The sequence below is a fragment of the Sorex araneus genome, chromosome 1, assembly GCF_027595985.1.
Source record: "Sorex araneus isolate mSorAra2 chromosome 1, mSorAra2.pri, whole genome shotgun sequence".
Lineage (NCBI taxonomy): Eukaryota > Metazoa > Chordata > Mammalia > Eulipotyphla > Soricidae > Sorex > Sorex araneus.
The window spans coordinates 157,297,413-157,441,591 of NC_073302.1; the positions used below are offsets into that span (position 1 = coordinate 157,297,413).

At 41.1% G+C, this 144,179-nt stretch overlaps 3 protein-coding genes across 8 annotated transcripts; 2 read left to right on the forward strand and 1 right to left on the reverse strand.

The window, feature by feature from the left end:
• The first annotated feature begins 18,571 nt into the window (after positions 1–18,571).
• ZFYVE16 (zinc finger FYVE-type containing 16) lies at positions 18,572–75,172 on the forward strand. The gene is made up of 18 exons (XM_055138381.1): positions 18,572–18,708; positions 28,611–28,719; positions 29,803–32,042; positions 33,757–33,853; positions 36,623–36,787; positions 40,015–40,157; positions 44,587–44,965; positions 46,810–46,932; positions 48,317–48,472; positions 49,640–49,864; positions 51,654–51,736; positions 54,103–54,207; positions 55,266–55,413; positions 57,641–57,721; positions 60,869–61,031; positions 61,808–61,913; positions 67,540–67,707; positions 70,264–75,172. Exons 2-18 carry the CDS (start codon positions 28,650–28,652, stop codon positions 70,423–70,425), a joined length of 4,614 nt encoding a protein of 1,537 aa, XP_054994356.1. The 5' UTR covers positions 18,572–18,708; positions 28,611–28,649; the 3' UTR covers positions 70,426–75,172.
• Positions 75,173–79,145: 3,973 nt separating this feature from the next.
• FAM151B (family with sequence similarity 151 member B) lies at positions 79,146–115,542 on the forward strand. 2 transcript variants are annotated; one of them, XM_055123966.1, is made up of 8 exons: positions 79,146–79,279; positions 85,564–85,689; positions 92,033–92,198; positions 98,414–98,631; positions 103,307–103,442; positions 110,752–113,957; positions 114,153–115,038; positions 115,085–115,542. In XM_055123966.1, exons 1-6 carry the CDS (start codon positions 79,255–79,257, stop codon positions 110,909–110,911), a joined length of 831 nt encoding a protein of 276 aa, XP_054979941.1. In that variant the 5' UTR covers positions 79,146–79,254; the 3' UTR covers positions 110,912–113,957; positions 114,153–115,038; positions 115,085–115,542. The 2 variants fall into 2 exon arrangements, with proteins under 2 accessions (XP_054979941.1, XP_054979940.1); XM_055123965.1 differs by having other exon boundaries at positions 114,153–115,542.
• A 5,686-nt stretch (positions 115,543–121,228) lies between these two features.
• Positions 121,229–137,370, reverse strand: ANKRD34B (ankyrin repeat domain 34B). 5 transcript variants are annotated; one of them, XM_055143401.1, is made up of 5 exons: positions 137,142–137,370; positions 136,200–136,342; positions 134,083–134,168; positions 130,595–130,675; positions 121,229–125,038 (listed from the first exon to the last, which is right to left on the reverse strand). In XM_055143401.1, exon 5 carries the CDS (start codon positions 125,013–125,015, stop codon positions 123,471–123,473), a length of 1,545 nt encoding a protein of 514 aa, XP_054999376.1. In that variant the 5' UTR covers positions 125,016–125,038; positions 130,595–130,675; positions 134,083–134,168; positions 136,200–136,342; positions 137,142–137,370; the 3' UTR covers positions 121,229–123,470. The 5 variants fall into 5 exon arrangements, with proteins under 5 accessions (XP_054999376.1, XP_054999371.1, XP_054999378.1 ...); XM_055143396.1 differs by lacking the exon at positions 137,142–137,370 and adding an exon at positions 136,877–137,097; XM_055143403.1 differs by lacking the exon at positions 137,142–137,370 and adding an exon at positions 136,771–137,097.
• Between the last annotated feature and the right edge of the window lie 6,809 nt (positions 137,371–144,179).

The window sequence follows — 144,179 nt, forward strand, 5'->3', positions numbered from 1 at the left end:
TACTATAACTCAACTTGATTAAATTTTCAATAACTCTTATTGGATTGCTTGGGTTCTCTCACATGGTTAACCCTTGTCCTTTCTTCCTAGTTTCATGATCTTTATCTCTCCTAATTCTTGATCTCTCCCTTTTGCATTTTCTGTTATCTGTGTTAGAATGTCTTGCTAAACAAGGAACTAAAAATGTAATCAAGTTAGAATTAAAAAAAAGTTACTCTTTGGGACCTTAGGACTAGAGTCCCTAAAACATCAATCCAAGAGACTCTTGATTTGCAATTAAAGAAGTGCTAGGATGAGGAGGGTGTTACACACACACACACACACACACACACACACACACACACGAATGTGGGGATAGTTCAATATCAGATTTGAATGTAAATTAGACTAAAAGTCAATCAAGTTCTTACTGGAGCAATGATTTGGAAATTATATTCAGGGCCTATTCAACAATGATTGATCTCATTTTATTTATTTATTTACTTATTTATTTATTTTGCTTTTTGGGTCACACCCGGCTATGCACAGGGGTTACTCCTGGCTCTGCACTCAGGAATTACTCCTGGCGATGCTCAGGGGACCATATGGGATGCTGGGATTCAAACAGGGTCGGCCGCATGCAAGGCAAACACCCTACCCGCTGTGCTATCACTCCAGCCCCAATTGATCTCATTTTAATCCTAAGTGGTTTGTGTGTGCTGGCCTGTTCCCTTTCCTTTTCTTTTTATTCATTCATTTTTTAAAAATACAATAAAAACCTTTATTACAAGAGCAGTGATTGGAGCAATAGCAAAGCGTGTAGGGTGTTCGCCTTGCGTGTGACTGGCTGGGTTCGATTCCTCGGCCCCTCTCAGAGAGCCCGACAGGCTACCGAGAGTATCTCTCCCAAATGGCAGAGTCTGGCAAGCTACCCGTGGCGTATTCGATATGCCAAAACAGCAACAAGTCTCACAATGGAGACATTACTGGTGCCTGCTCGAGCAAATGGATGAGCAATGGGATGACAGTGACAGTGACAGTGATTACAAGAGCAGAGAAGAATTTATTTGCCTTCCAGGGCTTCAGTTTCTCTCAGATAGAACTCCAGCTCCTTGCCCTCTAGGACATCACCATTTGCTCTGCTACACTGGCCTGTTCTCAAGGCAAGGAATACATGCAAAAAGCTTGTTCTCTATTCTTCCTCGTGACGTTTGACGAATCTGGACATGCCCGAGCTTGCTGGGATGTGCTTATGAGACAGACTAGCATGGACAGGTGACCCTGTCCCTCATGAGAAACTATTCCCTGTGAAGATACTGTGAAATTTAAACTGCATCTCATTCCCTCATATCCCATCTTGTTGTAAACTAATAAGATCACCTCCCTCTTTCCCCGTGAACCTCCCAGTGCCGGTAGGATAAGATCATCTCTTGATCAGGTGCAAATAAAGCCCAAGATCAGAAAATTCTATGATGTAATTGCAGGCCATGTTACAGCTGGTACCCTTCCTCAACCCTGGCAGGACGGCACAAGATAGATGACCATGAGAGAAAGAACTCTATTGAGTATGCTGTAGGAAAGCAATGTGGAAAACTACTGTAACAAGCAAAAGGACTATCTCATAATGAAGAAAATAGAGGTGACTAGAGACCCTAAGCCAGAGAGCCTTTAAATGAACAACCTCCTAATAAGGAGAAGAGTTGAAGAAAACATTCATTCCTACCAGTTACAAGAGCATAATTAGAGAATAGGATCTTGACCTGATCTCATTTTTCTCCTGATTATGTGTAAAATACATATTGATTCACATGCTATTTTGTAGCAGGCAGATAGATATGGGAGTCCTGGTAATGTAATTTTGGTAAATAATAAAATTTCAGAAGAGATCATCCAACCCCAAAGTATTCCAAAGGCAAGGAGAACACATCTCTATGAGATGCACATCCTGAGCTCTTGGGAGCTGGAGACATTGAGGCATCATCCAGGGGCAGAAATCCAAGGCCCCACCCAGAGAAGAATGGAGCCCTCAGAATAAGAGAAACAACAGAAGAATCTAAATTTCATGATAATAAAAACTGACTCCTTGCAACAGATGAGATTATGAAAAGACCATATACAGAGCAAGGCTTTCGTTGGGACAATGCTTGGATTAACTTTTGTTTCCCTTGAATCGTTTTATTTGGTAGAAAAGTTACACAAGTTTGATACACACTCTATGTCAGGAATTATGTTAAACATAATCTATAAAGATGCATATTCACATTTATATTTGTACTTTAATATTTATTTGCTAAACCACAAGCTTAGGTTGTTTCTAGGTGTCACGCATTTATTAATCTACATTAAACATCTTTTAAATTAAATTTAATTTAATTAAAACAAATTTTTTTTGCTTTTCTTGGGTGACACCTGGAAATGCACAGGGGTTGTTCCTGGCTTTTAATTACTCCTGGCGGTGCTCAAGGGACCATATGGGATGCTGGGGATCAAACCCAGCTCGGCCATGTGCAAGGAAAAAACCCAACTTGGTGTACTATCTCTCCAGTCACTATAGCTGAGTTTTAGCATACAATGTTCCAGCACCAGTGTTAACTTCCCTCCACCAGGGTTCCCTGGTTCCTTCCTGCCATCCTGCCACCTTGACAGGCATACCTTGACAAGCAAACAAGTTTGGTTGCTGAAGCTTGGATCTCATGTCTTCAGTGGTGTTGACTCTGTGGTTTGGATATTTTGAGAGCAAAATATCTACCACTTTTCTACACCACCAAAGTACCCAAGTCCCCTTGACCCTTTCCACCTCCACTCCCTGCCTGTAGCTTCTCATTTGTCTCTTATAATTTCTCTACCTTGATTTCTTTCCTTCTCTGTCTTACTCCTCTCTATACTCTAGGGCTGAGTGATCGAGAGACCTTCCCTTCCCCAATACATTGCATTCCCTCATCCAGTTATCATTTATATCACATGAAAGTGAGATCATCCTGTGTTTATCTTTCTTATTCTGGCTTACTTCACTTAACATAATATCTTCCAGTTCCATCAATGTTGCAGTGAATTGCATGATTTTATCATTCATTTTAGCTGCGTATTCCCTTGGGTATATACCATACATTCATGATCCACTTATCTCTTGTTGGTCACCTAGGTTGATTCCATATCTGAGCTTCTGCAATGCATAATCATGTGCATATGTTCTTTGAATGACTTTTTGAGTGTTCTGGGGGTAGATACCCAGAAATGAAATTGCTGGGTCACCATTAACTTTTATGTATGCAGAGAAATTCAGAGAAAAACCATAGAGGAATTTTATATAACCTCCTCCTGAAAGCCATTTGGGACTTGCTCTCTCTCAAGCCCATGTTTTCTCTTAAACAATATCTCTCGTGTGCTGCTTTCTTCTGCTATTAAAAAGGTCCTGCTCTCTCTTGAACATGTTCTCCCCTCTTCTTCTCACTTCACATATTTCTAAGTAAACTTTTTTTAGTATAAAACTATCTTGTGGGACCAGAGCAATGGTACAGTGGGTAGGGAGTTTGCCCTGCACATGGCTGATTCAGGTTGGATTCCCCACAGTTCATATGGTCCCCTGAGTACTGCCAGGAGTAATTGCTTGTGATTACTGACAGGTATAGAGCCAGGATTAAATTCTGAGAACCTCTGGGTATGACCCCAAAAGTAAAAACAAACAAACAAAAAAGCAAAAAAAAAAAAAAAACAAAACCAACATACAGACTAACTTGCTAGCCTTGCAATAATAGCATTGCGAACCAAGTTGGGGTGTGTGTTGTGTGTGTGTGTGTGTGTGTGTGTGTGTGTGTGTGAGAGAGAGAGAGAGAGAGAGAGAGAGAGAGAGAGAGAGAGAGAGGTGTCTGCTAAAAAGGCAGGGTGGTGGGTAGTGCAAGTGAAATTGGGGATATTGGTGGTGGGAAATGTATGTACTCTGGTGAAGGGACAGGTATTTGTAACAGTATCTCATGGCTATTCATGGCTATTCTATTCAAAAATTAAAGAAGAGGAAGAAATGAAACTATCTTTCAGGATTAGAGATATAGTGCAGTGGGGAGGGCACTTGCCCTGCACACAGCCAGCCTGTGTTTGATTCCTGAGCACTGCCAGGACTGATTCCTGATGCAGTCAGGAGTAACCACTGACTGATTCAATTCAAGGCACCATATTGTCCTATGAGCACCACCAGTGGTCATTCTTGAGCACAGAGCCAGGAATTGCCCTCATGCAGGGCATGGCCCAAACCTAGCCCTGCCCCCACCCCTCACCACCCCAACTATGCTTGCCTCTATATCTGGTGCCAGCTCTCTCTTAAGAACATCTGTGCCATGTCTCAGGTGTATACTATTATTTCAAGACATTTTCTGCTTTTAGCTAATCTGATTCATCCTTAATTTCTTTTCTTTGTCTAACAAAAACAAGAACCTGCTCTTTGGGCACGGGGTCCAGTGGTGTTGGATATCATTGGTTTGTCCTTTCCCCCTTGCCACTAGGAGCTTAGGTTTATCAGTCACACCCATCAAAGTGCTCCCGAGTCAGTCCCATTCCTTTGTTTATCTGTAACCAATTCTACCAGTTTATCTGCTCTTCCCTTAATCAAACTCTGTTAATTGGTAAGGTCAGAACTTCCTAGGACACTGAATATTATAACATTGCCTTTCTCTCCTCTTTATGCCTTTTGAATAATTTACTTTAAAGCTATGTCTTTTTTGTATAGACACAAGAAGACAATATTATGTTTTTATAACTTAAGACTTAATTGGCCTCGATATTCCCTCCTGGGCATCTGCTTTCTCCACTTAAGCCTCAGTTGCCCTCAGTTCCTAGCACCCCAAAGTAGGGTCCCCGACGTGGGACGGGAAGGATCCAGGGCAAGCGGTGAGTTATGTGCTACCCTGGCATCGAGATGGGCCTGGCCAAAGTGCCTAATTCTTAACTATAAGTTAAGAGCTTGATCATAGACAAATGCTGTCATGATCCAATAGTAATTATGAGACTGGGACCCTGCCAGGGATAGAAAAGACTGATCTGGCCTGAGCACTGTAGTCTGAGATTGAGATGGCCCCAGGAGAGCAATTCTATAAGCTTTAATGCATCTCTTATTGTGTCCATACAAAATAATTAATATTATGAATTCTTATATGTTTGCTGGCTGAGGAGAAGAGAAACACATTCATGGGACTCTGCCCTTGGGTGGATCCTCCTGCTGAAAGAGAATTAAGTCCTAGGAGAAGCATCCCCTGAGGGAAAAGAACCTTACCCTATTGCTGACCACACCTATGGGTATGTCCCAACCCCCACGTGCTGTGGAGATTTAACTAGGCTGTAAGAGTGGGTTGGGGGCCAGATCCACCGGGGCCAGATCCACCGGGGCCAGATCCACGGCGCCAGATCCACAGAGCCAGATCCACGGCGCCAGACCCACCGGGGCCAGATCCACGGGGCCAGATCCACAGATCGAGAGAGAGACCGAGAGCCGGGAGAGAGGCAGAGAGAGAGAGGATGAAGTAGGATGGGGGAGAAAGAAGCAGGAGGAGAATCAGAGGAGAATGGAGATGGACATGAAATAAACCGATCGAGCAACCAGTTTGGCCTTCTTCCTTCCTTCACCTGCCTCGCCGCCTGCGTGCCCTTTCTTTTTATTTTTGTGTTTTACACACAGTGGCTTTGTTTGTTTGTTTGTTTTTTCATGGACGTGAAAGAGTTAAGTATCAACCCAGAATAGGTTTTTTTAAATTTTATTTTATTTTATTCTTTTGGTTTTTGGGTCACACCCGGCGATGCACAGGGGTTACTCCTGGCTCTTCACTCAGGAATCACCCCTGGCGGTGCCCAGGGGACCATATGGGACGCTGGGATTAGAACTTGGGTCGGCCGCGTGCAAGGCAAACGCCCTACCCGCTGTGTTATCGCTCCAGCCCCAACCCAGAATAGGTTTTAAGGGTCCTCTGAGATTCAAAGGGGAAGGGGAAGGAGTTAATTCCCGAGGTGAGTGGGCTGTAGAATGATCTGATGACCACTTTGTAGGACTGAGTAGAAACATACCCCAGTCTTTCTTTGAGTTACTCAAGATTCAGAGATGAGCAGAAAATCATCATGATCCTTCTAAATCCATTCTTGGCAACAGTTTTATAGTTTACACTCCACATGCTCTTCCATCAACCTCTACGTCTTAAAACAGCATTATGAGTTCCCTGGAGGAGTTGGTTTGGCAGAACCCTCTCCTCACTTGGTTTACCTTGCTGGGACAGTGTCAGCAATAAGGCTGACATCAATGATGCAATGATGTGGTACAAATGAGTTCCTGTATTATTGCTCTGGGATATGGCATGGATTCTAGATTTACCTCCTGACCTGTTCCCGCACTCCCAAATCTCTACTGGTCATATATCAACAGGTGACTCAAGATTGAAGATATCCAAATTTGAGTTTACTTTCTTCTTCCCAAATAAAATCTGTATCACTTGGAAAATGCTCAGGACATGTTAATAATTAAATGCTGAAGCCAATGATGCATCTGTGAGTAGTGGAGAAAAGAGCAATTGAGCATGCAACCATTTTCTGTTTTGAGAAATGTCCACAAAATCTTCTGGAAAGTGTAATCTCAAGGAAAAGAGGATTTCAAGAAGAAGGAAGTGGTAGGGGTGCAGTGCCACCAGTAGGTCAACCCACAGGGCAAGTGCATCAGCAGCCTAATAGTGCTTTCAAGCTTCCTGATACCCCCAAATTGCTGCTGTGCTTCTGGTCAGACCCCAACAATTTGGGACCAAGTTTCCTGAGAAACTAAATGACCAAAAGTTAGGTGTGTGGGAGCCATGCCCACAAACCACCTCTGGCTCAGCTATACAAGCTCATTTAATGGCCTTGCTTCAGACCCATAAATAAATCGTAAAAGAGATCAAAAGCCACAGTTTATCTCATACCGGTGCAAGACTGAACAGACTGGGGTAAATTGGAGCAGGGTGGGTCTGCCTGGTGCCTGCCCAAGCAGAGCCCTGGCAGCTGCTTGTTCCCACAATCCAAAATTGCTGCCATGCCCCCAGCAGGACACCACTGTCTCAGGACTCGTCTCACCGATATATAATCTGCTGAAAATTTGGGTGTGTGAGTTTTGTGACTGAAGTCTTCAGGCTTACTTGGGATCGGGATGGGCTACCTCCTAGCCTCCCCACCTTCCTGTATTTCCAGAAGCCTTGGCAGTCATGTCCTCACCTTAAAGCTGCCACCCAGTCAAAAACAGCTACTCCCACTTTACCTTCCCAATAAAAATACTGAATGCCCTGAATGAATATGATGACCTCTTAGTACTTGTATTGCAAACCATAATGCACAAAAGAAGAGAGAGAAAAAAGAAAAGTGGAGGAGACGGCTGTTGGGGGATGGTGAGGGGGAACAGGGGACATTGGTTGTGGGAAATGTACACTGGTGGAGGGATGTATATTGGATCATTATATGACTGAAACTCAATCATGAACAGTTTTGTAATGGTCGATCTCAAGGATATTCAATAAAAAACATTTTTAAAAAAAGTGGAAACTTTGCCAGATACTGAGAAGTGAAAGATGACAGGAAAACATCTGACTTGTCAGTTTTATGAGTCACTGTTGGCTTTAGTGGCAGAGCCTCTTTCCTGCACGCCTGACTGTCTTCCCCAGGGCCCCTTGGAGGGGATGGACTCCAGATTCCCTCCCCACCCCAGCAGAGCTCCCGGCAACCGAAGACCACCGGAACCTAGCTACAGCTATGCTCAAGGCCCCTCTCCATGCATTTAGACAGGCCTCATGCATGAAGGTACAGGCAGAGGAACCCAGGTGTGTGTATTCCCATCAACAGCCAACATCCAGAGAGAGATTTAAAAGCAAGCTCTCAGAAGAGAGTGATGCAGAGAGCCTCTTGCCCACATGGCTGGCTGTCTTCCCTGGGGTCCCTCGAAGGGTATGGGCTCCAGCTTCCCTCCCCACCCTGAGCAGAGCTCCCTAGCTACAGCCATGTTCAAGGCCCCTCTCCACGCGTTCGGACAGGCCTCATGTGTAAAAAACTAAAGCACACCGAGGGGCAGGTGCACTCGCGGGCTCTCTGGGCAGCTCTGTCTCACCACCTATGTTCGGTGCCCTGGAACCGCTGTGTGTGGCTATCGGTCAAGGGCAGGCGACGGAAGGAAGAAGGTCAAACTGGTTGCTAGATCAGTTTATTTCATTCTCTCTGCTTCTCTCCCGGCTCTGGATCTCAGGATCCTTGGATCTGGCCCCCCAACCCACTCTTCCAGCCTAGTTAAATCCCCCCAGCATGAGGGGGTTGGGTCGTACACATAGGTGTGGTCACAATCAATAGGATAAGGTTCCTTTCCCTCAGGGGATGCTTCTCCTAGGACTGATTTTCTTTCAGCAGGAGGATCCACCCAAGGGCGGAGTCCCATGAGTGTGTTTCTCCTCTCCTCATCCAGCAAAACGTATAAGAATTCATAATATTAATCATTTTGTATGGACACAATAAGAAATGCATTAAAGCTTATAGAATTGCTCTCCTGGGGTCATCTCAATCTCAGACTACAGTGCTCAGGCCAGATCAGTCTTTCCTTTCCCTAGCAGGGTCCTAGTCTCATCATTACTTTTGGATCATGACAGCATTTGTCTATGATCAAGCTCTTAACTTATAGTTAAGAATTAGGCACTTTGGCCAGGCCCATCTCGATGCCAGATAGCACATAACTCACCACTTGCCCTGGATCCGTCCCGTCCCTCGTCGGGACCCTGCTTTTGGGGTGCTAGGAACTGAGAGCAACTGAGGCTTAAGTGGAGAAAGCAGATGCCCGGGAATGAATAATAATCGAAGCCAATTAAGTCCCAAGTTACAAAAGCATAATATTGTCTTCTTGTGTCTATACAAAAAGGACATTTCTTTCTTTCTTTCTTTCTTTCTTTCTTTCTTTCTTTCTTTCTTTCTTTCTTTCTTTCTTTCTTTCTTTCTTTCTTTCTTTCTTTCTTTCTTTCTTTCTTCCTTTCTTTCTTTCTTTCTCTCTCTCTTTCTTTCTCTCTTTCTTTCTTTCTTTCTTTCTTTCTTTCTTTCTTTCTTTCTTTCTTTCTTTCTTTCTTTCTTTCTTTCTTTCTTTCTTTCTTTCTTTCTTTCTTTCTTTCTTTCTTTCTTTTGCTTTTTGGGTCACACCCGGCAATGCACAGGGGTCATTCCTGGCTCATGCACTCAGGAATTACCCCTGGCGGTGCTCAGGGGACCATATGGGATGCTGGGATTCGAACCCGGGTCAGCCAAACGCCCTACCCGCTGTGCTATCACTCCAGCCCCAAGGACATTGCTTTAAAGTAAACTAATCAAAAGGCATAAAGAGAGGAGAAAGGCAATATAATATTCAGTGTCCTAGGAAGGTCTGACCTTACAAATTAGCAGAGTCAGATTAGGGAAAGCGGATTAACTGTTGTGGGAAAGAGAGTATAGAGAAGTGATTACAGCTAAACAAAGGGATGGAGTGACTCCGGAACACCTTGATGGGTGTGACTGGGGTAAGCCTAAACTCCGGGAAAAACCAGGATGAGCTCCTTGAGGCATGGAGGGGAAAAGGACAAAGTAATGTCATCCTACACTCATGCATGAAGGTACTGGCAGAGGAACCCAGGTGTGTGTAATCCCATCAACGGCCAACATCCAGAGAGAGACTTAAAAGCAAGCTCTCAGAATATATCTTGTAGCCTACTGCTCCCTCTGGGAGAAACTGGCAATCTTCTGAGAGTTTCCTGCCCACATGGGACAGCCTTGCAAGCTTCCCATGGTGTATTCATATGATAAATCCAGTAACAAGCTGGATCTCATTCCCCTGACCCCGAAAGAGCCCCCAGTGGACATCGTTGGGGGGGCCGAGTCGAGATAGACTTCTAAGATCTCAGGGAAAGGACGAAATGAGAGGTTACTGAGCCCGACCGAGAAATCGGTGATTAATGGGATTTCATGATTCGTTGGCTTTAGCAAACACAGTAAATTCATTCTGGAGATAGAGATTTTAAAAAAAAGGAGAAGGGGATGTGGAGTCAGAGTTGAGACTTCTAAAATTGTTATATGGGAGGAGGGCCTTTTTTCCTTCCTTCTTTCCTTTTTTCCTTCCTTCCTTCCTTCCTTCCTTCCTTCCTTCCTTCCTTCCTTCCTTCCTTCCTTCCTTCCTTCCTTCCTTCCTTCCTTCCTTCCTTCCTTCCTCCCTCCCTTCGTTCCTCCCTCCCTCCCTTCCTTCCTTCCTCCCTTCTTCTCTTTCCCACTCCCTCCTTCTCTTTCCCACTCCCTCCCTCACTCCCTCACTCCCTTGCACATTGTAGTAGTAGCACAGTAGCACTGTCATCCCATTGTTCATCTATTTGCTTGAGAGGGCAACAGTAACATCTCCATTGTGAGACTTGTTACTGTTTTTGGCATATCGAATATGCCACAGGGAGCTTGCCAGGCTCTGCCGTGCAGGCGGGATACTCTTGGTAGCTTGCTGGGCTCGTCTGAGAGGGACGGAGAAATTGAACTTGTACTTATGTACCAAGCATAAGGCAAACACCCTACCTGCTGTGCTATCACTTCATTATGGATCACTGAGGCTGTTTCTACCAGGAGTGGATAATAAGCAGTGTTAATCAACCCACACCACTGGAAATGTTAAGCACTGGAAACTGTAAGCACATGGGCAGTTAAAAGTTGGAACCTTATTTATATTCAACAGTGATCAAAAGTTTCAAAAAGACAGATTTGTTTTTTCTAATACACTACATGAATCTGAAGATTCACTGAGGCAGAGCAACAAAATTAACAAACAGTTCCTGTGTAAGTGGCACAGAGAACAGTGTGTTAGATAATGAAACCAATAAGGACACAGAATCTTAAGACTCTGAAGATTAAAATTTATAAGTCTGTGCTTCACGACACTATAGCAAATTTTCTCAAGTGTAATATTTCAAAAATAATTCATGAATCAATAAGTAATATGATAACAATTTTTAAGATAGAGAAAATGTTTGCTAACCTGTCACAAAGAAATCTGTGTTGATTTGGGTGTTAAGTTTTAACATATATTCATAAATACCCCATACACCCTAATTTTTCACCAACTACAACTTAGTTATAACTGCTTTTAAGTATTATTGTCATGATTTTTTGAAGAGTTTTACTTAATGGTAGTACCCAACTTATTGGCACAAGTTTTGGCATAAAACTGGTGGTTATGTAGTGAAATATTATATTGGGTGAAATATACTCTGTTCTTGCAACAAGAAAGCACCCAATCGCATTCTGGTTCAAAGAGTATAAAATTGGTAATTTTCTCCAAATGTTTATTCTCCCAATTGAATTTTCAATTGAGTAGAGGTTTTCTCCCAAATAAAGGTAACTTCTCATTCTTTGTGACTATGTGTGGCCAAAACATTAAGTTCTGACCATTGAATATAGTTGAATACTCACTAACAGTTTACAAAAACCTTTTGATCCATTATGCCACTTTCCTCCTTCCTGTGGGTTGAAATGCAAGCATGTTTCTGGAGCTGAAGTTGTCATTTGGATCATGAGGTGGCCTTGAGAAGACAGGCCACAGGTGGTAGAGCAAAAAACTAGAAGACTCCAAAGTCGGTTATGATGTCTTATAACAAAGTTGTCTGGAAATCATAGATCTCCTGAATTTGGATGTCAGTGTAAAGGAAAGGTAATTATCTATTTTAAACATCATATACTGTAATATGATGGGGAATATAAATTTCCTTGGCTACCTCCCAATCTACTGAATATACAGGAGGCAGCAAGAAAGTTCAAACTGTAATGAAATGACATATCGTTATTGAAATGAAAATAGAATTAAAAGGCATGGAAGAAAATTCTATTTAGTCAAAATAATAGAGTTAAGACTAGGAATCCTGTCCAGGAGACCTTCAGGTTAGGAAGGAAATGAACAGAAAAATGATCATTAATAAGGAGAAAATGTCATAAGAGGAAATGTGGCACATATTATCCAGTTTCTTCATATATCACCCATCAATCACAGCATATACTCTTATAAAATCTTATTTCAAAAGGAAAAAGGAAGCAGATGATAATTCCTTTTTCCTATGTAGTGCATACTTTTACTTTTTCTTTTAACCAATTAACTGTATGTATACAGATTTACATACTTACATGTATTAGTTATACATATATTTCTGTATATATATACACAGATATGTGTATTTGTGTATATATCTCTGTGTGTGTGTATATATATATATTTATATATATATATATACACAATAGTTGTAAAGGGAACAGGAAAAAAGTCTTTTGGTAATCATTTCTCTTGAGTTGAAGGAGTATCTGAAAGAAATTCTATATAAGAAAATTCTATATTTTTTGTTTGTCTTTTGAACCACATCCACGACATCAGAGGGTTATTTAATTACTTAATAGAATAGGGAAAAAACGTGGAGCCAGAGAGATAGTACAGCAGGTAGGGAGCTTACTTTACATATGGCAGCCCCAGGTTTGATCCCTGGCACCCCAATAAGGTCACCGATGTCTGTCAGGAGTGACCTCTGAGTGAAAAGCTCTGAGCAGTCAGAGCTAGGTGTGACCTCCCCCCTCCTCAGAAAAAAGGGTAGAGATCTAAAACCTAAAAGTATAACAAATCTTCATTTGAAATATAACTGTGATTTCTTGGGCCATTTAATACTTTTATTTTGATGGATATGGCAGGAGTGTGACATATGTTTATTATAGTGCTAAGTATTGAAATAAACAAAGGCAAAATGCTTACATTTATTTCCCAAATTCTAGAGATCTAGTTTATATCATAGATCTACATGTATTTAATATTTTTTCAAATTAACTCTACAATGGTCTATTTTAGGGATATAAAGGACCAACTCTTATGAGAGCTTTTAGTAAAATGAAAGGTCAAATACTTCTTTTGGCTATATAAACTATGTTTCTGAAAAATTAACTTGTTGAGGGACGTTAGAAAAATCTCTATAGAATTCCAATCAATAAGCACTATTGTCCATTGTTCATTGATTTGCTCGAGCGGGCACCAGTAACGTCTCCATTGTGAGACTTATTGTTACTATTTTTTGGCATATTGAATGCTCCACAGGGAGCTTGCCAGGCTCTGCCGTGCAGGCAGGATACTCTTGGTAGCTTGCTGGGCTCTCTGAGAGGGACGGAGGAATCAAACCCAGGTCAGCCGCATGCAAGGCAAACGCCCTACCTGCTGTGCTATCACTCCAATCCAAAAAATAAGAAAAAATAGTAGATTAGAATGTCACTACTTTACAAACTGCAAATCAAAGAACTAATCATATGGTAATTATCTGTGATTACTTACACCACTGAACAAGAACAATATGTGAAGCACCAACCTGCATCATTCTAAGTTTCTAGATCTATCCATTGTGGCCCAGTACTTGGAGGTCACTCCCAGTGGTGTGAGCACTGGGATTATGCAGTGCCAAGAGTCAAACCTGAGCCAACAGCATTCAAAGCATGCACTCCATCCTCTGAAATATCTCCTCAGCCCAGAAATCGAGGTTTTAAGTATCACTGAGGCAATTGTGCTCCAGAAAACTGATGCCTCAGCAAAATCCATATGGTATTGATTTACCACTATGGATCTCATTTATTAATTACAATAAGAAATACTGTGACAACAACAAATACTCATTTATATTGAGTAGAAATTTTTTTTCTAAGTATTTTATTTTATTTTTTTTGCTTTTTGGGTCACACCTGGGGTTGCACAGGGGTTACTCCTGGCTCTGAACTCAGGAAACACCCCTGGTGGTGCTCAGGGGACCATATGGGATGCTGGGAATCGAACCCAGGTTGGTCACGTGCAAGGCAAACACCCTACCCACTGTGCTATTGCTCCAGCCCCACATTGAGTAGAAATTTATTTAAGATCTTTACAAGGATTATCCCATGCAATTAGTTTTATTACCAATTGACTATTGGAATATCTTGTAAGTTTCAGAAATTTGGGTCATCTTGCTAATAAGTTTCAACTTAGGTAGTCTGATTCCACAAAGCATAATTTCAACAAAAAGGGAAATTAGACTCAGGGTCACTGAACATATGATCACTGTACCATTGTATCACTGTCATCCATTGCTCATCGATTTGCTCGAGTGGGCACCAGTAACGTTTCCATTGTGAGACTTGTTACTGTTTTTGACATATCGAATATGCCATGGGGAGCTTGCCATGTTCTATGGGATACTCTTGGTAGCTTGCCAGCTCTCCGAGAGGGACAGAGGAATTGAACCCAGGTTGGTCACAAGCAAGGCAAATGCCCTACCCGCTGTTCTATCGCTCCTATATCAGAAAAAATATTTCCAGAACAAAAGGATAATGTACATGTACTGTAGAAATTTATCGTGTCTAGAACAAAAGGAAGAATGAAAAATAACATAGAAAAATGACATCTAGGTTAGAGATATAGTACAGGATAAAGGCTTTTGCCTTGCTTGCAGTCAACCCTAGTTGCATTGGTCCTATAAGCACTCTCAGGAGTGAGCCCAGAGCAGGGTGGGGAGAAGCCCCAGAGTGTGGCTTGGGTGTGGCTCCAAAATCACAACAAACAAATAAAACAAAAATAACATCTAAAAATAACATCTCTATTCTAGTCAGCTGGATGTGATCACTCAACATTTTTATGTACATCATTCCTTTTTTTTTTGTTTGTGTTTGGGCCACACCCACCTGTGCTAAGGGCTTCTTCTTTTATTTATTTGTTTTTTTTTGAATCACAATGAGAAACACAGTTACAAAGCTGTTCATGATTGGGTTTCAGTTATATAATGTTCCAACACCTGTCTTTCACCATATATTTCCTACAGCCGATGCCAGTATCCGGCAGGCATCTTTCTTTCTTCCTTCCTTCCTTTCTTTCTTTCTTTCTTTCTTTCTTTCTTTCTTTCTTTCTTTCTTTCTTTCTTTCTTTCTTTCTTTCTTTCTTTCTTTCTTTCTTTCTTTCTTTCTTTCTTTTTCTTTCTTTCTCTCTCTCTCTCTCTCTCTCTCTCTGTTTCTCTCTCATATATATCCTTTAACCTACTTTCAAGGGCTTATTCTTTGTTCTGTTCTGAGGGATCACTCCTAGTAGGCTAAGGGGACCGTAATAGGGAACCAGGAATCAAACCCCAGGTCAGCTGCTTGCAAGGCAAGTGACCTACCCACTGTACTATCATTTGACCCCCATTTTGGTATACTTTCTTCAAAATTTTACTGCATATTGTAGCTGATCTCACACTATTAAGTAATGCTAAATATATTTAGCTAGGCTCAAAGATCATTCCTGTAGCACTTGAGAAGCCATATCATCATCATCATCGTCGTCATCATCATCATCATCATCATCATCATCATCATCCCATTGATCGTTGAATTTCTCGAGTGGTCTCAGTAACGTCTCAATTTGTCCAAGCCCTGAGATTTTAGAAGCCTCTCTCTACTCATCCTTCCAACAATGCCATACTGGAGTCTCTTACAGGGTCAGGGGAATGAGACCCAGCTTGTTACTGGTTTTTGCATATTAATACACCATGGGGACCTTGCGAGGCTCTCCCATGTGGGCAGGAAACACCCAGTAGTTTGCCAAGTTCTCCCAGTAGGAGAAGTAAGCTATAAGTTATTACATGGCCGCTTCATGGCCGCGTGCTTCCGGGAGCTTGCTTTTAAGTCTCTGGACGCTGGCCGTTGACAGGATTGCACGGCGCCGGGGGCAGTCCCTGGGTATGACTGCCTAGCTACTGGGAAATGGGAAATCTGGGCAGAGCAGGCCCAGTCCCAATCCAAGCAGCCTTGGAGGTCTCAGCCCCGGGTCCCACACACCTGGGTTCTTCTGCTGATTCCTTCATGCATGAGGCTCGTCCGAACGTGTGGAGAGGGGCCTTGAGCATGGCTGTGGCTAGGCTCTGGAGGTCTTCGGCCGCTGGGAGCTCTGCTCGGGGTGGGGAGGGAAGCTGGAGCCCATCCCCTCCGAGGAGGCCCCGGGGAAGACAGCCAGGTGCACGGGCAAGAGACTCTCTGCCATATGTGGTGCAGAAATTGAACTGGGGTCAGTCCTGTGCAAGGCAAGCACCTTTAAACTCACACTGTCTCTGTGACCCAAAGTAAATTTCTTGTTGTTGTTGTTGCTATTGTTTTTCAGCAATACCAGCAATGCTCAGGGCTTACTCTTGCCTCTGAGCCTGGGGAATCAATCTAGATGGAGCTCAGGGGACCATATAGTGTGTGGTGAATGATCCCAGGTTAGCAGCGTGGAGGGCAAGTGCTCTACCCTCTGTACTATCTTTCCAGACCCCCAATGTTGAATATTTTAAGACTAAATATTTTTAAAGTTTCTTTTCTTTGTAAGCCATTAAAAATTGTTTGTGGAAAGAAATCTTCCTCTTGAGGTGAGATCAAGATGCAGAAGAGTGCATGTATGTGTGGTACAGCTGGACCCTCTATACTTTACTCTGTATGTGGACAGTATCCAGACTGCACCCATGGGCCATCGTCCGGTCCAAGGTAAAATAGAAGAAGGTGACTATTGCTGACTGTTTCAAGCCCTTTGGGGTTCTGACAACTTAAGAAGACTTTGGATGGGAAAATCCTTGGATTATAATTTATGTCAGAGGTGACCCAAGAAATCAGGGGTCCAGAGGTCACTATAAACAATTAGACAGGGTTTAAGACTGGTAGTGAGTGTAAGCTTTAAGACGCCAGCATCTAGGGCTGGAGAGATTGTACAACAGGTAGACTGTTTGCCTTGCATGAGGCACAGGGTTCAATCACTGGCATCCCATATAGTCTCTCCAGCACCATCAGGGGTAATTTTGAGTACAAAGCCAGGAGTAACCCCAGAGCTGGGTAAACCCTGAGAATCGATGGGTGTGCCATGCCCCACCCCTCCTGCAAAACAACAACAACAACAACAAAAAAACACATGCCAGTATCCATGAAAATTACTGACAGTAATGGAGTCTTTTTTTTTTTTTAAATTCTGACTGAACCTAGGTCAGCCACGTGCAAGGCATGCACCTTATCCACTGTACAACATGTTTTTTAGTTTTTGAAAGGGGGGTGGGGTGGGAAGTGGCTCACATCCCATGACGTTTTAAAGCTTTCTCCTGGCTTTGCGCTCAGCCCTGGTGGTGCTCTGGGGACCATATGGGTACTAGGGATGGAACCCAGGTCAGCTTTGTCCAAGGCAAACTCCACTGCTAAATTTTTGCTGTGGTTATTTTTCTATTCTTTTATATTCTTTTCTTGATTTTAGGAAAATCAAGATTAGAGATACTGCCAATATAGATACTGCCAATATTGCAAACCACAATGCCCAAAAGGAGAGAGGGAGAGAGAGAGAGAGAGAGAGAGAGAGAGAGAGAGAGAGAGAGAGAGAGAGAGAGAGAGAGAGAGAGAGAGAGAGAGGAGAGAGAGAGGAGAGAGAGAGAGGAGAGAGAGAGGAGAGAGAGAGGGGGGGGGAGAGGAGAGAGAGAGGAGAGAGGAGAGAGAGAGAGAGAGAGAGAGAGAGAGAGAAGCGCTTGCCACAGAGGGAGGCAGGGGTGGGGGGGTGATGGGAGGGACCCTGGGGACACTGGTGATGCTGGGAAACTACACTGGTGGAGGCATGGGTGTTGGAATACTGTATGACTGAAATCCAATAAAAAACAGCTTTGTAAGGGTCTATCTCACAGTGATTCAATAAGAAAGTTAACGAAGGATTAGATACTTCTCTTTGGAAGACCACAATCTATATAGCTATACATGCACACTTAGGAGTTAAATCTAGGTTCTCAGATTTTTTTTCATCACAAATCACATCCGGTTGCAACAGCCCTGAATAGAACTGAAGTTTTTGAAAGACCAGGATTAATTTTTTTGAGCTGGGACATTTTCTGCCAGCCAGTGACACTCTTCATCCCACACACAGAAGTCACTTTCCCCTTGAAATTTGCAGAAAACATGGTAAAAATACTGAAGCTCAGTATGCGCCAATACGGGTGGCATTTTATTTCTCCGTCCTAGTTTTCGTTTTTTTTTTTTTTTTTGTAGACAAGGGGTGGCAGATGTTCTGGGGTCATCGCCAGAAAAGCAGAACCAAAGCATGGCCAGAGCAGGGCAGGGCCTTGAGGTGGAGGAACGTCCAGTCAGCGGCAGGCCTTGAAGATTCGGGTCGAGTTAGGACTTTTTTGGTGGCAGACAGTCAAGTGAGAGGCCTTGGAAAACCAGTTTCATGCCCAACGCGAGGTTTTGGAGGCCAGCAGGGCGGGGAGGTGGCCGGGTGGGCAGCGTGGCTGGCGGCGGGGGGCGGGGCAGCTGCGTCTAGGTCGGCGAAGCGCAGAGGAAGCCGGACACGGTCTGGCGCCGACTGGCCTCGCGATCCCGGCTCTGGCGGCTGTGCAAGTGACAAGCCCGAGCTGCGGCCGCCTCGCCGCGTCCGCCGGCCCCTCAGCGCCTCCTTTCCGGCACTTCCGGTAAACAGCCCCGCGCCCCGGGGCGCCGACCCCGCGAGGCAGCGCGCAGGCGCGTCGGCAGCGGCGGAGGCCGCGAGGGCCACTCGGAGCGGGCGTGAGCGCGCCTGCGCCGGCCGCTCAGCCCAGCGCCGAGCCGCGAGGGGCGGGGGGCCGGGCGCTAACCCCGCGCCGACGTCGCTCACTCCCGGGACGCTCGGCCTGGGTCGCGCTTCAGCCTTCACTGCGGCGTCGTTGTCGAGTGCCCCCGAGAACTCCGCAGGGGTGTGGGGAGGTAAGAGCCGCCCCCCGCCCTGCTGGGGCGCCTGGACCGCGACTCGTCCCGGGTGCCCTCGCCGAGGGGGCGGGGTGGCTGCTGGACCCGTGACCCGGGTGTGGGCGCCGGCCCCGGGGCTGAGCCGAGTTCCCCAAACCCCCCCGAGCCGAGCTGGCCCCGGAACCGACACGCTCACGCCTCACGTCCCTTCGGCCGAGCCGGGAGGGTCCGCTCGGCGGCTCGTCGCCGGCTCCCACCGCGCCAACCCCCTTCCCGGGCCGCCCGGAGCGCGGGGCTCGGCCGGTGGGTGCGGCGCGGGGAGGGCCCTGGTGGGGGCGGGCGTCGGAGCCGCGGCGCGACCGGACCCTTCCCCGCACGGACGGATGCTGCGGTGCCGCCGTGGGCTCGCTCCCTTCGCCGCAAGCTCGGAGATGGCCCAACTTTCTTTTTTTCTTTCTTCTTCAGATTGTCTTCTTCTTCTTTTTCTTCTTCTTCTTTTATTTTTTACAGTGAACTGATTTGAAACACCGTGATTGCAGATTGTTAACTTCTCTCTCCAGCACTTCGGGTGTTCTTAGTTGGACTCTTTAAGGATACTAACTCACATATTCGGTTAATCGATCGTTTTCTGCGGACAAAATAGGCAGTTTGTGGCTCGAGTCCGATTTCTTGATGTATTGAAGGTTCCCCCCCCTCCTTGGTTTGGCAGAAGTTTAATGGATTGATCACGTAGAACTCTTGATATTTTTCACCTCCCCCCCTTCCTTTCCCAGATACTAAGCCGCATGTTTTGTATTTTAAAAATTAAAATATATTCAAGACTGAAGGGAAAAAAATAGCTATATTCACCATTTAAATGTAGTTGACCACAGTAAATATTTTAATTTTCACACGTTGTGTTTTCTGTGGCATTTTCTTAAGATGAGATTTCATATAATACATTTAGATGGCTAGCTTTCTTGCAAAAAAGTTATGTTTTAAGTGCTTGTTTTTTTTTGGGGGGGGGGGTCACACCCGGCTATGCACAGGGGTTACTCCTGGCTCTGCACTCAGCAATCACCCCTGACGGTGCTCAGGGGACCATATGGGATGCTGGGAATCGAATCCGGGTCGGCCGCGTGCAAGGCAAACGCCCTACCCGCTGTGCTATTGCTCCAGCCCCAGTACTTGTTTTTTAAAACTTCATAAATATAGAGCCAGAGAGATTGGGATTAAGCCCTCACTTTACATACACCCAACCTCTTTTCCGATCCCTGAGTGCTGTGGTATGACCGAAAAGCCAAACAATATTTTACTAATAAACTTCATAAGCATAACTAAGTTTTGATATGAGAAATACATGAACAAGATACATATTTTAAACATTTACATACAGATGAAGCTTATTTATCAACCCCATACATAATTATAGATCACAGTTAATTTAACCCAGTTGTCTCTCAGAAGCCCTTTTCACACTTAAAAATTGTTGATGGGGCTGGAGAGATAGTACAATGGGTAGGGCACTTGCCTCACACACAGTGGACCCAGATTTAGTGCCCTGAACTCGAGACAGTCCCCCCAGGCACCGCCAGAAGTAAACCTTGAGCATCTTTAAGTGTGACCAAAAACATAAAATTTTTTTTTTAAATTATTGAGAACCTGAACTTGAACTGAAGTAGTAGGACAGTGGGTAGGGTGCTTGCCTTGCATGCTGCTGAGCTGGGTTCAATCCCTGGCCCCTAAAGTGTGGTCCTAGAGTGCAGAGCCATGAATTAGCCCTGAGTACTGCACTGTCTGGCCCCCAAACAAAACTAAATCCCCCCTCCCCCCCGGAGGTGAGGCATTCCTGGCGGTGCTCAGGGGTTATTTCTGGCTCTTTGCCCACAGGCTGGGGCTTTCATGCAAGGCAAGCACCCTATCCACTGCACTATCTCTCCAGCCCCAAAACAAATCTAAATTCTTGAAAACGAAAAGAATACTTTGTAATTCTGCATATTAGCTATTTTAGTAATTAAAATTCAGAAAACTTTTTGAAGTTTTAAATTAAAATATCAGTAAATCCATAGTATATTAAGCATTTAAAATATTTGAATAAAAATATATTTTTAAAAAAATTGAGCGAGAAAAGTGACATTGTTTTTCTGCTTTGGGAGCTTCGGAGTGGTGGGGATTTGAGCCTCATCAGGAGGTTTGGACAGCTACTCCTGGTTCTTTGTGGGGCGACCATGTGCATCAAATGGACATCACATGGGTCTGCTTCATGCAGGGCAAGTGCCTTAACCCCTGTGTTTTCTGCCCCCCCTTTTTTTTTTAAAGTTTAATGTCTAACTAATTTATGAGAGACTGTTGGATTCTTGTATTTGTTTCTCCGTTCATTCTGGTGAAACATATTTAGAAAATCTACATTTAGATATTTGGAAAAGGCAGAATATAGCCAACCCCAAAATCTTTGGGGGACTTTGCAGGTCCTCAGACCACAGTTTGAGAAAGGTGATTTAACCTTTCATGTATTTGTGTGATTGGATTCTTTGTAACATTGTGCTGTATACATGTTTTACATTGAGTGTTTTATGTATAAGTGCTAGGATCTTTTTTTTTTCTTATTTTTGTTTTGGGTTTTGGGCCACACTCTGTGGGACTCAAGCTGGCTCTGTTCTGGGAATCATCACTCCTGGCAGAGGTGGTGGGACCATATCTGTTTTGGTGATTGAACCCTATCCTGCTGCCTGAAAGACATGTGCGTTAACTGCTATACTCTCACTTTCGCCCTGTACATTTTATATATTCCTTGAGGGACATAAACACTACTTTTGATGCCACAGAATTTCGTATTTTGTCATAATGATAGTGTCTAGGTTGTTTAAATTAATGATTTGGTGAAATATCTTTTCATATTTTCAGTTGTTTTGGTTATTTTCTTAAATTAAAAATGCTGGATCAACCCCGAACCCCACCAGGAGTGATCTGGGAGAATCAGGAGTAAGCCCTGAGCACCAGATGTGGCCCACAAACAAGCAAAATACCAGGGCAGATGTTAGGAATCTTTTTGAGAATCTCATACTTTTGTTTTCCTGTTAGGATGTACCAGTTTGCTTTCCATCATCAGCATTTGAGGTGCTTTTTTTTTAAATCATACCCTTACCTATATAAATATTTTTATTATTAAACATAGCATGTTTGTGTGTAGTAGGCAGCCAGTAGTATATGTTCTTATTCAGTTACTTTGATAGTTCATTTGACCTGTTTTCATAATCTTTATTAGTTCTCTGTTCATACTGCATTGTATATAATACAATGTCTTGTATTTTTCCAGAGCATTAAAATTTTTTTATATTGTAAAAATACTTACACTGTGATATTTGAAGAATATGATCACTGCCAGTGATCTTTGGTGGAACATGTGCTGCCAAGGGTTGATCCTAGGGTTCTCATATGTAAAACGTGCTCCAGCCCTTTGAACCATATCCCTGACGCACAGGTTGCCATTTATTTTAGAAAGGTTGCAAAACTATTTTTGTCTTTTCTAATTTATAAAACCAATGCATTTTTTATTTGTTTGTTTGCTTGTTTTTTAAAGAAGATGGAGAGAATATAGCAGATAGAGTGCTTGCTTTGTATATAACCTACCTGGGTTTGTTCTCAGCGCCACATATGGTCCCTCAAGTCCTACCAGGAATTATCCCTGAGTTCAGAACCAGGAGTAAATCATGAGCATAGATGGGTGGGGTGCCAAAAACAAAAAAGAAAGTGATATGACACTTACTTCAAAATCTGTTTTATTATATCCACTACTAGGTATTTCAATTTTTTTTATGTTCTCTTTGTTGGTATAGTGCATGTATTAGTAACTTCTTAAGAGAGAGGGATGGAAGGCAAATTGGGTGGTTCTTGTATGCCTAAAGATATTTTTGTGGTTTGTACTTGATTGATAACTGAATTAGGAATTTAAGTAGTAAATAATGTACATTTAGAATTTTAGAGATTTGGTTTCATCATTTTCTAGCTTCTGGAATTGATACTCAGAAGACTAATACCAAATATAAAAGTCTTTTGTATGGACCGGTTATTTCTCCCTGGAAACTTGTTTATTCATAAATATGTATTAAGCATATGTTATAAGACAAATACTAGTGAGAAACTTTTGACTATTTGGGTGAACAGAAATTTAAGATCTCTGCCTTTAATATAGCTTAACTTTGTGAAAGATGAGTTGTTTTAGATGGTAAACAACAGAGAAACACACAGCGTCCAAACATTGTAAAGTTAGTGCTTTAGAAAAGAAAAGTGAGCCAGATGGTGTGAGTAGTGTTAGTAAGAAGAAAGTTGTGATTGGTTTTCTGAGGACAGAATGAAAAAGGGTTAAACCAGTCAGCTGTTCTGAAATTACACAGTGAATGGCTGGGAAGTTTCTTTATGTGTTTTTTAACTCAGTGAGCCCTTGCTTGCACCTTGAAATCTTATTCTTCAGTTCTGGAGTATTTTACTTGGTAATTTATTTCCTTTTTCTTTCTCACCACTTTTTTCTTTCTTTCTTTCTTTCTTGGTAATTTATTTCCTTTTTCTTTCTCACCACTTTTTTCTTTCTACCCTTCCTTTCTTTCTTTCTTTCTTTCTTTCTTTCTTTCTTTCTTTCTTTCTTTCTTTCTTTCTTTCTTTCTTTCTTTCTTTCTTTCTTTCTTTCTTCCTTTCTTGGTAATTTATTTCCTTTTTCTTTCTCACCACTTTTTTCTTTCTACTTTCTTTCTTTCTTTCTTTCTTCCTTTCTTGGTAATTTATTTCCTTTTTCTTTCTCACCACTTTTTTCTTTCTACTTTCTTTCTTTCTTTCTCTCTCTCTTTCTTTCTTTCTTTCCTTCTTTCCTTCTTTCTCTTTCTTTCTTTCTTTCTTTCTTTCTTTCTTTCTTTCTTTCTTTCTTTCTTTCTTTCTTTCTTTCTTTCTTTCTTTCTTTCTTTCTTTCTTTCTTTCTTTCTTTCTTTCCTTCTTTCCTTCTTTCTTTCTTGTGTCTGGTAACAAACCCAGCACCTCATACATACAAAGCAAGTATTCTGCTGCTGAACTGTATTCCTGGCCCTCTTTCTGGACTTATTTTTATTTTAATATATAATCTTATTCAGTTGACTCTCTAATTTTCTGATATTTTCACCTATAGATCCATTAGAGCATGGGTTTAGGTTACTCCTCTTACTTTTTTTAAAAAAACATTCATTTTAATTTATTTATTTATATTTTGGGGGCTACACTCAGCGATGCTCAGGGGTTACACCTGACTCTGCACTCTGGAATTACTTCTGGTGGTGCTAGGGGACCATATGAGATGCCAGGGATTGGGTCTGTTGCCTGCAAGGTAAGTGCCCTACCGGTTGTACTATTGCAGCAGCCTCACTCCCCTTTCTTTTTCCATGACAAGAGAGATTCTCGGTTTACTTTCTCTTACCACTCTCTTGTCTAGAAAAAAAAAATTTTTTTTTGACCCTCTGAAAATCTTTTTCCAGTGAACAAACAAAAAAGTGCCTGCCAATTTTATTTACCCGAGGCTGCTAGCTTTTCCCTCCATTATTCCAATGGAGGTGGAAGGCAGAGGTGGTATCAGACACTTGGGATAACACTGATCTTTAACCTTCCCCACAAAGTAAAAAGCTTTCATCCCATTATCAGGCATCAGTTTACTTAATTTCGGTTCCAATATGCATGAGGGTGGTTTCAAAATTTTTTGTGAGTATCCCTGGGAAACAAACTTATCAAGAAGTAAAATGCTTATGTTTCTTTTGCCTTGAGTCTTATACACATAGCTCATTTCCAAAGGTAACACTATTTCTGTATCCGTTTCAGCAAAGTGGTTCTGTAAATTTGTAAGTGCATTTATACTCTTTGCATTCTGTATTCTATTCTGAAATAACCTGATCTAAGTAATTAAAATAATTTGCAGATATTAAGGTTTATTTTTTATGTTATAAAATCTTATGGTGTAAGTATACTTAAATATGTTATTTACCATGATGGTAGCATACAGATTATCTTTGCCACACTAAAGAACTTTACCTCTTTAACTTCTGTCTCTCAAATCACAGGCAGTCACTTCTGTTTATTTGTCTGTAATTTTAACTTTTTCAGAATGTCATATGCACTCATAGTCTGTATTTTATTAGAAGTACTTTCTTGTTACTTAGTAATAACATATATTTAAGATGCATTAATGTTTTCGTGGCTTGATAGTTTTTTTTTTCTTTTTGGTAGTTCTGGGATCAAATGCAGACCTCAGTGCAAATCAAGTAATCAAGTGTTGCACTGCAAAGCTGCATCCATAGTTTTTATAGCTTTTTTTCTTTATATTGCTGAATATTACTCCATTAGCTGGAGCTACCCACTCATTGATTGACAGACATCTTTAATACATCCATATCTTGGCAGTTGTAAATGAAACTCTTATAAATATTCGTATCTCAGTTCTTATGTGAACACAAATCTTTAAATCAGCTGAGTAAACCTACTAGGAGGATTATTGGATCATAGGGAAAGATTATATTTTGTAAGAGATTGCTTTGACTGCTTTCCAAAGTTAACTGTACCATTTTGCACTCCAACCAGAGAGCTCCTACTTAGCATCCTTGCAACATGTGGTATTGTCAGTTTTTGTAAAATTTTAACTGTTGTGGTTAATATGCAGTGGTTTCTCATGGTCCTAGTCTGCTGTTCTCTAAAGACTAGTGATGTTAACCTTTTTTTTTTTTTCAAATGTATATCACTTGTATCTTTTTTGTTGAGATGTCTGTTCAGAAATCCACTTTTTAAACTAGATTGTTTTCTGATTATTGAATGTTAAAACTCTATTGTAGATTTTAAATACTCATCTCCTTATAGGGTATGTTTTGCAAATACTATGCCCCACAGTCAAGTTAATATTGTGATTGTGACATAAGGGGTACTGGGAACCAAACTCAGGTTAGCCGCTTTTAAGGCAAGAGCTCTGCCTGCTTTACTATCTGACCCCCATAGTATACTTATTCTTTAGTTATTTTTGTCCCTTTGTCAAAGATAAGTTGACGTATTTGTGTGGATTTGTTTCTGGGCTGTTTATTCAATTCTGCTGATCATATATTTATTCTGTTGCCAAGATTATGTTTCCTTGATTGCTATAGCCTTGATCAGTCACAAAATCAGGTAGGTTACGAGTCTTCCAAATTCATTCTTCTTATTCAGTCTTGTGATAATTAAGCTAGATTCTTTTAATATACACTTTAGAATTAGTTTCTGGTGCCTACCAACTAGCTTGCGGAGATTTTGATTGGGATTGTAGTGAGTCTAGAAATCAGGTTAGGAAGAATTGACATCTTAACAGTATTCTTATCAAGAATACAGTATTTATCTTCATTTGTTTATATCTTTGAATGTGTATCAACATTTTATAATTCTTCCATGTGGATTCTGTATTTATTTTGTTAGATTTTAACTCAGGTTAAAATCACTACTTTTTGAAGTGCTATTATAAGTGTTATTTTAAAAAATTCAAATTCCAATTATTCTTTGTAAAAGTATAGGAATGCCTCTGGAATATGTTAATGTTGTATTCTTGCTATCAGTCATGCTCCTTTTTGTATTTGGGGGGCACTTTTGGAGGACTTTATATATAGGAATATTGCTATTTATTCAGCTTTGATTAAGTTGATTGAATTGAGCATGAACTCCCCGTTACTTTTTTTTTAATTGAATCACTGTGAGATACAGTTAAAAAGCCTTCATGTTGAGATTCAGCCCTACAGTGATCAAACACCCACCTCCACCAGTGCACACTTTCCACCACCAGTGTCCCCAGTATATCCCCCGCCTCCCCACCTTTCCAGTCCTCAGCTTGCCTCCATGGCAGGCAATTTCCCCAATACTCTCTCTCTACTTTGGGGCATTATGTTTTGCTTGAATCTTTCTACCACTATTCAAGCCTGCCTGCCAGGGACAGATTTCTAGATCATTTATTATCAGTTGCTCATTTTGAATATCATGGGTGCCACGGCTGCACTCTTCTGGAATCTTAGGTTGCTAGGTGGTTGGGTTCTAGAGACATGTCAGTAGGGCACTAATCCTTTTTGGGCTTCAATTGAGGGTCTCTGAACCAGGGCTGTTGGTGTGCCAAGATGGCGCCTGGAGGCACATTGTGAGGGTAGACCTATGAGCCAGCAGGGAGCCCAGGAGTGACAGCCCAGTGCCTTTGCCGCCGTGCGGCATGGAGATTTAATCCTGGAACCTGCATACCTGGGCCTTGCTTGTGGAAGCTCTTGGTCTCCAGGATTCCATCTGGAGTAGGTCAGCAGAGTGCACCTGCTCCATCTGGGGTGCCCTGGTGAAATTGGCTTGGTATGGGGCCCAGAAAGATATCTGGCTCTGTGTTGTCTTCTGGAACTCGCTTTTGTGTCTCTGGCTTTTGATCTCTTTTGATATTTTTCTTTTTCTTCTCTCTCTTTTTTTTTTCTTTTGATATTTTTCTATGGGTCTCTGAAATAAGGCCAATAAATGAGCTTGTATAGCTGAGCCGGGTGGTTTGTGGGTATGGCTCCCACATACCTAACTTTTGGCCATTTAATTTATTGCTAAATTTGGTCCCAAGTTGTTGATGTCCGGCCATAGGCACAGCGGCAGTTTTGGGGCGTCAGGATGCCTGAAGGTACAGTCAGGCCCCTGAAGCACTCACCCCGCAGGTACAGGTTGACCTGTTGGTGGTACCATACCCCCAAGGGAATTTTAATTTTAAAAAAATTAAAGAAATGGGGGCAGGAGTAGTAGCACAGCAGGTATGGCATTTGCTGTGTACGTAGTCAACCCAGGTTTTATCTCTGGCACCCCATATGGTCTCCTGAGCCAACCAGGAGTGATTCCTGAGCATTGCTGTGTGTGGCTCAACTTCACAACCCCACCCCTAAAATGTTATGTTTGTTCTTTGGGCTTTGAGAGGCCACACCAGGCAGTGCTTAGGGATCCTGTCTCTGCACTCAGGGATCATTCATGAGGGCTCAGGAGACCATATGCGATGTCGGAGATCAAACCCGGGTCTGCTGCATGCAAAGCAAGCATCCTACCTTCTGTAGTATAGCTTCATCCGCCCCCAGAGGAATTTTTTCTTTTCTTTTTGGGTCACACCTGGCGATGCACAGGGGGTTACTCCTGGCTTTGCACTCAGGAATTATTCCTGGTGGTACTCAGAGGACCATATGGGGTGCTGGGATTTGAACCCGGGTTGGCTGCATGCAAGGTAAATGCCCTACCCACTGTGCTATCCCTCCAATCCCCCCCCCCAGGAATTTTTACATAGGAAATTTTGTCATTGTAATTGGAGGCAGTTTTATTTCTTCTTTCAAAATGGTGTGCCTTTTATTTCTTTCTCTGGTTGTACTTATGTGGTGCTCATCTATACGCCCTCTAGGAGTTGCATTTCTTGGTTGTGGTGTTCACACTATTATTAGTGGTGTTTACAAGGACTCACACCCCTTTTTGTTGTGCTCACAAATACCTGACTGTAGTATGGTCAGAAACTGTGGTGCTAGAGATCGTGGAGGCAAATTTGCTAGGCACAGACAGTAAAGCTGCTAGAATCATGTGTGGCACATGTGATGGCAGTGGGGGTCAGAATCACAACCTTAGGTTAGCAGGTCAGGCTAGCCACTGAGCGATCCCCTGAGCCCTGTCATTTTTAGTTTTCTTTTTTAAAGTCTTCTTTAACCATGAGTTATTTAGATGTTTTGAAATATGTAATTGTTTACGTATCATTTGTTATTAGAGTTGGCTTGTCATTTTGTTTATGTAGAGTCAATTTCCCCAACTAAATTATATGTTCCTCAAAGCAGTACTCTTACATGTTACTTGTGTTTATTTCCTATGTTCCACAGAATGTAGTTGATAATATAATATTTATGTTACGGACTTAAATGAACTTCATACTCTTTATTTTCTAGGTATATAAGAAGTAAATTCTGACAAAGTCTACAAGTAGGATGGATAGTTATTTTAAAGCAGCAGTCAGTGACTTGGACAAGCTCCTTGATGATTTTGAACAGAATCCAGGTTTGTTATTATTTAATTATTTTTAGTGGAGGGGCAGAGCTTAGTGACTGCTCCTGTGCTCCTGCTCCATGCTCAGGAATAACCTCTGGCAGTGATTGGGAAATTCTTTATGATATTGGGTATTAAACCAGGTTTGACTACATGCAAGGCCAGTGCTTTACCACTGCGCCCACCCCCATACTTTCTCTAGAGCCCCAAGTTTTTAATTTTTGTTGCCAATAAAATTTTAAAATGTTTGTAATTTAATTACCTCAAATATTAAGTGCTGTTAGCAAAATTTGATTTCAGTTTTGGTCATATGGTTATCTTCAAAGAAGAGTTCATTAATTTAATTATATTATTATTATTACAATGCCAGGGATCAAATCCAGGAACTCTCAAGACATGTACTCTACCTCTAAGCCATATCCCTAATGCATATTAGTTATTTTTATGTTGAATTGAACAAGTATAATTAGAAGTAAGGAGAGTAGAAGTTTCTCTTCAAGTTCAATTTTAGACTAAAGAAAGGTCTTTAAAGCTAACCAATGCCAACTAAAAACTATTTGAGAGCTCTACATAAATTGATATTTTATTACGATGAGAGATGGTATTTTCCTCATATTAGAATAAAGTCTAGATATTTGAGCGCAGAGGAAAGAAATTATATTGTTTTCAGCTCCTCCGTAGTCAGGTTTTTATAGTGCAACTGAATTATTTTGAATGGGATATTTATCACTTTATGGCAACTATATTCAAACATTAAAAGCTAATGTTTCACATGCAAATTAAAGTAATTTGAAAGTTGCTACCTTTGTGGGGGTGTGGGGGTGGGAGCGGTCACGCCTGGTGATGTACAGGGCTTATTCCTGGCTCTTACTCCAAGCCCACCCCAGTGATTTTTGAGGGCCTCCAGGACCACAGTGCATCCAGGGATGCTGGTGTTGGTAGGATGCAGTGCCAGGTATTGAACCAAGGTGGGGCACACAGTGACTGAGTATGCACCCTAACTACTATACTATGTCATGACCCCCTGAAGACTTAATATTTTGGAATATTTTGCTTTTGTGTGACGTTAATAACATGTATCTCTGTTCTTATTAGATGAACAAGATTATCTTCAACATGCACAAAATGCATATGGTTCTAACCACTGCTCAGTTTCTTCAGAGTTGATTTCCTTAAAACTGACTTCTGTGTTACCGAAAGATCAACAGTGCATTAGTTGTACCTCATCAGAAACATGCCGTGAAACAGATAAGACGAATGAAAAAAAATTTGAAGGACTAACTTCAATTCAGAATGAAAAAAATGTAACAGGACTTGATCTCCTTTCTTCTGTGGATAGTGGCACTTCAGATGAAATCCAGCCTTTATATATGGGGCGATGTAGTAAGCCTGTCTGTGATCTGATAAGTGACATGGGTAACTTAGTTCATATAACTAATAGTGAAGAAGATATTAAAAAATTACCAGATGATTTTAAGTCTAGCTCAGATTCTTTGATTGGAATGGATCTATCTACGGTCTCAGAAACTCTTAGTATTTCTTCAGTAGACCATGATAAAAATGCTGTCAAAGAGGAAAAAAATAATACAGATTCTGAATTACAGAATAGACAAATCAGTGCAATTAAAGACTTGGGTATAAAAGTTGCACTCTCAGATTCATGTAACGACACTGGAAAAGACAATGTAAGGGATAATTTATCTTTGATTTCTAATCAGTTAGAGTCAGTGGTTGATTTTAACCTGCCATCTGCTTTTACTCAACAAAGTTGTAAAAAATTTGATGCCAAAGACAATCTACAGCCCATGAACCAGACATGTGAAATAAAAGCTGATGACTGTTTGGTAAAAGAAGTAATAGATGGGACAGTCATGGAGCCCATTGAGTGTTTAAAAGAAGGAGGAAGCACAAGTGCATTACCTTGTAATCTTGTACAAGGTGAAGATTTATATTTATGTGATCCAAATTCAAGAGATGAAAATATCAAATTACCTGACTTCTCCTCTCAAGATAACAGGACTGCTATGTTTGAAAAACAGTCAGCAAAAGAAGACTCGAGGAATTTAGATCTTAAAGATGTAATTCAAGATTCCTCTTCAACTTCACATATTTCAAGTAAAGATAACTGTTCCTCATTGTCCTGTCTGCCAGTACCTGGGTCTTTGTGTAGTGAATCATTAGTTGAAAGTAAAGCACATGATGATTGTTTACCACAGAATGAACTCAGAGATAGTGTGCAAAATACAGCAACTGTGCATGAAGACACACAGAAGTCTGTGGTTCTGGGTGGTGGGCTGTTGAAAGAGACAGATCTTTTGAAACAGGAACAGTGTGATAACATTGTTCTTCAGCCATTAATTGAAAAGATGGACGAAGGAAAGGTTGGTGCTGATGAGAAGGTAATCAGGGTTGGGTCTTTAGATTACCCCAATACCACTTCTAGAGCTGCAGAGTCTGAAATGGAACTTTTAGGTGCTAGTGCCCCAGAACCTCCTGATTGTTGTGAAGGTCTCACTTTTTCAAGCAGTATTGATGGACAAGATTTAGATTACTTTAATATTGATGAAGGCATGAAAAGTGGCGCACTAATTAGTGATGCTGAACTTGATGCCTTTCTGACTGAACAGTATCTTCAGACCAGTAACATAAAGTCATTTGAAGAAAATATAAATGACTCAAAAACTCAAATGAATAAACTAGACATTAATGACCTAGATGAAGGAAACAATAATAATATATATTTTAATACAGAAGCAGGAGCTACTGGGGGAAGTCCTTGTATTAATATATGTGAGACAGTTGAGAAAGAAAATGTGACAGAAAATGGTGGTCTTTCTTTAGGGAAAAAAAGTACAGTTTTTGTTGAACAAAATTTATCTAGCAGTAAATCTGAAGTTACAAATGAAGTATCAGTCTTTGATGTCAACAATCAATCTGATCATGTTGGAGGGGCCAGACCTAAGCAGTTATTTAACATTCCATCAAGAACAAGGAGTATAAAGGAATCAAGTAAGCCAGATGTTCCAAATACGCCTGAAAGTGAACCTACCATGGCAAATACTGTTACACCAACCTCTAATACTATCGATTCTACAGCTGATCTTTCGGTTAACTTCAACTCTAATTACATTGATATAGAAGGTAACTTTGAAGGTGGATCCAGATTGGTAACAGGGAATGAAGAGTCTCTACCTGCAAGGACTTGCCAAGAAGGTCTGGTTTTGGGCCAGAAACAACCTTCTTGGGTTCCAGATTCAGAAGCTCCAAACTGTATGAACTGCCAAGTCAAATTTACTTTTACCAAACGACGACACCACTGTCGAGCATGTGGCAAAGTAAGTTTTAAAAAATTTTTTAAATTCTTTCATTCTTTTGAGACATTTCACATGAAATGTGAGCTAAAACTAGATGAATAAAAGATGTAATCAGTTTAAGCATCATCAGAATTCATAAAGCATAGAATGCTTGAGAGTTGGCCAAATGTCACATTGTGAACAGTATTTAATACTTGGAAATTAAGAATATTAATTACTATTTTTTTTTATGTGAAATCTAAGCCTACTGTTCTTAACTCTCTAACATTAACATGATTTGTTCCAAATTTAGCCAGTTTCCTCTTTTTACTTTAACATCAGAAACATTCTGCGTATGGTGTGGTCAATCCAGGGAAATAATTGGGTTGAATAATTATGTTCATGTTTAGAACATGATGGAAGTTAACCTCAGTTGTGTCCTGTTGTAATCACCTGTAGCGGTAACAATCCCCCACCCATGCCACCCCCATCCCCCAGTGCTCGGAATCACACTCAAGTCTCGTACACACAAGGCATGTACGCTTTACCATGGAGACATGCTCTCCTCTCCGCCCAACATTTACTTTTTTTTTTCAATTCAGCATTAAAAAAAAATTTATTGGGAGGCAGGAGCAATAGTATAGTGCATAGGGCACTTGCGTTGTGCATGGCTGACCTGGATTGGATCTCCAGCATCCCACATGGCCCCTCAAGTACTGCCAGGCATAATTTCTGAGTGCAGAGCTAGGAGTAACCCCTGAGCATTGATGGTTGTGACCTGAAAACAAAACAAAACTACAAAATTACTTCTTGGCACAGACCCTACTTTCTTTCTTTTTTTTTCTTTCTCTTTAGACCCTACTTTCTTTTAGAAAATAAAAGGTAATTTTTTTATAAGAGTTTTTTTTTTTGTTATTATTATTTTTATGTGATTGGTCCATACTTGGCACTGCTCAGAGGTTACTCCTGGCTCAGCATTTAGGGATTACAACTGGTGGTGCTCAGGGAACCTTGTGGGATGCAAGGGCCAGTGCCTTACCCACTGAACTATTGCTCTGGCCTTTCCCCCCCCCCCAGTTTTTGTTTATTTATTTATTTGTTTTTGCTTTTTGAGTCACACAGGGCAGTTCTGGCTCTGCACTTAGGAATCACTCCTGGCGGTGCTGGGCGACCATATCAAATGCTGGGAATCGAACCCGGGTCAGCTGTGTGCAAGGCAAATGCCCTACCCGCTGTACTATCACTCCAGTTCCTCTTTTTATTTTAGTTTCAAAAGCCATAAAAAGCTTTCCAAATTACAGGCTTATTCATTTAAAATTTTTGTTCTTGGGGCTGAATCGATAGCACAGCGGGTAGGGCATTTGCCTTGCACGAGGCCGACCTGGCTTCAATTCCCAGCATCCCATATGGTCCCCTGAGCACCGCCAGGAGTAATTTCTGAGTGCAGAGCCAGAGTAACTCCTGTGCATCGCCTGGTGTGACCCCAAAAAAAAGCAAAAAGAAATAATGTAAAATTTCTGTTCTTTTCCAATGAAATCATTGACAGAAATTCTTGTGAGAGATAAGATTTTACATTGCAGAAACTTAATACAATCATATTAATAATTATGATTGTGCTTATTAGATAAAATATATAATTAGAAAATTGTAGGGCATTTTGGTTATTTCTATTTTAGGTCTCCTTTCTCCTCCCCACTACCTTTAGTATATATAACTATGCTGATGACAAAACCAAATTTGATATTGTATTTTACAGGTATTCTGTGGTGTCTGTTGTAATAGGAAATGTAAACTGCAGTATCTAGAAAAGGAAGCAAGAGTATGTGTAGTCTGCTATGAAACTATTAGTAAAGGTGAGTCTTATGTTACATGGTCTTCCAGTAATTAAGAATATATCTTTTTTTTAAAATAAACTTGATTGTGACAAAGATAAACTTCTTTATTTTCTAAAGGCGAGGACCTAGTGTTGACTTATCTGACTTAGTTGGGACATTCCAAGGCTTGGTTTCTCTTCTTTTTGTTCCACTCACAATTAATGCTACCAAAGTGGAAAGGAAGCATTCAGTTTCTGGAGTGGCAGTTCATTAACTTTTAACAGGTACCAAGTCCCTTAAATGCTGCATTTCGTTTGTGTATTTGTTTTTTCATTATCATTATCATCTCATCATAACCTAAACATTTATAGAATACTGGCCAGTGAATAATATTCAGCCTTATATTCTAATAGCATAAGGCAAAATAATAGTTCCTGCCCTTTAAAAAATTACAACTTAAATTGGGAAGAAAAGTTATGGTAATTTTAATAAATTTACTGGACTCCCATTTGTTTGTTTGGGGGCTTCACACGATCATGTGTGAAGGATTGCTCTTGGCTTTGCATTCAGGAATCCTGGTGGTGCTTAGGGAGCCATATAGGATGCTAGAGATGCACAGGTGCATGCAAGGCAAGTGCCCTACCCACTGTCCTATAGCTTTGGCATCAGGACTCCATTATAATTCACATTTTTTTTTTTATCATATTCTTTTCCCTCCTTATCTCAATAATTTTATTGGTCTAAGGGGAATCATATGTTAAAAAGGAAATTTTAAAACTGCATTTGTTTGTTTCCCATTGTTTCTTTGGCTCCCTGGTTAACTACCATTATCCACATTGATCTTAGTGGTCTTATTTGATTTCTCAGAGTTTTGTGTGTGTGTGGGGGGGTTTTTTTTGTTTGTTTGTTTTTTATTTTTTTGGTTCAGATACTTGTTTGTTCTTGAGTGCTTCTTGGCATCTTGATAGATTTGTCAACAGTTTATTTCTGAAAAATAATTTTCAGATCTTTTAAAGACCAGGCTGTGTATTAGCTCAGACCCTGCTTCCTGGTAGTCAGAATATATAATAATAATAATTTGTTTTTCTCTTTTGAGTGAAGATAAATTTTTTTTCAGCAGTTCTCCAAAATTTTGATGTGAGTCTATTAGCCTGAGGTAAGCTTTTTACTCCCTGCTATTTACCTCTGCTCTGGAAGATGATAGCTGTAAATCTTTTGAATGTTTCCTTATTTCTACTATTGTTTATGAAAAGGTTAGTTTAAATGCTGATGCTTTTTATTTTTCTCAGGCTGTTTCAATAGCCTGGAAAATAACTGCTGTTACTGTTAGGAAGGGTGGTCTGCTAGAATTCAGAAATGTTAGAGCAAGTTCCCACATAATTGTCTCTCCCACTAAAAACCCATGAAGAACTGAAACAGTATTTGAGTTGATGGGTTGCATTTTTGGGATGAGGTTTAAAATCTATTCTGACCTGTAAGAATCCAGGAGGTGAAGAGATACAGTCATCAGAGCGGTTCAGTTAGGATACTGAGATCAGGCTTTGACTTACTAAAGAAAATATTATGAAATGGATTTGTTTAAATAAGGGGAGAAAGATGACTCAAGGGTTATAAGACAAGCTTCATGAAGATTTTAAAAAATGTAAATTGATTAGGGAGTGTCGACAATGAGGAAGTTGCCCTGAAACTAAATTTCAAAGAGCAATACATGTTAGTAGCAGTAGGAGATTTGGGGAAGGTTGCACCTTAATTTTAAACCCAGAATAAGCCTTTAGATTTCATTTGGCCATTTCATGTGAGTGCTGTCATTCAGTGTCACTTAAGGGGAATTATTTAGTAGTGACATCATTTATTCCTATTCAGATTTTAGAAATGTTAAAGGGTAAATAGCCACTGCTGGCCCATACTATTTGGATGAAAAATCATCTTGCAGTATTCAGACACTATTCTGCAGCTTGGAGCTCCAGCTGAGAATAAAATAGACTCTTTGATTTTGTGGAACTTAAGATTTTATTGAGCCTCTGAATGTGTGAGACAGATAGTAAGTGAAGAAAATATGAGATCAGATGGTTCCGTCCTAAACAAAAATATTTTAAAATGTCAGGCATAATAACACCGGTGATAAGAGTGTATTTTGTAAAATTATTATTGTATTTTAGGTTACAAGATTTTATTTTAATAGCGGTCAGGAGAAGGTTTTATGATAATATATGAGTAGAGACTTGAAGGAAGTAAGAGAATCAAGCTACATGAATATATATGGGAAGAAAATTCCAGACATAGAGAACAATAAGTGAAAACGCAAAATTAAGGGGATTGCTTGCTTGACTTGTTCAAGAATAAGGAGTTCTAGATGGCCAATTTCTAATGAGTGAGTGGATAGATATAAGGTCAACTGGGAAGGCAGAAAGGCAATGATGGAGACTATATATGATTTTTTTAAAAATGTGACGTTATGAGCTATTGTAACAACTTAGCCAGTAGAGGATTTTAAACAGAAGAAACGATGTGTTGTTTATAAAAATAATCACTGAAACTATGCTGGAAGTAGACTTAAGATACAGGGCAAAAGTCATATTAAGTAGCAATTCATTTCATTGGTATACATCAATCATGCCAATATAAAATTGTAATAATCGGTAGCTTATACTGAAGTAGAATGATGCCAACTGAAGTAATATTTGCCAAGTGTTAACTTCTTTCTCTTGGTTAGCAGTGATTTCTTTCTTTGCATAATTTGAAAAATAGATCATAATTTTGTTTGACATTCAAGACATCTGAGATTTTAATATTCTTTTCCTTTTATAGCTCAGGCATTTGAAAGGATGATGAGTCCAACTGGTTCTAATCTTAAATCTAATCATTCTGATGAATGTGATGCTATTATTCAGCCTCTTGAGGAGACTCAAACATCCAGTAATCCTTCACCTACAGCTTTGCCAACCTCAGTGCTTAAACAGCCTACTGTTGAAGGTAACTAGAAGAGATTTATCAGGGGGCCTGAGAGATAGTATGGTGGTTAAGTTAGTAACTTTGCGTTTGACCAACCCTGGTTTGGTCCCCTGTATCCCTGAGCACAGAGCCAGGACTAAGCCTTGAATACTGCTGGCTGTGACCCACAACCCCTTGCCCCCTCACCCCTCAAAAAAGCTCCTCCCAAAATAGAACATTTCAAGTTTAGGGGGTCAGAGCTATATCAGGTAAGGTGTTTGTACAGAGCTGATTGATGTTTAATACCTGGCACCCCATTTGGCTCTCTGACCCCTGCCTGGAGTGATTCTTGAACACACAGCCTGGAATAAACCCTGAGTACCACCAGATATAGCTCAAAAACTGAAGAATAAATAAAATTTTAAAATTTTTTTATATCAAGTATTTGACAACATCTAGTGAAGAAAGAGAAACCAGACAACTTACAGAAAGGCTTTTATACTGGGGACAGATTATACATGTCTATTGGAAGGGCAGAGAACAAAAGGAATGCTCAAGTGACCCGGATTTCACCACATTGTGGAGAAAGGGAGTAGTATTAGAACCGATGAGTCACCAGGAAGTACTTGGTTCTCAGTGTTGACATTGGGTTGGGTACCATGTGGATAATACCGTTATTTCTGGAGGGATACCAGGTGGCAAGTGTTGGAATTATCACTGTCTTAATAAGACTGATGTTCAGATAACTGTTAACTGAGGGAGTGTTCTAGTGTTGTTGAAAATCATGGAACGTGCAGCTGTATGTCTAGTAGTGATGCTGTTTGTGGTCCCTGGCAGGTTTTATAAACAGAATTCCTTTTCCTACCTGTTGTTTCCTACCATTGCCTACCACTGGCTGAAAGTCACTGACCAGTGCCAACTATTAAGGTACTCTAGAAGCTTCCCTTTCTAGACTTTTTGCCTGGACTCAAAAGAATACCATATAGGATGAACTTGAGAGACAAATCCAGAAGACATAGCTCAGTGATAGAATGTAACAAATCTGTTGTTAAATGTATACTTTACCTCCACAGAATGTAACAAATCTGTTGTTAAATGTATACTTTACCTCGATGAAAAGTGGTTTTCATGGCTGGGGCACAGCAGGTAGGGCGTTTGCCTAGCACACAGCCGACCCAGATTCAATTCCCAGCATCCCATATGGTCCCCCAAGCATCACCAGGAGTAATTCCTGACTACAGAGCCAGGAGTAATCCCTGAGCATCACTGGGTGTGGCCCCAAAAGAAAAGTGGTTTTCAACTCTACTTTTAAATGTTTCAACACTTGAGTAAAGCATATGTTAAGCATATGTAAATTTTTTGTGGAGTAAAAACAGGTTTTATCTGGAATTTGGAAAAGGGAGTGGGGGAGACATGTATGCTTACCAACTATTTAAAAACAATAGTTGTTAGTTTACTGTTGTCCGAGAGCAAATATATTTCTACTTTGTATGATTTGATAGGTTATTTTGGATCTGGGAATGCTATTATGATTCTCTTACATAGAAAATTTTTCAGCATTTTCAGAACCCAGAGATTACCTACAAAGTAATACTAAGTGCTTTTGAAAGACTTGAAAATTTCTATTCTTTATCATGCTGGAAAATAATTGTTTATGTCAGTTTAAGGCAAATTTAAATACTTTTTACATTAGTTTGGTTTTTGCCATCTCTTAATACCTGTTTCATGTTTATCATTACAATTTAAAGGAGATTCAGTTGCAATATTAATGCTCTAAAGAGATTAATTTACTTTTGAAAGTTACTATTTTATTATATTGACACCCTAAGTTATTTTTCAAGTGTATGATGCTTAACAAATAAGAGGAATGCCTGATTTAATGTCTACCCACCTTTCAAAATATGTATAATTCCAATTTCTTCAGTATTATCTGTACTATGTTTTAGAAGGTAGATAATATTTTTGATTTTTTTTTTTCTTTCTTCTTTTTTTTTTCCTTTTTGGGTCACATCCAGCGATGCTCAGGGGTTACTCCTGGTTCTGAGTTCAGGAATTATTCTTGGCCCTGGTTAAGCGACCACGTGGGATGCCAAGGATTAAACTTGGTTCGGCCACATGCAAGGCAAATGCCCTAACCACTATGCCATCATTCCGGCTCCCTATTTTTGATTTTTATGTTCTTAAAATCTGGCCTCTCAGGTGCTGGAGCGATAGCACAATGGGTAGGGCGTTTGCCTTGCACGAGACTGACCTGGGTATGATTCCCAGCATCCCACATGGTCCCCTGAGCACCACCTGGAGTTAATTCCTGAGTGCATGAGCCAGGAGTAACCCCTGTGCAGTGCCAGCTGTGACCCAAAAAGCCAAAAAAGAACAAAACAAAACCCTGGCCTCAGCTTATATAACTTCCTTTACATAGTTTATAATAAAATATAGCAAATATTTGTGTTGGTATCTAGTTGTATTTTATAAATTTGGGAGAAATTATGAGTATTAATGAAGTTTAGTGTCTACAGGCTAGAACAAAAGTGTTATTTTTGTTGCTGTTAGAAATAAGATGCCTTCGATGCACAAGTGATCCCTAATTTTCTTTACATTTGTTTTGTCCCTTTTTTTTTTGTTTTCATGATTTTCCTTACTGTTTGCCATGTCTGTTCCATTACAATTCTGAAACACCTACTACTCATTATGTCTTGTTTCTTAAATTTTTTTGTGTTCACACTAAAAAAAATCTTGCCTCAATAATGTAGGTTTTAATACTGGCCTTTACCCTGCCCCAACCTATAAAATTGTCCCTTAACCTTAAGAAGAGATTAAAGGGATCAGAGTGATAGTACAGCAGGTAGGATATTTGCCTTGTATGTGGCTAACCTGGGTTCAATCCCCAGCACTACATATCATTCCCTGAACCCTGTTAGGAGTGATCCCTGAGTGTGTAGAGCCAGGAGTAAGCCTTGAACATAGTCTGGTATGGCACAAAAAAAAAAACAAAAAAAGAAGAGAGGAGAGAAGAGGTAAAAATTTAACCCTCTTTCATCCATTCCTTTCTGAGTATATGCTTTCCACAGCCAGGACCACCCATGCCTTCGTATGAATAAGAAAAAACATTACTTTGTATAGATGAATCACAAAAGGTCATTTCTCTGGGATTTGCATTGATATGAATGCATGCTACCCAATGGATAGCAAAAAGTTTTTCAAACATTGCCTGACTCACTTGATATTGTTTCAATGTTCCAAATTAAAATACTTTTTTTAATTGATTCTAGGATTATGTTCAAAAGAACAGAAGAGAGTATGGTTTGCAGATGGTATATTACCCAATGGGGAAGTTGCAGATACAACAAAATTATCATCTGGAAGTAGAAGATGTTCAGAAGACTCTGGTCCACTCTTACCTGATGTACCCTTGGTAAGGAATCTAAACAATGACTTATTAATTTAACTAGTTTTATTTTGAGATAATTTCTTGTGATTATTATTTCTTTTTTACTTTTTATTTTTTGATTTTTCTAAATGAGAAATACATTGTTTGAAGTGATTATATTTTAGAGTTTATGTTTTCAGTGTCTGTTCGAGTCAGTAATAGAGTGCTTATCTTGCATGCAGCAGACCTGGCTTCAGTCCCTGGCTTCCATGTGGTCCCCTAAGCCTGCATGAAGTGATCCCTGAGCACAGAGCCAGGAGTAAACACACTTAAAAGACATAAAAGTGGAACACATTTTTATAGTTTTATAGGCCTAGTCATATTTTCTCTTAAATTTTTCTTAATTCTCCTCACTCTTACAAAATTGTGTATTTGTAGTAGTTATCTATTTCATGTTAATTTGAAAAATATAGCATAGGTATCCATTTAATTTTTAAGACTTACACACCTTAGAAGAAAGATTGTTTTTGAAAAAAATTCAGTCAGATACTAAGCAACCATAAGTGATATGAGTGAATACTATACTTAGGCAAATTTTTGAGAAATTCTTTTCTTGTTTTTGGGGCACACCCAGTGATGCTCAGGGTTTACTCCTGGCTTTGCGCTCTTTGTGGTGCTCCAGGTACCATTTAGGATGCTGTGGGTAGAACTCTGGCCAGTGCAGGGAAGTCATTCCCCTTACCCACTGTACTCTTTCTCTAGTCCCCAGCTTGTTAAAGAAGCTCCTTTAATGATTCTTGCAGAGCTGGTTTCAAGGCTATAAAAATTCCCTAAGCTGTTGTGTGGCCATGAATCTCTGTATCCTGTATCGTTCCTTCAAATCTGAATAATTATCTTAATTTTTTTTTTTTTAAATGGTATCCCTCCATTCTCTTCTGGTGCTATAGAATCTCATTGAGTAAGTCTGCTCTGAATCTATGAACTTTCCTTTTTATGTAAGCTCCTTTTTGGATCTTGCTGTTTTCCAGTGTTCTGATTTTATGTTTGGCTTTTAATATTCTGATTATCATGTGTCTTGGAGTTTTTCTGTTTGGGACTGTTTTTGCGGGACCCTCTGGCCACTTGATTCTTGATGCTTGCGCTTGCTTTTAACTCTGGGAAATTCTTTTTTTGTTAGTTCTTTGTTTTGGGGGTCACACCTTGAGATGCTTAGGGGTTCCTCCTGGTTTTACACTCAGGAATTACTCCTAGTGGTGCTTGGTGGACCATATGGGATCTGGGGATTGAACCTGGTTCAGCCACATACAAAGCAAACATCCTACTCACTGTACTATATAGCTCTGGCCCCAACTCTGGGAAGTTCTTTTTTTTCTCCTTTATTTAAGCATTGTGTTTTACAAAGTTGGTTATGATGAATTTGTTACAGATATTCAATATTCCAACACTAATCTCACCACCAGTGTGACCTTGCCTCCTCCATTGTTCCCATTTTCCCAACTACCCCCCAAATCAGGCCCCTTTACCGGCATAAAATAGTTTATTTTATATTGTTTGTTACAACTCAATGGCTAAGGAAATTATCAAAAAATGATTCAGTAAAGAACATTTGTGAAAATCATTATATTTCACCATGGGGTCGACCTGTTAAGTTATTGTCTAGGGTTTACTAAGCTGTTTGTTGCTAGTTGAACCTGTTACTGTTTTTGTATGTTGAGCTTAGTTGGCTTCTGTGTTACTTTCCCAGCTAATTTTGTGCTCCTACTGGGATGTTAGTATTATAGAATTTGGAGGTGTTGTTCCAGGAACTTTAGAACATTTAACTGCCTGGTTTCTCTAACCTGTCCCTGTGTGGGGCTTCTACCTAGGTAAAAGTTCATTTCTAAGGAGGTTGCCAAAGGAGGTAGAGTTGGGAATGGTCGATGGTCTTTGAAATTTCTTTCCTGGCCTTTTGTTCCTGTTGGATCTTCTTGGGGATCCAGCTTTCTTAGGGTCTGTTGCTGGAGCCAGGTGAAAGTCTTATCAGGCCTTAGTTTCAGTTTTCTGCAAATTTTTTTTTTTTTTTTGCAACTTCAGGGCTATTGATATTATTTCCCAGCAAATTCATTGCCATTGCCCTGGGGGCAGGGGGGTTTCCCTTCCTACCTGCCTACATCAGTAAAGATGTTTGAAATGTAGGAAAAATAAAAACTTGCTCCTTGAGATTCTGAAGACAATAAGAAAGAAGTACCTGTATTTCCCATCGAAGGGCAGCATGAGGTTCCAGATACTTCCTTGATAAAAAGGAGATTTGACACTCATCTTCCATTACGATGGCTCTCTTTCAGGTATCAGGCATAATTTTTGTTTGGTGTACCCCACTGCCAGTCCCATTGTCTGATTATTTTCAGATGACTTAAGATTGTCCTTTCTTTAGAATCAGTACAGTACTGGTAATCAGAGTTAGCTGCATGCAAGGCAATCACCTTGACCTCTATACTTTCTTTCCAGAGCAAGATTTTCTTTCTTTCTTTCCCTCTTTCCCTCTTTCCTTCTTTCCCTCTTTCCTTCTTTCTTTCTTTCTCTCTCTTTCTTTCTTTCTTTCTTTCTTTCTTTCTTTCTTTCTTTCTTTCTTTCTTTCTTTCTTTCTTTCTTTCTTTTCTTTCTTTCTTTCTTTCTTTCTTTCTTTCTTTCTTTCTTTCTTTCTTTCTTTCTTTCTTTCTTTCTCTTTCTCCCTTCCTTTCTTCCTGTCTTTCTTCCTGTCTGTCTGTCTTCTCTCTTTTTCTCTTTCCTCTTTCTTTTTCTCTTTCTTTCTTTCTTTCTTTCTTTCTTTCTTTCTTTCTTTCTTTCTTTCTTTCTTTCTTTCTTTCTTTCTTTCTTTCTTTCTTTCTCTCTCTCTCTCTCTCCCTCCCTCCTTCCCACGCTTCTTTCCTGCCTGCCTGCCTTCCTTTTTTAATTTTTGGGTCACATCCAGTGATGCTCGGGATTACTCCTGGTTCTGTACTCAGAAATTAGTCCTGGCTGTGCTTGGGGAACCATATGGGATGCCGGGTCAGCTGCATGCAAGGCAAACTTCCTACCTGCTGTACTATCACCCTGGACTCCAAGATTTTCTTATTTTATTATGAGATTTGATGATCATTTGTCTATGTCTGATTTTTTTATGTGCTTAATTATTTTTCTGAACAAGTTGATTCCGTGTTTTATTGTCTTTGATTAATATTGAAAAATTCTTTGTTCTTATGTCTTCGAATATTTTATATTCCCCGTCTCTCTTTTCCTTACAGGTATATTAGATCATTTGGTACTCTCCCATTTCTCTTGAATGAACTGTTCTCTCTAGTTTATTATCACTTGTTTTTCTCTGTGTTGCATTTGACTTCTTTTTATTGACTTAGTTTCAGGTTCAGGGCTGGAGCAATAGTACAGCGGGTAGGGCATTTGCTTTGCATGCAGATGACCCAGGTTCAATTCCTTTGTCCCTCTTGGAGAGCCCAGCAAGCTACCGAGAGTATCCCGCCTGCATGGCAGAGCCTGGCAAGCTACCTGTGGCACATTTGATATACCAAAACCAGGAAAAACAAGTCTCACAATGGAGACGTTACTGGTGCCCTCCCGAACAACAGGACGACAGTGCAGTGCTACAGTGCCAGCTTACATGGTGACAGTTGTGGGATGAGGGCCTAGTCCTCACTCTGCTTAGGAGTGAACCCTGATTCACTCAGGAGAGTCATTCAGGAGATCATATGTGGTGCTGGGGATTGAATCAGTGTTGGCACTGTGCTAGTTTCCTTGTTTATGCTAGGTACATACATAAAACTAGTTGGATATAATCCTGTTCAGTGTTATGTACTATGTATTGTAAATGTTTGCTGTTTGTTAGTAAGAGCTTAAAAACTAGGTTTTACAAATACCTATTTATCAAATAGCTGTTACGACTTGTAGCTATTACATGTAGCTAATTACCAGAAGAATGCTTCTTAGCTAGTACCTACCCTAAATCAATATTTAACCAAAATTAAAAAAATACAACTAACCTCTAAATAGATTAGTCACTTGAGTTCATAGTTATTTCATATTTACTCAGGGTTAACTAGTCTAAAAAAGAAATGGGCTTTATTGAAGCAGACCTATTATGTATGTAGTTTATTCTAGACTGCTATTACTGTGAAATATACTGTTTTCTAACTGCTAGTCAGCCTCTCCTACCTCCCCCCTGCCATTTCCCCTTTGTGTGCCTAACTTTGGGGAGTCTTTGGTTGAACCAAGCTTATTCATTGTGTGATCTTAAAGTTCTTGTTTCCTTTTTTTAGTCTATAAAGTCAAAGTCATTAACATCTACTCAAGCATGTAGTAAAGCTAAAATCTTGTGCTCTAAGTTCAAATGAATTTCTACGCCCATTTAAAAATGAATTCTTATTTAAAAGATGACTATAGAGATTAGTATTTCATAGTTGAACAGAGAATATGAACTCATTTTTTATTTCATATTTTACAGATGGTAGATTCAGTGGATCATTCTCATTCTGCTGCAGTGGAAATAGCAAACAACGAAATAGGAGATACTACAAGAAAAGAGACAATTCAGAATTCTGTTTCTCAGGTTCCACCTAAGGAAAAATTGCCTGTAAATTCAGGAACTGAAGGGGTACCTAATTCTGCTTCTTTTACACTGGATGATGATGTTTTTGCAGAAACTGAGGAACCTTCTTGTCCTACTGGTGTCTTGGCTAACTGCAGTGTACCTGTTGCTAATACTTCAGATTATAGGTTATTGTGTGGTATTGACAAGAATGTTTGCAATAAGATTAGTCTCCTACCTAATGATGAAGACAGCTTGCCTCCTCTTCTGGTTGCATCTGGAGAAAAGGGATCAGGTAGGACAGCAGTTGCATCAATTTTTAAAGAACATTTAAAAAGGTTTTCTGGGGGCAGGAGTGATACAGTGGGGATCAACTTGGGTTTGATCCCCAGCATGATCCCAGAACACAGAACCAGGAGTAAGCCCTAAGCACCTATGGGTGCATCACAAAAACAAAAATTAAGTTTTCTATTTTGTCTAGAATGTATAAAATATATTATTTTAAACTTATACCACTTTGGTTGAAATATGCATTATATTTATAAATATTATTTATAAAATGTCAGTACAGAAAAACAAAAAGTTAAAGGTTAAAAAAAAGCTTTGCATATTCTCTGTAAAAGATCACATTTATCACATCTAGATCTCTTATTTAGAATGAGGCAAAAGTCTCATGCCAAGGAAACTCATCATCTTGTAGCTCTAGGAATGTTTGATTGCTTTAGAGTGTTAATTTCATTTATTTTTTTCTTTTTTGGAGGGGTAGAGCCTCCGAAGCGGTGCTCCAGGGAACCAGGGAGCTATTACTGATGATTATTCTCTGCTAGCCGGGCAGGAAGTTCATTGTTAGGGTCCAAGGATGCAGTTCTCAGATCCTGTAGTGGTGGAGACCACTAGGGCTACCTTGGCTTGGAGGTCTTCACATTCACACCTGGCTGTGTTCAAGGCTACACCCACAGTGCTCAGAAACCATGTGCCAGAGATTAAACCAGGGCTAGATACATGCAGGATATGAATGTTAACCTCTGTGCTTTCTTGTTATTCTGCTAAGTTTGTGACTTGCAGCTTGCTATTTAATCTCTTTGGGCCTCAGTTTCATTTGTAAAAGAAGAGAATCTAGGTGATCTCTAAGTTTCTCTTAAGTTTCAGATTCAGTGACAAGCTCCCACTTAGAGACATTACCTTTTTGTTCACTTCAGGCATAGTGCTGCTTCTTAACACATTTAATGAGTGTGTTCTCTGTGTGATAGAAGAGTGAAGCTTAGACTCTATTCTGTCAAAAGTGACCACTTCATGAATTGTGCTGTAGTGGGTGGAAAAAAAACCTTAAATCCTTTTCTTTGCTCTGCATGCCTGTTGATTACTTGTGTTTTTTTGAGACATGCCAATGACATAGTGCCCGTGGCAGCAGACACCAGGTCCTACCTTGGCATCTAGTCTTTCACAGAGTTGTCAGTTTCAAAATTTATAGTTGGAGCAGCTGGCAAGCTGGAACCCACTTTATAATAATGCTCGTTTCAAAACTTCAGAGGTGCTAAAATTGTATCAATAAGTATTAATAACAATTTATGTCTTATTAATGTCTTTATATAAATATAAAAGTTTGTTTAATGCTCTGTTGATAGAACTAGCCAGGAAGCTATATAAATAGGAAATTTAAATTTGGTGCTCAAGTATGTTTGCTTTTGTTTTTACTTATTTTAAATTTAAATATTATTTTACTTGGTTTTTGTGTCACAACTGGCTGTGCCCAGGGCTTACTCCAAGTTCTGTGCTCAGGAATCATTGGGGTGCTGAGGATTTGAACTTCAGTCAGCTTCATGCAAAGCAAACAGCTTTTGTTTTTGTGCTAGACCTGGCAGTGCTCAGAACTTACTCTCAGGGATCACTCCTGATTATGCTCAGGGGATCTTATGGGATCCTGGGAATTGAACCTGGGTCAGCCATGTGCAAGGCAAGAGCCCTACCCGCATTACTATCACTCTTGCCCAGGGTTTTGTTTGTTTGTTTTTTTTCAATGTGTTTTGTTTCTTATTTTCAAATTTGATCAAACCAATGCTGAATTTATAATTTTTTCCATTTAAAGCATATTTAACAGGAAGTCATATTTATTCTAGTTAATATCATTTTTTGGTTTAGAGCCTGTGATAGAAGAGCATCCATCTCATGAGCAGATCACTTTGCTTCTTGAAGGTGAAGATTGTCGTCCAGTTACTTTTGTCCTAAATGCTAATCTGCTTGTGAATGTCAAGTTAGTATTTTGTAAGTATGATTCATCTTCTCATCACCTAATCACAAGGCAGCATTTCTGAATTAATTCCATCTGCAGGATAGATTTTGGTAGGGAACTGTGAAAAGTGAGCAGTGGTTCTTAGCTAGATATAAAGAAATTTTGCAAATCTATATCTAATGAGTTTGAAATACAAGACTATAGATTTTAGCTAGTGTCGCTTAATCAGTTTTAGGTTAAGATTATGGGCTCAAAGCCTAGCTGTGTTTTTCTTTTTTCAGATACAAAAAATTTGAGAATTAAACATGAATCCTATTTTAATAGCAGTTAGGATGATCTTAAAGTAACTGATCTGTGATCTAATTAAAGAAATTGGAACCGAAGTGATAGTACTGAGGGTTGGGCACTCACCTTACCCGTGGCTGGCCTGGTCTCAATGCCCAGCATCCCATATGGTATCTTTTGCCCTGCCATGAGTGATCCCTGAGTGCAGAGCCAGGAGTAAGTCCTGAGCACTACCAGGTGTGACCTCAAAATCAAAATAAATAAAAATAAAGAATTAAATAGCCTTAAACTCAGAGAAGCGATCACCAACTACATTGTAGTCGAAGGCCATGTGGGGGAAGGGAGTTGCGGGCTGAATGAGGGCTAGAGACTGAGCACAGCGGCCACTCAACACCTTTATTGCAAACCACAACAGCTAATTAGAGAGAGAGAACAGAAGGGAATGCCCTGCCACAGTGGCAGGGTGGGTTGGGGGGGAGATGGGATTGGGGAGGGTGGGAGGGACGCTGGGTTTACGGGTGGTGGAGAATGGGCACTGGTGAAGGAATGGGTTCCCGAACTTTGTATGAGGGAAGTATAAGCACAAAAGTGTATAAATCTGTAACTGTACCCTCACGGTGATTCTCTAATTAAAAATAAATAAATTATTAAAAAAAAAAAGAATTAAATAGCCTTATATAATAAATTAACTCTTGCTAAGTAATGTATCTAGTAGCTTTTCTTCTTCTTTGAAATTAGGTTGATTCCAACACCATTATTTTAGTGCATCCTTTTTTGTTTTGTTTTGGGGGCCACAACTGGTGTTGCATTCGTTATTCTGCATTCAGGAATTTCTTCTGGTGGGACTTGCGGAACTATATGTGGTACCAGGAATTGAACCCATGCTGACTTTAGTGCAAGGCATGTGCCCTACCTCCTATACCCTAGTGCATCTTTTTGAAGTATTTAATTGACTGCATGAAAGTTTTTGATTCTTTTTCTCTTTATATTTACATTGTATGATTCAAGTGAAAGATTTTATCAGAACTTTTAGAAAAAAGATTTAAAAACTAACTTGTGCAAATGGCAGTTGTGGTTGTTTCGCTGTTAATAGAAATTGACATTTATAATAATATGCTTTTATTACTTAAGATTCCTCAGACAGATACTGGTACTTCTCAACCAATGGATTGCATGGCTTGGGACAAGCAGAAATTATTATTCTATTATTATGTTTGCCAAATGAAGATACTATTCCCAAAGACATCTTTAGAGTATTTATTACCATATATAAGGATGCTTTAAAAGGTATGGTATTTTGAATTGTTCCAACTAGAACATGCATGAATTAAGGTAGCTATGCTTTGCAGTGCTAATTGTACTAAGGATATTTTTTTTTGTAATATTTTTTATTTCTTCAGAGATCTTAATTATTGGACCCAAGAGATAGTACAGGGGTTAAGATGTTTGTCTTGCTGATTCTGATAAGAATTCCTGGCACCACCAATGGTGCCCAGAGGGCCTTCTGGGTCATTACTGAGGTCAAAGCCATAAATAGCCCTTGAACACCAGCATTGCTCACATGTGGCTCCAAAACAAACGAGATTTTAATCATCATTATCATTCTTCTTAAATGTAGTATTTTTTTGTGCTTAGAGATTTAACAAAATATTTTTAAAAGAAGAAACTATATTTGCTTTCTTTATTTTTTTAAACCCCCCCCCTTTTTTTAACTACCTAAGATTGAAGCCATGTGATTATTTTTCATTTAACCAGAAAAAAATTTTGGCAAGGGGGAGCCACAACTGGCTGTGCTCAGGGCTTACTTCTGGTTCTGCACTCAGGGATCACTCCTGGTGGAGCTTAGGCAACTGTATGAGGTGCCAGGGATTGAACCCAGGTCAGCTGCTTGTAAGGCAAGCTCCCTACCCCGTTATACAATTGCCCCAATTAGAAAAAAAAATTTTTAAAGCATCAAGAATTTCCTCCTCTTCTTTCTTCACTTCTTCTTCCTCCTCCTCCACCAACTCTTCCTCCCCTCTTCTTCTTCTCCTACGTCTTCTCCTCCTCTTCCTCTTTTTATTCTTCTCCTTCTCTTTCTCCTCTTCCTCCTGTGTTTTTTATTCCTGTTATTTTTGAGGGGGTTGCTTAGGACTCTTTCAGGGGTCTGCATTCAGGAATCACTCCTGATGGACTTGAGGGCCATATGGGGTGCCAAGAATCAGACCTGGGTTGGCAGTGTGCAAGGCAAGCACCTTACTTGCTGTACTGTCTCTGCCCCTATAGGACATTTTTAAGTTTTGTTTGTAAGCCCCAGTCTCCAGGAATAACTGAACTTTGTATATAAAGATATTCAATAGATGTACAAATAAGAAAAAACAACCAACATTGCCTTAAAGTTTATACTGATACAATCAGACTGATAATTTCTCTTTAAAACAACTTAAAGCCATTTTATTAATATCTCATTTATAGGAAAATACATAGAAAATTTGAACAATATAACCTTTACTGAGAGTTTTCTCGGCAGCAAGGATCATGGAGGATTCCTATTTATTACACCTACTTTTCAGAAACTTGATGATCTACCATTACCAAATAATCCCTTTCTTTGTGGAATTCTTATCCAGAAGTTAGAGATTCCCTGGGCAAAGGTGTTTCCTATGCGTTTAATGTTACGATTGGGAGCAGAATATAAAGGTAAGTTTTAGAATAATATGTTAAATTATGTACATTCAAATGTACTGGATATTGGGGCTAGAGAGAGAGCACCTTGGGTAAGGCGCTTGCCTTGTATGCGGTTAATCCTGGTTCGTTTCCCGTGCATCCCAGATGGTCCCCCGAGAGCACCACCAGGGTAATTCCTGAGAGCAGAGCCAGGAGTTACCTCTGAGAATTGCCAGGTATGGCCCAAAAGCCAAATATACGAAAATTAAATAAGACTTTCAGGAATCATTAAACTAACTTTCAATTGAGTAATGAATTACCTAATTTTGCTCTGTTGTACTTTTAAAATTCTAAGCCAGGGGTTGCAGATACAGTACAGGGGGTAAGGCGCATCCCTTGCACTCTCCTGACTTTGATCCAATCCCTAGCACTGCATATGGTACCCTGAGCAAAGCCAGGTGTGACCCCAAACTCCAAAAATAAAATAACAATAGCATAAAATTCCAGTCCTTGTCTACTGTAAATTTAAACATGTTGGAATATCACAAAATTTCTAGGTGTTCATAACACAAAATCTTGTAAAGTTTTATTTAAAGAATGTACTGTAAAAATTTATTTCACATTGACTAGGTATTAAAAGGTAAATTATTGCTCCCCATGAATTTATAAATCTATGAATATGGAGCCAGACATACAGGAGCTCTGTTAAGTAGTGGTTGTTTTTTTTTTTCTACCTCTAATCAGGGACCCCACCCAGTGGTGCTCAGAGCTTCCTCCAGGCTTTGTGCTTAGGAATCATTCTTGGTGGCTTGGGGACTATATGGGATGCTGGAGATTGAACCAGGGTAGGCCTTATGCAAGGCAGATGCCCTACCCACTATACTATCACTCTTGCTCCGTGGTTGTCCTTTTTAAAAACTGCAAAATGTGTTTGTAATAGGAAAGATGTAAGTTACTTTGATTTAAGTTTTTAAAATAGGTAATACCAGCTTTGAAAGAAATATATTTATATAATAGGTGTTAAAGAGTTAATGTTTGCCCATGACCTAAACTAAAGGTTGAAAATGTATCTGCGTTAAACCATCATATAAATGGTCTTGTCTTTCTTTTTCCACCTTTTTCTTCTTAAGCCCTGTATACACTGTCAGCAAGGTATCTTTTCCTTTTAGATGCCAGTATTTGTAGTTCCATGTAACAGTGTTTCTGCCTTTTTATACTCTTGACCAGAGGTTAAGAACTATCAAAAAGTAAAAGTCCTAAAATGAAAGTAGTTGGTGAGATCCCATGTTCCCTTCTCCACACTGACTTCTCTTTAACATGCTTTCTTTACCATGCTAACACAACTAAAAGCTTACTACCAGAAATTAGCATAATTAAGTGCTAATTGTAAGTACCATAAATTTTAATCACATTTTTCTTTAAATTACTAGAACTTTGGGGGGGTGCCTGACCTCTAAATAATTTTCTAGCTATCATAATTTTCTGATAACATGGAAAATAAAAATATTAAATGCTTTGGAATCAGAAAGCCTAATTATAAATTTATCTGAATTATTAATAATCACCATAAGCAAGTTTCCTTTTGTTTGTAAAGTGGTGTAGACATGCTTAAATGTGGTGGTTAAATAAGTACGAAATTTCCAAGGTCAATGTAGCATCTAGTAGTTATATGAGGAATGATTTATGCATCTCTCACTTTGCTCAGAGAACTAACTGGGCAGCATTTATTCATAATGTCTGAAAAACCAAGAATTTTAGATTGTAAGTTCAAGACCTTTTTGATTTTTATTGGCAATAACCAGTTTTCTTTTCTAATGTATAGTATATCCTGCTCCCCTAACAAGTATCAGAGGACGAAAACCTCTTTTTGGAGAAGTAGGACACACTATTATGAACTTACTTGTTGTGAGTAACCAAATTATGTTATTAAGTGTTCTTAATATGTTACGTTTAAGTTTCTCTTAGAACATTTTACACATCTATATTTTCCATTTTAGTGTAGTATTTCTGGTATAATTACAATAAATTCTGATTTGTTTAACATACATGGAATCTGTTTTTGAAATTTCTTTTTTTTCTTTTTGAGTCACACCCAAGTTACTCCTGGCTTTGCACTCAGGAATTACTCCTGGCAATGCTCAGGGAACCATATGAGATGCTGGGAATCAAACCAGGTCAGCTGCGTGCAAGGCAAACACCCTACCCACTGTACTATTGCTCCAGCCCCGAATTTATTTTTGGAACATAATTTCTCATAAGTTTTATTACCTAATTACAAAGTTTCCTTTTGATTAATTTTGCCACAGTTTTTTTTTTAACATGTTTAGATAATGTGAGTTTTACATGGTTGTTGAAGCTTTTGACACTTTAATTAAAATGTTCCTAATCAGTTTAGTAAATCGTAGCTTGAGTTTTCTCATCTTTAATAAGGAGTATTCTGTGATATTTCAGGTTCTCTTCTACCTCTAATTTCTAGAATTCTGTTCACCTTTTAGTACAGTAAAGTATTGTAGTGGATCTGTTTATTTACACGTTAGTTTGGAGACCTCTTTTATTTCAGAAGAACTATAACTAAAAAATGATCACCCCCAAATACTGCAGAATTTTTTCTCATGATTTATTTTTTTCGGTCTTATTGTGGAGTAGCTGTAAGGGTTGGTTGGTTTTTAATTTCATACTGCTTTCTGGTGTTACTCTTGAAAGGATTTATTATCATTAATTGAACCACAATGAGACACACAGATGCAGTTTTTTGTGATTGGGCTTCAGTCATATAATGTTCCAACACCTATCTTTTTACCTGTGTACATTTCCCTGTGTCTGTAAAAAAATAAAAAAATAACAGACACAGGGAAATGTGCGTGGGAGGGGTGATGTGATGTATGTTGTGTTGTTCACGGGCTCTCAGGGTGACGTTCTCTCTCTTGCCGCTCGAGTTCAGTGCTCTTGAGCCGCTGTGTATGGACCAGATCGGAATGGCTCCTCCTTGTGCTCTGCTTCTGTGTGTGCCACTGTGCTCTCTTCTGTCTGTCTGTCTGTATATCTCTGTCTCTGTAGTCTCTCCTCTGGTCTCTTCCGACCTCTCTCTGTTTCTGTCATCTCTCCTCTGATCTCTTCCAGTCTCTCTCTCTGGAGCCCCACTTGCTCTCACTTCTGACTCTGACTGACTCTGATTCTCACTGGCTTTGTACCCTTTCTTTCCCCTGCTTCTGGCTCCGATGATTCTCTTTCGCTCTGTGCTCTGCTTCTGTGTCATCTCCTTCACTTCTGTGTCTTCACCTTTGCTTCTGTGTCTTCTCTCTCGATTCTGTGTCTTCTCCTTGCTTCTGTGTTTTCTCCCTCTTCTGTGTCTTCTCTCTTGCTTCTATGTCTTCTTTCTTGCTTCTGTATCTTTTCCCTTCTGTGTCTTCTCTCTCTCCACTTCTCTTACAATCTCAGTTTACATAGCAATCACATAGGGTGGTGACACAAAGGTGGATTGAACATTAACAAATCAACAAACAGGGGTAAAACCACTCCTCCAGAAGGTTAACAAAGTCTCATTTAAGGAGATTATTCCAGATTACTAGGAGATCCGAGACTAAGGGCGGGATCCCATCCAGGGTGTGTCACTTTCTTCTTTCCTTAGCTAGTAACCCACTTAAATAGTTGTAATAAATCTACTTCTAATGTTCCTAGCAATGTCATTCTGTATGAGCACAGTAAGAGATATATCAAACTTAAAGTTTGGTCCTTCCTGAGGGCATTCACTATATATTCCAGACCACAGTCCTCAGGCCAGGTTAGTCTTCCTAACCCCAGCAGGGTCTTAGTCTCGTCGTTACTTTTGGATCATGACAGCATTTGTCTATGACCATGCTCTCAACTTATAGTTGAGTATTGTGGTGCTTTGGTCTGGCCCATTTCAATGCCAGGGTAGCTCACAGCTTGCTTCATCCCTCATCAGGACCCTGCATTTGGGGTGCTAGGAACTAAGGGCAGCTGAGTTGAGGAAGCAGATGCCCAAGAGTAAATATTACTGGAGTTAATCAGCTCCCAAGTTACAAGGCATAACATTAACTGTCTTCCTGTGTCCATACAGAAAGGACATTGCTTTAAAGGTAAACTAAGTTCCCTACGGCAAGGCTGAAAGGACAAACTCAATGTTATCCTATATATGTCCATAGGCATTTTTCTCTTTCTCTCCTCTCTCTCTTGAAAGGATATTTTTGAATGGGTAATGTTCATGGATAGTGACTTTGGGTTTTTGGAACTATTTTTTTCCAATGTAGGACCTCCGAAATTACCAGTATACCTTGCATAATATAGATCAACTATTGATTCATATGGAAATGGGGAAAAGCTGCATTAAAATTCCTCGGAAAAAATATAATGATGTAAGTATTGCTTTATATAATTTTCTTTTTCTTTTTGGGTCACATCCAGCAATGCACAGGGGTTACTCCTGGCTCTGCATCTTAGGGGACCATATAGGATGCTGGGAATTGAACCTGGGTCGGCCGTGTGCAAGGCAAACGCTCTACCCCCTGTGCTATTGCTCCAGCCCCAATATTGCTTTATTTAAAAAAAAATCTTTGGAGGGTCAGTGGAAAGATAGAGTAGCTTTAAAGTTTTCATTGCATGCAGCTGACCTGGGTTTGATCCCTGGCACTCTGTCTGGTCCCCTGAGCCCACCAGGAATGATCCCTGAGTGCAGAGTCAGGAGTAAGCCCTAACCACTGCTGAGGCCTGAGCACTGTTGGGTATGGCCCAAAGACAAAATTTTTTTAATTGCTGCTCATCAAATAAACCCACAGTCTCATACATATAATAAGGCTTGTGCCCTAGCACTGACCTGCACCCTAGTTTCTGTTTTATTCAGAATGTATTTTGAATGTACTTATTGAACATTGTATTTTCTTAGGTAGGCATTTTAGTAATTTTTTAAAATCTCTTCTCCTGCTGTTTTAGTTATCCAGTTATTAGGTGATTTCATCTTAAAACATTTTTATCTATTACATTTTGTTGTTGTTGTTTCTTTGCCTTGCCCACTGTACTATTTCCCTAACCCTTCTATTACATTCTCAGGGAAGACAGCTGAAACTATGATAATTATGAAGCTTGCTAGAAATGTGGCTCTTAGAATTATTGTAACTAATAAAGACTGGAGTGGTAGCACAGCAGGTAGGGCGTTTGCCTTGCACGCGGCTGACCCAGGTTCAATTCCTCTGTCCCTCTTGGAGCACCCAGCAAGCTACCGAGAGTGTCCCGCTCTCAAGGCAGAGCCTGGCAAGCTACCCGTGGCGTATTCCATATGCCACAGTAGCAACAAGTCTCACAATGGAGATCTTACTGGTGCCCGCTCAAGCAAATCGATGAACAAAGGGACGACAGTGCTACAATAAAGACACAAAATCTTAAAAGTCTCTAAATGGACGTTATTTTTTTATTTCAGGTAATAAAAGTGATAAATTCTTCCAATGAGCATGTTATTAGCATTGGAGCTAGTTTTAGTACAGAAGCAGATTCTCATCTAGTCTGTATACAGAATGATGGAGGTTATCAAACACAGGCCAACAGTGCCACTGGACACTCTAGAAAAGGTGAGAGTGGGTTCATGGTGTTAATTCATAAAACCACGTCAATAAATCAAACTCATTTCAAAGGGGATAACTATCTATATTCATATAAGTGTATTTATCAAATAGGAGTAATAAAGCAGTATGCTTTACATTGTATCTATACAAACATTTTAAAATGTGTATTTTTCTTTTGGACTGTCTATGACTTAAAGACAAGTGTTGTTTATGATCATGTTTACACCTTCAGGTTTAGTGTATCCTGAGTGGAAGATAAGAGACTTAATTTTTTTCTGGGATGACATTTTGGGTTTTTTGTTGGTTTTTTTTTCTTGCATTTGTTTGCTCTCTGCTTGACTTTTGTTTGGAGAAGATCATGGAAGACACACAGATGAGTGATTTATAAAACTGTAAATGACTGGGGTTATGAAAATGCTAAAGATGGGTTCACCATTTATCATTAATTTATCATTTATCATTCTGAGGGGTTGGAGCAATAGCACAATGGATAGGGTGTTTGCCTTGCATGTGGCCGACCCAGGTTTGATTCCTCCGCCCCTTTCAGAGAGCCTGGCAAGCTACTGAGAGTATCTCGCCCAGTCGGCAGAGCCTGGCAAGCTACCCATGGCGTATTTGATATGCCAAAAACAGTAACAACAAGTCTCACAGTGGAGACGTTACTGGTGCCTGCTGGAGCAAATCAATGAGCAACGATGACAGTGATCACTTGAGCATCTCCACTGTGGCCTCCCCATATTAATAAAGAGAACATAAATAGTTTGTCTGACCAGTAACTACTCTTGCTTCTGGTTGAATGGCCTCAGTGACATCTGTTTCCACTAGCCCCTTGCAGTAGAGACCCTAACAAATTGAAAGTTAAGTGGAAATAAGTATTCTATAAAATCCATACATTATTCTAAAATCATCTGATGACTTTCTAGCCACCAATCAAATATTTTAATTACATATTCATTTGTAGGTAAACTTGAAAACATTTTTTTTTGTTTGTTTGTTTTTGGGCCACACATGCTCAGGTGATGCTCAGGAGTTACTCCTGGACCTGCACTCAGGAATCACTCCTGGGGATGCTCAGGGGACCATACAGGATGCTGGAGGTCAAACCTGGGTTGGCCACGTGCAAGGGCAAGTGCCTTACCTGCTATACTATTGCACCAGCCCAGAAGATAATTTTTAAAAAGCAAGAAAAGAAAAAATGTATGAAGATACAGTGCAGAATTTCTTTTAGTTCCCTGACCCCCAAACAATTATCTTCCCTACCCCACAGGCAGCCAATCAATATCATCTGTTTTTTATATATCCTTTATGAAGCCTTCCATAGAAATTGTTCTGATTTTTGCTCCTTCAGTTGTGGATCTTCTATTTTCCACACTCTCACTAACATTGACCAAATGTTTTATTTTTATGTTTTGGGGTCACAGAGGTGTTCAGTGTTTATTCTTCACCCTAAGTTTAGGGATCATTCCTGGCAGTGCTTGGAAATCACATGTAGTGTTATAGATCAAACTGGGGTCCACCATAGGCAAGTCAGGCACCTTAATTTCACGCTATCTCTCCAATCTGACACAAGCATTTTTTTACACTTGATCTTAGCCAAAAGGCCGAGAAGCGATAAGCATTTTTTTAACAAAAATTTTTTTGTTAAATTTAATCATAATGAATTACAAAGTTACAGGCATTTTTCCTGTCTGTGAGGCAGGCACTTTTCCCTTCCCTCATTTTCCTAAGTGTTCCCCTCATTAACTTTTTGTTTTATTTTTGGGCCACACCTGGCAATGCTCAGGTCTTAACTCTTGGCTCTGCACCCAGGGATCACTCCTGGTGGTGCCTGGGGGACAACATGGGATGCTGGCATTGAACTCGGGTAAGCCACATTCAAGGCAAACAAATGCCATACCCATTGCACCAGTTCTCCTCCCCCCAACCCCCACACTTATCCGACAAAACATTTTAAATAGTACATTATTACATCAGTTATTGATACAAACATTAAATTACCTGTAGACAATATTTTTGTGTGGTTTTTTTATTGGTAAGTAATGGGGACATAGCATTTGTTGATTTATGTGCCATGGTCAACATTTTGCATGATGACCAGATACCATATAAAATAAAAAAGGGTAGGTTTAAAAATAATTGAATGTCAAAGTAAAGTGAAAGTAAAGTGAAATTTAAAAAAAAAAGTCATTATTGGTGAAAAATAAAATAATTGAATCTATATATTTTTTATCAGTGACAGGTGCAAGTTTTGTGGTATTCAATGGTGCTCTAAAAACATCTTCAGGATTTCTTGCTAAGTCCAGCATAGTTGAAGGTAAGAATTTCATTCTTGAGATTGTTAAAATATAAAGCTATTTTCCATTTACATTAAAGGTATGTATTTATAAAAGAATATTTGAATGTCACAAACATTGTGCAACAAGCTTTCATGAACTCATTACTGAAAGAATTAGAACATACCTGATATTTGGATCTGTTATGCTTGCTTGCTTTCTTCTTTCTGTGTTTTTTATTCTCTTAATTTTTTTTGCCCTAGGTTGTGTTTTGCTCTTAATAACAATGGTAATAGCAGTTCCCAGGGCCATTAGGCCATATGTGGTGTTGTTCTGGGGGGACTCCAGGGCTGTAACCTGTGATTCTCAGGGGTCCATGTGGTGCACAGTCCCATATGCAAGGCAGGCGCTACTTGAGTATCTCACTGGTTCTTTGTTTTTTTTTTTTGGTTTTGTTTTATTTTTGGACCACAACTGGAAGTGTTCAGGGGTTGCTCCTGATGGTCTCAGGGAACCATATAAGACGCTGGGGCTCGAATCCGGTTGGCCGTGTGCAAGGCCACTGCTCTACCCTCTGTACTATTGCCCTGGCCCTACATGCCTTGTTCTTATTTTTAGTAATTCCCTGACCACTCTAACCCTTTTGAATTCCCACATTAATTTCAGGATTAATTTATGAGGTTTTTAAAAAAGGGCATTGGAATTTTTATTGGAGTTATAGTTACTGGTTTAATTTTTAGAAAATTGGCATCTTTTCCATTGTCAATGCTCCTATCCTTTACTTTGGCTATCTTCAATTTATTTTATGTAGGACTTATTTTATTGCTGATATAAGGTGTCCTTAATATTTTTATCTATTTGTTGCTGGTATGTGGAAATTTGGTGATTTCTGGCTTGTTTTTCCTTTTTTTTTTCCCCCTAAAAGCACTATGATTTACAATACTTTTAAAAATAAAGTTTCAGGCACCATACCCACCATCTGAGTATCAACTATAACTAACTGCAGTGCTGAGAATTCAGAAGTGAGAATGACAAATCTGAATAATTTAACTGTAGAATCTTCTGGAGTTTTTCTGTGTAACTAAGAGATAAACAATGGCAGTTTTGTTTTTTTCTTTATAACCCTTGTTTTTTTATTACTTTGTCTTGGTATTGACTGGGACTCCCAAATAGGAGCAGAGGTTATAAATCCATTTGTCTAGGTCTCTGTTGGTGTGTGTTTCCTTCTGAAAGCTTTAAGTGAGCTTTATGATTCAGTTTTGTGTGTGATACTTGTCATTATGATGACAAATATGAGGTATTACATTTCTTTTTACCTTATGTTTTCAGGCTTTTCTGTATTTCTGGTACTGTGCAGAAATTGTCCCTCTCTCCAGAGAGCCTGGGTAATTGTGGCTTACTGCTTGAGTTCTCCTCTAGGGATTACAGTATTGCACTTTCTGTTGCCTAGTACATGAACAAACTGCCTTTTATTTTTTGTCTAGGTTTTTGTTTTTTATTTTTTGTTGATTTTTTTATGGTTGATTGTTATGAAAGGTTGGTTTATATCTTTTTTTCATCATAGCCAGAAGTAGAAATTCTCATTTTTATTTTCTTAACTGTAACAAAACAAACCCTTGTAAAATATTTTTCTTATTTCCTAATAAACAAATCTAGTAGATGCTAGATTATTAGAATGATCCAGGAGATGATTTAAAACTTGTATCTTGGGCTGGGAAATATAGTGTAGTATATAGCTTGGTGATTGAGTGCATGCCTCGCATGTATGAATCCCCGGGTTTGATTCCTGGCTCTGTAAAACAACCACAAAAGAATTTATCTTTCACAGAGCATATTTTGGTAGCAGTTTTTATGACTTCAGAATATCAGTTAATATTTAATAAAAAGATATGGTCATTGACCAGGCAAGTGAAGCAAAGATAAACAAATCAGACTACATTAAATAAGAAGCTTCTGCACATCAAAAGGAAATGATGACCAGGATACAAAAATAGCCCATGGAATGAGGGAAATTATTTGCTCATCACTCATTGGTTAAGGGCTTAATAGCAAAGATATATAAAACACAAGTAGAACTTTACAAGGAAAAAAAATCCAACCCCATCAAAGAATTTGAAGAGATGAACAGAAACTTCTCAGAGAAGAAATACAAATGATCAAAAGACAAGAAATAAAAAGGCTCTGCATCCACTAAGCGTCAGGGAGATGCAAATATAGAACAACAGTGAGTTATCATTTCATGCCACAGAGGCTAGCACACATCTGAAAGAACAAGAATAACCAATGCTGGTGGGGATGTAGGGAGAAAGGAACTCTCATTCATTCATTGCTGATAGGTTTGTTGTCTTGTCCACCCGTTCTGGAAAACAGTATCGGCATTTGTAAAAATATCTAGAAACCGAGCTTCCTTTTGACTCAGCAACCCCACTTCTTAGAATATACCCCAAGGACCCGAAAACAAAATGGAAAAAAGACATTTGCCTTCCTATGGAGTTCCTTGCAGCACTATCCACAATAGCTAAAATCTGGAAACAGTATGTCCAAGAATAGATGACTGAATAAAGAAACTATAGTACATATGCGCAATACAGTATTGCTCTATTATAAGAAGAGATAAAGTCTTGCAATTTTCTGCTCCCTGGAGCAACCTGGAGAGTACCAGGGTGAGGGAAGTCAGAGGAAAAGAGCCCAACACAGAATGATCTCTAATGTGTGGCATGTAACATAATGATGGAATAACTAATGCCCACAGACAATGGAAACAAAAAAACAAAAAAAAAAAACATGAGAACTGATAGTAGGAAATATGCCAGTGAAGAGGGCTGGGGGATGGGACAGGCAGGGGAAAATGACTATGGTGAAAGGAATTATTCACACTGGAGTAGGCAGTGCTGAGTAAAGTGTTATGTATGAAATCTCGTCAGCAACAATATTGGAAACCACAGTGTAAAAACTTGAAAAGAAAAGCGCCTCTTATAGAAGCAGACTGGCAGGTGGGAGGCATATGGGTGTGCGCAGGGGAGGTGGTGGTGGGTATGCATGGAAGGAAGTGGACACTGGTGAAGGGATCGGTGTTGGGTCATTGTATGCCTGACACTCAATGGAAATAACTTTGTAGTTACACGGTGATTAAATAAACTATGGGGGAGGGAGGGGAAAAATACTATAATAGCTCTGATTTTTTTTAGATGGCTTAATGGTACAGATAACTCCCGAGACCATGGATGGCTTGCGGCTAGCTCTACGAGAACAAAAAGATTTTAAAATTACTTGCGGGAAAGTTGATGCTGTAGACCTGAGGGAATATGTGGATATCTGCTGGGTAGATTCTGAAGAAAAAGGAAATGAAGGGTAGGAATTTTTTGTTAGTAAAATGTAATTGATAGAATAAGGGTAAGTGATGTTAATAAAATTTGATATTTTACAAGTATAGAATTATATAATCTTAATTTAAATGCTTATATTTCAGTTAATGAATAGTCTGCTTTTCTGTCTAGAATGCTATAAATTACTAAAGGATGGCCAGTTTGTAAGGGGGCCAATGTATGTTCATTATGTATCAGTATGGACTTAGTGTAGGGCAGAGAAAATCAAGACACTTTTTGTCATGTAATACATATTTTTGTGTAGTAATGGATTTCCTTTGCATGTTTATTGTGTATTATATCAATTCACGCTAAATGCAAATAAGTGCATTTTTGAGATAACTCAATAGAGGATTTACTGGATATTATTGCCACTCCATCTTCCACCTTTTTTTTTCTTTTTTGGAGATTGTCTAAGGGGTCTGGAACAAAGAAGGAAGAAGAGGGCTAATGCGGAAGGATTCAAAATAGAATTTTTGAAATTCTTGAGACAGCTTTTCTGATAGGAAACTAAGGTATTTTAAACTCAGGCCTGAATTGGACATATGGAAAAAAAGAGATATAATTTGCTACAGAATCAAGAAATTGTAAATGAATATGAGCTGTAGTCTTAATTATTTCTTTATAATTGAGATATCTTACAACTGCTTTAAATTTATATAGTTTCATAATTTTTCTCCTTATTCCATTTGTTTAAATTCAGTAATTGACTTCATAGAAGGCTTTGTGGTACAAATAATTCTCTTTTGTCTTATTCTATAGTGTGATTAGTTCTGTGGATGGTAAATCATTACAAGGATTTCCAAGTGAAAAAATAAAATTGGACGCAGATTTTGAAACAGATGAGAAAGTTGTTAAGTGTACTGAGGTAAGTGGGAAAGACAATTCTCTCTACATGCTGTGTTTGGATGAGGGTTTGGGTTTTTTGGTTTTTGTTGTTATTCTTTTGCTTGAAGATATTGAATGTTTCAGTATAACATTATATACTGCCTTGAGACACATGTATTTCCACCCCAGACTGCTTTAAATATTCACAGATATTTAGATAGCCACAGGATTATTTCAGGCCATTATATTGTGGTATTGCCAGCTAATAGTTAAGTTTTGACTGCATTGCCATCTTTGTATAGTAGTATTTGACCATATTTTTTCTTAATTTACAAAACAGTTTATAATCATTCACATGAAGCTATTTTTGTAAGTTACATTATTTTTTTTAATGAGAGGATATCAAATGGTAGAACTATGGATTCCTGACCCCTTCACTTATCTCCATGCACCATTTCATTCTACATCCTGGCCAAGCATTCAGTGTTATTAATTTCTTACATATCCTTTATGACTTTATGTATGTGCAAGAGAGAAAGACGATAAAGACTATAGAAATTAAAGCATTATAATTACATTCCTTTAACATTTTAACAATAAATGATAATCTTACAGAATTGACTTACTAGTTTGTAAAAAACAAAGCTCACCGAGGGGCGAGTGCACTCGCGGGCACTCTAGGCGGCTCTGTCTCACCGCCCGCGTCCGGTGCCCCAGAACCACTGTGTGTGCTGTCGGTCGAGGGCAGGCGATGGAAGGAAGAAGGAAGAAGGCCAAACTGGTTGCTCGATCCGTTTATTTCATTCTCTCTCTCCGCTTCTCTCCCGCTCTCCTGGATCTCTCCCCGTGGATCTGCCCCGTGGATCTGGCCCCCCAACCCACTCTTACAGCCTAGTTAAATCTCCACAGCATGAGGGGGTTGGGGCGTACACATAGGTGTGGTCACCATCAATAGGGTAAGGTTCCTTTCCCTTAGGGGATGCTTCTCCTAGGACTTAATTCTCTTTCAGCAGGAGGATCCACCCAAGGGCAGAGTCCCATGAATGTGTTTCTCTTCTCCTCAGCCAGCAAACATATAAGAATTCATAATATTAATTATTTTGTATGGACACAATAAGAGATGCATTAAAGCTTATAGAATTGCTCTCCTGGGGCCATCTCAATCTCAGACTACAGTGCTCAGGCCAGATCAGTCTTTCCTATCCCTGGTAGGGTCCCAGTCTCATAATTACTATTGGATCATGACAGCATTTGTCTATGATCAAGCTCTTAACTTATAGTTAAGAATTAGGCACTTTGGCCAGGCCCATCTCGATGCCAGGGTAGCACATAACTTACCGCTTGCCCTGGATCCTTCCCGTCTCATGTCGGGGACCCTGCTTTGGGGTGCTAGGAACTGAGGGCAACTGAGGCTTAAGTGGAGAAAGCAGATGCCCGGGAGGGAATAATATTCGAGGCCAATTAATTCCCAAGTTATAAAAACATAATATTGTCTTCTTGTGTCTATACAAAACAGACATAGCTTTAAAGTAAATTATTCAAAAGGCACAAGAAGAGGAGAAAGGCAATATTAACTTATATAATATAAAATCAGTATCCTAGGAAGCTCTGACCTTACAAATTAGCAGAGTCAGATTAAGGGAAAGCCACGGATTAACTGTTTGCGGGGAGAGAGCATAGAGAAGTGATTATAGCTAAACAAAGGGATGGGAGAGATTCGGGAACACCTTGATGGGTGTGCCTGGGGTAAGCCTAAACTCTGGGTAAAACCGGGACAAGCTACTTGTGGCAAGGAGGGAAAGGGCAAAGTAATGTCATCCTACATCTCCCCCTTTTCTGTTTACAAAATTACAAAAATTTGAAATAGAAAGAGGAACAATTCTAAATACAGTACAATTCCAAATCACAGTACAATTCTAAATCACAAACCAGTCTTATTAATTGTACTAAGATTTCAGTCCAATCCTGGGCCCAGAGCAGTGCTTATAGTAAAGCGTCCAATTGTCCTGCACTGTCCAGGGGTGACGAGAGTCACCAATGATAAGAGTCATTTAGTCACAGTTTGAAGAAATAAAGTGTCTGGATCAAAACTGAAGAGTTGTTCCTGTAACAGCATCAGTAGTGGTAGCAGCAGTGAGTCTCAGGGGAGCAGCAAGTAGAAGTCCAATAAATTTCAGGAAGCACTGGATCAGTCAGGGAGCACTGGAACAGGAGCATCACAACTTCTGGCAGGAGAACTTCAGCAGAGGAATGCAGCCATTCTCTGGTCAGGTTCCTCGGCAGTCATAGATGTGCAACCTAGCTTATGTTTGGAAAAAACACTTTTTAAAGTTGTTAGAGGCTTTCGCAGTTGGGGTTTGGTCTCCATGCCTGTGGATATAGAAACAGAGGAAAGCTCCTATACAAATGGATATCCTAGAGATAAATGAAAAAGTGTTCCTGTTAAAAGCCATTTTTTTCTCCTTCAGAAACCTGTGAATTCCAAGGAAAGGGTAAAAGTAAAGTATTATTAATTCAAAATATGGAGACCTGGTTGTTGTCCAATCCACAACCTGTAAAAGAGGAGTATAAGGAAAGGTCTTAATGTGACCTCATGTGTAAGGAGCTAGAGGCCTTTGCTCTAGATCCTCTGATGCTGGCTCCTCTTCATTCCTTGTGACTTCCAGCTGAAATCAGTTTGGCGATGAATCTGAGCTGGAATTTGAAGGGTTGTGAGACTCTGTTGGGCTGAGATCCAAATCAGGTGGTTGAATTCTGCTTCTGATAAGATGTAAAGGGACCCAAAGTTTCCCAGTGGGGTTATCATCTGTTGAAACAAAAGCATAGCCTTTTCCTCGAATGAGGAGTTTTCCTGCTACATTCAATTGAGAAAATACCTCCTTTTTGTATTTGATTTAATATTCCATATGTCCACTGAAAATGCAGAGGTGGTGGGCTTAAGGCCGCAGTGTTCTATACTGGAAAGGGGTTGTAGTAACTGTATCGGGGCAGGAAATAGGCTGCTCTTCCTGCCATCCCTGGTTGCAGCGATTATACTGATTGGAGCTCTGAGACTCCACACTGGGGAAAGGGGCTGCAACTGAGAACATCCCCTGATTTTGCGGGGCCTGAGGCTGGCCCCCTTGCAGGTGTCCCGAGTTGGGATCACCCACTACATCAAAATTAAAGCGACAATCTCTGGCCCAATGATTTCCCCTCTTACACCGGGGACAGGGCCCGGGAGGTGCAAGTCTGGCTCTGCAGTCTCTGGCCCAGTGGTTTCCCTTCTTACATCTGGGACAGGGCCCAGGACGTGCTCTCGTAGCACGGCTTGGGGGCGCATTGCAATCTCTACGAAAGTGGCCTGGTTTTCCACAATTAAAACATTTTTTCTGAGCTTGTCTCTGTAAGGCATAGACCTGCACCTTATGTTTAGCAGAGCCAACATTCCAGCATGCTTCCAAGTACCCGAATATGTCTTCCTTCTCCTTAATAGGGCGGCGCAGAATGGCTTGGCAATCCTCATTAGCATTTTCAAAGGCCAATTGTTTAGTCAACAGCTCATGGATCTCCTTACCCTCAACCTGCATTTCTATGGCTTCCATCAATCTTCCTACAAAGTCTGCATAAGGTTCTGAGGCTCTCTGGACAATCTTAGTAAAACTTCCCTTAAATTCTGCTTCTGCATCAACCTTCTCCCATGCACACAGGGCTCCGTCACGGACATAAGCAAGAACAGCATGAGGCAAGGTGACTTGCCTTTCTGGGTTGCGCCATTTCCCTTCACCAGTTAACATCTCACAAGTCAACTCAATCCCTGAAAAGTTTTGTCCAGCATGGCATAGGCCTTGAAGCTTTGCCTTGGCCTCCTTGCTGAGCCACATTCTCCACTGCAAGTACTGAGAACGGCTTAAGCACGTCTTAGCAACCCTGTGAAAATCTTGAGGTGCCCAGTAGGCCTTTTTACTCCAGTCTGTAAGATACTCTCTACAGTACGGAGATGTAGGCCCGTACGAGACACAGGCCTGTTTGAAACGACTGAGAGAATCCATCCTTAACCTGCGACAAGATGGATGCTGCTTCTTCTCTGCCTGGACTGGGCGATTGGGAGCATGTCCTGAGCGGTTTGGAGGCCGCTTGGCTGAGTCACTCTCGGACTCAGAATCTGAGTAAGTGGCAGAAAACTCATAACCGGCATCACTTCCATCTAATACACTGGAAGTAGAGCAATATTCACCAGCCTCAGAAGTATTTTTACTATGGAAACCCTTTGGAGACTTAGGTGTGGGAGGAGCTGAGGCCGTATTATTCCATATATTCTCCTCCACATCAACTGCACTTTTCAAAAACAGGAGAATAGAATTAACAATCTCCCAGGTAGTCCAGAATTCCACGGGGATCTTAGTCCCTTCCTTCGATGCCTTGGAGACATTTTTCCTAACTTGTTTCCAAATCTTACTTTCTAGAGTTCCTTCGTCTGGGAACCATGGGTTAACTGCATAAACTACCTTAAAGCAGGACCAGAGTTGGTCTCTGGAAATGCAGAGTTCCGGGTCTCCTGTTCTGCGGGAGAGACACTGACTTTCTTTGTTACAAGTTAACTCTAATTTTTTCTAAGGCTAACTATAATTTTTAAGGTCACCTACCTTCATTGCGATAGGTTAACTAAAATTCCTAATTATTTTTTGCAAAAATGGTCAACTTCTCCCATGTTATATAAATCCCATGTTTTAACTTAGAGGACATGGGTGCACACACATTTGTGTGTATGCCCTTTACTAGTGCATTTCATGACACTAACATTGAAATTAAAATTCTGTCTTAGGCATCAAAAAGGTAGCAGGGAGGTTGGAGCAATAGCACAGCAGGTAGGGCGTTTGCCTTGCATGCATCTGACCTGGGTTCAATTCCCAGCAACCCATATGTTCTCCCGAGTACAATAAGGAGTAATTCCTGAGTGCATGAGCCAGGAGTAACCCCTGTGAATCAGGTGTTACCCAAAAAAAAGCAAAAAATAAAATTAAGAGAAGTAGGTGTAGGGAGCCATCTTACAGAGCTTGGCTCTTATTGTCTAGTCAAGCGGAGGCTGCTTGGGATTCCTGTGATCTTATCATTTCACCACTTGTCTCACTAGCCAATGGCCATGCCTGATCAACATTTTACTATTGTTCCTGTGGGGGTCCAAGATTGCATACCACCCCCTCCCACCAAGAGGTATAAGTATTGTAACTGCTGTGAATAAACTCACTCTCTCTCCTCCTCCTTCTGGCTCTGCGTCTCTTCGTTTGGTTGCGTCCCCTCCTTAGCCCCACGAAGGGTCCTCCCTGCGGGACAGGATGATGCCCGCAGGGGGGACCCCACAAGTAGGAATACATAAAATTTAATATGATCTGAAAATTTCATATTACTCTTAATTTGAATGGCTCTGACAAAACTTAAAATAAGATTTGATAGTAGCAATTAATAAACTTGCATTAAAAATAGTAATTGTTGCACCTTTTTGTTTTGTTGTTATAGTTAAAAGTAAAATGTTTATAATAGTGTTAAGTTTATGGCTTTAATGTGCAGATTCAGTACCTTACCACTTCAAAAATGCTGAGTACTGTTCAATGTTCTTACGTTAGCAATTGTTGTGTTTTAAAACTACCTTAAATCTTAATTGGCCTTGTTTTCTAAATACATTTCAGGTGTTCTACTTTCTCAAGGACCAAGATTTATCCATTTCACCAAATTGTTACCAGTTTGCAAAAGAAATAGCCATGGCTTGTAGTGCTGCACTGTGCCCTCACTTGAAAACTCTAAAAGATAATAGGATGAATAAAATAGGTCTCAGAGTTTCCATTGACACGGATATGGTGAGACATGTTTTTGAAAAAATTTTTTAAATGAATGTCGTGCTGTTGAGATAGTAAAAGGGTTAAGACACTTGCCTTGAATGTGGCCAGCCCTGGTTCAGTCCCTGGCAACACATTTGGCACCACACATGATTGCTCCCTGAACACAGAGCCAGGAACAAGCTCTGAGTACTGCCAGATTTAACCTCCCCGCAAAAAAAAAAAAAAAAAGTTAAATTATGTGTTATTAAAATTTTTAACTTTACATTTTGAAATTATTGTGAAGTAAAATTTGCATCAATATTTCTTATGCATAATCTCCTATAATCTTCAAGGTAAGCAAACCTTTTTTGCAAAAGACCAGAAGATTTTTTATTTATCTATATACATTTTTGCAGTAAAGCAGTATTTTATTTTATTTTTTTTATTATTATTATTTTTAATTTATTTTTTAATTGAGTCACCGTGAGAACAGTTACAGGGCTTTTAGGATCGCGTCTCAGTCAGTATTTTTTTTAAAAAATACTGAGTTTTTTGCACTTGTGTTAATGTCTTTTTTTAATATCTTCACAACCACCAATGTGTCAAAAACTACCACAGGCAGTTAATATTTTAAGCATTGTAGGATTAAAATATATCTAAGATATCTATCACTAGGATTCAAATTCTATTATAACACAAAAAGCAACTTGAGACATATACTAATGAATGAGCTTAGTTGTGTCTGAATGCAGTTGATAGGCCACATAGACTCACAGGGCCGAGTGTACTTATTATCTCCTCCCCAGCAGTCCTGCTTGATACGTAGATTTTTATATTACTCTAACTAGATTCTAGATTCACGTAATTATATTTATTATTGTTTGGGAGAGGGGCGCTTGGGGACTACTCCCGGTTCTGTGGTCTGGAGTTAACTCCTGGTAGTTTTTAAGGGACCATGCAGAGCTGGGGGTCAGACCTGGTCCTCTCTTATGCAAAGCATGCACTCAGTCTTTGGAGACATCTCTCCTCCAATATTCATATGGCTTTTAATTTTGAAAGTCTGTAAGTGCATGTATAGCAGGATTGCTTCATTGGACATTTCTGGAGAGCAGCATCCATCCACACTATAATCTCTCTTATTAGCATGGGTCCTTGAGATACAAACTTCAGCCTACAATGTAAATAATACCCGGAAGAGTTGCATAATTTAATAGCCCTGAAAAAGTGTCCTGCTTACCCCTTGACCTTAACTCTTTAGTCTATCCTCATACCCCTCTCCTCTTTCTGATCAGGCAATCAGTGTTAATCTGTTCTATGTATTCTTGGCAGATTTATTCATGTATGAGCAAATAAATTATGTGTGGTTTTCCCTTCCTTTTACATTGTTATTTTTTTCTTACTATATGCTCCTTTAAGATATCTTAGAGAGCTTACGGTGATTCAATTTAAAAAAATAAGATATTTTAGAGTTATTTCATATTAGTGTTCATTCTTTAGCTGCTGGATAGTTGATTATTTAAACATAACAGTTGGTTTAACTGGTCTTATGCATTTTGGTTTGTACTTGCTGGTATATTTTCCATACTATTTTTTTTTTTTTTTGCCTAAATGTGACTATAAGAAAGATACCTAATAGTATTGCCAGATACAAATATCTGCTCAATAGACACTACCATCTGATCTCACATAGAGGTTATACCAACTTATATTTCTATCAAAATCTGTAGCATAGCTCTTCTATACTTATCAACAGAGCTATGCAAGTAAACTTTTGAACTTGGTGGAAAACTTATACACCAAATTACTTGAATGTGCATTTTTCTTACAGTTATTGATGATCATCTTACATGTAAGAGCTGTCATTTTTTCTTTGAATTTCCAGTTCATAGTTAATATAATAATCTGTTATTATTTTGTAACTATTTCTAATACCCAATACAATACATTTCAAAGCAGATTCATCATGCAGATAGTTAATCTAAACATGAGCAGGTTCATACACAGAAGGATTGCTTTTCTTCAGCCAGGATGCAGTGTACTTGTAGTTTGGTTTGGGGGCCATCTCCAGCTTGGGGCCTTCTCCTGGATATCCTTGGGAGTGCCAGAAATTAAACCCAGTTCCCCACAAATGCAAGGTGAGAGCATTACCACTGAGCCACATTCCCCAGCTCTAATTTTAAATTGGAAAGAAAAATGAGATTTTTTCTCAGTTTTTGTCTTAAAATTCTATTTTAAGGAACATCTGATAATTGTTCATTTGAATCAGCTTTGTTAAAATTGTAGTTTTCCCCAGCAACATTAAATTCAGATATTCAATATTATTACGAAAAAAAAATTATTACGGCAAATACAAAGCCTTGCCCTGCATTACATTTTTATGTTCATTGAGAGGAAACCTAAGTACCTAGTACCTGTCTTTTAATTTCTTTATCTTTGAGAGGAGCAATTACAATTCATGAAATAGATGGATGAAACATAGAGTAATGTAAAAGGTATGAATAAAATAGCAAGTATTTTCTTAATATGCTTAAACTGAATATTTTTAAATGTTTTCTTTGTCATCTGAACTGAAGGGGCTTTTTGTTTATTTTTCAGGTCGAATTTCAGGCAGGATCTGAAGGCCAGCTGCTGCTTCAACATTATCTAAATGCTCTAGATAGTGCTTTAATTCCTGTGATCCATGGTGGAACCTCTAGCTCTCATAGTCTACCATTAGAAATAGAATTAGTATTTTTCATCATAGAAAATCTTATTTAGTGGAAGGACATGAGTCATATATTAAAAACTGACTTATTTAAACTAAATCCAGCTCTAATGATGAAATGTTACAAACACTAAAAGTAATGTTAGATGTTTGAAACCTCTTAAACTTTGCTTTTCAGATAGAAAAAGGTCTTTTTAAGTAACTAACAGTTTAAAATCTCTAAAAAGTTAAGAGACCCAGCTTTTGGAGCTTTACAAATAATATAAGTACTAAAAAGACAAAGATTTCTTCTGTGAGAAGTTTGTAGTATTTACTGTGTTATTTTAATGCTAAGCCAAAGTGTCTGTATTTAGATATACCTCTTAATGCTAAGAATGATTTTAATGAAGGTTCTTTCAGATATAACCTTATGAAGGAAATATCTGTTTTGCATATATGTCAATTGGAGCACTGGTTTCTAAAGTCTATTAAAAATGTTAATTATCAGCATAGAACAGTTTGCAGATCTTATACTTAAATGATTCTTTGATTAAGGCAGATGATTTATTTGTGTAATTGGAGTGTAGACCTACCTCCATGCTTACTCTGAGTTAAAACCAGAACTTTGCCTTTTTCTTCTCAAATTATTACATATATATGATTTTTCCTGATTAAATGGGTATTCTTAAACAAATTGTGGGTGCTTCGAGATTTTGTGCTTCTATATTTGAGTATATTGTTTTATAGCAAGAATGTCATTTGGTATGTGTTTTATAAATCCTTAATAATTTATAAATAGGAAATATTTTTGTATCTCAATGATTTTTTTCCTCCTTTCCATCTAAATATATCCCCCCACCTAAGGATTTTCCCCTCCTCCCCATTTACCACTTCTAAGAGGGATTAACCACAGTCCAAGGGACCCTTCCAGTAGTCATTATGTAGCAATAAATGAAGCTTCAACAATAGCTTTTTTGTTTTATTTCGCACTAAGAGATTTCTTAGCAACTCTGCATTTTTCATTGACACCACTGTATTAAATACAAATTTTAATGAATTACTATTTGATATTTAAGATTCGTTATATGATCATTATTTTTATAATAGGGTATTGACATAAGTTTACATATTTGAGACTGTTACAGAGCTTTCTTTTTCAAACAGCAAAACAGAAGTATACTGCATTGAAAAAGTAAAGGACATATTTTAGATCTGTTCTTTTAAGTTATAAAAGGTAATTATTTTGATGTCTTTTATTCCTATGTGGAATATATACTTTTTTTTAATCAAAAACACTCATTGTATAGCTCAAGAAAAAAGAAACTAAATATTTATGAAGCATCTCAGTTTGAAGATAAAGTCAGGGTTATAACTCATGATCTGAAGTCTCAGTCTAGGAGAGAGAAATTTCAATCACATCTGTAGTATAGCCACTGATAGAGTATGGAGGAGACGATCAGTCTTTGAGAGCTAGCTCCTCCTTAATGTAAAGTGTTGCCGGTATTAAAAAGGCAACACAGGAAGCCAGTAGTGCAGTGGATAGGGGCATTTACCTTGCATGAGGATGACCAGGGTTTGATCCCTGACACCCTGTATGGTCTGCTATGCCCCACTAGGAGTGATCCCTGAGCACAGCCAGGAGAAAACCCTGGGCACAACAAACCAAAAAAATTAAAAAATAAGAAAGCAACATGAAACAACTTGCAATTGTATTGGATTATGATATGGGGGTCAAAAGAATTAAATATCAAACTCAATTTGTTTTCTTCTAACTGTAATTATTTAACAGTGTTCATAATGACACATTGTGAGTTATCTTTAACAACCAGTGAACAACTTTATTATGATATTCCTTTGGATATGTTTTTAGGAAGTCTCCCACATTTAATAAAAATTGGAGTTATGCGCCTAAAATCTGTAGGCACATTTTAAAGCATTCTTTGTAGGAGTTCTCAAATGTGTGAATGTGTTACTTCTTGGATGATGTTCTTCACATTCGTACTTCCTTGAATATTTTTTTTGAGGTGAAAAAATAGAATGGTTCTTTGTACTCAGTTTGAAATGATCTAATTTTGTCTTATGCCTTTTAATACTACTTTTTTTCTCTGCATTTGTAATATGAAGTAAAATCTAACCTGTTTGTTTTATGCAACCATCCAGCAAATTTTCTGTCTAGATCCTTGCTTTGTGCAGAGCACTTTATTAGGTATCATTGTTGACAGATGAATAAAATAGTTTTTTCTCTGTTGGGAGGAAAACCGTGAAGTGAATGGCTGTAATAAATATATAAATGTGGATGAAGCAGTTGGAAAACAGTGCAGGAGGATATCCATAACAGCAGTTGAAGGAACTTAAGAACCTGTGTGTTACTGGATATTGAATTTGTCTCGCCAAGAACTGAGAATTTAAAAATAAATACTATATCAGTAAAAAGATACAAAATAATATATAAAAACCCTGAATTTTTAAGGAATTATAAAGAGTCGTATGTGTTGTGTGAATAGCTCACCTTATAATTCAGTAATAGAAGTAGTAGCCTGACTATGGTGTCTATAAATGGCCTAAGTTTATAGCAGTCTAGATTTAGATAGTATTTTATAAAGGAAAAATGTCACCAATAAACCGAACTTTTTTTAATAGCAATCATAACTTTGATAACTCGCCTTGAAATAAATCACAAATTTCTAGACTTTCATTTGTTTTCCTTTGTGATTTTAGAAAGTGTTTCATTATGTAGTATAGATACAAAATTCAAAAATCAGAATGTATCAGTTTTACCTCCCAACCTGTATATATTTACCTGTTCTTTCCATTTTCCAGTCTCAACAAGTAATGATTTTTGTTTGTTCCTTGTGTATCTCCCAAGGTTTAGGTGCAGTAGTGGCAAATATAATACATATTTTGGAGGTAGAGAGATAGGTCAAGGGAAGTAGCTGAGCCTCTTCCAATTCTGGGCACCACATATAGTCCTCTGAGCATCACTAGAGTCACCCCTGAGCACAGCAGGGTGCGACCCAAACACCTTTCCCTAAAAAATCAAAACCCTCCATTTATTATTTTCTTTTTTAATAAGTCATAAAATGAGGTGACTGGAGAGATGGCACAGTGGGTAGGGCGTTTGCCTTGCATGCGGCCGACCCTCGTTTGATTCCCACCATCCTATATGGTCCCCTGATCACCGCCAAGAGTGATTCCTGAGTGCAGAGCCAGGAGTCATCCCTGAGCATCGCCAGGTGTGACCCAAAAAGCAAAAAAAAAAAAAAAAAAAGTCATAAAATGAGCATGCTGTGTACAGTGAAGAAAACAGTATTACCCCTGAATTTTGTAGTTTATATTTAGACTCTTAAGCATTTTGGTTTTGTCAGACCACTTTTAGTCATTGATAAAAGCGTCTTATGTGCAGAAAGACAAGGAGATCCATTATTAGAATTATAACCATATGTTTCAGTAGGAGGATTATTTTTCTTCTAACAAAATTTTGGTGATTAAAACAGGGTTTTTAATTTTTGAGCTAAATTTAAAATGTTTTTGTTAGCTATTAGAAATGATGTCTTACCATTCTGAATTTGCCTTTCACTCTCAGACACATTCGGTTTTCCAAACCAGATTTTTTTGTGGGGAGCTGGTGGGCTCCCAAGTGGTGCTTAGGAAGTTTCAGGGTCCCACCTTTGATTCTTTGCCAACTAGACTGGCAGTTCAGTGCAAGGACCTTGAGATCCGACGCTGCATTGGCCTCTGATGCTGGGTGCCTCCCAGAGTGCATTGGTAATGCTTAGGGGACTATGTGGACCAGGAGTTGAATTCATGTTGGTGTCACATGCTAAGCACGTACCCTAAATACTATATCATCTCCCAGCCCCGTATCCCCCCCAAAAAAAAAGATTTTGGGGGGGACATACACAGCAGTGCCCAAGGATTACTCCTGGCAAGGCCTGGGGACCATAAAGGGCGAACCCGGGCTGGCTGTGTGCAAGGCATACATCCTACCCATTGTACTACTGCTCCAGCCACTCCCCATATCAAATATTTAGTGTTTGGGGTTTTTTTTTTAGTTTTGTTTTTAAGTTTAGGACACCCAGCCAACTTTCTGCCTCTTTATTCTACTTTTGTTTATGTTCTGTGATTTGGATTTAGCTTGAAACCAGATGAAATTTAACATTACCTTTTGGGAAACATTTTCTGAATTCCTGTTGATAAAATTACAACCATGTTTTCATGCTCTGACAAATGAGGAAATAGGTCAAATTCAGGTGCTTCATTGTGAACACTAATGGTTGGTTTTTGTTTGGAGAGGTGAATAAAATACTAGCTGTCCTTCAGGGTAATCACCACCCTTCTGGTATTCACACTCTGTTTTATCTGTCCTACTTTGTACTGTGATGGTTTCTGTGGCAGTGGAATAGATTTCCAATATTACATTATGAGACTGTATGTAGTATTCAGCATTGGCATATTGTCTCCATTTCCTTCCTCTCTCCCCCTCCTCCCCTCCTCTCCTCTTCTTTCCTACCGCTTTCCACCTCCCCACACACACCCCTTCCAATTTCTCTGTCTTACTCTTTCTATTGGGTCACTCACTTGTGAAGAAACTAGCTGCTAGACTTGCCAGCCCTATGAAGAAGCCCAATGGAGAGGGAACGGGTCTCCTGCTAGCAGCCACAAGACTAAAAGTGGATCCTCCAACACCAGGCCAGCCTTCAAATTCTGGCCTTAGTCAGCAAATTGACTACATCTACAAGAAAACCACTCATCTCACCCAATCTTAGGAAATGCTTACGAAATTAAAGAAAATGTATAGATAATAAACATCTATTGTTGTAAGCTGCTGAGTTTTCCGGTGATTTATTAATGTTTGGCAACTAATACTAGATAACTAATAAGATATGTAGCTTTAAGCAATTTAAGTAGAAATTGCTTAAAATGGTAGCTAGGGACATGGCTTGAATGTTAGATCACATTTTGCATGTGAAGGCCCTAGGTTTGATCATAATATAGTTGTGAGCACTGCCAGGTGTGGAATGATTCTTGAGCACTGCCAGCTTTGGCACCTTACACAGTAAAGTTGCTGAAAATGATTAATTGCTCAGACAGGCCTGCTTTTTTTTTTTTTTTTTTTGCTTTTTGGGTCACACCTGACTGTGCTCAGAGGTTACTCCTGGCTTTGCACTGAGGAATTACTCCTGGCGGTGCTCGGGGGACCATATGGGATCCTGGGACTCGAACCCGGGTTGGCCGTGTGCAAGGCAAACTCCCTACCCACTGTACTATTGCTCCCGCCCCCAGGCCTATTTCTTATCATGTATTAGTTTTGTATAGGTTACATGTTGACTGTGCTAAGGGCAAAGAGTATCAGTTGATTAGGATTTTACTACCCATGAACATATACATAATTATGGGAAATTTGTTTCCAGAAATTGCATCTTGAGATACTTAAAACCACAGCCCCCTTGAAAACAAAACATTAAAATACAAGAAAACAACTTTTAAGGTGTTTATCAGGGTGATTTTAAGAAGTAAGGGATGTCCAGAGAAAAAGAAGTGAAGAACTTTGAGGCAGTTCAATGGAGTGAAGAGGACAGAAGTTCTAGATCCACACGAGCATAGTGACAGACAAGGGAACATCCCTTCACAATGGATCCTCACAAAGGATTTTACCTTGAAGATGTGTAAGAACTAAAAGTATAAATTATGTAAAGTTATAGTTCACTTGGAATCTCCTATATCAGCCTAATTAATTTGTCTTATGGTGGCCACACATTGGTGATGCTTTCAAAAAAAAAAATGAGCTCATGCTACCTGTACTCGTGTTGCAACAAAGTGCATGTGACACCTGAGCATATGTGTTGACCTCATCTCCCCTCTTGAGATGTGTACTTTCATATCTGATGCTAGGATGTGTGCTGTGGCTCTCCATTCTGGAGAAGCTCTCTCTCTCTCTCTCTCTCTCTCTCTCTCTCTCTCTCTCTCTCTCTCTCTCTCTCTCTCTCACACACACACACACACACACACACACACACACCTCTCACTTCTCTCTCCCCTCCTCCTCCCCTCCCTCCTCCTCTCTCCCCACCTCTCTTTCTCAAAACTTCCAAATAAAATCTGTTACACTTCTTTAAAAAATGTAAATCTTCGCCCTCAGCCCAGATGAGATCCGGAGGAGCCGCATACGACACGGCCCTCTGCTCCTTAAAAACTATGATCCAGGAGGTCTACTGACCCATTTTGGCACCCAGAGACTTATAGAAATGCATCTAGACTGTAAATTGAGCTAAAACAACAGAAATCCAAAACCACGCGGGAGCTTTTATAATCTTCATTCTCAGCAATGGAAAATAAACTATCAAATGATGACTTTTCAGCAGGTTTGGTTGTTGGGGAGAAAATCCAAATAATAATAGTTCTCTGTTGAAATATTGAATATACCCAAAGTATAGAGAGAATAAAGTGAAGATCGTGGGCCACTCAGGTGCGGGTGGGGGGATACTGGGGTTCTTGGTGGGGGAACAGGTGCACTGGTGAAGGGATGGGGGTTTGATCATTATATGACTGAGACTTAAACCTGAAAGCTTTGTAACTTTTGTCACGAATCAATACAATTTTTTTTAAATGTAAATCTTTCCCATCAAAATAAAACTTCATTGAAGCCTTCACCTTACTGAAAGTAAAACAATAAGCAGGTACATATGAAAATAAGACGTCAGAGTTAAGGATAGGTAGAAACAAAAACTCATTTAGATTTATGCTTTCTGTTTTTAAATAGTGGAAAGGTATCTGGAAAATAGGAACCCATAAAAATTAATGGAACTGATTTAGAAAAGAAGGGTAAAAATATAAGAATATGCACTGTAGCACTGTCTTCCCATTGTTCATCAATTTGCTCGAGCAGGCACCAGTAAAGTGTCCATTGTGAGACTTGTTACTGTTTTTGGCATATCGAATACACCACGGGTAGCTTGCTGGGCTCTCCGAGAGGGACAGAGGAATCAAACCCAGGTCGGCCGCATGCAAGGCAAATGCCCTACCTGCTGTGCTATCACTCCAGCTATCATATGCCAATATAAGAATAAATAGAAATCTTATTAATAGATAAGTATATGTAAAACCTGAAATCTGAGGGGCCAGGAAATAGTACAGCAGCTAGGCTGCGTGGCTTGCGTGAGCTTGCCTTTTCTATGCCTTTCACCACATGGTTCCGGAGTACCACTGAGTGCAGTTTTGGAGGTCCCCAGCATCAGCTGCATGGCCTGGGTAGCCATAACACCCCTAGCAATGCTGGGGCCCTTTGCATTGAACCACCAGTCCAGCTGCTCTCAAAGAATCTCCAAATGGCATCTTTGGCTTCCTGAGCACTGCTTAAGAGGTTCAATTTTTTTTTTTTAACGGCTCAAGAGGTAATACAGCAAGTAGAGCATTTTGCCTTGCATGCAGGTGACCCAAGTTTGAAATTTGATCCCTGGCATCATATGTGATCCTCAGAGTCCTGCCAGGAGTGATCTCTGACTGCAGAGTTAGGAGTAATCCCTCAACATAGCCGGATGTGACCTCCCCCCCAAAAAATGATATGAGACATAGATACATAGTGAGAAGTTCTAACATATGTTCAATTTGCTGAATAAAAGGCGAATAGGACAGAGGAACTATAAAAGACGACTAAGACAGAAAAGCTATATTTAGATAAAATCTAGACAGGACCCCACAGATTGAAGGAGCCTGACAAGTGTCAAAAATAAATAAAAGATATCTACACATAGACACTTATGACGAAAACAAGAACTGCCAGCTGGCGCAAAGAGCCCAAGGAGTTATTTATTCCAGAACTTGTCTTATTTTGAAATTTTACTGAATTGCAAAATAAACTGGAGACAAGAATTAAGATATATAGAAGGTATCAAAACAGGCATCATTGAAACTAGAATTGGGCAGAAAGCAGCTTATAATTAGGTGAACTAGCAATTAGACTAGCAAAAAATTTCAGTAACAAAAATAGAGGTCAGAAGATATGTGTGTGTAAACAGATATTCTAGATATTTAGAGATAAGAAATCTTAAAGCTAAATTCTTTTAATTTTTATCTTGGTGTCGGGACCAAACTCAGCAGTGCTCAGAGCTTATTCCTGGCTCTGTACTCAGGGGTCATTCCTGACGTAACTTGGGAAACCATAAATGACAGTTCCAGGAATGGAACCTTGGTCAGCCATGTGCAAGGCAAGTGCCCTACTCGATTTTTATTCATGGATGTGCCTTTCCGTGATCTCTTTGTTGTTGCGATTATCGGGGGATCATTTGGTTGAAGTGCACTCAAGATGCCCACACTGTTGCAGTGGGGAGGGTCCCAAATATCGATGGCCTGAATATTGCACTCAGCATGTGCCGTGATGCTGGGATGGAATTCACAGCGTCACATCTGCAAGACGGGAGACCAAGCCACTGAGATACAAGTGAGATACAGTTGCGTTTCACTATGCAGAAACAGTGTTTCTTTCTTTCTGGAGAAATGTCCATTTCTCCATGTCATCTAAGGTATTATCAACTTTTAAATAAGAGAGAGAGAAAAAAATAAATCTAAGTTTGAAGACTCAAGCTCCAGAGCAACTACTTTGGATCTGGGGGTCTCACCCTCTGGGCCTTCCCTAACACCGCAGGGTTCGCTAGACAAACTTGGACTCCCAGGGGACCTTCCGAAGGGCCCGCACGCGCCACAGAGGCCTGAGGATGCAGCGCCAGGGACGCCACGCCAGGGAGGACGCAGCTCGTGCGCCTGCGCACAGCCTGCTTCCGCTTCCGCTTCCGCTTCCGCTGCCGTCTGCGCGCTCTCGGCTGGGACCGGGTGGCCCCGCCACCTGCGCGGGTCGGCGGCGGGGGGGCCACCGCTCAGCGCCTGCGCGGCCGAGGGCGTCCGTCACCATGGCAGAGAGCGCCGGTGGCCCGGGTAAGCGCTGGCCCGGAGCCTCTGGAACCTGGTGCCTGAGCTTGGGGGCGCCTGGAAAACTCCCGGGGAGGCCGGCCCCTCCCTTGATGGGTTTCTCGGAGCCGCGGCGCCCGCGTGCAGTGAACTGGCCCAGAACCTTGGTGCTGGGCATGAGTGCGAAGGGGAGAGCATTTAGGGAGACCAAGAAAGAGTAGATTGTCTTTTTTCTTTTCTTTTTTTTTTTTGGTAAGAAGATTAAATAAAAGGGGGACTTGCATCGTTAAGAACTGCTTTATTTCACCTGGAGAGTTAGGATTTCAACATATTCATTGGAGAAAGGACACAAACATTTAGACCACAACTTACATAAGTTTATAAAAGGTGCTTAGGAAGAAAGAAATGAATGTAAAATAAAGCATGTCATATTTATATGCTTGGTCTGAAAATATTTATTAGATCTTGTAGTACAAAATTTATTGATTATAGCATATGAATAAACTTACCTATTACTATAAAAAAGAACAGAGAAGGAGCCGCTCCTTCTCTTTTCCCGCCCCGAGGAGACCCCAAGACCCTGTCTAAGGTCGGCCCCTCTGCTGCTTCTTAAACTCCTTAACGGCCATGATCCCAGAGACACACAAACAAATCTCGGAACCCAGCGACTTTTGGCAGAAATCTCCCCAGACTTAATTATTAAAATTTCAGAATTCTAAGATCGTGAAGCCACTATAGTGGCCATGCAAAACCACATGCTATTCATAATCAGCAATAGAAAACAAATGGTCTAATGTTGACTTTTTGGCAGGTCTGAGCACTGGGGGAAAGTTACAAATAATAATGGTGGGATTGGGGTCAAAATATTGAATGTAATAAAAGTAGAGAGAGAGTAATGTGGAAATCACTGCCACACAGGTGGAAGGGTGGGATGGGGGGTATACTGGGGTTTATGGTGGTAGAAAAAGTACACTGGTGAAGGGATGGTTGTTTGATCATTGTATGACTAAGACTTAAACCTGAAAGCTTTGTAACTGTTCTCACAGTGATTCAATAAATAAATTTATTTAAAAAAAATAAAAATAAATTAAAAAAAAAAAAGAACTGCCTTAGGTCTGTCAGGAAATTGAGTGTCAGATGGTCACTTCAGCCCCTGGATGAGCGGCCACCCGCCACAGTGGTGGTCTGGGTCTACTTTGTAATTGTGATCATAATCACCCTAGTCCCTCGGAGACCATACTTCAGCTTGTGATTTAACCTGGTGGTGTACATCATTCACTGAGTCAGTGACGTAGATACATCCTTATAGTTTCATGCAAAGCAGTAAACTGCCTAAAAAAAAAAAATCTAACATCCGTGTTGTTGAGTTTTGTGTTTTGGATATATGGCTATATACCACTCACCCCTATCACCAGTATAAATGAAACCCTGACTCTGGCTCACCCATTACTTACTGTCTTCTTTTTACCCCCTTGATTTCTTTCCTTCTCCGTCCTCCTCTCTAAACAAGGGTCCAGACGGACCTAGTCGTTTCCCCTTTACACATACATTTCCTCATCCGTACAGAGTCAACAATTCCGAAAACATGAGATCTAAACTGCAACCACTGGGACTTTGTAAAGTGCAAAGTGATGGGGTGATGGGGGTTGAGAAATGGAATATGGGAATACTGGAGAAGGGAAGTTGACACTGGTGGTAGGATCGGTGTTGAAATATTATGTGCATAAAACTATCAATAATTATGTAAGTCACAGTAAATTAAATTTTAAACATTTAAAAATCTAAAATCTGGGCTAGAGTGGTAGTATAGTGGGTAGGGTGTTTACCTGGTGCATGTGGGGTCATGGTCTATCCCTGGTACCCCACGTGGTCTCTAAACTCTGCCAGGAGTGATTCCTGAGTGCAGAGGCATGAGTAAACCTTGAACCCCACTGAATATGGCCCCCAAACCAAAACCAAACCCAAAAGAATTCTTAAATTCTATGGTTGTGCTTATTTATCACGCCAGACCCCTCCCCACATATACACCTTTGTTTTGAGCATTGACCAACACTTTTTTTTTTTTTAGTGTCTGCATACTTTTGCCTTCTCCAGAATGTTATTTAGCTGGAACCATGTCATAGAAATTTTGAATTGGCTTTTTCCACTTAGGGTTTCACTTGGATTTAAATTTCCTCCAGGTTTTTTCATAATTTGATGACTCTGGGATTTTTTAAATTTTTTTTTGTTGTTTATTTTGGTTTGTTTTTTTGTGTGTTGAATAATACTCTCTTGGCTAAGTGTGTCACAGTTTATCCACTTACCAAATGAAAGACATTTTGGTTGCATCCAAGTTTTGGCAGTTTTAAATAAAGCTGCTATAAACATCTGTGCACTTTTTGTGTGAATGTAAGTTCTCAATTCCTTTGGATCAGCACCAACCAAGGAGTGTGATTACTGGAACCTATAGTAAGAGTTATATTTCCTTATGAGAAGCTGCAAAAACTGTCTTCCAAAGTGACTGTAACATTTTGTATTCCCATTAACAAAGAAGAGAGTTCCTTTTATCCACCTTCTCACCAGCATTTGGGTGTCAGAATGCTATATTTGGGTCATTCTAAAAAGTGTCTCTTTGTTGTGTGTGTTTGCATTTCCCTTCATATAACATGAAGTGGAGTATCTTTTCATATGCTACTTGACATCTGAATATCTTCATTAGTGGAATGTCTGATTTCAGAGTTTTAATCTGATCATTCATTTTCCTATTGATTTAATTTTTTGTACATTTTAGACAACAATTCTTTCTCAGTAACTTATAACATTTTTTAAAAATTTATTTATTTTTGATTAGTGAATCACCGTGAGGGTACAGTTACAGATTTATACATTTTTGTGCTCATGTTTCCCCCATACAAAGATTGAGGACCCATCCCTTCACCAGTGCCCATTCTCCACCACCGGTAAAACCAGCATCCCTCCTACCCTCCCCAATCCCATCTCCCCCCACCCCACCCTGCCACTGTGGCAGGGCATTTCCTTTTGTTCTCTCTCTCTCTAATTAGGTGTTGTGGTTCGCAATAGAGGTGTTGAGTGGCCACTGTGTTCAGTCTCTAGTCTACATTCAGCCCGCATCATCCTTCCCCCGCATGGCCTCCGACCGCATTATACTTGATGATCCCTTCTCTGAGTTGCCCTCTCCCCAGAATGTGAGGCCAGCTTCCAAGCCATGGAGTCAGCCTCCTGGTACTTATTTCTACTATTCTTCTATTCTTGGGTGTTAGTTTCCTACTCTGTTATTCTATATTCCACAGATGAGTGCATTCTTTCTATGTCTGTCTTTCTCTTTCTGACTCATTTCACTTAGCATGATACTTTTCATGCTGATCCACTTACATGCAAAATTCATGACCTCGTTTTTTCTAACAGCTGCATAGTATTCCATTGTATAGATGTACCAAAGTTTCTTCAACCAGTCATCTGTTCTAGGGCACTTGGGTTTTTTCCAGATTCTGGCTATTGTAAACAGTGCTGCAATGAACATATAAGTGCAGATGTCATTTCAACTATATTTTTTTGCTTCTCTGGGATATATTCCCAGCAGTGGTATTGCTGGGTCATATGGGAGCTCAATATCTAATTTTTTGAGAATCGTCCATATTGTTTTCCAAAAGGGCTGAACCAGTCGGCATTCCCACCAGCAGTGCAGAAGGGTCCCTTTCTCCCCACATCCTCTCCAACAGCTGTTGCTTTTGTTCTTTTGGATGTGTGCTAGTCTCTGTGGTGTGAGGTGGTATCTCATGGTTGTTTTGATCTTCATCTCCCTGATGATTAGTGATTTAGAGCATTTTTTCACGTGCCTTTTGGCCATTCGTATCTCTTCCTTGGTAAAGTTTCTGTTCATTTCTTCACCCCATTTTCTGATGGGGTTGGATGTTTTCTTCTTGTAGAGTTCAACCAGTGCTTTATATACCATTGCTATCAACCCCTTATCTGATGGGTATTGTGTAAATATCCTTTCCCATTCTGTAGATAGTCTTTGTATTCTGGTCACTGTATCTTTTGTGGTGCAAAAGCTTTTTAGTTTAATGTAGTCCCATCTGTTGATCTCTGTTTCTACTAGATTGCTTAGTTCCGTGTCATCTTTGAAAATAACTTTATCTTCAATATCGTGGAGGGTTTTGCCGACCTTGTCTTCAATGAACCTTATGGTTTGTGGTCTGATGTTGAGGTCTTTAATCCATTTTGATCTGACTTTTGTGCATGGTGTCAAGTTGAGGTCTAGGCCCATTCTTTTGCATGTGGTTGTCCAGTTGTGTCAGCACCATTTGTTAAAGAGGCTTTCCTTGCTCCACTTCACATCTCTTGCTCCCTTATCAAAGATTAGATAATCATACATTTGGGGTTGTGTGTAGGGATATTCCACCCTGTTCCATTGGTCTGCGGCTCTGCCTTTGTTCCAGTACCATGCTGTTTTAATTGTTACTGCTTTGTAATAAAGTTTGAGGTCGGGGAGGGTGATGCCTTCCATCATCTTTTTCCCAAGAATTGTTTTAGCTATCCGTGGGCGTTTGTTGTTCCATATGAATTTTAGGATTGCTTGATCCATTTCTTTGAAGAATGTCATGGGTATCCTTATAGGGATGGCGTTGAATCTTTTCTTCATATCATGTTAGATTTATTCTTAAGTGTTTCATTTTGGGAGTACTTATGTAAGTGATATTACTTTAATTCCAGATTCCTTTGTTTCTTGATGTAGGGGGGAAATGGAATTCTGTCTTTATTCTGTAAACCAACATGCAGAGTAGTTGCTAAGTTCTAGTCACATTAGAACTTATCTTTATATGCCTTTTCATTGTGAATTGTCCTCTTTGCAATTTCTGATTAATTTTTATTTTTTTATTGTTTGGTGAAGTTAATTATCAGAAGACAATTTCATTCATAAGGAATTTGCAGCCTAGGAGCTTTATTTTAATATTTAAATTAATGAGAACAAGAATTAGGGAGGCAAATTTAAGGGTTACTGTTGTCACAATTTTTTGCCCATTGTTATATTGACATGTGGCATAATGTGAAGTTGAACTGGACTCAGCTGTTTCAGTATTTATTTATTCAATAGTTGGTTAACTCACATATTCCAATAAGAGTAAAATCAAGTTTACAAGAATAGTTGATAGATTTTAGTAGAATTGTGCATAATTTTCTCTGTGATATGAATCTAATAAATATACTAACTCTGGTATTTACTTACCAATAGAAATGTTACTGAGACCCATAATTTGAAGTTGAATATGCGAAAATGTATAATTTAAGGTTCTAAATATTTTTTTTTTTTTGCTTTTTGGGTCACACCTGGAGATGCACAGGGGTTACTCCTGGCTCTGCACTCAGGAATTACTCCTGGCGGTGCTCGGGGGACCATATGGGATGCTGGGGATCGAACCTGGGTTGGCCGCATGCAAGGCAAATGCCCTACCCGCTGTGCTATCAATCCAGCCCATAAGGTTCTAAATTGTTGATGGACGGACTGAAGAGATGTAAAGGAGATCAGGCACTTGCCTCACATACAGTCCTGGTTTGATCCCAAGCACCACATATGGTCCCCTGAATACCACCAGGAGAGATCACAAGCAGGAGTAATTCTTAAGCACTGCTGATTGTGGCCCAACCCTCCCACCTCCAGAACAAATAAATTCTTGATGTAAACACATAATAGAGCATGAGGTGGAAAAAACAATTACTTTGTACAAAATTTGGATGTTTTTGTATATGTAACTTTGGATTTCTAAGTATTTTACTTATATGAGCCCATGTGTGAAAAGTTCTGGTTTAAGTTATGTGCTTCTTGGCCAGCAGTATAGCGCAGTGGTAACCCCACAGGCTGTCATGCATTTCTGAGACTCTGGATTTGATCCCCAGTGCCATGGCCACCTCCGCCACAAACACTCTTAGCAGTTTATTTTTTTTTCCTGTATATTACTTCATTCTTTTGAGGTTCAAACAGTTCTGTGTGTTTACTAATGAATACTTACACATATTATATATGGGACATATTAACATGTGGCTCCTGTATGTGTTTATATATAATACTTTCTGCATCATAATACCTGTTAAAAATTTGTAGTTCTCTTAATTAAATTACTTTATTTTCTCCCTGTTTTCTTTGTCAGTCTGAAGACGTTTTCTTTGGGGCAGGGGATCAGCTCAGGGGTGGAGCTCAGACTTCACATGAATAAGGCCCTTAGCATCCTTAAAAAAGAGCGAAAAGTTAAATCAAAAAGAAGTGTAAATTACCTTATGAATCATTCCTTTCTGTGTAAATGCTGTTATTTTAGGCTCTTGGAGTGAAAACATATTGGAATATTTTCTGAGAAATAATCAGATAACTGCAGACGATGGCGCCCAGATCACCTGGTCTCATGCAGCTAACCACAAGGCTCAAATGAATGAGGCACTGAGAAGTAAGTCAAGACTCATGTATTTATTTGCTTTGGAGGAATCAAAACTTTTATTTTGGGACTATTTGGGACTGTCAGCAAGTATCAGAGGCCTCCTGGGTCCAAATAAATTCAAAGCTGACATAAATATTTTCATAAAAGATAGAATTTTGTTTGCAGAATGAACAAATTCCGGAATGAAAGAGTGGAAGGATGTTTTAAGGGGAGGAGAGATGGTACCAGAAGTAAGGCACTTGCCCTGCCACTTTAATGGCAAGCCAGGTTCATCCCCATCACTGCATCTAGTTCCCTGTGTACCACCACGGGTCACTCCTGAGCACAGAGCCAGGAATAGCCTCTGAGCACCAATAGGTGTGGCCTTAGCAAATTCTCTTCCCCACCCAAAAAAAAAATATTTTCTTATTTTCCAAAAGTGATTTTCTTTTGTTTATCTTATTTGAAACTATCATATATTATTATTATACTTGCTTATATATTGTATTTGAGTAAGATTTTAAATATCAGGGTCGAGTCTGAACATAGTTTTGAGTTTCTCAGAGTGTACTAATAAATACATTCATTAAATACTTGTTGAATGAATAATGAATCCATTGTATACTAATGTATAATTCATTGCTTTTGGCAATATTTACTCCTAGATTAAACACCAGGCCTTTTAGTCTGATATTTCGACCTAGGGCCGAAGAGATATACAGGGGGTAAGGCACATGATGTCTTTGCATGTGGAGGACCCTGTTTCTCTTTTTCACCACATGGTCTCCTGAGCACCACTGGAAGTGACCCCTGAGCACAGAATAGGTCATGAATATCACCAGGTGGGCTCATAAACAAACAGAAAAATTCAATCTGTAGCCGTATCTGTATGCCCCTTCTTTAGTAGTTGAATACAGTGGTATTTTTCTTTGCCTTTTCCTATGAAATGCCCCTGTCAGCAGCCACAGTGGACAGTGAGAGCAAATCACCGAGGACTTGTGTTAGCTTGAAGTGATGTGATTCAACATGAGAAGTTCAAGGGAGAGAGCTCAGGGGCCAGTGGCTCATGACTTGTGTATTTCTGAGTTTGATCTCCAGCGCTTCTTACTCCCTTCCTTTCAGCACCCCCAGGAGTGGCGCCGGGACCCCAGTACTGCCTCCCTGGACCCTAGTGCTGAGCTCTCCTGCTGGGCCCAGCACTGAGTCTCAGGGCTGCTTGGTGGGCCATCAAGACTGGTTCATAGACATTATTCCACAAAATAATACTTTTATCCTATACATTTCTGAGTGCAGATTTAAAAAGCATTAAAACTATCATAATAAAAGTATTAAAAATATGCTAGTGAAAAAGAAAATATTAAGTCTTTTTGTTTTGTTTTTGGGCAGTACTTAGGGGTTACTCTTTGCTCTGCATTCAGGAATTGTTCCTGGGGTACTTGGCGGACCATATAGGATGCCGAAGATCAAACCCAGGTTGGCCGCATGTAAGACAAACCCCCTACTCACTGTACTATCTCTCTAGCCCTACAAGAATTATTTTATAGACAAAGTCAAGCAAAGCCAACCCTGGAGCTCTCAACACAACACTGAGCTTGCCAGAGTGAGAAGGAGGAAGCCTGAAGTGGGGACATGTTCAGTGGTCTGGGCTGGACAGATATCAGCACTTGAGTAATGAGGTACATACATACTTTTACATACTTTTTCATTTTGTTTATTTTTATTATTTTATTTTATTTTATTTTTTGCTTTTTGGGTTACACCTGGAGATGCACAGGGGTTACTCCTGGCTCTGCACTCAGGAATTACTCCTGGCAGTGCTCAAGGGACCATATGGGATGCTGGGAATTGAACTGGGGTTGGCTGTGTTCAAGGCAAACACCCTACCCGCTGTGCTGTCACTTCAGCCCCTATTTTGTTTTGTTTTGTGGAGATGTCTGGTGGTTTTCAGAGGCTACTCATAACTATATGCTTGGTGGCTGTTCCTGGAGGTGCTGGGAAGCACAGAATATATCCTGGGATTTTTTTTTTTAATTTACCTGTGAATAGCAGTCATTTCTAAGCACTACTGGGTGAGACCTAAAAAGCAAGCAAGAAAACAGATGAAAAACTTGAATTTGATTAATACTCTGATTTCTGCTCCTGGAGGATGATTCTATTTCCAGCCGCAGCAGTAGATGAGAATAAGTTTACTCAGCACTTGCATTTTCTTTGATGAACTGTTTTGTTCTCATGGATGGCAAGTGATCTGACTTGGTTCCACAAGTCTCGGTAAAACATATTTATTAAATGTTGCATCCATTATTATTAAAGATAATAATATGCTGGGACTAAAGAAGATACCTGTGTAAATTGAAATCTGTGTGAAAATATGTAACTCCTATGGTACTGGTGTTATTTTACAATCATAATGGGTTTTTTTTTTTTGGTTTTTGGTTTTTTGGGTTTTGTTTTTGGGCCACAGTTGGCAGTGCTCAGGGCTTAAAGCCACACTGGCTCTATGCTCAGGAATTACTTCTTCTGGTGCTTGGTGGACCATTTGGGATGCTGAGGATTGAACCCAACTCAGTCGTATGCAAGGCAAGTGTCCTACTCTACTGTCTCTCCAGTCTCTCCAGCCCCTCCACACATACGGAAATCAGCTGAAGGCAACACCAAGACAGTGAGGAATTGAGACAGGAAGATCCTGAGAGCATCACTGATCTGCTGAGTGCCTGCAGCTCACTCTCCCCTGTACCCCTAGTTGTGTGATGTGGAAAGTCTTCCTTAGAGTGAAGCTGAATTTCTGTTCACTTGAAGCCAGAGCTCTTCGTAGAATTTTGAGTCAGCCCTCATTTGGCAAGTCTCTTTCCCTGTGCCTGTCCAGTTCATTTTCTATCCAGAATCCAAAGTGTTAAAGCATAAGTCAGGTGATTTTCTTTTTCCCTTTTTTTTTTTTTTTTTTTGCTTTTTGGATTACACCCGGCAATGCACAGGGGTTACTCCTGGCTCATGCACTCAGGAATTACTCCTGGCGGTGCTCAGGGGACCATATGGGATGCTGGGAATCAAACCCGGGTCAGCTGCGTGCAAGGCAAACGCCCTATCCGCTGTACTATTGCTCCAGCCCATAGTTTTAAAAAAATATGTGACAAGCTTCTTTCACTTAACATGGTATTCTTTTCTCAAAAATTTTTGTTGTAGAAAAAAAGCGCATGGACTATTCCTTTATATATATATATATATAGATGAAAACATATATATACATATATATATATATATATATAAAGAAGCCAGTTGACTTCTTTTATATCCTAGCTTTATTTTTTTTAACTAAACAAAAATTAAAGGCCTCTCCAACAATGCTTAGGGGCTATACCCAGTGGTGGATCAAACCCAAGGTCTTGTGCATCCAAGACATGGTGCTCCATAAGGCAAGTGCCCTACCCACTGTATCATCTCTCCAGCCCCTAACTCATACTAGAAATCAGCTGTAAGATGAAGGCTGTCTCCAGCTCTGATCTTTTTCTTGTGGCTAAATTATAGTTTTTGTATGGTTGCACCACATTTTGTTTAGTCATTCATCCAGTGATAGACATTTGGGCTTGCTTCATTTCCTAGCTACTATAAATAATGTTGCTGTGAGCATTTGTGTTCAAATTATTTGTGGAAACATATTGCACTTCGCTTGTATATGTGTCTAGAAGTGGAATTGCTGGGTCATATTGTAACTCATTTAACATTTTGAGGAACTGCCAAGCTTTTCTAGAGCAGCTGCACCTTTTTATATCCCCACCAACAGAATCACTGAGGTTCTCAACTCCTTTTTGTCCTTGCCAAACCACGCTTGTTACTCTTCTGCATTATAGCCATCCCTGTCTGTGTGGACTGGCATCTCATTGTGTTTAGATTTTCATTTTTCTAAAGATTAATACTGTTGAACATATCTACATGGCTTTATTGAACAATCACCCCTATTTTCAGCTGAGTAGCTTCTCATTCTGTTTCTTGCCCTTAGAAATTTGAGAGCCCACAGGCCTTTTTTCATTTAGAACTCTGTCTCTTTGGGTCCAAGTGAATATAATTTCATTTAAAAGGTTGTGGACTCGGTATATATCAATTTATAAGTCACTCACCTCCAAATCTCTTAGATATAGGACTTTATAAAGTAACTTGGTACAAACCCCTGAAGATTCTGGAAGTTCTTGTTATTATTATTATTATTATTATTATTATTTTGTTGTTGTTTTTTAGGAAGATACACCTAGTGATGTCAGGGGCTACTCTTGGCTCTGCACTCAGGAATTATCCTGACAGTGTTCAGGATGGGGGGTGGGGAGGAACCATATGTGATGCTGGAGATAGAACCCATATTGGTCAAGCACCCTACCCGATGTACTATGGCTCCAGCCCCAATATTCTGGATGTTCTTTTTTTTTTCTAGTGGTGTAGATATAGGACTTGCTCCCTAGCTGAATTCTTTAAGGTATATCTTTTATTGTACTGTAGGTAACACGGTTACAATGGTGTTCATATTTAAGTTTTGATGCAAAAAGTCACTGCATCCCACTATCACCAAAGTGCCTGGTACCCCACACCAGTGTCCTTATGTCACTCCAGTCCACCTCTCTATTATCTACCACATCTTCCTGAAGTGCTGGGTAATCTGAGTTTTGTAATCCAAGGTCAAGGGTTTGTCCAGATTCCACACTTGCTTTGGTTTTGATGGTCAGGCCGAAGTTTCCTAGCAGTATCGTGATTGTTAATTTTGACCTGAGACTGACACTTATTTGAGGATGGATGATTTTTTGTTCTAATTTAGCACAAATGCTAAATTGGGAATAGTTTCTCTGTACGCCTCGCTTATCTCTGCCTATTCTTTATTTTAGTCATTTAAAAGAAGCTAGTTAACACTTTAAACTCTTTGCCTGAAAACTTCCTTAAGCAAGAATCCACACATTCTTCAGATATCTTGTCCTCTCCTTATTGCGGTAATGTTGCCCAAAACATTACTGTAGTATAAAAAACAAATGCCGCTCAGTTTCTTTGCTACTCTTCCAGCTTCCATTCGTGTATCCTCCCTGCCTAGATTCTAGAATGAATCCATTTGATCCACAAACATGTGCCACATTTCAAGCATTTGTTACTGTTTTCTATTGTGAATAACAAACTACACCTAATACTTGCTGGCTTCAAATAAGGATTTATAATTTTCCTGATTTTGTGGGTTACCTGATTATTTCTTTTATGAAATGTGATATACAGACCAGGAACACTGATAAGTCTAGAAATTCTAAAGTGGCTTACTCACATGTCAGAGGCTTGTAATGTTGTTAGACAGGAGACCTTCATGTGATATCTCTCTCTTTCTCTCTCTCTCTTTCTCTCTCTATCTCTATCTCCTCTTTCTCTCTCACTCTTGCTCTCTCTCTTTCTCTCTCTCAATGCATAGTCTTCTCTACCTGTACCTAAACTTCTTTTCATGGTATCTGACTTTTAAGATGAACACGAAAGCTGCCAGACTTTTAAGATCTAGACCTGGAATAGGCAGTTTTACTTTCACCATCTTCTCATGGTCAAAGTAAGTCTCAAAGACAACCCAGACACAAAGGGAGAAGAAAGAGAGGACAAGAAAGAGAGGCAAGAATTACTTTCAACCATTTTTAGAGTCAGCCTCTCATATCTACTAAAACATTCATACTGAGTGACCTTTGAACCTTATGGTCTATCGTAGGGTTGCTTTTAAACAGCCAGTGACCTTTTAGTCAAAGAACTGAGTCAGTACATAGGATTCTGAGTTTAATTGTACATGACTAGTTTCTAATTTGAAGACTGAAAAACTAAAAGTATTGTTTTTATTCTTACAAGCATAAACAAATGCTTGTTAGGCTTCCCACATATACTATCGTGTATGGGAAGAAATGAAATAATATGAGGTCTGCTTAAGAACTTGGTGAACAGGCCAGGAGATAGTGCAGAGGCTTACTGGGTTTGATTCCTGACCCTGCAGAGTCCCTTGACCGCTGCCGGGGGTAGCCCTGGAGGTCCCAGCACTGCAGGGTCAGAGAATCAAACAGCAGAGAATTCTGGGGCCCTTGCACTGATCCACCAGCCCAGTCAGCCAAGAGTTGCCTGTAGTACTCCTGGACCTTCTGAATTAGGATCCTCCCTACCCACACACAGACTTAGCCCAGAAGGCCTGTGTCACTAGGGAAAGTCATTCTGCTTTTCTCCTCATCTGTCAGAAGAATCAGGAAAATGCCTCCGAGAACCTTGCACTTAGAAGTAAACAATAGTTTTCTTTCCTTTCTTCTAGTTTCTTCAGAAGGATATTGGAGATGGCATCTCCTGTGGTTGTGTTACATTGGCTTTAATGTACGGTATTTTATTTGCTCAGGTACTACTCACATGATAGAGGCTGATGTCATTCTTCCAAGTGATGGATCAGAGCACTGCCAGCCTATTATGGCCCATCCTCCTGAAACGAACAGTGATAATACTTTACAGGATTGGCTGACTGAAGTTATAAAAAGCAACAAAGGCATCAAGTTGGATTTTAAGAGGTATTTATACATACATGTTCAGTCTTTTTTAAAAAATTTTTTATTAGTGAATCACCGTGAAGTATAGTTACAGACTTACATTCATGCTTGCATTTCAATCATACAATGATCGAGTACCCATCCCTCCACCAGTGCCCATTTTCCACCACCAATGTTCCCAGGATTCCTCCCACCACCCCCACCCCATCCTCTCCACCCCACCCTGCCTCTGTGGCCGGGCATTCCCTTTTGCTCTCTCTCTCTCTCCTCTGGGGTGCTGTGGTTTGCAAAAGAGGTATTAAGTGGCCATCATGTTTGGTCCATAGTCTACTTTTAGCATGCATCTCCCATCCTGAGCAGGCTCTCCTAGCACCCTTTCCTTGGTGGTCCCTTCTCTATCTGAGCTGCCTTTTCTTCCAGCATGTGAAACTGGCTTCTAAGCTGTGGGATAATCCTCCTGGTATTTATCTCTACTATTCTTGGTACATGTTCAGTCTTTTATTTGTTACAGAGAACAGTGGGACAAAAATAAAAAAAAAAACAGCTGCATATATCTACGCTCAGGTCACTTTATACTTTGTCTGAATTGGAAACTGAATTGGAGACTAGGGAGGTAATTCAGTAATTCCAGGGTTAAAGCATTTGTCTTCTCTCGGCTGATCCTGGTTCAGTCACTAGCACCACATATGGTCTCCTGCAGACTGCTGCAAGTGATCCTTGAGCATAGAGCCAGGAGCAAGTCCTGAATACTGTCAGGTACCACCCTACTCCCAAATTTAAAAATAAATGTAAAATAAATAAATAAATTAGAAATGGAATTTCAAGGTATATTTCAGGCATGGACCTTAACTGTGTTGTTTGCCAGGATGTTTCTTGGGAACTTTTGGAAGCTAAAATTCAATTAAATTTTATAAAGGGATTTATCATAAGGGTCTATTGTGATAACTAAATGGGAAATTCTAAAAAAGTGCCCAGGGTAAGAAGGCATTAGCAGTACTTGGGGGTAGAACATAGCTTACTTGATTTATGGTTTGGGGGAAGTAGGGGACTAGGGGTCACTCCCAGAGGTTTTGTGTACAGGGATTACTTAAAATTGTTGAATTACAAAAATATTCCTTTAGGGACTGGAGAGAGAGTACAGTGGGCAGAGCACTTCCCTTGTACACCGCCAACCCAGGTTCAATCCCTGGCATCCCACATGGTCCCCTGAGCGTCACTAGCAGTAATTCTGGAGTATAGAGCCAGTAGTAAACCCTGAACATTGCCAGGTGTGCCCCCACTGTCTTTGCCCCTAAAAGAAAAAGTGATCCTTTAAAATAGTATTTTGGGGCCAGATAGATATTAAGGCACTTCCCTCGCATGTCGCAAACACATGTTTGATCTCTGGGATCAAACATATGGTTCCCTGAACACTTCCAGGAATGATTTCTGAGCACAGAGGTAGGAGTAAACCCTGAGCACAGTCAGGGGTAGCCCCCAAGCCAAAATAATAATAATGATGATAATAATATTTTGGGTGCATTGCTAATGAAGAGCAAGGTTAAGTGTTATTTTCTTTCTCATGGCTGCTGTGGGCACAGTCTCCCTAAAAGGGTCAGGAGGTTTTCCTGACTTTACCAAGGGTAGGTCTCTCTAGGGGGCACATGGGAATGGGGTCAGGCAGGGCCCCGTGGGCTCAGGAGAAAATGTTCATGATGGACTCGCAGAAGATTGCGGTCAAGAATAGGGAAGGCTGCAGAGTACTCCACTGTGTATATGGACCACAACTCAATTTGCCCCAACAAGGATGGACCTAAAGGGTCTCATGCTGAGTGCAGTCATTCAGAAGGAAAGGGACAGATACAGAATGATCTTTCTCACATGTGAGACTTAGGAGATAGAGCACGGGAGCGATGAATGACCAGAGACAACACAACAAGAGAACTGATCACAAAACTGAGTCTGGGGAGAGGGAGCACTGAAGGGGAGGGGCATTGGGGCCCTTGGAGGAGGTGTACACTACTGATGGATGTGGTGTTGGAATACATACACAGAAAGCCATCACTAATAGTATTACACATCATAGTGCCTCAATCAATAAAAAATAATAATAAAATACATTTTTTTCTAGAAAGAACATTTTATTTTAAAATAGTTTTTAATTGAATCACTGTGAGATAGACCCTTACAAAGATGTTCATAAGTAGGTTTCAGTCATAGAGTGTTCCAACATCCATCCCTCCACCCGTGTACGTTTCCCAGCACCAGTGTCCCCAGGTTCCTCCCATCACTCCCCACCCGCACCCCCTGCCTGACTCTATGGCAGGCGCTTTTCTGCACTCTCTCTCTCTCTCTCTCTCTCTCTCTCTCTCTTGCTTGCTCGCTCGCTCTCTCTTTCTTTCTGTAAAATAATAAAAGGACATGTGTATAGAAGAAGAATGTTTTATGGGAGGTGAGGTTTTTTGGTTTTTTGTTTTTTGTTTTTTTTTACAAAACTCACTTTCCAGCTGCTGCATCAATAAAGCCACACAATTGCTTCAGGGAACAAAAGGGTTAGTGAAGACCCTGGGGCTGGGTTCTTGTCTATCACTGTCCTTTGTCGAATTGAAAAGGCAGACTGGGGAGATGATACAGTGTGAGGGAGCTTGCTTTGTACACAGCTGACCTTGGTGTGATCCCTGGCACTCCACCTGGTCCTCTGAGCCTCTTCAGGAATGATCTCTGAGCACAGAGGCAGGATAAGCTCTGAGCATTGCAGGTTGTGGTCCCAAAACAAACAAATGAACAAAAAATAATAACTCCCAAAAAGCAATCTCTGCTTTTAGGGAGTTATCATTATAAAGTAACTTGATTATTGATCAGGGAAACTCAGCTTTTTAAGTCAGAGTTACAATGAAGCAACCCCGTCTTCTCCTTTATGTGGCCTCTCTCCTGAGGATCAGGCTCCTTCAACACAGAAGATGCATCCAGACCTACCTGGTTTTTCATTTGCATCTGTAATCATGTAAATTCTCTATACATTGTGCTGTAAAATTTACTTTTCCTGACTAATCTGTCTGATTCTGTTTTGACTTCTCCAGCTTAAGAAGATCTTGGGGGTTGGGGGCTGGGAGAAGTAGGTGGAAGCAAGTAGTTTGCTCCAATACTGAAATGGGAAATTTTACTTTTGGTAAAGTAAAATGGGAGTTAAAGTGAGCAACATATTGTGATGCCTTAGAAGCTCAGCAATCATTCCACAGTGTCAACTGCTAGAAAAATCTGAGATACTCATGTCAAACTATGGGAAGTCTTAACTCTGACTATATTTTTTTGTTTTGTTTTGGTTTTCTGCTTTGGTTTTCGGGCCACACTGAATAGTGCTCAGGGATTACTCCTGGCTCTGTGCTCAGGGATCACTCCTGGTAGTGTTCAGGGGACCACTTGTGGTGCCAGGGATCAAACCTAGGTCTGCAACATGCAAGGCAATATCCCTACCTGCTGTACTATCACGGTAGCCCCTGAACAGTATGTTTTAATTAAAGTATCTCAAGAAATTAGTAAGGTTTTGGAAGTCTTAACATTATTAAGATTACTGTAATCATTTGTTTACAAATGGAGATAAATTTACCAGTAAACCTCATTACACTGTGGGTAAATGAGATAACTAAAGCTTTACAGATGGTGTTTGATCCAAGTCCTCCATATTCTTGGAGGTGGGGGGAGGTATTGGGGTAACACCTTGCAGTGCTCAGGGAATTACTCCTGGCTCTGTGTTCAGGAGTAACTCCTGGTGGTGCTTAGGGGACTGTATGCCATGCTGGGGCTTGGTTCAGTTGCATGCAAGGTAAGTACCTGCCCCCTGTAACTGTCTCTCCAGCTCCTTACTTAATTTTTTAAAATCTATTTCCCCCCCCCACCCCTTTATTCTTGTTGATGTTGTTGTGATAACCAGGCATTGCACATATGCCTGGCTGTAGTGTTTTATATGCTTTTTAGCTGTGGCATTTGCTGGTGGCCATGCATCAGATTGCCGTGTGCATATAACACCATGGTGCACACCACGATGGCATTGCTGTAGCCAAGGTGCTTGTACATGGGCTCACTGGGACAAACATTCTTGTTGAGGGACAGAGGTTTGTAGTTCTCTTCATTTGGATTTTTTTTCTTCTTTTTTTTTTTTGTGAAGAGGAAGAGAAGGGGGCATATCAGACTATGCTTAGGGCTGACTCCTGGCTCTTCACTCAGGAATCATTCCTGGTGGCCATGTGGGACCATATGGAGTGCCAGGGATGGACCCTGGGTCAGCTGCATGCAAAGTAAGCACCCTCCCTATAATATCTTTCTGACCCTATCATTTTTGATTGTAGTAGTATTTTCATTTGACTCATAGTTTCTTGTGCTCTGCTGACTACCTGTGCCATTGTTTCATCAACTTTGTTAAACAGCCTCATCATGGTGACACTAAAGTCATTGTCAGTAAGTGCATCAGCAGCGTGATGGTGCCTTCAGGCTTCCTGATACCTCAAAATTTCCGCTGTGCTTTTGGCCGGACCCCAACAACTTGGGGTCAAGTTTACCAAGAAATTAAATGGCCAAAAGTTAGGTATGTGGGAGCCACACCCACAAACCACCTCTGGCTCAGCTATACGAGCTTAATTATTGGCCTTATTTCAGAGATCCATAAATCTCAAAAGAGATAAAAAAACTGCAGTTAGAAAATAAAATGAAATTAAAAAAAAAACTGCAGTTAGGGCCAGCAGTGCAATGCCCTGCAGGTGAGTAGGCACGGCCTATAGGGCATATGCCAATAGTTTATTTTTCTGAAGAAGATGGAAATAAGGGCCATGATCCACAAAAGAATCTCTGAACTGAGCAGCTCTCTGCAGAGATTTCTCTGGACCCTAATTACTGGAATTTTGAAGTTCCAGGAGCATGCGGCTGCTCTTGTGGCAATGTGACATCTTATGCAATTCATAACAAGCAATACAAAAGAGAGTATGGGGAAGATTGTCTGCCACAGAGGCAGGGGGAGGGGTGGAATGGGGGGATACTGGGGTTCTTGGTGGTTGAAGGTGTGCACTGGTGGAGGGTTGGGTGATGGATCATTGTATGACTGAAACTCAAACAGGAAAGCTTTGTAACTGTATCTCACGGTGACTTAAAACCAATAATAATAAAAATACAATTAACATTTGAATTTTTAAAAAAGTAATGTAGAAAAAAAAAGTTATTGTCAGCGGATTTACTGAGCTGGTTGGTGTTGTTTGTGTCTCTGGTGATATTGTTTATGTTCATTGAATTTGTTGGGCTTCGCCATGGTTTCCCCAGGGGTTCCTAGTGCTCCTGCTGTGTTGGGGGTGAGTCATTGTGGGTAGATCTTTGGGAAGATGCTGAGGGGTTAGGCTGTAGGTTGTACTCTTTCTTCTCTGCCTTCACCAAATGACAAGAAGTATAACTGAGCAATGAGGGAGGAATTTGTTGAGAATCTCTGTCCTGAGGCACATAAGTGGCTGTGCATTTTGGGAACTGGGGCCTGGGCCCTTAATATGGTACAGGTCAGGCATGGAGGCTGCTGCAACCTAGGGGGAAGGGAGAAGGGCTCTGCCTAAGGGAGGGGCTCTGCCTGCCAGTCCAGGGTTGGCCCGGTGATGTCAGCTGGAGGAACCTCACCTGGGATGGTGGAACACTTTAGATACCTGTTACAAATGTAAATTTGCATATTTCAAAGCTATAATTTTAAATGTTACATACCCTGATGAGTGATTATTTGTTGTTTCTTAAATTGTTTTCCTACCACAACAAAAAGATAATATGTGTGAGTGTATAGGTATCTTCATGACTAATTAGTATAAATCAACATTTTGAGATATGGCATATGTTAACTTCCCCCTTCAGTGCTATGTCATATTTTATTTCACTTATTTTTGTACCATTACATTATCCCCTCATTATATATTTGAGAGCATTGAACTGGAGCCATAGCACAGCAGGTAGAGCACTTGCCTTGCATGCTGCCGACCCAGGTTCGATTCCTCCAGCCCTCTCAGAGAGCCTGGAAAGCTACTGAGAGTATCTCACCCTCACGGCAGAGCCTGGCAAGCTACCTGTGGCATATTTGATATGCCAAAAACAGTACCAACAAGTCTCACAATGGAGATGTTACTGGTGCCTGCTCGAGCAAATCGATGAACAGTGGACGACAGTGCTACAGACAGACAGTGGAACCACTAAAAGAATGTAACTTAAGAACTGACTCTCATTGACAAATCTGTTTTCAGCCTGGCAGCTGTAAAACCATCCATGATGCTCTTGGAAACTGTGAAGCAGCACCTGCATCGGCCCGTGTGGATTAATGCTGATATTCTCCCTGGTCCGAACGGCAGTAGCAGAGTAGTGGATGCAAAACCTTTTATAGACACGGTGACATCCTTCTTCTCAGATGTGACTTTTTCCCTGGGTTGGACAACAGGATGGCATCCTGAGAAAGTCAACGAAGGTGGTAATTTTCCCAGTGTGTTTCTTCTGAGGCAGGGGTTGGGTCGAGGGCACAGCCAGCAGTGCTCTGAGATGCTCCTAATTCTGTACTTGGGTCATTCCTGGCAGTGCTTGTGGGACCCTGCAGTGCTGGGGATTGAACTAGGGACCTCCTCGTTGACTCCATGCAACACCTGTACTTCAGGCCATTGAACTGTTTCTCTGGCCCAACCAAGGTATTTCTTTATTATTCCAATTAAATTGTCCTCCAAGACCAGTACCTCCTCCTTTCTTATAAGTTTCACTTTTCATGCTTTCAGTTACCTCTGATCAACGCTGGACTGAAAATATTATGTACAGTGAGACATTTTGAGGAAGAGACCACATTCAAGTACCTTTAATTAGAATATAATGTTAGCATTTTAAAAATTTTATTCTGGGTTTTTTGTGTGTCTTTTTTTTTTTTTTTTTTGCTTTTTGGGTCACACCTGGCGATGCATAGGGGTTACTCCTGGCTCTGCACTCAGGAATTACTCCTGGCGGTGCTCGGGGGACCATATGGGATGCTGGAAATCGAACCCGGGTTGGCCGTGTGCAAGGCAAGTGCCCTATCTGTTGTGCTATTGCTCCAGCCTCTCAAGATAGATTTTTATTGAACGAAACTTACTTAGAAATATGTGAGGAGAGAGAAAGAGAAGAATACATGTTCAAGAGAGAACACAGGCTTCTCCAGAGTGGAAGGCAGTAAGCAATAGAGACATAGAGACGAGCAGGTGAGGTTCGTGTTCAAGGGAGAACACAACCTTGGAGAACAAACCTACCTGTTATTTTTTCTTTTAACTTATTGCTGTGCTTGATTTGTAAACTAGACTTTTATCATAGATGGGTATTTCTATGTAAAAGAAAAAATTATATATAGGGCAACTATAAAAATTGTTGTATAAAAATACTGACTTGAAGGCGGGAAAAATAGTGTAGCAGGTAAGGTACTTGCCTTGCACACAACCAACCTAGCTTGATCTCCAGCGCCAAAGGCACCCTGACTGCCACCAGGAATGATTCAAGAGACAGGAGTAATTCTTGAGCATCGCTGAGTGTGCCTCCCCCAATCATAACAACAACAACAATAACAACAACTTTCACTTAAAAATGAGAAACATCCCAAGACCCTAAGCTGCCTAGCAGAGAGAAAGGTCTGAGCTAACAGCAGCATGTGGCCCTGCTGTCTGTGTCCGGATGGACGTTGCACTCACTGGTGGCATCCATCACCCAGCTACCATGGGTATGTTTCTTTGAAAAGTGTAGAATAATCAGAGCTGCCTCTTTCCTTACTTGGAGGAAATCTTTAGTCTGTCTCTTTGAACTTCCAAAATATTCTATACTGTTTTCCCTCTCCTTTTTTCCAGACTCCCTATTTCAGATGACAGAGAGGAAAAATGGAAATAAAAGCTTTTTAAGTAATGTGAGGCTGGCGGTAGAGGGTGGGGGTGGTGGCTGAAAAGCCAAGTTCTGCTCCTGTGACATTCAGCGGGGCTCCGCACAGGGCTTGCTGGGGACTTGGTGCTCATATTTCTTTGGGCTGGGTGGGAATGGGGGTGCTTAGGAGACCCTCCAATATACTGTTTTATTCCCCTTCTCATATTCCTAGAGATGGATCTGATATTCAAATTAACTTTTTAAAATTTAAAATATTATTTAGGCGCTGTGATTAAGAACACCTATTTTTCAGGATTACGGGGTTGCTACATCACACCCACCACCCAAGTGTCAGCACCCCTGCAACCTCTGTCTCGAAGGCCTCTCTACTTTCCACCTTCCCCCTTAGCAGACTCAGTTCAATGGGGAGACACTCGGGATCTATAGTCATTGTCCACTTTTCACTTCCTTGCTGTATATATTTGATCATGTGTTTGTTTTGGGAGCCTCGAAGCAGTGTTTAGGGGGCCTAAGGGCCACTCCTGGTCATTCTCAGGCTGTGATCAATATAGGGGCCCAGAGGAGCCAGGGATTATCTAGGCCACCTCTGCCATTCTCTGGCGTCTCCAGGATACACCTGAAAATGTTTGTTGAAGCACCATGTGGTACCTGGGATGGAACCACAATTGGTTGCCTTAAACCCTTATACTGTCTTTCCAGCCTCATCCCTGTTTTCTTTCTTTCTTCCTTTCTTCCTTTCTTTCTTTCCTCCTTTTGCTGAGCACAACACCCTTTAGTTCTTCTCAAGTTGCAGCAAAGTGCAGTGTTTCATCTTCTCATAGTTGGGTGGTATTGAGATGTGTGTATATACCAAATTTCTTTACCCACTTAAATGCAGTGACTGGGCACTTAGGTTGTTTCCAGATCTTGCCTGTTGTGTCTAGTTCTTCAGTAACCATAGGAATGTAAATATGCTTTTCCAAGTAATGTTTTGTGCTCTTGTGGTGGATGCCAAGAAGAAAATTGTCTTCTTTTCTTGGATAAAATTTACTATTCTATTTGGATTCTTTCATTTCTTCATGTATCCCTAGATAGCAATTTCCAGGTAAATGGCCAGTAAGTGATTCGTGACGTTTAAGAAATACCCCGCTGGACCAACAGTTGGTACTGTTGAGAGAGAGATAATATTCTTTGATATAATGCTTTTTTAATTTTAAGTTTTTGTTCATCTCACTAAACAATAGACCATAAAATAAATATAACACAAACTGTTTTAAAAAGGTAAGCTAGAAATAATCTATACTTTTCTTACAAATTCTAATTTTCTTTTAGACACTATTAGTCTAACTCTGGCTTTAAACATTGGTTTGAAATGAATTATTTTTAAAAAAAAAATTTGGGGGGGGGTTCACACCCAGCAATACACAGGGGTTACTCCTGGCTTTGCACTCAGGGATCACTCCTGGTGGTGCTCAGGGGACCATATGGGGTGCTGGGAATCGAACCTGGATCAGCTGCGTGCAAGGCAAATGCCCTACCCGCTGTACTATCTCTGCAGCCCTGATTTGAAATGAATTAAACCATATCTGGGTCTATTATGTTAAGTTGACTATAAATGTTTTCAGGCTTCTTTTCTCATCATTACCAACAGGTGCTTTATCTTTCCTTAATTCTTATGCCAGAAGTTTTGGAAAATACAGTAGTTTATAGTCTGTCTTGTAAGTGTAGATCCTATTAGAAACATTCTTTTTTCATTTAAAAGGTATGATGTACAAATGTTGAAGGAAAATCAGAGCATTTTCCTTCTTTTATCTGGTATTTGCCACTAAAGTGTCACATTCACAGAGACTTTCTGAGAAGTGTACCTCTACTGACTAATGCTTTTTACAACCTGCCTTTCTTTTGAAAAAAATTGTCTTGATCGTTTTGGGGCCACACCCCACCGTACCCCAAGACTTACTCTGTACTCAGAGCTTACTCTTGTCTCTATGCTCAGGAATCAGTCCTGGCGTGACTCAAGGGTCTATGTGTAGTGCTAGAGGTTGAACCAGGCTGACTGCATGAAAGGCATTATCTCTCCAACCCCAACAGCCTGCTTTCCATAATTTAGCATTATATAAAGTATATTATTTTTTCTAAAATTATATAAACAGGGAACTATATTTTCTATGATGTCTTGAGTATGATTTAAAACATTATCTAGGGTCAGAGAGATAGTTCAACATGTTGGAACACATGCTTTGCATGTGGGAAGTTCAGGTTTGAACCCTGGCACCATATGCTCTCCTGACCACTGCCAGGTATGACCCCAAATCAAGACCAATCAAACAAAAAGCACACAGAAAATATAACTTTATAGACAATAACGTACATAAAGTCAGTTTTATTTGAAGTAAATGTTAATGTTAAAATTTGATGTATTTTTTTCACACCTGAGAAATTATTAAAACCTTTTTTGGAGTGGGGGACCCACACCCCTAATTGTGCTCAGGGCTTTCACTGGGCTCATTGCTCAGTGATCACTCCTGATGGTGATCTGGTACCATATGGGGTGGTGGGGATCAAATCTAGTGTAGCCATATGCAAGGCAAGTGCCCTACCTACTATACTATCTCTCTGGCCCCTAGTACAAACCTTTTAATGTTTTAATTCTATGTTAAGTTTGTTTTAAGTCACAACCTGCTTTCAGTAATTTAGCATTATCTAAAGTATTATTATGTTAAGTCACTTGTGGCAAGATTTTAGATTATATTTTTTACTACTCTAAGGATCAAATTCAGGGCTTCATGTATACTAGGAATATCACTGCACTATAAGCCCAGGCCCTAGATTAAATTTTGCTTTTTTTTTTTCTTTTTTGGGTCACACGAGCAATGCACAGGGGTTACTCCTGGCTCTGCACTCAGGAATTACCCCTGGTGGTAATTCAATACAAATAATTTCTCAGGTGTGAAAAAAGTACATCAAATTTTAACATTATATTTACATCAAATAAAACCTCAGGAACCATGTGTGATGCTGGGAATCGAACCCGGGTCGGCTGCATGCAAAGCAAATGCCCTATCCACTGTGCTATTGCTCCAGCCCAGCTAGATTAAATTTTTATCTACATTTTTCACTCAAAATATTCTTCCATTAAGTGGTATTTTAATTCACTCTAAATCCAAATGAAAATTTTTATGAATTCCTTATGAATTTACCTATTCATGTGTAATTTAGTTTTTCACTTAACTCACTTTTAGGTTTCCAATAAAATAAATTGAACTACTTTTTTACTTCAGGTTACAGTTGGACAATGGTGAAGGAAATGGAATATATATGCAGTGAACTAAATCAACCTGTAACATTTCCCGTGAGAGCAGCATTACTCAGTCAATCTTATTCTCAGTTACTTTGGCTGCTAGAGAAATCAAACAGGTATGTAAGGTTAATAATATAATGTGTGCACGTGGATGTGTGGGAAGCACGTAGGAGGAGGTGAAAGCTGATACCTGAAGAACACTATGAGAGAGAAAGATAGGAAGCTGATTCTGTAGCACATGAACTCTGGATTAAAGTTTCTCCGCCAACCTTAATTTTCTTAATGTCACAGCTTTCACATATCCTTCAGAAAAGTTTTTGCATGTCGTGGCTGCCTAGTAAATGATTATCTTTTTTCCTCATTACATCATATAGTCACAAAGAGTTGTAAGTGGGTAAAACCTATTACTCTGAATTGTTGGATAATGTCAGAAGTGTTTTCCTTATACAATTTTTCATTTGTAATAAAAATTAGTTTTGGGCAAGGAGATAGCTTAAAGGTAGAGCACACATCTAACTTGCACAAGGCCATTATAATTTGTATGTGTCTAACTTGTACTGGTTGATCCCCAGTAGTTCATGGCCCCCCACATTCCAGTCCTATAAGAATTAGTTTTGCCATCATTAAATATTGAAATTTGAAGGTGGAGTCATTGAAACAGTTTTGATGCTCTGTTGTTAATCAGTAAGACAATAGGAAAACAGAGAATGTCTTTATCTCTCGTGGGAGTTAGTATAGAAAAAAGTTGAGATTTCAAACCATTGTAACAAAAATTCAATAACTGGTGTTGGAACAATGTACTAACAATGTAGAAAAAAACCAAAACTGGTGGCTTTCCTTAATCCTTCCTTCAAGGCCAAAGACACAGTACAAGGGTTTAGCACTTGTCTTGTATGTGTCCCACTGAAGTTTGATTCCCTGGCACCACATATGGTTCTCTGAGCTTTGCAAGGGATGATCCCTAAACACAGAGCCAGGAAGAGCCCCTGACCACAGCTTCTATGGTCCAGAATCCAACACCACCAAGAAAATAAATCTTTCCTCTGAAACTTATTTCAGAGGAATGCTGAGTTAAAGACTTCAGCATCAAATATTAAACACATATAAAAATCAGATTTTTAAATACAGTTTCAGACCATATTTAAATATAGATTTTTAAATATAGTTTCAGACTTTCTTAGTAAAACACACAATCTAAGATCTATAGAAGGAAATTTTGGTATATAAATATAGGAATATTTTGGTAAGATATCCTGAGTAAATGTCAGGCAAATTTAAAGAATTTCAACAAAATAGTTTTCACAAATCATCCAGAAAAATATACCTTTAGGAATGTCCTGCCACAGAGGTGGGGTGGGGTGGAGGGAATGGGCAGGGGGGGATGCTGGGACCATTGGTGGTGGAAAATGGGCACTGGTGGAGGGATGGTTACTCGATCATTGTATGACTGAAAAGCAAGCACGAACATCTGTAAGCCTGTAACTGTACCTCACAGTGACTCACTAATTAAAAAAAATAAAAAATAAAAAATTTTAAAATTAAATTAAAAATTTAAAAAATATACCTTTATAAATACTTTTATAAATACCTTTATACCTTTATGAATACAAGGTACATTGCATTTTCTTAAAGAAAAGAAACATTTGCATGTTTACATGTGTTCTGTAATATTAAAAACAACATAGACATGGCATGGAGTTGAGTTTTGGTAAACTTAGCAGTGAAATCATCTACACCGGGGTAATTTGGAGATGAGCTTGACTGGTACTAGTTTTCTGTCTCTTATATGATGTGATCTATTTCAGCCTGACTTTAGGTACCAAGTTTGAGTCACTGTTTTCCTGGAAAACTGTTCACTTGGTTCAGATTTTAAAATTTGTTTTATTACTAATGCCTAAAATGGTTTATCATTTCTTTTAATTTCTACTATATCCTTCAGATAAATTTATGTTTGAAGGATAGATTTATTGGGAGTTGGAGTAATAGTACAGCAGGCAGGGTGTTTGCTTTGCATGCAGCTGACCTGAGTTCCATCCCTGGCACCCCATATTGTTCCATGAGCCCACAGGAGTGATCCCCTAGTGCAGAGCCAGGAGTAAGCTGATCACTGCCAGGTGTGGCCCAACCCCCCCCAAAAAAGGGGAAAATAATTTTTACATACAAATACTGGTCCATATTATGCATTTATAAAGGTTTTGTTGGAAGGGAATTGCTTGAAATCAAATTTCCAGGTAAAGGGGCTGTCACATTTTTAACTTCAGTAGGTACTCCTAAACTGTTATCCAAAGGCAGTAAGTAAGCTGCAGCTACATTTGAATTTGGATAAACTTAAAAGGAGTTATTGAGAAAAAGAAGCACAACAAAAAAATATGCCTCTGGCTCCATTTATTTTATTTATTTATTATTTTTTTTTAGACTTTACTTATTTATTTAATTGAATCACCATGAGATAGAGCATTACAAAATTGTTGATGACTGCATTTCAGACATACAATGCTCCAACATTCATCCCTTCACCAGGGTAATTTTTTTTTATAATTTATTTAATTTTAATTAGAGAATCACCGTGAGGGTACAGTTACAGATTTATACACTTTTGTGCTTATACTTCCCTCATACAAAGTTCGGGAACCCATCCCTTCACCAGTGCCCATTCTCCACCACCCGTAAACCCAGCGTCCCTCCCACCCTCCCCAATCCCATCTCCCCCCCACCCCACCCTGCCACTGTGGCAGGGCATTCATTCTGTTCTCTCTCGAATTAGCTGTTGTGGTTTGCAATAAAGGTGTTGAGTGGCCGCTGTGCTCAGTCTCTAGCCCTCATTCAGCCCGCAACTCCCTTCCCCCACATGGCCTTCAACTACAATGTAGTTGGTGTGATCGCTTCTCTGAGTTGCCCTTTCCCCGGAACGTGAGGCCAGCCGCGAAGCCATGGGGTCAACTTCCTGGTACTTATTTCTACAGTTCTTGGGTATTAGTCTCCCACTCTGATATTCTATATACCATAGATGAGTGCAGTCTTTCTATGTCTGTCTCTCTCTTTCTGACTCATTTCACTCAGCATGAAACTTTTCATGCCCATCCACTTAACTACAAAATTCTTGACTTCCTTTTTTCTAACAGCTGCATAGTATTCCATTGTATAGATGTACCAAAGTTTCCTCAACCAGTCATCCGTTTTGGGGCATTCGGGTTTTTTCCAGATTCTGGCTATTGTAAACAGTGCTGCGATGAACATACATGTGCAGATGTTGTTTCAATTGTACTTTTTTGCCTCTCTGGGATATATTCCCAGCAGTGGTATTGCTGGGTCAAATGGGAGCTCAACCTCTAGTTTTCTGAGAATCGTCCATACTGTTTTCCAAAAGGGCTGAACTAGCCGGCATTCCCACCAGCAGTGTAGAAGGGTCCCTTTCTCCCCACATCCTCTCCAACAGCGGTTGCTTTTGTTCTTTTGGATGTGTGCCAGTCTCTGTGGTGTGAGGTGGTATCTCATGGTTGTTTTGATCTGCATCTCTATGATGATTAGTGATGCAGAGCACTTTTTCATGTGCCTTTTGGCCATTCGTATTTCTTCCTTGGTAAAGTTTCTGTTCATTTCTTCGCCCCATTTTTTGATGGGGTTGGATGTTTTCTTTTTGTAGAGTTCAACCAGTGCTTTATATACCATTGATATCAACCCCTTATCTGATGGGTATTGTGTAAATATCCTTTCCCATTCTGTGGATAGTCTTTGTATTCTGGTCACTGTATATCTTGCGGTGCAGAAGCTTTTTAGTTTAATGTAGTCCCATTTGTTGATCTCTGTTTTTACTAGATTGCTTAGTTCCGTGTCACCTTTGAAGATACCTTTATCTTCAATATCGTGGAGGGTTTTGCCGACCTTGTCTTCAATGTACCTTATGGTTTGTGGTCTAATGTTGAGGTCTTTAATCCATTTTGATCTGACTTTTGTGCATGGTGTCAGGTCAAGGTCTAAACCCATTTTTTTGCATGTGGTTGTCCAGTTGTGCCAGCACCATTTGTTAAAGAGGCTTTCCTTGCTCCACTTCACATCTCTTGCTCCCTTATCAAAGATTAGGTGATCATACATTTGGGGTTGTGTGTAGGGATATTCCACCCTATTCCATTGGTCTACGGCTCTGCCTTTGTTCCAGTACCATGCTGTTTTAATTGTTACTGCTTTGTAGTAAAGATTGAGGTTGGGGAGGGTGATGCCTCCCATCATCTTTTTCCCAAGAATTGTTTTAGCTATCCTTGGACGTTTGTTATTCCATATGAATTTTAGGATTGCTTGATCCATTTCTTTGAAGAATGTCATGGGTATACTTATAGGGATCGCATTGAATCTGTATAATGCTTTAGGGAGTATTGCCATTTTGACAACATTGATTCTCCCTATCCACGAGCAGGGTATATGTTTCCATTTCCTCATGTCCTCTTTGATTTCATGGAGTAGCGTTTTGTAGTTTTCTTTGTAAAGGTCTTTTACTTCCTTGGTTAAGCTGATTCCGAGGTACTTGATTTTCTGGGGCACAATTGTGAATGGGATTGCTTTTTTCATGTCCCTTTCCTCTGCCTCATTGTTTGCATATATGAAGGCCATGGATTTTTGGGTATTGATTTTGTAGCCTGCAACTTTACTGTATAAGTCTATTGTTTCTAAGAGTTTCTTAGTAGAGGTTTTAGGCTTCTCTAGATATAGTATCATGTCGTCTGCAAATAGTGAGAGTTTGATTTCTTCCTTTCCTATCTGGATGCCCTTAATCTCTTTTTCTTGTATAATAGCTATCGCAAGTACTTCCAGTACTATATTGAAGAGGAGTGGTGAGAGTGGGCATCCTTGTCTTGTCTCTGGCTCCATTTAGATGCGATTTATTGTCAGTCCATATGTAAGCTGCATTGTTAGGAGTGCATTGAAGGCAGTCATGAAGTGGACATATATCCCACGTGTCACATTGGGAGGACAGTGTCAGGCGGGGCAGTGGGGCAGTGCTGGGACACAGTGCTTTTACCTGTGTTGTTGGCCAGGTCCACTTTCTAGATTTGTGTCCTGGTTACACTGGTGTTCATTTTGTGTTGATTTATTCAGAGTGTACTTTTATACTTATATGCATTTTACACTTTTTCACAATTAAAGAAGGGGGCTTGAAAATGAAAGCTGAGGGGCTAGGGAGATCATACAAGGGGTAAAATTGATCCCTGAGCCCAGGGCCAGGAGTAAGCCCTGAGCATTGCAGGGTGTAGCCCAAAAATCAACAAATAAAAAATAAAAGCTGAGAATTAACCTGAATGCATACAATTTAAGATTCCCTTAGGCAATTTAATTTTTCCTATTTCAGTTTCAGTGAAACAGAGCAAGGATTAAAAGAGGCAAAATCTGGGAGACTCATCCTTGAACCTGAAAGGTTCTCTCTGTGTCTCTTTCACAAGGTTTGTCAGCATGGTGCACCAGTGGAGTAACAAAGCTGCAATTTCAGCAGAAAATAGAGCATTCAAACCCGATTCTTGTTTCCCCTTTCCCTGTATTCTCAGTTGTAGTTTAAAAGGTGTTTATTTGCTGTGGAACAAAATAGAGCTAATTTCTTCTGTTACATTCCATGCGTCACCATCCTGAAGGGCAGGAATGTGTCACTGTAACAAGAATGTGGATATCGGTGAGACAGTTCCTCCTTATCATTTTAGAAGGAAATGCTTTAGCTCTTTCCTCCTGCATTCTGACATGTGTCTGGGAAGAAAAAGAAATATCAGACTGTTTAACAGCTTTGCCTTTCCCCAGACACTACTGCAACAGAAGTGATGATATTAGGAGTGATGGTACCAGAAGTAGAGAATATTTGTGATTTAAATAACATTAAAATCTAGTTTATTTGTACACCCTTGATAAATCTGCATAGATTGTGGACTCGTTGACTTTTCAACTCCTGAAATGCATCTGAGTTGAGTCTATTTGGCATTTTTGTGACATCACAATATTTCTTGTATTCTCATACCAAAAAAAATAATAACAAAAACAAAAACCCAGAAGATAAAGCTAGGTCAAACTCAAGGATATCATGCTGACAGCCAGCCAGAAGGAAGGGACAGATACAGAGTGATCTCTTATGTATGGAGTTACTACAAAAAACATAGTAAGGGAGCAATGAGGGGCCAAGGGCAACAGAATCTGAGAACTGAGCTTCCCATGGCAGAGAGACATTGGGGTGGGGGAAGAGGAAGTGTCAGGGACAGTGGGGGAAGGAAGCGGACACTCCCGAGGAGAGGGGGAGGGGTTGGATTGTGGATTGCACAAAAACCTACCATATTGCAAATCAAGGTGAAATTAAAAGAAATGTTTAGGGGACAGAGATAGCACAGTGGGGAGGGTGCTTGCCTTGCACACGGCTGACCTGGGTTAGATCTCTGGTACCTCTTGTGGTCCCTCAAGCCCTCCAAAGAGTGATCCCTGAGCACCGAGCCAGAAGTAAGCCCTGAAAACTGCTGGGTATAGCCCCAAGACCACATAAACAAATTAAATTTTTTTTTTCTTTAAAGAGAGAAAGCCAGGGCTGGAGTGAAAGCACAGCGGGTAGGGCATTTGCCTCGCACGTGGCCGACCGGGTTAGATTCCTAGCATCCCATATGGTCCTCCAAGCACCACCAGGAGTAATTCCTGAGTGCATGAGCCAGGAGAAACTCCTGTGCATCGCCGGGTGTGACCCAAAAAGCAAAAAATAATTAAAAAAGAAAAAAAAAGAAAGAGAGAAAGCCAAGTCACTTGTGTGTGAATACGAATATCACTGACATTCCTGGTAGGTCTTTGACTTGGACCAGGCCACTGAAGAAATTGAGAGCTGCAGTGTTTGTGGGAGGGGCAGATTCATTGGTTAGCAACATAGTCTCCACCATCCATTTGTCTAAAATTTAACCCATTTTTGAGTGCTACTGGCCTAGGCTTCTAAAGCCATTTAACATCCACACAGTCTCAGATACAGCAGTTTTCCTAATTTAGAAAATAGTTCTATGAATTTTTTTTCCCTTTGTAGTTTCTTTGTGTTGATGAAGGAATGACACAAGAAAAGAGAGTTCTGCCATTGCCAGTTAAGGTTTTTATCTATATGTGTGCATGGCAGAGCCTGGCAAGCTACCTGTGGCGTACTCGTATGCCAAAAACAGTAACAACAATGGTCCTCATTCCCCTGATCCTGAAAGAGCCCCCAATACACCATCCAGCTATACTAGCACGCAACAGGCACTAATGGAGACGTTACTGGTGCCCACTTACTGGAGCAAATCGATGAACAACGGGATGACAATGATACAGTGATTTATATGTGAAGTTGGGTTAGGAAAAACTAGAGTAACTATTTGGGGAAGTTGAAATTCTTCATCCCTGTATCACCTCTTTAACGTTTAACCATGTAACTGGTTTTCCTTTTTAATACAGGTACAGCCTAACTATTTGGACTGGAAAAGATGATAAGTATTCCATTGAAGATTTGCTTTACATTAGAAGCCATTTTAACCAAAAACAAGTTTTCTATGACCTTTTGGAACCACAAAATCATGAATTTAAAAAAGCCATTGGAATCAAAGTTCATTGCTGAGAAGATTTTCCTAAATTATTTCAGATGTTTTTAGTTTCATAATCCTTCTTTGCTTCAGTCTGTATTAGCTTATATATAAATGATAATAAATGATGTGCCAATTCATCCAATCAAAAATACTTGATTCTGGGGCTGGAGCAATAGCACAGTGGGGAGGGCGGTTGCCTTGCACACGGCTGACCTAGGTTCGATCCCCAGCATCCTATATGGTCCCCTGAGCACCGGCAGGAATAATTCTGAGTGCAGAACCAGGAATAGCCCTTGTGCAATGCCGGGTGTGACCTAAAAAGCAAAAATAAATAAATAAAACTAAATGAAAAATACTTGATTCTATTTGACCTATGTCCTTATAATGCAGTATTCTATTTTTGGTTTGGTTTTTGGACTATACCTGGCAATGCTCAGAGCACTAAGGGTTCACTCCTGGTTGGGTTCTTAGGACCATATGGGGTACCTGGAATTGGGCCAGGGTTGGCTGAATGCAAGGCCTTAACTGCTATACCATCTCTCCAGTCCCTTATAATACAATATTAAAAGTTTTAGAAACAAGGAACTGGAGTGACTGTACCATGATTTGGATGCCTGCCTTGCATGTGGTTGACCCAGGCTTGATCCCAGCACCTCATATGGTTCCCTGGGTCCTGCCAGGAGTAATCCCTGAGTGCAGAGCCAGGAGTAAACCTTGAGCACAACTAGGTGTGGCCCAAAACAAAAACAATTTAAAACTATATTTTTGTGGACCTAGTCTAATAACAAAATACTTACCCTAACAATTAGTAAAATTGATACATCATAACCCTTTAAGAACAAGATATATTAAATGTAGTCAAAAGAATCCATGTGTTATAGTACAGGTATAAGTCAAATTTTGTTGATACTTATAGTACAGACATTTCATAAACATGGTACCTACTAAAGAACTTTTTTTTTCAGAACTACAAAAGAGTGAGAGGGTTGGGCTGAGGGGCTGGGAACATAGGCCATCCTAGCACCACGTGGTCCTGGAGCAAAGCCTCAGTGGGCCTGGAGGGGAGAGCTGGTGCAGCCCAGAACACTGCCCTGTGTGGCCCAAAAACAAAAAGGAAAAAAAGAGAGAGAGCAAGAGAGCGAGAAAGGCATCAAAACTGCTTGTAAAGTGGTTTGTTTTCTCATGACAGAATCAAATCCATTTCATTGAAAACAATACATGTTAGCTGAACCTAGAATTTTCATATTGTTAGGAAGCATACTGACAACAGACAGTTTTGGAATTCTTTGTTTCTACATAGTATCTTTTCTTCTGAGCAAAATACCATGGGAGAGCAAAATTTTAATCTTTATAATATGTCGCCTGAACAAGTTTTGTTTCGAAGCACCACCTTTATTCAGGTCAGGTTCTGGTACCAGAATTTTAAAAACACCTCCTGGGGCTGGGGTTAAGATACTTGCTTTGCATGCTACCAACCCCAGTTTGGTCTTCAGCACCATCCATGGTTCCCTGAGCCCCACCAAGGGTGGTCCCTGAGTCCAGAGCCAGCAGTAAGCACAGCTGGGTGACACCCCCAAACAAAATCAAAACACAGCAACAAAAAAGTACCTCTTCATGTTAAATGAATGCCTTATCCTATAATCTATTAAACTCAACATTATTGCAAAGTGCTCTATCAAGACCTTTTATAAAGCATTCCTTCTCTTAAAAGTGAACTGCAGTACTGCTAGAGAGTTGAATTTATAAATAAACTGCATTTTGATGACATTTGGATTAAAATTCATTTTTTCTGGAATATTTTTACTGCTTGATTATATTCCCTTTGGTAATATTTTAAAAACTATCATCTTTAGGCAATGATATTTTATAATGAGAAGTTTACCAACTAAGTATCATGTTGTCACCAAGAGAAAGTTCTAAAGGTATGGTCTAGACTGTTATGGGGAATAACATTTATGAGAATTAAAAAAATTATCCTGCTAATATATGAAATTATGATGAATATCCGGTGGAAAGAAATAACATTGAGTGATACTTCTCACCATGCTCAAATAGTAGAGTTGGATCTTAGGTCTAAATGTAAAAGCTAAAACTATATAGCATTTAGAAGTGATTAGGGTAGAATATTTTTATGACATTAGAGTATGCAATTATATTTTTATTTTAACAGACTTGTTGAGATGTAATTGATACAAAATTGTAAGACATTTCTTACTCTTTGTCTTCTCTAGTCCCCAAGGCAGCAATGTATTGTAGTACAAAAAACATTATTAAAAAAATTAATGGGACTCATCAAAATTTTAACTTCTCATTAAAATGCACCATTAATAGGTCTAACAAAAGACTTCATACACAGAGTCTGTGAAGAACTTTTATAAACTAAAAAAAAATATATCAACGCAGTTAAAAATAGACAATAGTCTTGAAGGAAACTACAATTTTGCTATTAAATACTGCTCACATATGTGGACTAAGAAAATATACATTTATTAACCTGGGAAGATGTTAAAACATAATACAGGATGTAAAACAGATGTATTATATTTATATAAAGCTGTATGTCATGTGCATTTATATATATATATCTGGGGGGAAAGTTCAATATATATATGGAGAAAAAAAGCACAAAATATGTAAGTGGTTATGAAATACCAAATTCACCTCCAGAATCTTGGAGCTAATGTATACATATTGAGATCCTATAATATCTGAGGTCTGGTTCCCAAGCCTGGCAGGGAAGATAATTTTTCAGTACAAGACCCAATTGTTCAAACAGTCAGAGGTCTCAATACTACAATGAGACATGTATGACCCTGTACAAAGTGTTGTAATTGATGATTATCTACATCTGTATTTATAAATCCAGTGGGAAATTGTTAAAAGTTATTCAGAACAGATTGTTGGAGCTATGATTTTTAATTTTTGTTCTTGTCATTTAAAAAACTAAATACCTAGTGAATTTAAATGCTGTAACTCTCAACTGGTAATTTGAATGTTGTGTCTACCCAAGTCTGCAAATCTACTTCTATTCATAAATTCATGAGTCAATGCAAGAAAAGTAGTTGAATGTTAAAAAAGGTGATCGTGGGGGCTGGAGCAATAGCACAGCGGGTAGGGCGTTTGCCTTGCACGCGGCCGACCCAGGTTCGAATCCCAGTGTCCCACATGGTCCCCTGAGCACCGCCAGGGGTAATTCCTGAGTGAAGAGCCAGGAGTAACCCCTGTGCATCGCCGGGTGTGACCCAAAAACCAAAAAAAAAAAAAAAAAAAAAGGTGATCGTGGTTGGATAAATGGCTCAAATGGCTGGACTGGGAACTGGAGAGATTGTAGAGTGTGCAAGGTGCTTGCTGGGACGGAGCTCAGGTGGTGCTTTGGGTCCATATGTAGTGCCGGGGATCAAACCCAGACCAGGTGCATGCAAAACAAGTGCCTCCCTTGCCAACTGTCCTATCTCTCAAGCCCTCTATTGTTTTTTTTTCTTAAGTTTTATTGACACACTGTGATTTACGAAGTTGTTTATAATAATTTTTTTTAAGGCAAACAAAGTTCCAACACCAATCCCAACGCCAGCATGCCCTTCTCTCTACCAATGTCTCAGGTTTCCTCCAACTTCCCAGCCTGCCTCCTTGGCAGGCATATATCATTTTTTTTTTTTCATGTCGCTTGCTTTCAGTACTCAAAGGAATGGGGCTGGGGTGATAGTACAGCTAGCTGGGAGGGCATTTGTCTTGCACATGGCTGAACTGGATTTGATTCCTGTCACCCCTATGGTAAACTGAGTCCCAGAAGGAGTACTTCCTGGACAGAGAGCCAGAAGTAAGCTCTGACTACCATCAAGTGTAGCCAACCCCAATTAAGTGTTACTTTACCCCATTTTTTTCCAATTATTTCATATACAGTAAAATTACTCATCAACTCCACCATCAGAGCAGAAAGAAAGCAGGCAGGGTTTAAAGACAACTGCTCTTCAGAGAGTCTTATTTCTGCGTTTCTACTCTCAAAAGGGACCAATCTAATAAAATTCAAAAGCTGATTTGGGTTTGGCTGCTGCTGTAGGATCGTCAATAAGATTTGTCAGTGTCCTTTTCTTACTTATCCCTCTCTTGTGGTGACAGAATGGAATGAGTTCAAATCTTGGTATGAGTTTTTTGCTACATTGTCAGTCATGAGCTAATTTTTCGGGGGGTGGGGGGCGAGAATATAGCTCAGTAGGAGAGCACTTGACTTACAAATGTCAAGCTGTAGGTTTGATCCCTGGCATCTCAAAAAAATAAAAAGAAAAGCAAATTTAAATAATCTGGGTCAGAAATTCATGGCCTCTAAACAGAATATGTTGACCTCTACCTAAAGGGTTGTGACTTCGGGGCTGGAGCGATAGCACAGCGGGTAAGGCGTTTGCCTTGCACATGGCCGACCCAGGTTCGAATCCCAGCATCCCATATGGTCCCCTGAGCACCACCAGGAGTAATTCCTGAGTGTATAACCAGAACTAACCCCTGTGCATCTCCAGGTGTGACGCAAAAAAAAAAAAAAAGGGTTGTGACTTCACCAAGTGGACTTGTGGGCTTTCTCCTGTCACATGTTCTCTGCTAGAATTTATTTCACAGATTTGTATTTCTTCCTCAACTGTGATGTGTAAGATCAATAAATTTCTCATTTTTATATGATGCCTGGTCAGAATAGGCCCTTAACAAATTCATGGGTGGACAGGCAGTTGGATGGGTGGATGGGCAGGCGGGTGTATGAATGGATAGATGGCACCTCTAATTCTTTTTTTTTTTTTTGCTTTTTTTTGGGTCACACCTAACGATGCTCAGGGGTCACTCCTGGCTCTGTACTCAGGAATTACCCCTGGCCGTACTCAGGGGACCATATGTGATGCTGGGAATCGAACCCAGGTCGGCCGCATGCAAGGCAAACGCACCTCTAATTCTTGAAGACCAGTTGATCTTGCGCCATGGCCCACAAATCTTTCCCACTGCTCAGAGACACCCTTAGAAGCTACCTGAGGGCCAGAGCGATAATACAGCAGGTACAGTGTTTGCCTTGCATGTGGCCAACTGGGTTTGATCCCCAGCATCCCATATGGTCCCCCGAGCACTGCTGGGAGTAGTTTCTGAGTGCAGAGCCAGGACTAATTCCTGAGCATCTTCCATGTGACGCAAAAAGAAAAAAAAAAAAGCTACCTGAGGTCCGAACCCTTCTGTAATAATTAGTGGTGAAACTAACACTTCCACAAATAATGAGATTTGCCCATCTCACCACTGACATTTACAATTATGGCAAAATTGTTGAAGCCTTGGTACGAATTAATTCCACCACATTAGCTAGCAAGCCTATTCTTCACTGTCATGTACATTAGGAAGGAAAAAAGACAAGAATATCGTCAGTGATTCAGCAAAATTCATTTTAGGCAATGTATTTTCCTAAGTACATATCTTTTTATTTAATATTACAAAATGGGAGTTAGAATAATCCCGCTGTATATTGAAAGTCAGAAGTTGTCTAAAATAATAACACTTGTTGCAAACTAGACATTTGTGGGGTGAGTTGTGCCCCCAAGCAGTTCTCAAGAGGTCAGGGGCTTCACCTGCAATTTGTGGCTCACTGGCCATTGGTTCAGTGGCAGGGCCTGAGAATGAGCTGCTGCTCAGACCCTGCAGTGCTGGGGTTACCTGGAACACCCTAGTGGTGCTGGGGGCTTTCAGGGCCACAGTCAGCTGTGTGGCCCTGGGGATCTCTAGGACTGCACCTGGTGAAGATTAGGGGACCACGTGCTGGGAATCAGACCCAGGTTGGCTGCATGCCAGGGAGTACTCTAACCACTATACTATGGAATTGGACACGTTTTGCATGGAGAAACGGAAAAATAATAACTTTGAAACACCAGACAAGACAAGACAGTTACTCAGTCTTGCCTATTTGTCAAATATTTTCTCAAAAATGAATAAAGCATGCTTGCTGCTTCAAAGAAAACAGCTGACAGTATCTGTTGCCAAGATAAAACCTAAAAATTCTTGGCCAACTGGCCGTAGATGAAAATTTTAAATTTGAATAAATTCAAAGCCATTACTGTCACAGTGATAATTCCCAGTACTTAAGGACATTTTCTCTGACCTCGGTGTCAGTATTCATAAATATGTTGTGTTATGATGAAATGTGTTAACATTTGCAAGATCTGAAAGATGCAAGGAATCAATATTTTCCAAACAAATAGTCCAGGCTCTTATAAAATCTTTCATGGGCAAAGATTCCATTGAGAAGGCAAAATAGAACAATGAAATGTGTCTACCAGAATATGGAAGCTCATCAGCAGGGTTTCCGACTCCACAATTCAACCAACTTTTTAAAGAAAAATTGCATCAAGTTGCTGAAAGCCGCAAAGAAGAATATTCACCATATGTGAGCAGTGCATTCACATACTTCTTTCTTTCAATTACAAGTCCATGCAAACCCATATTTTCTTCATTTGTCTCCAGTAAAGCAACATATTACAACAGAGGGCAGGCACAGAGGAGAATCAGCTGTTTTCTATTAAGCTGAATAGAAAAGGGATTTTCGAAGACCATGAAACAATGCCACTCACTCTTCTCACTGAATGTATTTTTGAAAATGTGGTTGTTTTCCTCAAATGTGTACGCTAATATGGAATAGATTTATTGCTATTTCTAAACAATTCACATTTACCCCAATTTCCAGCTTTATTTTTAATGCAGTAAACGTCTATACACGCCATCGAGATTTAAGGGGGCAAAAGCCTTTGGGGTCTTCAATATCCAGAGTCCTGAGGTTTGAAAGTTTCTGTCTCCAGATGTTTGGAGCATGTGGCCTATGTTTACTGCCATTTCTGTTTGAATCATTCTAAACACAAGGCTTTGCTTCTTTAAGTTTTAAAAAGTGCCAAAGCACCGGGCCAGAGAGAATGATTAAGGTACATAACCAGCCTGTCCCCAACCTGGGTACAATCCTGTCATTACATGGGCACCAAGCACTGGCAGGTGTGGCCCTTAGAAGCCCCCTCAGCATCCTCAGGGAGGTCCAAGTCTCCATTTCCTGTCTAAACCTATTGAATCATTTAAATTTTTGTTTTATTAATTTTTAATGAAAAAATGCATGCAGTGATTTGAGCTATTTAAACAGTACCAAAGTGTCAAAGGAAATGTATAAAATGAATGCTCCATTTAGACCTTTGTAGGGGAAAGAGTATAATTATAACTATTGTTTTACGAATTGAGAAAATCAATTGCTTTCCAGTTTTCAAAAATTCCTTATCCTTACTTGATGCTGGGCACACTTCCCAGATTCTCTGTGATTCGTTGAGGGCCTGACAAAGACACCATCTTCTTTAACTCTCTGCAAAACTGATTTTGTCTTTTCTTACATCTGATTAGTATTCTTTTTTTAAATTTTTTTTTTTTTTTGCTTTTTGAGTCACACCCAGCGATGCTCAGGGGTTACTCCTGGCTTTGCACTCAGGAATTACTCCTGGCAGTGCTTGGGGGACCATATGGGATGCCGGGGATCGAACCCGGGTCAGCCACGTGCAAGGCAAACGCCCTACCCGCTGTGCTATCGCTCCGGCCCCCCTCTTTTTTAAAATTTTAAAATTTTATTTTTATAAAGTTGTTCACAATAATTGTCTGCATTCAACATTTCAACACCAGTCCCACCACCATTACACCTTCCCACCACCATTATTTCAAATTTTCCTACCACCACCCAAGCCTGCCCCATAGGCAGGTGCATAATTTATTTTTGAGACATTACTGGTTCCCGCTCGAGCAAATCCATGAATAATGGGACAACAATGCTACAGTGATACAATGCTTGTTATGAGATGTCATGTGGCCACACAAGTGGCTGAGCATTCCTGGAATTCTAAAATTTTTTTTAAGTATTTGGGGTATGAAGGCATCTCTGCAGCATGCTGCTGTCCTCCAAGATTCATTTGTGAGTCTCTGAATCATGGCCATTAATGCACTTACATGTCTCCTAGAGGCAGTTCATGGGTATGACTGCCAGGGAACCAGAAAGGGCAGGGAGATAGGGGGAGATAATCCATCCACGACTCCCTGAAGCCTGGAGTTTTTAGTTACTAGTCCCGCATACCTGGGTATTTCAATTGATTCCTTCTCATGAGTTGTGGGGTTCAGGACTAACCTGTGAAGGTCGGCCGTAAGCCTGGCGGGATTGGGTTCTGGAGGTTTTGCAGCTGCTGGGATTCCTTTGGGGCAAGCAGAGGGACACACCTGCACCCCCCCCTCCAAAATGCCCAGGTGAAATCAGCCTGATGCAGAGTGGAGAGACATCTCTGCAGCACGCAGCTCTTTTCTGAGATTCATTTGTGAGCCTCTGAATCATGGCCATTAATGCACTTAAATGGCCTGATTTTTTTTTTTTTATCTCTTTTGAGATTTATTTATGGGTCTCTGAAGCAAGGTGGATAAATGAGCTTGTATAGCTGAGCTAGAGGCAGTTTGTGGGTGTGACTCCCGCATACCTAACTTTTGGCCACTTAATTTCTCAGGAAACTTGGTCCCAAATTGTTGGGGTCTGGCCAGAGGCACAATGGCAATTTTGGGGTATCAGGAAGCCTGAAGACATCATCAGGGCTGCTGATGCACTCGCCCTGCAGGTACAGGTTGACCTGCTGGGCGGCACCGTACCCTGCTAATTTGTAGTCTATTCCATATATACACCACGGCTTCTTTTTCTCCCCCCTCCCTTAATTTAAAAATTACAGTTTAGAAAGTTGTTCTTGATGCCTTTGTTGCTGGCATTCAGTATTCCAACACCAATCTCACCACTAGAGTGACCTTCCCTCTACTATTGTCACCATTTTCCACCCTACCTCCTAAACTTACCCCCTTTTCCGACACAAAATATATTATTTGTATTGCCTGCTACAACTCAGTGGCTAGTGGAATTATCAAAACATAATTTTAGCAAAAGAAAATTTGTGAGAGCTGTTATATCTTACCATGGGAACTTGCATCCTTGTCTGAGGGTTTATTAAATTGTTGTTGCTAGTTGAGGCTTCTGTGTTAAGGTTTTTATTTATTGAGCTTGATTGGCTTCTATGTTACTTTCCCATCTAATTTCCTGTGCTCCTACTGGGTTGTGTGTATTGTAGAGTTTGGTGTCACATGGCAACATTAGCTCCAGAATGTTGCCAGGATATTTAACTGGGCAGTGAATTTACATGGTGATGATTTGTGGGATGTGGGTATGGCTGCTGAGGCTTCCAGAAATATGGAGGGGTGGAGGTAGGCTGCACCCCGAACTCCAAGAAGACCCCAGAGTTCTCAGCCTGAGGACCAGCATACCTGTAATTTTTGGCAGTTTGGAGTCTCTTCAAGGTTCAGTCATGAGGTGGTAGAGTGTACATACGTTTCTCTATTCAGTCACCTGTTCTTGAACATGTCATTGGCTTTCAGATTTCGGCTACTGTGAATAGTGCTTCAATGAACACAGAAATGTAAATGTCTTTTATGAATAGAATTTGGGGACCTTTGGGGTAGATGCCTGCAAGTGGGATTGCTTGCTTTATTTCATTTTTTTGTGGAGGGGGGTGTCACACCCAAATGTGTTCACAGGCTATTCCTGGCTCTGTGCTCAGGAATCTCTCCTGGCAGTACTCAGGGAACTATATATGGTACTGGAGAATGATCTAGGGTCGCCACATGCAAGGTAACTGCTTTATCCACTCTCTAGTCCTTTCTGAGCATTTTAAAGGTACTGGATGCCCTATGGGTGGGTCTCCCAGAGAAAATGTCATACAGGTGGTCACCAGCTTCCCTGGGCCATTGCCTGGACAGGTACTGTAAACACTTGCCTTTGTAAATAAGGTAGCCTTATGTCTTCCACAAAACCACCTTTGCCATCAGTAGTAGTTATCCTTTTTGGAAATCAGTGCCACAATTAACTAATAGAAGAGGCTGTAAAACTAATAAAGCATCACCATACCTTCAAGTTAAAGCTAAATCATACTTCCACATGAGGCTTAAACATAACATATAAGCCTCTGGTTTCTGATTTAATTATTTGTCTGTTACCCCTGGGATCCCAGTGATATATTATACTGAATGGCATAACATCCAGTTCCAAATAGCCTCAGTCCTTAAAATATTGTTAGGAATAGAGAAGATTTAAGTTCCTTCAAGAGTTTAAAAGTTGTAATCCCCCTAAGTATTTTGTTGTTGTTGAGATGACAACAGTAAGAAAAGTTATTCTTTCTTAGTGTTTTATTTGCTCTAAGTAAAAATATATGGCATAATTTTCTCTTGAAATGATCTTGAAATGCTTATTACCAGTATTTGAGAGAAATAAAAGTCAATGGCAATCCAAATGAGATTTTAAAATCTTTATTGATACCATTTTATGATGTTTATTTACATATATATCTATTTATGTATTCTTCCAAACTATATCTTACAATTTACAGCAAAGCACTTTTCTCAATATTAAATCTAGCAAGAAAAGAATTACCCTATAAACTACGGGTACAGTTCTAAGTTCAGAGTAAAAAAAAATAGCTCTAATATTATTAATATAGTGTTCTTTACAACACTAAACAGGAAAACTCCAATAATTTTTTTCAAATAAGATCCACAAGAAACTAATTACTACGTACATTACAACTTGCAAATATCACATTGTTAGGATCACCTACTAACAGAAGACAAAGAAAGCTTTGTGACAATGACCAAATCACTCAGGTTTGTATATCTTAGTTATTTTTTGTGCTAGATTGAAATAAGGACTTTTCATCTAAACACCATATTTTGAGATCATGTAGATGATAGTCATCTTACATTTTTTTATGATGGCTGCACAGTATTTACTTTATTAGAGTTATTCACAGGCCCTAAAATACTAGATGATTGTAATGCCACACTAAGGAAATCATCCATATTTGTTTCTAATAATTATTAATTAGAAATAAAAATATATTGTTTAATATTGACCAAATACTGAAGTACATTTTATAAGTTAAGTTTCTACTGGTTTTCTTAATTTTGCTAACCTAAGGTAATCTAACAATTTTTCTTTTTTAAATGAAGCAAGCATTTAATTTCTATTTCTAAATCTCAAACTTGCTTGTTGTCTTTGGAATGACAAAAATAGTTGGATGTAAGAGGAAACCTTTTCAATTTTGTGTTATCTTGTTACAGGGAACCCGGATAGGCATTAAAAAATATTAACAGACACGAAAAGATACAGATAAAGAATTCCATAAGATAACATATCGGGGATGTTTGTTTTAAAAATGAAAACAAAGCAAAAACACAGCACACTACCACAGGCTCCTAAAACTCTGATCTGCTACCTAGAAACTGATTAACATGACCATGTGAATATTAGCTGCCCAATCTATTGGTTGACCTTTTGATGGGGGTGGGGCTCCCAAGAAGTGCTCAGGAGACCTGGGGGAACCTCCTGGCAATTCTCAGCTGACAGAATTGTGGGTGGGGACCATGTGATACCAGGGCACTGAACGGCATGGGATGGACTGCATGCAAAGTATATCACTATCCTACCTCTTGGGTGCCATTCAAGATTTTAAAAATTGTATCTTCATCTTCCTGAAGTCAACATTTGTTTGTTAACACCCACCAACACCACCACTACCTTTTTTGACCACACCTGTCAGTGCTCAGAGGCTATTCCCACTTGGAGGATTAGTGCTCAGAAATTAGTGCTCAGGATTAGATGGGGACTTCTGCCCTTTCAGCCATCTCCCCAGCCCATAGCAAACTTATTTGTTTGTTTGATTTGTTTTGGGGGCCACAACCTCCAATGCTCAAGGGTTTCTCCTGGCTCTGTACTCAGGAATTACTCCTGGAGGGGCTCAGAGAACCATATAGGATGCCAGGGATTGACTCTCCTGGGGTCAGGTGTATACAAGGTAAGCACCCTACCCATGTTGTATTATGACTCAGTCAATATTTTATTTATTTTTTTAAAAAAGAATTATTTCATGTATTCTTTGCAGTTTTGCTTATTAATCAGAGACAGTTATAGCTGTCAATATTTTCTTTTATGGATCATGGAAAATTACAATCTTATTTACTGACATGATCTCAAGTGTTTCTAATAAACTATTTGGCAAATCTGAAAAACAGTATCTCCAACATATATGTGACCTTCTTTTTTATTTTTGTTTAAATTAAAAATATTGGGCCATGTAAAGGTCATTAAATATTGTCTGTTTTTTTTTTTCTTTCTGGGTCACACCCGGCAATGCACAGCCGTTACTCCTGGCTCTGCACTCAGGAATTACCCCTGACGGTGCTCAGGGGACCATATGGGATGCTGGGAATTGAACCTGGGTCAACCGCTGCAAGGCAAACGCCCTACCCGCTGTGCTTTCGCTCCAGCCCCAAATATTGTCTGTTTTGAGAAAATAATCGTCTTAATTTTGAGAATTCCTTTAGTGAAACTCTATTGTTACTTGTGTGTTCACAGTGTCTAGTACAATGATCTGTCTAATCAATTCTGAGATATGAAAGGATGACCACGCAAGATTTCTTTTTTACTTCTATAGAACTCTGACACAGTGTGAGCAAAACGCATTTTCTAGCCATCTCTTAAAAATTTACTAACTGCTTGATTTGCTCGGTTTGCAAGGATTGTCTCCGGAACAACATTTTTTTACTTTTGTATTCTTTGGGGAAAACAGGAGCTGTGGGCATAAGGACTTTCTGACCACAAGAAAGAAGGCTGGAGAGCTTGTTGTTGGCATTGATATCTGAGAAGGGAGGGTGTGGATTCACATTGAGGGGGGGCAGGAATCCTGGCCTGGTTAGGGGGATGCAGTGATCTAAAGGGAACGCCCCCGAGCCCCGCCTTTCTAGCACCGCGTGGTTGCGCCGGCTCAGGGGCCCTGGGGCCATGTTCTCCAGCACTTCTTTGGACCCGGAAAGCAAGGAAGAACCCGGAGACAGTATCTTTTTCTTTCCAGTTAGTGCTTTGCCATCCTCTAAAGCGGTCGGGGTGGGACCGGCTGAGAGCTGGGAATCAGAGCTGTAATGATTTGCTCCCGAGTTTCTTTTCTGGACGATATTTTTTAAGGTAGAAGCAAAGATCGTCTGGTTAGAGTCTGGGTCCTGGTCAACAGGGATTTCAGTGCACTGCTGGTTTCCTTCTGGAAAAAAAGATGGATAATTTATTTCCTCATAGGACATCTTTCTTGAGCTGGCCTGATCAAAGTTTCTCAGCATATATGCAGTGTCTTTGATATCGATGCTTTGGTGTCTGGTGATGAATCGCTTGGAAAGTGCCAGCCCGTTGGCTTTGTAGGATAATTCTTCCTCCGGTGTGATATCCTGGAGCTCCTCTTGCAGAGAGGCCACTCTGTTCTGATGCATTAAGGAGGGGGTACTCTTGATGCGGCCCGCAGGCTGGGGTAGCTTGGGTCCCGTGGGGACCAAGGCGGGTTTCCTCACCGGGGAGTCGGGCTCCCGCGCATCATCGCTGCTTCCTGCAGACTCCAGGTCTTTGAAGCCAAAGAGGGTCCTTTCTGTTTCCGAAGAAGGAGTAAGTGGCGAGGAGGCAGTTTTGATGTCAATTTCTGATGGCGTGGTGCAGGTGTCTGGGGAAGGACACTCGTCCAGATCACCTGGAGGCATGTTTAAGTACTGCTTCGTTGTGTGCCTGCCAGAGGGTGATTTTGCTGTGGTTATGATGATAACCTCTTTCCCTTTAGCCTTGCAAGCGCTAAGAAGAACTTTCAAGGTCTCTCTGTCTTCGGAATTTATAGCATACACAAGGGCCGAGTAACTGGAATGGTCTTGCAAGCTGAGGTCAGCCCCGCTCTTGAGGAGCAAGGAAACCACCTCTGGACCAGCTTTCTCTAGGCAAGCATGCATCAAGGCGGTTTTCCCAGATTTGTCCTGTATGTTGGGATCCGCATTGTTTTCTAGCAGGTACTTAACCATTTTGGCTTTACTGACACTCTGGTGGTCCACATGCTTGGACTTACAAGCGATCATTAAAGGTGTTTCTCCTCGGTCATTGCTCTCGTTAATGTAAGCCCCGCCTTCCAGCAAGAGTCTGGTGAGGCGCAGGCGACTCTGGTGCACAGCTTTGATGAGGGAGTTTCCATCACTGGAAATGTCTACACCTTCATCCATCTTCCAAAGTCAGAAATCAATACCTGCTTATCAGAGAAGACGAAGAACAAATGATTAGCCAGAATCAATGTCTCCAGGATTGGAGCGACAGCACAGCGGGGAGGGCATTTGCCTTGCATGCGACCGACCCGGGTTCTATTCCCAGCACCCCCTATGGTCCCCTGAGCACTACCAGGGGTAATTCCTGAGTGCATGAGCCAGGAGTAACCCCTGTACATAGCCGGGTGTGACCCAAAAAGCCAAAAAAAAAAAAAACCAGAATCAATGTCTCAATTTATATTCATTTTGTTAGCCACACTCAGTTTCCAAAGTGGGTATCAAGAAAGAGAATATTCAATAGATTATGCTATAAATGCAAAGTAAGGAGTGAATTGCAACATGGAATAATAACCATCTCTAGGGAATTAAAACTTACTCTCAGAATTTTCTTGAATACTTACAACACCAATCTAATACTCCCCTAAATCCCAACTTAATTTAACAATAACTGCGTATTTTCTACTTGTGAAAACAATGGGTTTGGGTTTTTAGTTTATTTGAGGCCACATCTAGTGGTGCTCAGGGCTTATACCTGGTTCTGTGCTCAGGACCTACTCCTGGCAGGGCTTAAGGTCTATGTGGGGCGCTGGGAATCAAACCCAGGTCAGCAACATGCAAGGGAAGCAACTTACCCATTGTACTATCTCTCCAGCCCTACTTGCGAAAATATTGGGAGAGGGCCCATTTCTACTGGTATTAGGGGTGCCATACTGTGCAAGAGATTAAATTCAGGGCAATGTACATACTAGGCATGTACCCTACAATTTGAGTTGTCTCTCTGACCAAAAAATTTTTATATAATACTAAAACATAAATTAAAGCAGAAAAGCCAAAATTCTATGAATCATTTAAAATAGAACATGCTTATCATAACCTAATATAAGCCTTGTTTTAAATTACTTAAATGTGCTATTCAGTTGAATAATACAATTAATATTTAAATTATTCATTTCAGGGGCATTTCTGCTTCTTTTAAAGTATGAAAATATTTTTGGGCTACAAGATATTAAAATAGCTGACACATTTCTGGAATTAACACCGAGACAGATAAATAGTCTGTGATTACGCTCTCTTCTTGATCCAGTACTTAAAACAGACACTGACTAGATTATAGGGTTAGCAAATTCTGCTGGGTTACCGCAGTACATTGTGTATTCTAGGCCCTAGTTTCTTAAATTGTGGGTCAGGAACCATATGGGATCAAATAACTGAATGTAAAGGTGAGGGGGAAAAATTAGCAATAATAGAAATTTTCTGAGTGTGCAGTGACCAACAATTAAGTCAAAAACAATCACATAATGAATCTGAGGTATTCTGATAGCACTTGCTCAGGAAGCATTTGTCAGGTGAAAAGGGGCCACAAGTGGGGGCTGGCGAGATGATACAGGGATTAAGGCACTTGCCTTGTAAACACCCAACCTTTGTTTGATCCCTGACACCTGTATACCCCTCACCCCCATCACCACCAGGGGGATTTCCTGAGTACAGAGTCAGAAGTAAGCCCTGACTATCACAGGTAGCACTGTAGCACTGTCCTCCCGTACCATGTACCATTGATTTGCTTGAGCAGGCACCAGTAACGTCTCCATTGTGAGACTTGTTGTTACTGTTATTGGCATATCAAATACGCCACGGGTAGCTTGCCAGGCTTTGGCGTGCGGGCGGAATACTCTCGGTAGCTTGCCAGGCTCTCTGAGAGGGGCGGAGGAATTGAACCCAGGTCAGCCACATGCAAGGCAAACGCTCTACCCACTGTGCTATTGCTCCAGTCCAGGTAGTCCCGAAACTCTCCAAATAGGGTTGGGGGGAGAGGAGGGTCACAAGTGAAAAAAATTTTAAGAAGCTCTGCTCTAGGCTAATCCCTTGAATGAAGACATGTCTGTCTGTCACTGTCATCCCGTTGTTAATCGATTTGCTTGATTGGGCACCAGTAACGTCTCCATTGTGAGACTTGTTGTTACTGTTTTTGTGATATCGAAAATGCCACGGGTAGCTTGCCAGGCCTTGCCATGTGGGCTGGATACTCTCAGTAGCTTACCAAGCTCTATGAGAGGGACGGAGGAATCAAACCCGGGTCAGCTGCGTGCAAGGCAAATGCCCTACCCGTTGTGCTATAAAGTCTACATGTCTTCATTCATTCATACAGAGAATGAAGACATGTAGACCTTATAAACAATTTTTCTGTCTTAAAACCTGAAAGTTATGTTTGTATAGTTTATTTAAATAATTTGTATTCAAATGTTTTCAGGCTGGATCGATAGCACAGCGGTTGGGCGCTCGCCTTTCACTCGGCCTACGTGAGTTCAATTTCTCCGCCCCTCTCAGAGAGCCCGGCAAGCTACTGAGAGTATGGAGCCCGCACAGCAGAGCCTGGCAAGCTACCGTGCGTATTGGATATGCCAAAAACAGTAACAATAAGTCTCTCAATTAGAGACGTTACTGGTGCCCACTCAAACAAATCGATGAGCAACGGGATGACAGTAACAGTATTCAAATGTTTTCCATGTTTAATTTCATGAGGTAGTGAGGATTGTCTTTATCTAAAACAGAGGAAATGTTTGTGTTTAAACAGACAGACCTGGGGAGAAAAATGAAATGGGAGTTTATACAATATTTAAACCTATTCCTTCAATTGACTGGAGTTCAGAAATAAATAATTAGTATTTATGTTACTAAATGCTTTTATTTATTTGCTTATTTTTGTTTGGGGCCACTCCCATGGGGCTCAGGGCTTCTGCTCTGCAATCAGAAATCACTTCTGCCAGTACTTGGGGACCATATGGGGTGCCAGGGATTAAGCCCAGGTCTGCTCTGTGCAAGGCAAGTGGTAGCTCTACTCACTGACTTTTAAGAGACCCATGGACCATGGGTCATGGCCTGGGGACAGCCCAGTTGTTGAACTCCTGCCTGCCAGGAATGAGTGGGTTCAATCTCTGGCAGTGCCTCACATGCTGAATACAGTCCAAGGGCCATTGCTACTGGGGATCTCCAGGGTCACAACCAAGTGTCCAGGCTCAAGCACTTGACAACCAAGGGTGTGGTTGCACTGCAAGGAAAAATGTGCAACTCCTGTCAAGCACTGCCAGCAAAGTCTGCAGCTTTCGGTTATGGCAATGAGAGCAGCAAAGAGAAGACAAGGGGAATATGTAACATGGAAAAGAATTAGGGATATTACTTTCTGATGGAAATTTCTAAATAGAAAGAAGCTACCAAGAAAGTGAAGGAAAAAGAGAAAGACAGATATGCACAAAAATCCCCTGGGAAGCAGCTATCAGCTCCCAGACACTGTCACTGAGCTACTACGGTGCAAATCCTAGCTGCCAGGAGCTTACTCGATGGTCTGCAAGAGACATCACCCTGAATGTTCCATTCCACTCAAAGGAGAAGCAAGTGAGGCATCTGCAAAAGAAGTTCATTAGCAGCAAGTTGGCAGGTTGGAAGATGGCAGACTTCTGTTCTCAAGCAAACCATCTCGTCCGCTTTCTCACAAGACAGGCTTTTATACAAAAAGAGAGCAGAGAAGCACACTGGCAAAGAGGGTGGGTAAGCTCCAGACAGGTGGGTGCCTGGGCGATCAATACATTCACTCAGGGACTGAGTTTCCTGCGGCACTTCCTGTGTGACTGCAGATCGAGATATCTGATTAAGGTTTCTGTCCACTTATCCTGTAGGACAAGTGAAGGGGGGGACATTCTCCGCATTCTCAGTCATCCCTAACCAGACAGGTTTTCTGGTATCTGATATTGATTTCAATTCCTAATTTCTCTGGACCTGCTTCAGAGATGCTGTAAAAACTGTAGATAATGAGTTCAAATCATAAAAACACACAGGCTTGGATGACCTGGGCGTCCTCAGGGCCTCTGAGGCCAACCAGCAGAGCCAGGTCTTGAGCACAGCCTAAGCAGCTGGGCAGGCCAGTCCGGGAGCAAGAGACGCGGAGAATCAGCCTGTGCAGAGGCCTTGTGGCTAGAAATAACCCAGCTATTCATCATTAAAGCAGGCTCAATTAAGGCTGACGTGGCCAAAGCTCAGGCACATCTTTTAGCAGGTGAGACCTCCTAAAAAACAAAGAATGTTTTTAAAAGACAAACTCACGAAAATAATGGGGCAAATGAGAGAAGACAAAAGCAACCTCTGGGAAGCCAGAAAGCAGAGGGGCTGGTGGGAACGGACTTGGACAGCCTGTGGGACGGTGCCCGTTAATGATGCTGCTGCCGCTGGGAACTCAGCTCTCAAATCTTTGAGAAGCAGCAGGAAGTGCAAGAACAAGGGGAATGAGCTGAGAGGCTGTTGAGGTCATTAAGAAATGCAGTTAGATTCAAGTCCTTGCTACTTGAGGTGTAACCCTGCTTTGGCCAGCACCAAAGGGCACTGCCTGCAGTGTCAGAAAAACAGATTCTGGGTTGGGGAGAGAGAGCTGGCTCCAGGGGCCAGAGTGCGTGCCTTGTATCAACCAGGCCCCAAGTTTGATTCCCAGAACCCTGAAGTCCCTCCCTCCCCTGCCCCCGCCACCCCAATGCACCAGTGGTTGAGGGCCTCCTGCCTCACACCCCGAGCTGGGCTGAAGCTTTAAACCACCAAACCTCCTGAGCATTTGGGGGAAGGTTGTTCACTCTCACAAAAAAAGAAATGAATAATATCAGGCCCTCAAGGGATAAGAAGATATTTGTAACCGTGAAACAAGAATAAGATTATTTCACAGTTTCAAGATTCCATGAAAAAGGGATATTCGAGACATAAAGTGTTCTCCAAAAGGTAAAACCATAAAATTGCAAAACTCAGTGGAAGGGTTGGATGGTAATGTTGATGAAAACACTCTAGCAAAGAGAATAAAGAAAGAAAATTAGAAGATTAGGCCAGGAAAATTATCATAACATTTAGAGGTTTTAGGAAGTAAAAAAGAGGGGCAGGAGGGAAAGAGAGGAGCAAAAGAGAAAAGTATTAAGACCAAGCAGTTATTAAGGACTCAAGGGACAGAAGCTCCAAGGCTGAAAGACCCTATAGTGTACCACCTAGATGCTGGTCCCTGGCTCGACCACGGACACAAATTTGGAAAAAATGGTCTGGAAGTTGCAGGAATTAAAGCACTTGCTGTGCATGCAACTGACTCTGGTTCAATCCCTAGCACCACATGTGGTCCCCTGAGCGGGAACAGGGTTCACTCCTGAGCACAGACCCAGGAATAGCCCCAGAGTGGGTGTGGCCCTAACACCTCGCCTCCAAAATAGAGCATGAATAGGAAGAACAAAGCATTTACAGAAGATATATTTCATGACTACAATTTATAAAAACTCCATCAAATCCTTTTATAACATAAGCCATCTACATGTATTATTAATACATAAAATAAATACCATTATTATATGATATTTATGCCCAGACTATCAAAGAATTTCAACTGTAAATTCCAGAGAGGCACTATTTGGAAGATGATCATATGCATTGTCATTTGATCATTCGTGATGGTCAGCCTAGACCTTCTGGCCAGTACAGACAGCCAATGAGAGGAAGGCACGCTTTCTATCTCCTTGCTCACGTACCTGCAATTCAGGAACTCAGTAGCGGCAGGTTGGTTGAGAGGCTGGGTCCTAATTCAGAGGTCTATTCTGAATGCAAAGCATCTGAAAAGAGCTCATGTGAGACAGGCATGACAAAAGAATCTTCTTTTAGCATTTTCCACATACAAATGGGTTTAATAATGCAAAAAGATTTAGACAAATGAGCTGGAACATAATATTAACTACAAAAAATAAAACAGTAGCTGCAATTCAAGAAGAGGTTTTTGTCAATTATGTAAAAATACCTTTGACCAAGAGTAACAGTTGAGAAACATACATGCAACTGAGAGCGAGTCACCAGATTTCAATATTCTATTCTCAGAGAGTCACTGAGTGCTGGCCAATCTTGTTTCTAAAAAATGAAGTCTGACAGGGCTGGCGAGAGTAAGGCCTCACAGCCTTCTGACCGCAGTTCAGTCCTTTCCATCACATCCCCCAAGCAACGTTAGGGCTCACTCCAGAGCACAGAATAGCCCCTAAGCACTGCAAGCTGTGTCCTCCCTACCCCAGTTTATGAAGTCTTATAAGAAACTGGACTTTCAAACCTTTTTTGTCTATCTTCATGTTAAGCCTCCTCCTCCCCCATTGCAACACTAAACCCGACCACTCTCTGTCACAACTTCCATCAAGGCGAGGTTTTAGGAGCAGAAGCATCGGTGATGGCACTGGAGCTGCATACCTGAGGGGCAGTGGTGCCTCTGGTGCTTTGGCCTCAGGGGAGAGAGCAAGAGAGGGATAAAGGAGAGTGAGAGAAGAGAGAGAGAGAGAGAGAGAGAGAGAGAGAGAGAGAGAGAGAGAGAGAGGAGAGAGAGAGAGAAGAAGAGAAAGAGAGAGTGAGAGAGAAAGACAGGAAGAGAGAGGGAGAGGGGAGAGAGAGGGAGGGAGGGAGAGAGAGAGAGGAGAGAGAGAGAGGAGAGAGAGAAGAAGAGAAAGAGAGAGAGAAGAGAGAGTGAGAGAGAAAGACAGGAAGAGAGAGGGAGAGGGGAGAGAGAGAGGGAGAGGGGAGAGAGAGGGAGAAGGGAGAGAGAGGGAGGGAGGGAGAGAGAGAGAGAGAGAGAGAGAGAGAGAGAGAGAGAGAGAGAGAGAGAGAGAGAGAGAGAGGGCAGTTGTACCAGCATGCCACGTGGATGTAGGCAAGTACTGAAGGTTCATCCAACAAAAATCCTCCATGAGGCTTACTGTTTGTTTGCTCTAAAGATGCTTAAAGCTCATTGGATTGCTCGCTATTCTCTGGAGAAGACTCCCAAGCAGTGCTCAGGGGGCTGGTGGTCGCTCCCAGTGATTCTTGACCATAGGTGCGATGGCTCAAGGACATGGGGCTGCTTGGACTCTGCAGTGTTTGGCATTCCCCAAGACTCCAAGGCCATACCCACTAGAATTCTGGGAACTCTCTCAACTGGTCACACTTAGTACAGCAATTTAGACATTGTGAAGATGTTCGTTTTTCTCAGACAAAAATATTGGCTATCTGATTCTCCACAAGAGTGCCTGTGTCTCTTCCTAAAATCAGTGCCATGGGAGAATAATTCCTCTGTTGCAATGCCTTGTCCTCTTTCCATGAAATCTCTGTGATAAAGAGGTTCCACTTCACTACTTCACCTGCCTGCAGGTGTCCCAACTCAAAAATGCTGCCCCCTGAGGCCAGCAAGATAGTCCAGAAGCTAAAGCAACTGTCTTGCATGCAACCCACTCCGGTTCAATCCTAGCACCACATATGCCCTCCTGAATACCACCAGGACTGATCCCTGAGCACAAAAGCAAGAGTAAGCCCTGAACATCTCTGAGTGTTCCCCACCCCATCAATGCTCCCCATTCTGCCTATCTCCTGTGAATCTTCCCCCCAGGGCAAATCCTGTCTTAATCCTCAATCAGACCCTCTGTGTGAATCTGGCTGACAAATGCTTTGCAAATCCAGTGACCCCTTCCAAATAGACAACCAAAGTTGGGGCAAGTCTGGAGGTGAATAGACCCACAGACCCACCCTGCCTGCTGCTTTTAAAATAATTCTTAGGGGTTACTCCTGGAAGTGCTCTATTGAACCGGGTTTCTCAAATGCAAAGCATGTGCTCTAACCTTGAAGCTAGCTTCTCTTTTTAAAATTTTTATCACAGAATTAAGACACTTTTGGACCAGACCCAAAGGTGTTTGCACGTGGGAGACCCAGGTCTGATCTCCAGTATCTCTTAGGTCCTCTGATTCCATCTGGAGTGATTTCTGAGCGCAGAATCAGGAGTAAGTCATGAGCTCTTCCGGGTGTGGCAGACACACACACACACACACACACACACACACACACACACACGAATCAAGAATCAAGACGTCTTTCATCACTTTTCTTGGGTAGGGTGAAGGGGAGGATTTGAACCATACCCAACCAGGCAGTGCTCATAGACTATTCCTGGTTCTGTGTTTAGGGGTGACCCCTGTTCAGGGGGCCAGATTCAGTTCCAGGGATTGAACTGGGGTCAGCAGTGTGTAAGGCAAGTGCCTTACCCCCTGCATTATCTCTCAGGCAGGCCCAGCATCTTTAATTTTGATTATTTCTCATCTCTATAGCCGACATAAATAACAAATGAAACAGTTCAGCATGGTTTCTCTTGGGATCTGCAAATAATGTTTTATAAATGTAAATTTATATACATTTTATAAATGTAAATGGGATGACATAATTAGTTGCATAATAATTTCCATAAGTGAACTATCACTTATAAAATATCACTTACAAAGGAGACATTCTTTAAGTACATTTCCCACGTATTTTCCAAATACAATAATTTCAGCATCATAAAATATGAATTACTAAACAGTCAGATAAATTGCTTTTAATTTTAAAATTCAGGATGCCTCTGACATCTCAGAACCTGTTTAATCTACTTTTAGGGCTACTCACTGCTTCCAAGCCTCCCCCCACACTCTAGTTAGGATCCGATATCTGACAAAATTAAAAAGGTACATATTCTGAAGAACAAAGGAGAAAGGAGATGAGATATCATCAGATGAGCAATTCCAAGTGAGCGTTGGAAACTGAGTCTTAGCAGAGCGGGGGCTGCAACATCAAGTGTCCCAGGGACTCAGGAAAGATTGAAAAGGCGACCACAGCCTAGAACCTGGGGACAGACACCCAGACCTCCAGCCCCCAGGTACTTCAGCCTCGCCTAAGCAGCAGACAGCCACCTTCGGAGGCAAGATGGCCAAGGTGCATTCTTAGAACACAGGGGGCGGCTTCAAACAGGGAGGGAGCATGCTGAAAAGCGAGGTGTATGAGATGAGACGTGAGAACCCCCAGCTCTCTGCCCTGCCCGAAGGCAACCCACAACAAACCAGAGTGGAGAGCGGTGAGGGAGCAAGGGCACGCTCACTCCTAGGACAATGAGCCGGATGAAAATCACCTGTCCACACAGGGAAGCATTTCAGACTCGAGCCGCCTGTACCCCTCCAGACAGCCACTCTACATGGAAATAGAAAGTTACCTGTAAACATGATTCCCAATTGCACACTTGACAGAGGTCTCTTCTCTCCCTGGATGAGTTTCCTGTCAGCCGGCTGTCAGTTCCTCCTGAAGGAAATCAAAGCTATTCAGAGTTACATAAATACCAATAATTCTTTCCACACACAGCACTCGCCCTGGGAGTCTAGTATTTTAATTTCCCATGAAGACAGTCCTCCAGTGCACGGGCTCCTCATATCTCACTGGTCATGTAGTCTGTGAGAACACTGCGGGGGGGTGGGGGGCGGTCTTAGGAGTGCAGACCTGTGTGTGTCTGCAGGACCCAACCTGCGCTGCAAACAAAGTGGGGTACTAGGGGGTGGGCTGGCACTGCCCCGGCTGCCCCTGTGTGTAGGGAAGGAGGGTGAGGACCAAGCCCAGGGGGGAGAGAAGTCTCCCTAAGTCATTCTCCTCAGTGGCCTGTTCTCCAGGACTCAGATAGCTCTTCCCATGTCCTTCCTTTCTCTTTATTCCCGTTTCCACGCTTCTTGGATACCAGCTGCCCACAGAGCAGCGTTTCTGTTTCAGTGCCGCACTCATGTGGTGGCTAGCAACACCCGTGCCAGGGCCGAGGTGCTTTAAAAGTCATCCTGGATGGCGGTGTGAGCCTTTCCTGTGGCTTTTCCTCCCCAGGACACCCCCGCCAGCTCCTCCATTCCGAGGGGGAAAATGGAATTTCCTTCCAGCCTCTTATTCCATCTCCAAATAGAATCAGAGCCCCCTCCTGTCAGGTTAATTATCTGGCCATGGAGGAGGAGGCGTGGGGGGTGGAAATGAACAAGTGGGGTTCCAACTTGCCCTGCTCCCTACCTGGTACTGCCCACAGGACCAGAGCCCGAGCGTGCTCAGAGGAAGCAGAGGCCTGGGGTGGGTGTGGGGGGGTCCCTCGCCCGGCCTCATCTGCTCCTGAGTGATCCACCCCTAGGAACCTGTTCCTTGGAAACTTGGCTTTGTCATCCCTCAGAGGAGGATAATGCGTCTCTGACAGCAGATGGTTGTGGAGATTTGACCAGGGGACCCTACGGCCCTCGCCACTTAGGCATTCAACCAATGTCAGTTTCCAAGCATGCATCTCTAGGTTCAGGTACAGCACTGGGGACTCCGAAGCCTGCTGGGCCTGACAAAGGGAGATCAAGGTCCTTAGTCTGGTGGGGGGGGAGGGGGGCTGGGGGGGGGGCTTCCTGCCTCCTCTTGGACCAAGGAATCACACAAAGAGCTTGTGAAAAATAAGATTCCAGGCACCCAGGATATTCAAGGGGGTGGGCGGGGCGACCTTCCTGTGCACCCTTAGAGAAAATCTGCAGTTGCAGCCCATTTGATAAGACTCTTTCCAGCCAGCCTCTGTCATCACCTCCAGGGGTTCTGATGGCCAAACCCCGCTGCAGTCCGAAGGGCAGTGATGGCTGTAGGTGACCTGGTGAGGGAGGAAGCGAGCCCACAGGTCCCTAGAGAAGAGTCCAGCCTTGAGTCTGAATGGGCCAAGGACAAACGGGCTGCTCCCAGCCCTTCCCTGACCGGTCTGGGGGAAACAACCCCCCCACCCCCAGACCTAGTGAGCTGCCCCAGGCCAGGCTGTGAATTGAAGCCTGACTGCCAGGAACCAAACAGGTCTGACCCCCAGGCCAGGCCAGGGGCAGCACCTGAGGGGCAGAGAGCGCACCCGGGCTGAGGGGCTTGCTATGCATGCGGTGGCTCTGGGTTTGTCTAAGCAAAGCGAGGAGTGACCTCTTGAGCAGAGAGCCCAGAAAAAGCACTGAGCACGTCCAGATGTGCCTGTCAACTACCCTCTGCGCCCCCCCCCCGGCCCCCACAAAAAAGATGCATCCGGAGACTGTCCCAGTAAATGAAAGGACTTACAGGGAAAAGTGTTCTTTATTCCGTGGCACCCGATTGCATGGAATGTTGAGAAACTGCCCAAAGGGGCGACAGCTGGAAAGGCTGAGCTTGTTTCCCCCAAAGGGCTGCTGTCTTCTCCTGCGGCCCCAAGTCCCCAGGCCTCTGAAGCTGGGCCTTGGGCCAGCTATACCCCGGACCTCTCTCGGCAGGCCCCCCATCCCCTCCCAACACATACACACACAGAGAGAGACAGTAAACCTCTACCTCCAAGTGGCCGGGAAGCAAGGTGATGGGAATTCCAAGCTGTTGAAGCGCAGACAGCGTCTTCCCGATCCCCGGCGTCTCCAGGAATCAGCTGTTTTCCTCGTTTTTTTTTCCCGAAAGCGGGAGGGAGCCAGCCCGAGGTGCTGTCGGAGAAGGGCAAAGGAAGGTGACTGGGGCGACAGCGCCGGGGCACCGATGGGGGCGGGGTGCGCGGTTCGCCGCCTCGTCTCCGAGCCGAGGCCGGTAGGCAGCCGCCGGGCCGAGGCGATCGCCAGCCACCGAAAGGGGGTTCAGCCCAGCGCGGCTGCCGAGCGGCCCCCCGCGCCGCCAGCCCGGGGGCCGCGGCCCTCCCTCGGGAAATGGCGCACCCGAGGGGCGCTGCCGAAGCCCCCCTCTCCGCGGCAGGCGCACTTCTGGGCCCCGGCTCTCGGCGCCGCGGGGTCCGGGGTCGGGGTACGCAGCGGGGCGCGCCCGAGAGGCTCCGGGACCCGGCTCCGCGCTCGCATTTGTCGAGTCAGCGGCCGCGAAGGGCTCCCCGCCCGCACCCCGCGCCCTCGGCCGCCGGAGGCACCTGCGGAGACGCGCCCCGCCGGACCCTCGGCCCGCGCGCTCCTGCGGCCGCGCGCGCGCCCATCCGCGCCTCCCCGGCACCCCAGAACCGCCGGGCGCTCCCCCACCTCCATCCCCGGGAGACGGGCGAAATCCGCCTCCCGCCCGGCTCCGAAGCCCAAGCGCCGCCCAGCCGGAGCCGAGGACGGGCAGGGGGTGCGGGAGGCGCTGGAACGGCCCGCGCTGGCCCCGCCGAGTCACCGGACAGGCCCCCGTCGGCGCCGCCGCCTCGCCGGGCCGCTGCAGTGCTCCCCGGGCCCCGCGGCGCCCTCGGCTCCCCCCTGCGAGCAAAGTTTCCCGAAGTGGCGCGGGCGGCGGGGCGCGCACACTGACCCGGAACGCGCCGCCGAGGGCCGTCCGCACCCGTGCTGTCCCCTGCTCTGCGCGGTCCCCGCGGTGCCGTCCAGCGCGGCTGCGGTCCTCAGGGGCTCGAGGACCCGGCCACGGCCACCCTGTCCCCGCCCCTGCTCCGCGGCGTGCACCTAGCTGGACGCCCGGGACGCGCGGGGCTTCTGCCTAGGGCTACGCAGGGCGCGGGGCGGCGCGGCAGGTGGGGGCGGCGGGGCCACTCTGCTCCAGCTCTGCCTGATGCCCCCCAAGGTCCGCCTTCTCTAGCACAGGCACCCCCAACCCTGGTGTCTTCGACTGAGCTGTGTTGGACAGGAGCGAGGCCAGCAGGATTCTCTCCGGAGAAGACAGCCGCTACTTCTCCGGATGCCTTTTCCTCCGGTCCATACCTGCCCCTTATCCCAGGCTCGCTCCCCCGGATTGGTCCAAGTGTCTGTCCCCAGGGGATCCGGAACCCACTTTATTTATTTATTTATTTATTTATTTTTGCTTTTTGGGTCACACCCAGCGATGCACAGGGGTTACTCCTGGCTCTGCACTCAGGAATTACTCCTGGCGGTGCTCTGGGGACCATATGGGATGCTGGGATTCGAACCCCGGTCGGCCGCGTGCAAGGCAAACGCCCTACCCACTGTGCTATCACTCCAGCTCCCCGGAACCCACTTTAGGTCAAACCTAAAGTTCAGATGGGGAGGCGAGAGCCACCTTTCTTTTCTTTAAAATTGAGTTTTACACTTTGTATTATGTTATTAAAATATAAATATAACCTCCCCACAACAAAATTTAGCAAAATCAATTTCATGTGCGAAAGCCCACTGAGGGAGAAAGAGAAAGGCACGAAGCAGCAGCTTTTAGATCTTCATTTATCTGGGATCCGTCTGGTAGAAAATGCTGTGAAGCTTGTCTGCTTGTTCAGATCAGATTTATCAAAACCATTGCATAATTTGGGGATCTCTAAGAAAAGAATGTAGATTTGTGTCTAGACAGACTTTCTCTCTCTCTTTTTTGCCTGGGGTGGGGTGTGGCACACCCAGTGGAGCTTTGGGCTTACTTCTGGCTCTGCACCCACGGCTTACTTCTGGAATGTTCCGGGGACCACAAGCGGTGCCCAGATTAGGTTCTGGAGGGAACCACGTGGAAGACAAGAGCCTGACTAGCTGTGCTGTCTCCCATAGCTCCTTTTCTCTTCCAAATTCCTCATCCCCCATTGATTTATGGTGGGTTTATAATATTGATGAAACGTCAGAGGTTTAGCTTTATTCTTCTGTGTTGCATTATCACCACTGGTATGGAAAGTTCCAACTCCATCCCACCACCAAATAAACCCCTCTAGCCAGTTCTTCCTTTTCATAGGGCAACCACCATTGTTCTCAATGAGTTATTTTTGTTACTTATTTTCTAGAGGCAGAGGCATGATTCCCTACTCCTGGTGCTCAGGGCTTTACTCCTGGCTCTGTATTTAGGGATCACTCCTGGTGGTGATCAGGGCATCTTACATGATACTGGTATCAAACCCTGGGTTGGCTGCATGAAAGACAAGTGCCTTACCTGATATACTAACTCTCTAGCCCTGTTTTGTTTGTGCTGGCGATAAAACACAGGGCATCATGCATGTGAGGCATACACTCACTCTGCTGCTGAGCTACACCTCCTGCCTAAGCAGGATTTTATTTTTTACTCAGAAAATAACCTCCTGAATTTGGCTTTTTAGTAGATAAATATAAAGCAAGCTCACAGAGCTGTCGCTGTTGTTGCAGCTGTTCCAGGGACCTGGAAGCTTGGAACTGGTTTGCCCTGCATTTACAACCATTTTTGAGAAATTGGAGGTTCTCAGAGTAAGATTGGGTGAATTCCCATGAAAACTAAAATAGTTTTTATTGAGACCAGAAAGATCACTCAGAGTGTTGGGGTGCATGCCAGATTCAAATCCCCAGAACTCTCTGGTCCCCCACATTCCTGCTGGGAGTAGCCTCTGAGTACCCCAGGCATGGCCAAAGCAATAGGGAGTTTATATCGGTGAAGAGTACATGTTAAAAGGTATACATTTTACAACTTCAGTAATTATGCACAAACTGAAACATTAAAAGAAAAAAAGACAGAGCTTTACCAGCTCCCCAGAAGATTCTTTCTCTTTGGGTGGAAGGGTTTGGCTTCAAAAATCACAGATTAAGGTTGCTTGTTTTGTGCACTTTGTAGCAATTGGTTCATACATAGTATTCTGATTTCTTCTACTGACCCTTGTATTTAAGAGATGTATACTGTCTGTGACTGTGGTTTGTCACTTACTTTTGCTATATAGTATTCCATTGTGTAAATGTACCTCCATTTATTCACTGGGTGATTCTCAAATTTGGGACATTATAGATAATGCTGCTGTGGCATTTTAGTCCATCTTTGGTGAGTGTGTGTGTGTGTGTACTTACACACATTTCTATTGGGACACACCAAGAAGTGAAATTGTGAGTTTTGAAGCAGCTATAGATATCTATAGATATTGCCAAAAAGTTTTTTATAGTAGATGATCTCATTTTCACTCCTACTTTATTAGTTCTCTCCTGCTTTTTTCAGAAATATCTTTCTATTGTTGCTTATAATCAACTGCCACAATTTCAGTGGCTTAAGATAACACGGGTTTTTTTTTAGGTCTGGTCTTCTAACATGTCTAGAATCACAATATGGCCTGGCTACATTACTCTGGAGTCTCAAGGGAGAGCACCCCCTCTCTTTTCCCTCTTTTCTACTTTTTAAAGGCTTTCTGCGTTCCTTGGTTATGTCCCATACTCCATCATCTTCAACTCTCTCCTTCTCTCTCTCTCTCTCTCTCTCTCTCTCTCTCTCTCTTTCTCTCTCTCTCTCTCTCTCTCTCTCTCTCTGTTCCTCCCACTTCTTCGGCTTTGGGCCACACCTGGCATGCTCAGGGCTTACTCAGGGATCACACCTGGCAAGCTCAGGGAACTGTATGAGGTGCCAGGAATCAAACCCGGTTCACCATGTGCAAGACAAGTGCCTTACCTTTTGCCCTGGCTCCCATCTTCAAATCTTGATCTCTCTCTTTCTTCCCCTCTCCCTCTTTCTTTCCTCTCCTCCCCCTTCTCCCCCCCCCCACTTCACCTTTGTGATTACACTGGGTTCACAGTTCACTTAGATAATTTAGATTAATCGCCTATCTCAAGAATCTTTATTTAATCAAATTGTAAAGTTCACTTTGGCAACATTTTCACAAATTTCAAGAGCAGGATGTGCACCTCTTTGGAGGAGCCATTATTCAGCTCCCATACCTGTCGAAAGGGCATTAGAACATGTGGATGGAAATCAAAAGATGAAGAAACCCTGTGTTACAATTTACCTGGAGGATTGGCAATGTGGTCTGGGCACTCAGCCTAGGAAGCTGATTTTGTGCACAACCATTCTGCCTCACCAGCATACCAGTGGGCAAGGAACTTTGACAGAAGTGGTGATGTGAACCTGAGTAAAATAGGTAGGAATTTGGATTCCTCTTTGTAAGGGCTGACAACAGTAAGAGAACAATGGTGAGTAGACCATAATTTGCTTAACTTTGTTGGGTGTTTTTATGAGGGGGGTCCACATCCAGTAGCTGCACAGAGTATCTTTACTCTATACTAGCTCTCTAGGACCACGATCACAATTTTCATGGCAGGAAAAGACCACAGGCTGTGTCACCATTCCATGCCATGTCCCTGTTCATCCTGCAGGCCTTAGGAACTAATGTGTCTCAGTGTTGACAGTGGGGCTGTAGAAAGTGATATCCCACAGTGAGTGAGATTCACTAGGATCCCAGTAAAAGGTGAGAGGTAGAACTGCCCTAAGGCATGCAAACCCAGTCAGACACATCCTGCTCTGCGGCTGGTTCAGTGGGATTATTTGGAATGTGAGACATCTGTCCTCATTGCCTTCAAAATGTTGTAGAGGCATTTGAGGACCGGGTAAAAGTAGCTATGCGTGTTTAGTGAGCATCTTGATCACAAAACCCTACATCTATTTTTCTATCTTCCAGAAATAAGCTGAAAACTTTGGTCGTCTGATGGAACTCTTCCATTTCTTTAAAATTTGTGGTTTGTACTACTATTCATTTACCATCTGTTCATTTCAGATCTCAAGACAGACAGGGGACATGTAGTTAGTCTGTCACTTTGGATTCAAAACCCTGTGGTTATCATCACCCTCGTCTTCATCATCACTAATAACTGCTTTCCCCTGCCCCTGGACTTTTTTTCTTTCTTCCAACCAACCCCCTTACATATTTATCCCTTGATGGTATATCTTATTTAAAATTCCCAATGACAGTATCAAAATTTCTCTTCCTTATTTAATTTTGGATTAACTGCTTCCTGGGTGCTGTCATCTTGGAACCTTGTTCTGTGAATCTCCAGGATGTAACTCATTTCATAGACCCTGTGTTTTCCTCTTTCTTAAATCACCTCCTCTATTTACTGGTGCATCTCTTCAATAACTTATAGGAAAGGATATGTAGAAGGTAAAGCTTTGGATCTGCATGTCTGAAAATGTCTATATTTTACCCTAACAATGAATCATTTTTTTCTGGGTATAAAATTCTAAGTTGAAAGTAATTGCCCTCCAAAAATATAAAGGCATTCTGTCTCTGTTTTCTAATTCCTGAAGTTTTTGTAGGTCATGTTAATATATGCCTAAATCACCAACCAAACTTTTCCACTGTGGTTGAACCATTTTCCACTCTTCTGGCAAGTTGCAGACTATTGTCAAATAGTTGCCAAAAATTGTTCTTTTCATTAAAAATGCAGATGACGGGGCTGGAGCGATAGTACAGCGGGTAGGGCATTTGCCTTGCACGCGGCCAACCCGGGTAAGATTCCCAGTATCCCATATGGTGCCCAGAGCACCGCCAGGGGTGATTCCTGAGTGCAGAGCCAGGAGTAACCCCTGTGCATCACCAGATGAGACCCAAAAAGCAAAAATAAATAAATAAATAAAAATAAAAATGCAGATGACGGTTCTAGCTGGTGTGATTCTGGTAACGGGAGGCTAATGGAAAAGGATAACTTCTTCCTGTAGAGATTTCTGGAAAATGGGAAGAATGGATGCTCCCAAGGTAGCACTGCAAGCTACCGAGAGTATCTCGCCAGCACTACAGAGTCTGGCAAGTTACCCGTGGTGTATTCAACATGCCAAAAACAGTAACAACAAGTCTCACAATGGAGGCTGGTGCCCGCTCGAGCAAATCCATGAACAGTGGGACGACAGTTGGTGGGAGACTCCGCACAATGGTACTTGAGGCCTGTGGCTGGGGATGGAGGTGCTGTGGGGTGATGATCCCAGGACCTATGTTCTCTTCCACTTGAACCACATGTCTGGACCAAAAGTACTTTGTTTTTGTTTTCTTTTTAAATGCCCAAAGCTTGAGAAATTGCAACTTTTTAGGAAATCAATAAAATTTGTAAAACTTTGTAAAAATTGGTGCCAGAGAGTAGCTTAATCAGCAGAGTGCATTCTTTGCATACAAGAGGTCTGGTTTTAATCTTCCATGCTGCATGGTCTCCTAACATTGCTAGGAATAGTTTCCAAGCATTGCCAGTTGTAGTCCCCAAACAAAATAAAACAAAACAAAAGAGCCTCCCTAGTTGGAGTTCATAAGACCCATTCTGATTTTCACATCTCCGAGAACAGGTCTTTAGCTTCCCAGTAGCATTCTCAAAGCTGTCCAGGGAAATTGTCCCTAGCACGTAGTGACTTTGTTACTGGTAAAAACTGCAACCCTCACCAGTGCCCTCGCTGAGCTCAGTGTCCTGGTTGGGAGCAGATGAGAATATAAGAATCAGAAGTTTGGGGGCAGATAGACAGTACAGGGGTTAGAGAACCTTGTACAAGTTTGTTTGGGACCTAAAACAAAGGCCTCACAATTCTGCAGGACTCCATCTTCCTGAAAGGAGAGTCATTCAGTACTTACCTGGCCTGGCCATTTGACTGCTCTAATCACTTTCAGAAGCTATCATGACACTATTCTCTTATGACAACTTTTCTATCCTCCTGTGAGGAAGAGTCTGCAGGGTGGGGGTGGCGGTGGGGTGGGGGAGGTGGTCTGTGGACAACAGGGACTTGGGGATACTGGGCATGTGCAAGTCTGAAGCTCATGGATTTTATTTATTTTTCACTTTTCATTGCCCAATTTCCCTTTTCCCTCTCTACTCTAGTGAATGCTGGGAAGAGTGGTGATGCTTAATACCATATGCAGTGCTGGTCATTGAACCAAGTTAGCCGCTTGCAAGGCAACTGCCCTTACCTTTGCACACTCTCTCTAATCCCTTCACGTCTTCTCTTCATAGCCATTCAAAGGCATTTGCTTTCCTACATTTTCATACAATTTCCTACATTTTTCATTTTCATACAACTTGCATGCAAACTTGCATGCAGTCAACCCCAGCTCAGTCCCTGGCACCACATATGCTTGGCTGAGCACTGTCAGGAGTGAGCCTAAGCACAGAGGCAGGAGAAGTCACCCTGGTGTGGCCCAGCAACACCCCCATGGAAACAGACATTTCCAAGACTAGTTTTGAAAATCTTAAGTAGGATGACCCAGAGCAGCTGCAGCAGATACAAGCACACACTGGGCTCTGGGAAACTAGGGGTGAGGGCCCTTGGTCTTCTGGGATCTTCTGGACAAGCCAGTGTGGCTGTGCTCCTGGCTAGCAGCTGCAGGTGGTCACTCTCTCTTTGTCCCCATTGTCCATGGTCCCTGATCTCCTATTTCAAAAACAGGACAATATTTAGTCTACACTCTTGTGATGCAAGTACATTTCCCAGGTCCTTCCACTTAAGTGAATTCAGTGTGACAGAAAAAGGTGTGACAGAACAAAGCAGACTGTTTTCTTTCTCTGGTTTCTCTCCTCATTTCCTCAAGGTTGCCTCTTGCTCCACATCATCCTGGTATAACCTCGAGCCTTTCCCAAACATCTTCCGGCCCTTAGCCCTTAGGGTACGTTTATGCTGCCAGCAGTCTTCAGGTTCATTTGTGGCATAAGATTTCTT

What these genes read in the sequence shown, in the direction of transcription:
- ZFYVE16 (XM_055138381.1), top strand. Translation starts at nt 28,650, where the DNA reads ATGGATAGTTATTTTAAAGCAGCAGTCAGTGACTTGGACAAGCTCCTT. An exon ending in TAAACAGCCTACTGTTGAAG is followed by an intron (nt 36,788 to 40,014) that starts GTAACTAGAAGA and finishes AATTGATTCTAG; the next exon opens with GATTATGTTCAAAAGAACAG. An exon ending in ATATAAGGATGCTTTAAAAG is followed by an intron (nt 48,473 to 49,639) that starts GTATGGTATTTT and finishes TCTCATTTATAG; the next exon opens with GAAAATACATAGAAAATTTG.
- FAM151B (XM_055123965.1), top strand. Translation starts at nt 79,255, where the DNA reads ATGGCAGAGAGCGCCGGTGGCCCGG. An exon ending in AGAGAGCGCCGGTGGCCCGG is followed by an intron (nt 79,280 to 85,563) that starts GTAAGCGCTGGC and finishes CTGTTATTTTAG; the next exon opens with GCTCTTGGAGTGAAAACATA. An exon ending in CTGCTAGAGAAATCAAACAG is followed by an intron (nt 103,443 to 110,751) that starts GTATGTAAGGTT and finishes TTTTTAATACAG; the next exon opens with GTACAGCCTAACTATTTGGA.
- ANKRD34B (XM_055143401.1), bottom strand. Translation starts at nt 125,015, where the DNA reads ATGGATGAAGGTGTAGACATTTCCAGTGATGGAAACTCCCTCATCAAA.